The sequence below is a fragment of the Lutra lutra genome, chromosome 1, assembly GCF_902655055.1.
Source record: "Lutra lutra chromosome 1, mLutLut1.2, whole genome shotgun sequence".
NCBI lineage: Eukaryota > Metazoa > Chordata > Mammalia > Carnivora > Mustelidae > Lutra > Lutra lutra.
The window spans coordinates 183,389,316-183,533,494 of NC_062278.1; the positions used below are offsets into that span (position 1 = coordinate 183,389,316).

Consider the following 144,179-nt stretch of genomic DNA (forward strand, 5'->3'; position numbering starts at 1 on the left):
TTTGTCTGAAATGTGGCTTATATTTCCCTCTAGTCTGTGGTTTGTTTTTTTCATCCTCTTCACAATGTCTTCCCAAATCAAAAGTTTTAAAATTTGTGAAGCCCAGTCCATTGATTTTTCTTTTATGAGTTGTGCTTTTCATCTCAAGTTTAAGAACTCTTCTCTAAGGCTTAAGTCCTGAAGATTTTCTCTGGTGTTTTTTCCTAAGAGATTTAGAGTTTTACTTGATCATTTATGAGTTCATTTTTATGCAAGGTGTGAGATACAGGTTATAGGTCAAGGTCTTTTTTTTTTTTTTTTTTTTTTTGTCTATTGGTATGAATTACCCCAGCTCCATTTGTAAAGACTTCTTTCTCCAGTGAATTGCTTTAGTACCTCTGTGAAAAATCCATTAGCCATACCTGTGTTGGTCTATTTCTGGATTCTGTTTTGTTCCATTGATTTATGGGTATGTCCCTCCAATAAAGCACATAGTATTGATTACTGTAGCTATATAATGAGTCATACAACCAAGTGATTCCTCCTACTGTATTCTTTTTCCAAATTGATTTAGCTTTCTTGTTTCTTTGCCTTTCCATATCAATTTTAAAATAAGCTTGCCCTTGCCTTTAAAAAGTCTTGCTGAGATTTTGATAGAGGTTGCATTAACCCTGTGTATCCTTTTGGAGAGAATTGATATTTTTGCTCTGTTGAGTCATCCCATCCATGAACATGGTATGTCTCTCCATTTATGTAAATGTTCTTTGATTTCTTTCTTCAGTGTTTCATAGTTTTCACACACAAGTTCTACACATGGGGATGTCTAGGTGACTCAGTCAGGTAAGCATCTGCCTTTATCTCGGGTCATGATCTCAGAGTCCTGAGATCAAGTCCCACATCGGGCTCTCTGCTCAACAGGGAGTCTGCTTCTCTCTTTTCCTTGCCCAGCTTGTACTCTCAATCTTTCTCTCTCTCAAATAAGTAAATAAAATCTTTTTTTTTTAAAAAAAGTTCTGTATGTTTGGTTAGATCTATACGTATACCTTTTTTTTTTAGTGATTTCAAATTATATTGTATTTTTTATTTTGGTTTACATGTGCTCATTTGCTGGTATATAGAAATATAATTGATTTTGTATGTTTATCTTTTATCCTGCAAAGTTGCTGAACTCATTTATTAGTTGTAGGAGGTTTTTCTAGATTCCTTAAGATTTTCTATGTAGCCCATTATGTCATCTGAAAATAGGGACAATTTTATTTCTTCCTTTTTGATCTGTAAGTGGGGGCTTCTTGTACTTTTCTGAGTCAAAAGCAATGCTTTAAGTAATCACTGAATTAAAGACTATTTTGATTTCAGAGGATCTTAGAGGTTATCTGATTTAATTAGCCTCATTAAGCCTCTGCTTCTTCAAAGTAAAATAGAAATAATCATGGTATGCATCTCATAAGGGTGTGGGCTATTAAGCTCTGATGTAGAGTTGCGTACATTTAATAGAAATACCTTATTTTGAGTAGCTTCAGTAATAGGAGTTTTCTGTCTCATTCTAGGGAACCCAAGTTGTACATCTTTATAAAATTACATGTTTTAACTACATAAATGGTTTCAGTATCTCCCTCTCTCTCTCAGTCTCAGTTTCCTCTTCTGTAAAATGGAGGTAATGATAATGTCTACCTCATAAGGTGAGGTAGATGATAATGATAATGTCTACCTCATAAGGTGGTTGTGGAAGATGAAAAGAATAAGGCCATGGCCCCTCTAGATTCACTCTCCACCCTTTTCCATTCTGCTGTGTCTGAGAGGCTGGCCTGAATGGTCATGGGTGACACTGCTTTCGAGTTTCTGAAAGGTTTCATCCCATGAAAAACATGAGGTTGGAGCAGGAGAGGAGTGAGGTCAGGTTCATTTCTGTAGAGTCATTGTGAGCTGGCTGTATCCTGCCATTAAAGGCCCTGGCCTTTGGCTGTTGGCCCTTTCTATGGGATCTGGTAACTGCTCTGTGTCTTTATGACTTTAGGCTTGGGGGTAGGGGTGACAGCCCCATTGTTACTGACCCCCAGGTGCTGCACTCTCCCTGTGGTTTCACTACAACTTGTCCATAGCTTTGCAAATGGCCCCTCTATTGAGCTCTTAAAAGTCCCATTTTGAGTGTGCACTCTGTTTTTGTTGGCCCTGACTGACTCACTGCAAGGCAAGACCTAGAACAGAGCCTGGCACAAGGCAAGTACTCCTTAAGGTCACCTGCTATTGCTTTGGTCATCTATGAAGCAAAGAGGGAAACACAAGATGGATGTGTGGTTTGACCATTGATTTCATTATTTGAGTTCTTCTTTCTTTAATCAGATGATGTGGTTTTACTCTCATGAATTAGTAGTGGCTTTGATGAATGGTGGGCCCTCCCATCTATCTAAGTGCTGCTAGGAAGAATGGCTTATGGATACAATCTCGAATCCCCAGTCATCACACTGAACTTTTATTTATCCAGGATACTGACTTCCCTTTATCATAACCTCAGGATTCTTAGCTATAATCCAAGAAATTTCCTATTCATGCTAATCCAATTTAAGCAAATCAACTATAATTAAAGCTTCTGCTAGGATTCACGTGTGTTATGAATGATGTCCAAGGAATTGATAAGCCCCAATGTGATGGTATTGGACATGAGGTCTTTGGAAGATCATTAGTTTTAGATGATGTCATGAAAGTGGGACACTCATGAGAGGATTGGTGTCCTTTTAAGAAGAGGAACAGAGACCAGAACTCTCTCCTTTTCTCTACCATGTGAAGCCACAGCAAGAAGTTAGTCATTTGCAAGCAGGAAGAGGACTTTTTCCAGAAATCAAATTGCCCAGCACCTTGAACTTGGAATTTTCAGGCACTGGCACCATAAAAAAATTAATGCCTGTTGTGTAAATCACTCAGTCTAGTATTTTGTTATAGCAACCTGAGCTGACCAAGACAATGTAAATATTTCTTATGTGTAATGACAGTGTGAACTCTTCACTGTGAACTCTTCTGAGTTCACTGTGGGTGAGACACTGGGCTCACTGCTGTACACGAATGGTTTCATTCAATTCCCATTGTAACACTCAGAGCTACTTGTATTAGGGATTGCCTTCAATTTCTTAGTAAGAGACCAGAAATAACAGTTATTTTAAAAGACAATTTTTCTTTCACACACAAAAAGCCTGTAATTTGGCAGCCATGGGCTTAATAGTAGTTACATGATCATCAGAGTCTCAGGCTTCTTCTGTTTTTCTCCACGGGTTTCATCTTCAAGGTTACCTCATGATCCAGTATGGTTGCTGTATCTCCTGCCATTATGTCTCTATTCCTGACATAGAAAAAAATGAAGAAATTCAACAGATTTTTTTTTTTTAAAGTGCCAGCTTGCTGTATAAACATGCTTTGCAGCCAGTGCTTTCCCAGAAATTCCACCCAACGTCTTCCTTTTACATCTCATGGGCCAGAGATTGCTCTCCTGGCCACACCTAGCTACAAGGGAAGCTGGTCAACATAGTCTTTAAGCTGGGTTCACTGTGGCCCTCAGTAATTCCAAGACTCTGTAATTAAGAAAGAAGGGAAGAATAACGCAAGGTAGGCATTCTCTGCTATCCTACTGCTTTTGTCTTCATTTTACCAATGAGGAAACAGGTTTGAGAGTCAGGCATCTTGCCCAAGACCACACCAATGTCAGACAGAGCCAATAGCCAGAGGTCTGCCTGAATCCAGTGCCCATGTTCTTCACCTCTACATGCTGATGGTAAAGTTTGCCTAAGAAGAAAGGCAGGAGCCCAAGGAGGCAGCCCTGTGTGTGCTCAGAAGTCTCCGCAGCCACTGCGTGGATACCTGCTGAATGGGTCCAGAGTTATGAACGATTCTGGCTGATGTCCAAAACTGACTCACAGAAGGTTTTCCAGAGGGAGCCCTTATGTAAATGGAGAACCATCTTAACTTGTTTGCTTGTCTCTCCTTGCTGGTAGACTGCAGGTTTTGAGGGGGGTTATCTCATTCAGTTGTATGTCCAGTAGCCAAAACCGTCCCCTGCACCCCTCAGGGACCCAATAAGCATTTACGGAATAAACGAAGGGAGTGAGTGAGCGAACTAATGAAATTGTATGGGGCTAACAATCTCGAAAGCATGTCAACATGTTTTTTCTGTATGGTATTTACCACCAGCTGATCAACTGTGTCGAAACCACCCTGTAAGAGGTAAAATCTCCCGGAGAAAACGACCCATTGTGAACTGGGAGTCCCAAGAGAATCGATCTGTGAGAATTAACATGTGTGGCCTCCATGAGACCTTTTTTTTTTTTTTTTTTTTTCCTGATTGGCCTATAAAGTGCCCTAAGAAATTATGCTAATGCTGGTATCTCTCCAGCCACACCCTACTGAGGATTGAATCTATTTTTCAAAGACAAAACTGAGTTTTAATTTAGTGTCCCCGTGACATTTTCCCTTTTAAGCACATGAAGGATGCTCTGCAAAGGGAGAGGTCTTGGGAGATCTTTCACGGATGGCTACACTTCATGCCTGGGTGGCAGAACCCTCAGCACGCCAGCTTTCAATTAGAAGTAAATAAATGGAGACAGCTTTGCAGTGTGCCTGATGGTCTGAAAGATCAACCCCGGGCCTTGGGCCTGGATCTCTCCCACTGTGGCTGAAAATTTTCATTTACATTTTTTTTTTTTTGGCATTTTCTGAGCAACTTTAATGTGCTAGATTTAACCTTTAAGACTTTCTCTCCTTCTCTCTGCCACTTATTCCCCCGCCCCAGGCTTTGAGAATGCCATGAGACTGGAGGCACCTTTGGGGAACAGGAACATTCTCTTTTTCCACACAGGTTAATTCTGAACAGAATTCTCTAGATGGAAGTTTAGCCCTGCTGGGGCCAAGTAATGGAGTGGTTTTTGTTTTTTTGTTTTTTTTGTTTTTGTTTTTCCTCTCAGTGATTACAAATCTGTTTGAAGTTAGGGCAGATGGGGACATTCGTCTCCTCGGCCTACCAAATCTGAAGGCACAGGTGGACTGGTGCAGCTAGGGCATGCTCTGGGGAGGGACTCCTTACTATGCCATTTCACCATGTTTTGAGACCTGAGAGAAAGGTCATGGTATCATTTTGACATTTTTCTATAGGGAACTGTATCAGTTAGTTGTTCCTGCCCAACAAACCACTCCAAAACTTAGGAGCTTAAAACAAGACCATTTACTTAGCTCACAGATTTGTAAGTCAGCATTTCGGGCTTACCTCAGCTGCTCGGTCCCCTGGTCTAGGCTGGGCTTGGCTGCTCTCAGGTGGGCATGGTCAACTGGTCAGTTGGCTTGGTTGGGATGACTCTGACAGCTTTGGCTGGGATGACTGAGGCCAAAGCACTCTCTCTTCCAGCAGGCCAGCCTGAACTTGCTTGCGTGGTGGTAGGACTCCAAGAACGAGTACAGGAGAGTGTAAAGTCTCTTGAGGCCGGGACTTAGGTAACATTACTTCGACAGTGTTCCACTGCTGAGAGCAAGTCTAGCTCCAATGCTAGGAGTGGAGAAATGGACTCCACCTTTTGATGGAAAGAGCTACAAAGAGTTTTGGCCACTTTTGCAATCTATAGCAGGAAGTGATTTTCAAAACGTGCTTTTCAAGTTGTCAGCCTTCCATAGAAGAGCCGCAGGAGCCAAGGGAAGGTCAAGACTCAAGTTTGGGCTCCTCCTCCCAACTTCAACCAGAGTAACTCACTTTTATCTGCAGGTTATATTGGACATCCAAGTAACATTTCACTTGAACAAAAGCTGTCATGGTGAAAAGACATTTAAATACCAGGTAGTTAGAAGTAACTGTCAGGATCTCTGCTGTATCCCTGTGCCCTCTATGACTCATAGAATTGTACTTCCTGCTTTCTGATGAAAGAGAAGTTGTGCCAAGAAGGAGGGAGAGTCTGGACTTGGCCATTCACTCATCATTCTTCCCACCTCCAACCCTATACAATCTCAGTTTGAAGAGTAGGTGGAAGACAGTAATGCATAATAGAAGAGTCTAGAGCCTGAAGCCAGACTTTCAGGGTTCAGCTTCCTTAGTTGCACTATAGCCTTAAGAAAATTACTTACCTCTCCAATTTCTTCATCTATTAAATGGGAATGAGAATCACCACATTTACTTCCTAAGATCTTTGTATGCATTGAATCAGATAACATAATTGGTACAGCATAAAATTTACTCAATACATGTTTACTATTGTTATTGTTATTATTATTATGTAGTCTCCCAATTCCCTTAAAGTTCCAGTAGTCTATGCGTTTGTGAGATTCTGGTTGGCAGTGTTTCTTTTTACTTTGAGAACCCAGTTCCCCGTTGCTAAGTGATCTAGTTTGGGATTTTTTTTTTTCCTAGGGAGGCATTAAACAAAACAAAACAAATCTCTGCTTACTGACCTGCTAACTAATGGTAAAATTTAGCTGTTGGGGATTTGTTCCCTTCGCCTAATAAATTACGTGTTCTTATTCATTAATACTTAGTATGACTTGGTTGATTAGATCTTTATCTTCTGTGACTATCAGGCTGAACCTAGGCACGGAGAAAAGGTGCACTTTGATGGAAAGTTTTGAAGAGGAGGGAGATATAATGTATATGTGTGAGAAGTAGGGGATAGGTGGGACTGGCCACGTGAGGAGTGGAGGGAGATCAAGGAGCAAGGAGGTTGGTGCCTGGATGAAGGAAGAGGCCCATTAGGTTGGTGGGAAAAGGGCCAAGAGGCACCGGGCCTGCTTTCCTGCTGTGTCTGGAGTTCAGGGTCTTTGTGTCTGGAGCTCACAGAAGGGTAATGCATCCCCCAACCTCACCTCACCCATCGTGATCCTCAGATGATTCGAGCCCCCCCGCCCCAGACTGTACAGGAATATTCAAAACCACCATGGCCACCATCCAACAGGAAGGCACTCTATGGCCCCAGATGGTGGGATTTTCCCACACTCCCATGGGGCATGTAACTTTGGTTTCTCAGGGAGAAGAGTCTGTCCCACCGTGACACTGAGCAGGCTGCCCGTCAGGCTGGCCCTGCCCGATAAGATCTGTCACAATCACTCAGCTTCCGCTCAATTAGGCCTTGGTGAGACAGACTCCAGCTTGCCAAGCCAGGCCCTGGACTGCAGTCCTGATGGAAGAGGTAGGGCAAGATGGACACCAGACTGACTCTTTGGAGGCCACACCTAGATTGGGGGGTGCACAGAGTGGTGGTGCCCCATCTTGAGACGACGCAGGTGGCCAGGAGAACAGCTTGGACTCAGGAGTTGTGTGACTGTCAAACCCAGCAATTTTCTGGCTTTCTCAGGTAACAGGGAGAGGTGGCGCTGCCTGGAAGCCAACTGCCTGAATGGAAGTATCCCACCCTTCCTCAAGCTGTGTTTCTGTACCACACATAAACTGGGAAACTGTGCTGACCTTACTGGAGGGAGCTTTTTGTTTTTCAGGAGGATTTGCCTTAGAATTCTTTTATCTGGCAAATTCTCCTCTAACTTTTAGGAGCTGCGCTTTTTCCTTTCTGGGGAGTGTCCATCATTTTTGTTCAGCAAGTAACCTGTGTGCATTCTGAAAAAATCTGAGAAGGAGCAGACAAGTAAGAGTTTTGTTTGGTGTGAAAAATTACTTGTAAATAATCACTTTTAAATTCTCTCTCTCTTTCTCCATGGCTTTCTGTTGAAAGCATAGCCTGTCATTTGTTTGTATAATCCCCTTTTGTTGTGCTTCTAGGAGTGTGGTTTTGCAGGCCTCTAGCACCTGCAAAAATGCCTATGGGATTAAGCTTCAGTTGCCTACCATGGTTGCTGACGGATAACTCACCCTTTGTTAACTGCCTGTCCTGCCTGTCTCATGTCTCCACATCCATGCTTAGTTTCCCTTCAGCTCCCAATAAGCCACTTTCACTTAAGTCCTTGTCTCGGGGCTGCTTCTCAGAGAACCCACACCAATGAAGTGATTCACTCCCTTCGGGTTTGTAACATGCCTCCCTTTGCCAGTGTTTGACTTGTATACCACTTTTCAGGAACAAGTCTCTTGTCTGACATGGGGTAACCAGAGGTCAGGCTCTGTGGATTCTCTGAGGCTGGTTTGGCTGTGGCTTCTGGCTTTGGCAACTCAACCTTTGGCCCCCATGTTTCTCATTCTTTTGCTGCCCAATTTTCTTGAGACTTCCACCAAGGCCCACTTGTCACTGATGCGTAATCCTTGTTTTTTCCTCTTGTTATTTTGTCCTGAGTTAATCCTCTCTTAACAATTCTGCGATCTCCTCTCTAGGCTTCTCTTATCAATAAATCTTAGCAGCCTCTGCCCCTCAGCCTTCGTCTGGAAGCAGGAGGCCCTGTCCGAACTCTGACCGTAGCCAAAGAGTTGGGGATTCTCTTTACCCTGCTCTAAGAGCTCTCCCTTTTCTTTTAAGCCTCCCTGGGAAGAATATTTTGTTATTGGGCTGTCCCCTGAGGTGCTACCCCATCTAAGCAGAGAGTTTAGGGCTTCTTTCTTATTTTCCCCCCACAAGGCATTGCTCATAATCTTAACTTTGATCAAGGGATGGATGTTTTCCCTTCCATTTCCCCACACTTGCCATTTTGACGGTCCAAAGTCTCAGAACACTGCCAGGGTGCAAAGTAGAAGGTACTAACTTACACAAGAGCTTGCCATGTCTTTTTTTTTTTTTTTTAAGATTTTATTTCTTTATTTGTCAGAGAGAGTGAGCACAGGCAGACAGAGAGGCAGGCAGAGGCAGAGGGAGAAGCAGGCTCCCCGCCAAGCAAGGAGCCCAATGTGGGACTCGATCCCAGGACACTGGGATCGTGACCTGAGCCAAAGGCAGCCGCTTAACCAACTGAGCCACCCAGGTGTCCCAAGCTTGCCATGTCTTGATGCTATCTTTGTTGAAGTTTACTTATAATCTAGGGAACTTAATCCAAAGACAGAATGTAAAAAGTGGGAATTTCAGGCACTGTGGTAGGAAGTTTTGAGTGACATTCCAAATAACAACATTCGCATTTCATTAGTGCTTTGGTCTGGGATAAAATTTATATTCCCGTCTCTCCCTCTATCCTACCACTCCCTCCCTCCCTCCTTCTTTTGCTACCTTTTGTCAAGAAGGGTACTATGGTTGACTCTACCAGTTACTAGCTCTGTGATTTTGGAACAAATTATTCTTGATGTCTATTTTCCCACCTGTAAAATGGAGATTATTCTGATCCTGCTTTACGGCGTTTTTGTGAGGATTAAATGAGCCCATACTTATAAAGCATTTAGGACATTACCTGGCACAGAGCAGCCCTCCAAAACCTATTTGCTCTTTTTATCAATATACTCATAAAATAAGTAAAGCACTCACTTCCCGGCAGGTCCTGAGGCAACAGGGTGAGTAAGTAAGACCCAAAGAGTCTAGTGAGGAAAAAAGGTTTAGAACACATTTATTCAACTTGCCCTCAGGAAACCACAACTTTATGTTCTTCTTTTTCTTTACTACAAATTCTTTAGAAGAATTTGGCCTGTTTTTGGAAGGAAGGTAAGCCCTCCTTCAGGAAGCTACTCATGACCAAGTGCAGGCAAGGATGTCATCTCAATGCCAGAGCAGTGGAAGGAGGGAAAGCAGGGGCAGCTTTCTGGTAACTAAGGATTTTGGCACTGGTTTTAATGGCTCCCAAGATCTACTGGGAACAAAACAGGATTAGGATGTGGATAAAAGGGAGGTGTTAGAACGGACTGGATGTCCATGAAAAGGGTTTGAGTAGGACTGGGTAGATAAGAGATGGAGCTCTGGTCCTATACTCAGTGCTCTGTGAGACTGCTCTCCTCTCCAGCCAACTGCTCCCCTTCTCTGGAGCAAGTGTAGCTGGTTGCTTACAAGCATGAACTCCGGAGCCTGACTGTGAAGTCACATCTCAGCTTTATCCCTTACTATGTCAGACTGTATCTTCCAAAAATGGCTGCAACCCCCACTCCCCGCCAATGCCTCAGGCTCTTCTCACAATGTGACTGGCACTTTTACTGAGAAGGGTGGTTCTACTCCCTCTCCTTGGACACAGACAGAGGCTTGTGACTGCCCTGACCAAAGTAGTAGGCAGAGGGAATGCTGTGTGACTTCTAAGGATAAATCATAAGAAGGGTCTAGGTTCCACCTGATAATCTCTCTCTCTAGGGACACTTGCCCTTGGAACCCAGCCACCATGTTGTAAGGAGGTTGAGGCCATGTGCAGAGGCTGCGTCCGGGCATTCCATCTGACAACTCTCACCAGGCTCCAGGCAGCCGCTAGCATTAATTGCCAGACACATTGCCAGTGAACAAGCCTTTAAATTATTCCAGGCCACGGCATTCTACGCTTCCATCTGAGGTCCCAGACAGCATGGAGCAGAGATACCTATCCCTACCAGGCCCTGTTTGAACTCCCAACCCACAGAAACTATAAGAAATAATACATATTTATTGTTGCATTAAGCCGCTAGATTTGGGGACAATTTGTCATGCAGCAGTAGACAGTGAACATACCATGTGACCTCCAGCAAGGTAAATGATTTTTCTATGCCTTAGTTTCCTCATTTATAAAATGAGGTTAATAACAATATCCAGTGTGCTGGTCAATCAGCTCTCTTCCCCTCCACACCCCCCTCATCAAAGCCATAATTTTTAGCATTTGCTGATTTCTGTGGGATAAATACTCCCACAGTGGTCAATTGCAAGCGATCAATGGTTTAAACACCAGATGGTGAAATTCATAAATATTTAACAATTGGCTCTCGTGAACCAGTACAAGTCACCTCCAACACATTACCAAAATATCTACCTCCTAGCAGTAAATGATTTATTATCGGTAAATAATTTAGACATAGCACAGAGTAAGAGTGCTACGTGCCTGCTATTAAAACTCCTGCTCTTATTTTTGTCATTATCACATATATCCCAGTTGATGTGCCATTATCTACAGCATTGTTCCACCTACAGACGGCTTCCCCAGTACTGGCTAGCCAGGCCCCTCTGACAGAACCAGGAGAGCTCTGTCCAAGCATGTGCCAGGTTAACCCTGAGTCAAAGAGGAGCCCTTGGCATAAAGTGGGCGATACGGTGGTGAAGAGCTATTGTGCAAAGCTTTCATGACCGTACTTGTTAGGGGGCACCTGACCTGGGCAGATGGAAGAGTCCCGACTAGGGTGGTGGTCAGTGATTCCTCATCACACACAGCACAGTACAGTTTGGTAGATGATCAGATGAGCTACACCTGGGGGGCTATGGGAGCCCATGGAGGGAGCTTCTGTCCATGCCTTAGGGGGCATTAGGAGAGGTCTCGAGAAGGTTGAATGGGGATTTCCCATGAGAAAGAGAAAAAAGAAAGGGCCTTCCAGGTGGAAGGGCTAGCTCAGATGAAAGCCTGGTAGAAAGAAAACATCATTTCTGGGGAGATGTGCAAGTCTGAGTGTGGCAAGAGAGTAGAGTGACAAGTCCAAGGGCATTCTGTGGAACTAGCGGTCTGCAGTCTTCAAAATGACACTACTATGAAAGAAAAAGAAAGGCTCAAACACAGTTTCTGATGAAGACAGACTATACAACAATGACAGCTAAATGCAATCCATGATCCCAAACCAGTCCTGAGTGGGGAGAAGCAGGAGCGCTACAACAGACTATTCAGACAATTGGTGAAATTTGAATGTGGGCTGTACATGAAATAATAGTGTTTCATTGATATTAGATAAAATCCCATTTTCTCTTAATTGGCGCTGAAGTGTTAGGAGTAATGGCACATGGTGTCTACAATGAACCTCAAATGTTTCTGGGAAAAAATCCTGGTTAGACAGAAGAGGTGATAAAACAAAAATGGCAAAATATTAACCATGGAACCTAGGAAAACAGGGTAAAGGAGTGTCTTCTATTCTTACAATTCTTCTGTAGGGTTAAAATGATCTCAAAATAAAAAGATTCTCTAAATGAGTGGAAAAAAAAAGAAAGTATTGGCTAAGAGTCAGGGAGGGGAAAGAGAGGTCTGGAGGTTGGGCTGCTCATTTTATTAGAAAGGGCACTGAGGCATGGACAGGCTAAATGGCTGGTTGAGGTTCAGCGAACAATTAGCATGGACTTTGTGCCCCGAGCCCTTATTTCTGAGACCCAAGTGTTGGCTCTTTCTAGTAAACTGGAGGATCCCAGAGGGGAAGTGTGTGTGTTAATATATGGCCTCTGATGTGGAGAAGACCTCAGGGGTGTAGTTTCTGCTTGCCGTGCAGGAGTTATCTACGTAGCTGCTATTATTTCAGGTTATCATTAATGTGAGTTGTGACCTGAATTCCCCGTATACTGCCCTGAAATTTGCCCCATATGTTTGTAAAGGTTGATTATATCTTTGGGACCTTTTTCTAATGTGAGCAGAAGCTATAAAGTTTCAATTGTCGCAGCTTGTTGGGATCAAGTGTCTTTTCTTGTGTGCCATAAAAAGGCTCTGCCTCTGATATCTGACGTCACACAAACACGCATGAGCAATCTATTGATTTTGGATGATGTGGAAGGCCATCATCTCTTAGATAGGAAATTAGGAGCACATCTCTCCTTCCCTTTTTCAAAAGAAAACAACTCAGTACAGAATAATGGAATCCTGGCTAGCTATGTGCCTAGAACTAAAGAGGAGTCCTCACTCTCCCTTGCTTTTGGTGGAAGTAAAAACTGGTACAGTCACTTTGGAAAACTATTTGACAGCAACTAATAAAGCCTACTGTATGCTGAATAAAGCAATTCAGTGCTTGTGCATTTATCTCAGAGAATATGAGTGCATATGTCCACCTGAACACATGCACAAAAATGGTCACAGCGTCTTTTTTTTTTTTTTCTTTTTTAAAGATTTTATTTATTTGACAGACAGAGATCACAAGTAGGCAGAGAGGAAGGCAAAGACAGAGAGGATGAAGCAGGCTCCCCGCTGAGCAGAGAGCCTGATGTGGGACTCAATCCCAGGACACTGGGATCATGACCTGAGCTGAAGGCAGAGGCTTTAACCTGCTGAGCCACCCAGGCGCCCCGGTCACAGCGTCTTTAATAATAGTAGCAAAAAAACAAAAAAACAACCAAATGTTCATCAACCCTAGGACACACAAACTGGTATCTGGTACTGAGCAATCACAAGGAACGAAATGTTGAGATAACACAACAATCTCATGGCTGACAGACACAAGAGAAAACATTCTGCATCATTCTATTTATTTGAAGTTCAAAGTTAGGTGAAGTGAATTTAGGAGGATAGTCTTCAGAAGAGTGAATATTAAGGAAGGTGTTGATTGGAAAGGGAGCTGTCTAGGGTGCTGGAAATGTTGGCTATCTTCATCTGGCTGGTGGTTACATAACTAAGATTTGAGCACTTTGCTGCATGTAAATTATATATTATTAGAAAAATAATTGAAAAGAAAAAAAAGGGAGTTTCTTTCTACATTATCTTGAGAGGATACAGAAAGAGCCATCCCAATAACAATGCCTGATAGTTGTAACCTGGGGTTTGTTGTATTTTCAGGCCCCATTTGGAGATAGCCGGTCACATCTGCTTTTGCTAACATGCGCTGGGTAATAGGCACCACTCAGCCGAGGCTCAGCTGATGCTGGTGTGCCAAAACAATGGTCTCAGGACTGCTACCTTCTGCAGGACAGAGGCTGAGACCACTCAAACTCCAATGTGAAAGAATCACCTGGTCATGTTCAAAGGCAAATTCTGATCCATGTCTTACATGGGGCCTGAGAATTGGCATTTCCAGTAAGTTCCCAGGTGATGTTGATACTGTCAGACCAATTTTGAGCTTCAAGGCTTCGGAGGCAGACAGACCAGCATAAGAACTTGGTTCTGCCACTTACAAGCCTTTGATCTCTGCTCAATTCCTCTATCTCTCTGAAGATCTCTTAATTTCTTGTGTACACTTGAGGAGGGGGGAAGGGAGGGATAGGTGAGACAACAATCTCCCAGAAGGGAAGTGGATTCAAAGGGGTAAGATGCAAAAAGTGTTTCGCACAGTGCCTGGCCTATAGTAAACACTGCTGACTGGCATCTCTTGTTATATTTGTTATTGTTAGCAAAGAAGAAGAAGGGGGCCACGATTTGGAGAAAGGTGAGTGAGTATGGTTTCTAAGGGCAGGAGCTAGCCAGCATTTCCCTAATAGCCTGTTGAAGGAAGACATTTTTTTTTCTCACTTCTCTTCTCTCCTAATTCATCCCATAATCCTTGCCTTGGTCTCCACTATCAAGATAGATTTTCTCTTCACTCTTCTTCCCACAGCAGTCTACCCCAGATCTAGTAAAGATGGAAGAACTTAAGCCGAACTGAAGCTTGAAACCAGGCAGGTTGTCAAATTGTTGGATTGTGCCAGAAGGTGATTTTTTGAGGAAATATCCTCCCCACTTGCCTCTTCCTATAGGGGCAGGATTGGTCCCCAGGAGGTGAGGTCCACAGCCGGGTATCCATGCGTGCCCACACTCAACTACCATCTTCAGAATCTGCCCATGCTTCTTGGTGCACAGGGGCCCCTCTGGAGGAAGACATATGTTCCTCAGTTTGCGGGGCTGCCAGTTGGTGTCTTTTTCAGGAACCGAACTAACTTGTTGTCAAAGAAGGAAAAAAGGAAATGCTTGGTTCTGTGTTGTCTGGACAGCAACTGGACTGGACTGGGGCTGGATTTCAGGGGAGCCCTCTTCAGCTGGGAGGTGAGAGCACCATTTGATTGGAGCCTGGAGTAGACTGGAGGCAGATGGAGCTCTAGATCACAGCACTGTTCATGGATGAAGCTGTGTTCCATGAGAGCCAGCCACTAAACTGGCACCAAAGGTTCAAAACCAACCAACCAGAGGTACTCATAGTGGAGTGGGGAAACAAAAAAAGAAAGCATGCATAGTGCCACGAGAGAGGTGCTGAGCTAGGGGGCATACGTGGATCCCATGGGAGCACAGAGAAGGGGGGAGACAGGAAAGTGGTAGCCAGTTTTCAAGATGGCTTCCCAGTGACCCTCATGGCTCAGCAAACACACCCTTGTGTAGGCCTTCTGTGTATTGAATTTGGGCTGCCCAGTGTAAGCAATAGAAGTCAGTGGAAGTGACCTGTGTGACTTCTGAGGCTTGGACATAAAAAACCTAGCTTCTGCCTTGTTCTCAGGAACACATGCTCTGGGAGAGACCAGCTATCATGTAAAAAGTCTGAGTATGCTGAGACCATGTGCTATGAGGGATCCCAACCAGCCGTGTGAAGGCCTCACAAGAAGACAGAAAGATACCCACCAAGCAGCCGTCTTAGCCAAGCAATGGGAAGGTGCATGAAGGAGCCATCTTGGGTGCTCAGCACAGCTGAACCTTCAGAGAGCCCCAGCCCTGGTCATCTGGCTGCCCCCGGATAAAGGACCCCAAGCGAGACCACTCGGCTGAGCTCGGGCAACCCACAGCACCTTGCGTAACCATGAACAATAATACTAAATTGTTGCGTTGAACTGCTAAGTTTGAGAGTGGCTTATTATGCAACAGTGGATTTCTGGAAGAGAAGAGTATCTGGTAGAAAGGGCACCTGAGAGCAGGGCGTCGAAAAGCAGATGGCTAGCTGGGGAGGAGGACCATCCCACAGAGAGGTGTGTCTGGAAAACCAGAATGGAAAAACCGAATGGTCTACTGAGGAATTAGGAGCAGCTAAATATCAACAGAGAACAAGAGAGAGCTGGGGGCTGAGCTGTGACAGGTGGGTGGGGCTGGACTCAGAGATCCAGGGCAAGGGCTTCTAAATGCTACCCCACACGCTTTGCAGGAGCTTTTGAGAGGTGGAGATGTGAGCATCCTCTAGAAATTTCTCCACGGCTGCTGCTCTTGTCCTCGGCAGCTGTGGCAAAAACCACTCCAAAAGCTGGGTGAAAGCTTGCACTCATTGGCCCCATTGACTCACAGAAAGAGGGGAAAGGGTTAAGCTCTGTTCACAGCTCTGCAGCCGCTCTTGCCAAGTCTGAGAAATGTGATGCGCCCAGGAAGTCCTAGATTCTATTTTAGCAGCAGCCGGGAACCACTCTCCTTGGATTGGTGATGCATCCACAAAGTACCTACCCACAGAGTTGGGAAATGTGTGAATTAATTTAACACCAAGCCGGGTTTTCCCTGAAGTCCGGGCTGTCTCTCACGTATGTCCACTTCCACCTCCCCCTCCAGCTAGAAAGGGAAGAGCCAAAGGGAGGACAGTCCCCACAGCTGTTTCTTCCCCTCTGCCGTCACATCTGCTGTGAAATGGGACAAGTAATGTCTACCTCACCATTGGTTGGGAGAATGAAACGAAATAGCGTGAGTCAGGTAGGCAGCCTGGAACCTACCTACAGGATACACTCCGGAAAGGCAGACTTTTGTGAATGTCGTCCTTGTCGCGGTCTGCTGGTCTCACCCCAAGCCTGCTCTTGGGGTAGCTGATACAGAATAAATGAGCTGTCATTGGCCAACATGGCTAACGGACCAGATCACTCCTTGCCCTCGTGTGCAGACAGCCTCTCGGTCTCTGGCAGCCACTAATCGTAATGAATGGCTAATAATTCTTTAGATCTCACTATGCTACAAATGAGTTTTTCCTTTTAATCCTCATAAAAATCCTGCACTCTGGAAGCATTTTACGTTCACAGAAGTTGAGGTGGAGTGAGGGTAGCTTGCCCGAAGCTTCACAGCCAGGAAGGGCCCAGGCTGGAGTCCGAACACTCCAGGGGCTGCTGTCTAACCAGAGCCTTGCACTGCCTCCCAAAGGGACCTGTCTGAAAAGGGAGCCCTGAGATGTGTTTCACCTCTCGTTGTTCTCAGAAACTGAAATAAGCTGAGTTTGGTCTTTGCATAGGCATAGCCCTTTCAACTAGCATGTCTGGTGCCTCTGTCTTCTCCTCCAAAGTCCTGGTGTAAAAGGAACGAAGAAAGAATCCTTTTAATCTGGTTCCCTGTAATTACTGGGGGAAAAAATCCTCAGAAAATTCCATTGTTTTTTTGAGGAATGATGTGGTGCTTGTGCTAGACAATTAGCCCAGTGAGGGGACTCTGTTTATTTATGTAATGGGTGCAAGGCCGACCTCTCCATTAGGCCCCGTAGATGCAGTACCTAGGGCCCCGAAACTGTTAGGGGCCCGTGATAATGCTGCAACTTTCATGTCTTTTTTTTGTGCAAAAACAGAAGAGAATAATAAATAATATTAAATATATAATAATGAATCCAGCTCAGATTTTATTCATCTTTATACCAATGCAGTTATAAAGTACAACTTTTAGCATTTTAATTAATTAATTAATTAATTTTTAAAGATTTTATTTATTTGACAGAGAGAGAGAGAACAAGCAGGGGGAACGGCATAGGGAGAGGGAGAAGCAGCCTCCCCTGCACCCCTCCGCCGAGTAGGGAGCCTGATGCAGGGCCTGATCCCAAGACCCTGGGATCACAACCTGAGCCAAAGTCAGATGCTTAACCAACTGAGCCACCTAGGTGCCACTTAGCATTTTTTTAAATGGAGGAATGGTCCCTAAGCCCCAGCCCTGAATGGGTGAGGGTTATGTGTAAATGCACAGAGTCTGATACAGGGTAGAGCTTAGACAAGGTTCATTTCCTCCCATCTGTGCTTTAGGAAGAAGAAGTGCAGAGGGGACATGTGACACCATGCATACATAGGGGCTCAATCCATGCCCACTGATGCCTTCCCCATCCTCTCCACCCTGGAAAGGGGCAGTGCAGTGCATGTACCATAGGCCCCTCTCCTATGTGCCATGGCTGATCGGTCCAGAGGGCACTCTTGACCAAGGACAGCCAATAGGAGCTGCTGAGGGGGAAGGAAATGCTGTCCAAGAGGTACTACCATGAGCAGTGGCCGAGCCAAAAGATTTGAAGCAGAAATATAAGGAAGGAATCAACAGGTAGACAGAGGAGAACCTAGAGAAGACACAGAAAATGGAGATGGAGTCAATGAGTAGTGGAAATGGTGATAAGGAATAAGGATCCATCAACTCACACTGTGGGTAGGGTTCGGTGATCTGGTTCCCAGATGAACTTCAAACACAAAACCCACCTGCCTTCACTGAGCACCTCCCATTTTCCAGGCACCAGGCTAAGTGTCTTATATATATCGTTGCATTTAGCCTCCCAATAACCCTATAGATTCTGTTTTATCTTTATTCTATCTCCCAAATGTGGAAAGGAAGCTTAATCCATTTTCTCAAGCTCAGGCAACTTGTAAGTGAAAAACCAGATCTCAAACCCAGACTGTTGGACTTCAGAGTCCACAGTTGAACCAATAAACCATCTTGCTTGGCCAAATCTCAAAGTCCATTCCAATGTCCATGAGACTCAACCGTTTACCTTTCCTGGGTTCTCTTGGGATCCCAGGCCCCCACTGTGCTGTGTCTTTGCAATCTACTCCCCAGCCCCCATGACTTGACATAGTCCTGTTGTTTTCAAAAGACAACAGCCGAGGGGAAGGTCAAGAGGGAGAGAGCTGGTGGGGTGAACAATAGGGACTAGATACGAAAAGAGAAGCCAGGGAGAAGCAGCGTGTTGGTGAAGAGAAAGAGCCCGTTTGCCAGATCTTGGTGAGAATGAGCTTCAGTGGATTAGAAAATGCCGGACCAGGAAGAGATTGCAGGGCCCTCAAGACCTAAGAGGTTGTTTTCCCCCCAGAGACAGTGTCTTAAATGGGAAGAAAAGTGTACAGAGTGGTGTTTAAGAAACTTCATGTGGTCGCTTAACGAGGATGAATTTGTTACAGAAGGGATGAGGCAAGAGACAATTTTTACAACAGGAATGAAATAGAACCTTTGAACTTGGGTGGTAGCACGGGGAGTGGGGAATAAGGGTCACTGAAAAGAAAGACTGCCCCGGAGTATGTAGATGTAGGCAGAGTGGGAAGCAGAAGGCGGAGTCTTCTGTGATTAGGTCCAGACTAGTGCCCTGGAAGCACCAGATAACAAAGGCTGAGATTCCTAGCTGTCCGCACCATCTCTAGGATAAAAACGCAACGTTTCAAGCCGAGTTGAAGGAGGTTGCGCAGGAGACACGCAGTATTCTTCATCCTCACTAGCAGGGTGATGTGGCAACGGGCCTCTCACAGAAACGGGCCTGGACTAGTGCCGAGACACGCCAGCCCCCGGCGGAGAGCAGCCACCTCAGCCATCGGAAGAGAGGTGATGGCAGATTCAGACTGCAATGGCTGGGCCATCAGTCCACTGTCCTCGTCCCAGCAGATCTGAGGAGAGCCTTTTCATAGGTGCTACATGCTTTCCCTTCGTTTTTTTTTGTTGTTGTTGTTGTCGTTTTTGTTTGTTTCTTTCATTTTGCTGCTTCTGTGCGGGCTTCCTGCTTAGGCAGCTTTCCCCTTCCTGACCGGAAGAGGGCTGCCATAGTTCCTGTTTCACACCTCACCCCACAAGCCAATGGGAAAGAGCATTTGCCATTTCCCAGCAGGCCTAGCAGAACCCTTATTGTGTATCATTGGGTCTAGCTGTGTCACGTGCCCATCTCTGACCCAATCACTATTACTAGGGAAATATGCCTTGCTGCCTGGCTGAGGCCCAGGCCACAAGCTCCATTTTGGAAGGAGGAATGACCCTCTAGGCAGGCTCTTTGGTCGGTCCCCAGGCAGCAATGGAAAAGCGGAGAACCAGCGTTGGAGAGACGACCACGAAACGTTCTCGGTAATAGCGTTTAACGTCTTTGCACTTATTTCATCCTAGAACCCTGTTTTCAGAAAGCATTTTGCAGAGTTACGTCTGCAGAGCGCGAAGTGAGAAATGCTGCATCTAAGAAATATAAGAAGTGTATTATATCTGCATCATTACACCTTCTGGATATTCTTTGGAAATGGGTCATTTGAGTGAGGGATGTTAGCAAAGAGAAAAAGAATCTCCAGATTAAATGAGGTCACACGGTTGGTTGAAACATTCAGTTGTCCTTTCTTGATAGTCTATTCTCTTAGAGATTATATTACAAAACAGATGCCAAATTTGCCAGATGTTACGTGTTTTTAGGAGAAAGGCCAATTTGACCCCATACATTTCCTCCACAGTGTCCTTAATCACTTTTCCATTGCATCCTGAAGCCTCCAAAGTAGGAATCAATTAGAGGTCTTCATTCTACTCTTATCACAGATGACACCTATGGGAAGAAAGGGTCATGCCCTTCCCCTCCCTCTTTCCTCCAGGGAGTAATGCCCAGATGCGTTCCTAACAGAAAGAAATTCAGATCCAGCAGATGTGAGCCAGTAGGGCTAGGTGGCCAGTATTTCAACGTGCTGTGTCCCAGGCGTGTGTGAAATTTTATCTTCATTAGCTCTGAAGAGTTACGTGAGGATAAAACCATGTCCAAAATATCCATCTCAGAGAACTGTACTTAGCAGAATCCATTCTGAAGTTTATAAAAGACAAATAGTACCATTCCCCGTGTTCTGTAGTTTCTCATTAGAAGAAATGATAAGATTATCAATAATAAGAAAAAAGATACAAGCAACAGCTATTATTTAGGGAGTCTTTTTCTATGTGTCAGACATGCCACTGAGTACTTTATATGCGCAATCTTGTTTCATATTCACAGCCATCCCATCGGGTAAGTAATGTTATTGTTTCCCATTTTAAAGATGAAGAAATTGAGACCTAAGAAAGTAAAGAGCCAAGTTCAAGACCACATAACTAGTAAGTAATAGAGTCATAATTTGAACGCAGGTCTGTATAGTTTCAGTATACGTGTTCTTTAAATTAACATGCTACCCTGCCACTTAATGAAGGGACCTTGTCTCCACCTTGCATAGCTGTCTCATAGGGGTGCTGGGAGAATCAAATGCATCAAATTAATATGCATGAAAACATTAGATACCTCCTTACCTGCAGGGATTGGCCCATTGGAAGCTGTGGGTTTTGTTGGGACTAAGCGCTTTTTCTTTGTTATCATCATCTTTTAACTTATATGGAAAGGCATTGCCAAAGATCTCTGATGCTCATGTCTGCCTTGAGCTGCCAGACCAGCACTAGTGACAGGTACCAGGGTTCTGTTAGCTCTGTCCCCCACTTATAAGTCGGGACCCTGACTTCTTACAGAATCTCCTCCTAATGAGCATTCATAGAAATCACCATATGCCTGTGTGCATGAATACGTCCAGTCAGTACTTCATAGCATAAGCCATTCTGTGTCCTCTGCTCTGGGCCCCTTTTCCTGGGCACCTTTGGAAAACAAGGTACCATTATGTTGTCCTCCTGGTGAATGGAGGACGTTCTCACTCCCTCTGTCTGGTTTGCTGATGTTCTCCCAGGAACCGAAGCTCCTGTGTTTTCCACTGTCCTCAAAGGGCTAAAAGGAAGTAGGAGTGTGAAGAGAATGTTTTGGGGGTAATCTTTACTGAAGTGTTGCATGCATATAGCAAGGTACACAAAATCATAAGTGTTCGGCTCCAGAATTTTTAATAAAATGACCCCGCCATGTAACCAGCACTGAGATCAAGAACCAGAACCTTTCTGGAGCCACAGACTTCCTTGTGAGTAAGGTTATCCTCTGCCCAGGTACAACCCCTCTCCTGAATTCTGACAGTAGACATTCATGTTGCCGGTTTACGAACTTGATCTGAATAGAAACCAGAGAGTATAGACTTTTAAAAGGCAAATTTCTTTTACTCATAAATTACGTTTGTGGTATATATTTATAGTAATGAGTATAGTTATAGTTTATCATTCTCATTTTTGTATTGTAAGCCGTCATATGAATAACACAGTTTAGCTATCCATTCTCACGTAGATGGATATTTTGATAGATTCCAATTATGCAATAATTCAGAAGAGAAAATCCAATTGTCTGAGCTGACACAGTGGGCCTCTTCTCTGGCCACACTAGAATAGGGAGAGGGACGTCTGTCCCTTTGACTTTTGTAGTGGGACTTGGTTGTCAGGAATTTCCCTGCATCAAGGAGCCAATAATTTCTTCCAGAGAAATCCTGGTGTGGCTAGAATGAAAAATGGATACAAGGCAGCTAGAAATTGATGGCTCTTCATGCTCTAAGAGAGATATTTGTGCAAAGAATAATGGCCAATAGGAAGCAAAGTCATGCTTTTTGGTAGCCGGGGCTAGCATCCTAAACTATAACACAGACAATTCTAGCAGCTCATGTGTTCTAGAACCACGTGGAACACTTTTTTCGAAACTGGTATAGTAGTTTCTTAGAGCTGCTATTTAAAAAAAAAAAAAAATGACCACACACTAAGTGGCTTAAAACAACAGAAATTTGTTCTATCTGAGTTCTGGAGACTTCATAGGAATAGGAAATCAAGGTTTCAGCGGGTCCACACCTTCTCTGAAGGCTCTAGGGGAAGATACCTCCCTGTGTCATTGTCTCCTCCCAGCTTCTGGAGTTTCCAGCAGTCCTTTGCATTCCTTGGCTTATAACCACACCACCCCCATCCCTTTCTGTCTTGGTCTTGTCGCCTGTGCATACTGCTGAGTGTCCTCTCCTCTCTTACAAGCCCACCAGTTACTGTGTGTCCCGTCCACCCCAATCCAGTGTGAGCTCACGTTAACTAATTAACTGCAGAGACCCCATTTCCAAGTAACTTCACAGTCTGAGGTTTTGGTGGACAAGAATGGGGGGCGGGAAACACTGTTTGGGTTTCAAACCAGAACAACTGGTGGGTTCCTGCCCCTTTTAATTCCCTCACTACTTGCTGGGACCAAGACTGATAGATTTTTTTTTTTTTTTTTTAGAAAGGTCAATTTATTTATTTTAAAGAGAGGGAGCAGGGAGGGGCAGAGGGCAAGGGAGAGAGAGAATCCTCATACACCCTCCTGGCTGAGCATGGAGCCTGACACGTGGCTCAATCCCAGGACCCCGAGATCATGACTTGAGCAGAAATCAGGAGTCAGCCACTTCACTGACTGTGTCACCTAGGCGCCCCTCTCCCCCCAGGTCTGATATTTTTTGCATCCTTGCTACATGAAAGGAAACAAAGATAGGAATTATAATCATGACCTGCTCTTTTAGTGATCTGCTGTAAACCCCCTGGACTGTAAACTTGATCTGATCAGATCTAAGAGCTGACCAGTCAGATCTGTAGGGCTCAGCGGCTAAGGGCCAGAGGCTGTAGCCAGACTGCCCAGGTTCAAACCCTGGTTTGACCTTTCTCCTAGCTGGGTGACACTCTTTGTGCCTTGGTTTCCTCCTCCATAAAATGTCGCTGACGAAAGAAGTACTGTTTCGTAAGGTTGTAGTAGTAAAAGTTAACTGAGGAAATGGGACTGCCTTCTCAGTTGAGTGCCTGATACAGCGTCAGCACCAACTAAATGTTCTTCATTTGTGTCTTCCTAGGGAAGTAGGTTTGAGAAAAGAGTCTTAAAAATACTTTTGCCTCCGAAACACCTTACCCCAACAACCTTTTCCCCCTCCTCCCTCCTGTCCCAGGACTGACCCAAGCCCATGGGACCTTGGGCTGGAATGTGAAACCTACAAGACCTCCTGGTCTCCGTGCCCTTCTGAACAATCAAAGCTTTGTTCTGAGGCCAGACTTAAGGCTCCCAGCTCTGTTGTCCCTTCGGATGGGCCATCTCCCTGAGGCTCTCAGAGCTCACGAGCAACTAGACTTGCAGAGTCCCAAGCCATTAGTTTACCAAGCGCGCTCAGAGGGCTCCAGCTCAAGCGGGGGGCGTGGCTACGCCCACTAACAGCTAAACACACACTGCTGTTCTCGGTTATCCCTACCTTGGGCTGGAGACCCAGCCCGACGGGGGCACCTGAGGCCCCAGCAACTCCCAAAGTTGTAAATCAGGCCATGCCAGTATCACGCAGGGAAAGGATTTGGGGCTGCCTCCTGTCTGAAGGCTCCCGCCCTCTGCCTTCGTTTGGTGAATGGCAAATAAGACTGGCTTCTCCCGAGTAATGGGAGGCTGGCCAGGGGCCAAATTGCTATTGATTTTTCCTGCTAGGGTCTAGGCTGAGACAAGAAACTGCTTTTTGCATCAGCTGCGTGGGCCAGCTCGGGAAGGCGGGGCAGGGGGTTGTGTGGGGAACTCCTTTGCAAGAGCCTGGGCCCCTGGCTGATGTCAGTGGAGGAGAGGGCACAGGGCACGTGTCAGAAGCAAGAAGATGACTCTGTAGCCGTCATGTGTCGGGTGCAGTGGGGGATGGCTGGGAGGACGCCGGCCTGCTGCACTCCAGCCAAGGGGCCGGTGGCTTTTTTGTTTTGTTATAGTTTGCAGAAATACCCTTCCGTATCTGGGCTCGCAGTAGGAAAGGGAGTGACGCTTGCAACGGCTCTTCCTTCTCCGGCCGGGATGACAGCGGCTAAGCAGAGGAGAGCAGAACCAGAAGCTCTGCGTTCAGGCTGTGGGCCCCTCATACTCTGGATCCTGGAGCAAGAGTAGGAAGAGGGGCCCGCATACATTATCTCTGAGCATTCTAAAATTGTAAATCTCACCAGCAAAATGTTACGTAAAATACATGCTACCCTCCAACCTTGACAATTAATACCGTCCCGATCTCTGTAGCACCAGGACTGAATTTAGATTTCTCAGGATCCTTGGCGTTCTGTGGCAGAATATGGAATCTGGGGAGAACCACTCCCTACCACCCTGCCCACTGGTCTTCTCTCACCCCTGGCCCCATCCTGGGTGGTTGAAGAGACTCTCCCACCCATGCTTGCTGGTGGCCACTCACAGCTGCCCCAAAGTCAACTCAGGCTTGGGGAGTCCTTGTTGCTTGGCAAGTTTGGTCTCCCAATAAGGAAGAAGGGAAGGGATGTGCTTTCATCCTGGAAAGAGGGTCGGGGCCACGGGGCAGGACATTTTGGAATCCCAGATACCCAGAGTGGGGACGAGAGGGAGCAGGGCCATGGGATCCAGATGGGCACATCCCCTCATTCCCGGGGACTCTGTGGAGGGAGGCATCAGGCCAGGGGTCCCTTTAACACTGGGGCCACGGCAAGACCCTCTTGCCTAATTTTAAATGCTGTTCTGTCCATGCGAACAGCACTGTGAAATTCCAGTCCTGTGCCAGTGTGCAGACGAGGCTCATATGGCAGGGAGCGGTGCTTTCTGAAGTTGGGGGATACGAGTCCTTGACTTACCCTACCCCACAAGGAAAATGTTCACTGGGACAATAGGGACCAACTCAGAATCAGGGAAACCAGAGGTCTGCACGGCAGCCACAGGGAGGGAAGCACCCCCGAGAATGGGGCCCATGCCTTCCTTCTTGCCTGCTCTGGTCGGATGATCCCGGGCAGTGCTTCCTGCCACCATCCATATGTTTTCTGTTGTTTCCTAATCCTCGGTTGGCAGGCCCCGAGGGCTGCATCCATAGTTTCGTCTGCTCTTTTGTCTGATGGGTTTCTTCCTACTTGCCTGAGCCAGCTGCAGTGAGCCCATGAAACGAAGCTCCTCTCTTTCACAAAAAGATTCATCAAGTTCTTCTCTGAAAAGGCCTTTCCATCCTTCATTTTTCTCCCTCTGGCCTGCCATTTCCCTTTTCTCTGGGTCATATTATATATTTTTTAGCAGCCTTGGTGTTCCTGCATTTTCTGCTACGAAGTTGATGGTCACCTAACAGTCTCATGGACCCGCCTCCCAGAAGCTGAATGTCTGTTGCTATAACTACAATGCTCATAAATTCAGCCTTACTTAAAATTATGCATTTTCCAAACTCCCCCAGTGAAGACTCAGAAGGGTTGGGCTAGCTGGATTTTTAACCATAAAGTTCATGTCTAGACCCCCAGATCTGTACTGTTTAAAGGGACCTGAGTTTCTTTTCATTCCCGCAGAGGCCTTCCAGGCTAAGTTTCATTTCCGCATCTGGAATCGCAGACATTCAGTGCTATCCAGGAAATAGATGTCACTTTGCCACCGGATCCTCCAAGAGAGGAGATGGAGAGGGTGGGAAAAGAGGAAATGTGGGATTTTTGAATGAGCCAGTGGCTTTGTGTCCCCAGTCTGTTTCTCTTTTACATCTGTGTTTCTGATTTGAGCTCCTGTTCAGGAGCTCTGTGTGAGAACCAGGTCATGTCTGAGGGGCTGAGGGGATCTTGCCAGTTGGTAAGAAGCAGTTGCTCCTGAGCAAAAGGAAGCCAGTTCTAAAAGAAATAAGGGGTCAGGAATCCATTTCCTGCCTGTCATTGCTTCTGTCACTGCCCTGATCCAAGACTTCAGCTTCTCCTCTCAGGAATACTTCCATGGCTTCTAGAAGACAATGCTACTTGGCCAAAAACATGCTTCCTCCTTGTCCTTTACAGATAACCCCAATCCATTGGTAATGGCAAGATACCGCACTAAATACTACTGTTACAGCCTCCCTGGGAGATTAGGGAATTCATGAGCTATCTGTTGCTGTGTAACAAATCACCCCAGAGTTGGCCTAAAACAACACACCATTGTTACGTAGGGTTTCAGTGGATCTGGGATCTGGGCACGTTCTCCCTGGGTCCTTTGCCTCATGCTCCTTTACCCTGCTGTAGGCAAGGTGTCAGCCAGAGCTGGGGTCAATGGAAGGTTACACTGGGACAGGCTGTGCTTCCAAGCTCACACGGCTGTTGGCAGAACTCCGTTCCCTTGAGTTCTACAAGGAAAGGCAAGGAAAAAGGCAGTAGCATCTACTAGCAGGACAGAGGGTAGAATCTCTTGTAACCTAATCATGGAAGTGACATCCTATCGCCTTTGCTGTGTTCCGGTGTTTAGAAACAAGTCACTTCTAGCCACCATGGCATGCTGCTGTTTGAGCTTCTGGGCTCAGCTCTGCTTATGTTACAATCCTTGGACTTTCCAGCTGCAGGAGATAATAATCCTCTCCCCCCGCTTTTTGGCTTAAGCCCACCTGAGCTGAATTTTCCATCACTTACCACCAAAAGAGAATATTCTCATACTGTAGGCTTTAATAAATATTGGATGAGTGAATTTAAAGGAAGTGCTGAAGAATTGATAAGCAATTTTAGAACTCTGAAGGCTGGAGATCCTAGAAATAACACCCAGGGGTTGGCAGACTTTTTCTGTAAATAGCCAGCTAGTAAATATTTTAGGCTTTGCGGGCCACACAGTCACTGTCACGACTGATCAAGCCTGCCACTGCAGGACAGAAGCTGCCATAGAAAATACACAGGTGAGCATGGCTTTGTTCCAATAAAACTTTATTTACAAAATCAGGCGGCAGGCGAGAGTCATCCCACAGGCTGGAGGTTCCTAACCCCTGGCTTAGGGCACTGGCGCATGTGACCAGAACTGTTAATGGTGTCAGATTAAAAAAAAAAAAAAATCTGAGTAGACTCGTGACCTTGGGGGATGGCACTGCAAGGTTAGGTTATGTTTCTTTGCAATCTCTGCCTGTCCATCAACCATCTCTTTCTTTCTTGGTATGTTCAGAACCTGGAGTGATCTGGCAGAAGAGAGAGGGGAGCCAGTCCTTTTCAGCCCCGTGTCCAGTCTCCATCGGGAAGTTGGCCACAAGAGCCATCATCCTGAGACTTTCCCTCTCCCTTCCCTTCCTTTCACACACAACTGTTTGCCTTTCTTCCCCTTTCTCTGCAGGCGCATTGTATGCCTTCCCCTCACACCCCCCCCCCCTTCTTCCATCCGAACAGCAAGACAGGGGGCCTTCCCAGGGCCTGACCAAACCTTGCAGGCTTCCCCAAAGTGCCGGGGGAGTGAGAAGGCATCTGAGCTATTCTCCAGGGGAGAGCAGGGCAGAGGACCCACACCCCGAGGAGACACATAACAGGAAAGTTGGGATTCCTGACAGAGTGGGCACTTTCCCCTAGACGTAAGCTGCAGGAGGGCAGCAGCCATGTCCCTAGTCTATCCCCAGGGCCCGGCACAGCATGCACACTCGGGAGATGTGCAGCAAATAGTTGGTGAATGAATCAGTGAACTGAACCCGTGCAGCTGGTATCCTGAGTGATTTCTCAAATGAAGGCTCACTTTATTTTCAGGCTGCTAAAGACTCGGCTTCCTTAGCTTAGCTCCAGGCCAGCTGCAGAGTCTCCCTAAGCTGCAGGCGGGAGGGGCAATCCTGTCCTCTGTAATCTTTTTAAGTGACTTCTTTGGAAAAGGCTTTGCATGCATTAAACACTGGGTTGGCAGAGTCTTAAGCATCTTTCAGAGACAGTGTCAGGCAGCTGCTGCCAATAGGGACCGCAGGAGGCTGGGTAAAGGAGGGATGAGGGATTATCTCCTCTCTATGGAGCCAAGGAGGGGCAGAGCCAAGGGCTGCTCAGAGCGCTGTCCAGAGCGATCAGGCCACTCACGGTTTCCATGAAGCACCGAGTGCCCCTCTTTCTTCTGCATCAGGCACAGCGTGGCCCTGCCATCAGGAACGGAGTCTTGGTACCTCCTTGGCCCCAGTTCACAATCCTCCCCACCTCCCTGATGAGCTGTGTAACCCTGAGCGGGTTGTCTCCCCTCTCTGAGCCGAGGCTCTCTTGTCTTTGCAACGAGATACTGACTATGTCACAAACCTACCCTTTAACACAGGGTTGGATTCTACAGTCAGCTGGAATTCATGTATAGTCCAAAATACCCTTGCAAAATGACTTAAATCGCCATAAAATTTAGTCTATGTGATTTTGTGTATCTACAATGCTGCACAGAATTTTCCAGGCCCATTAAAGGACCAATGGAAAATCTGAGTGCAAGTTTTTGGGAAGTCACATCATTCTGTCTTCCAGATAATTATCAAAGCCCTGGCAGTGAGTGGAGGTCTGTAGGGTGGGTGGGGTGAAGATTTCTCAAGGGCTCTGGCTCGCCTGAAGACTGTTCTCCATTCTGGTTTCCTCATAAGCTTCTATGGTCATCATACATGTTAATTGTTTTGTTTACAGTTGGAAAGATCATAGGTACAGTGGCAGTTGTGTGGGCTGGGGGTGGGGTGGGAGTTAGGAGAGTTGAGAAGCCCCCAGAGAGTTGTCCCATCGACAACATGAGGTACTGTGTAGTTACTGGGTAGGGTAGGGCTTGGCACAAAGCAAGCACTCAATAAAGGGAACATTACAGCCTCACATTATTACCGTTGTTATCTCCTAAGAACCTCAGTTCAGCCTGGCCTGTACTTATTTAGAGAGTGGAGTGGTTCTGGTCAGGGCTGTATCCATACACCCAGAGTTCTTTGAGGTTCTCCTGCACCCCAAGTCCCATGGTCTCACTGCCCTGCAGCCTGCCCCAGAGCCCTCGTGGAACTCACGGGCTGTCCTCAGGCTGCTGGAGCCCGCTTGGGCTGTGCCATCAGAGAGCTGAAAGTGCCTGGAAGCTTCTGGCCCACCTTGCTCCCTAGCCCTGGCCATCCCCACCAGGACTGAGTGGCTCCTTGCAGGACGGAGCTTCTTTGTCCCCAGTCCCAGCTCCCACCCCCCACTTCCCATTCACAGGAATCTTCATTTTCGCTGTCTGCTTCTGGGAGCGTGGTCTAAGACAGCGAGGGTTGGGGATTTTCCCTGCTGGAGAGAAGGCAACTGGAGAGAAAAGGAGCGGAGGAGGGGTGAGGAGGAAAGAGGGAAGTACTGGGATAGCAAGGGAGTAGGGAACGGAAATGTTTGGGGGTGGAGGCGACTTGAGGTAAGAAGACACAATGATCTGGACTTGACACATGGAGAAAGTGAGGGCCGAAAGGGGAGGTGACGTGCCTGAGAGCTAACACCATTCCTAGGGCAGAGCTTGGCATGGCGTTTGGCCCATAAAAGTGCCTCCAAAATGCCTGTGGAATAAAAGAGTGGGCGGGTGAAAGGCCAAGACTGTACCTCAGTCCCCTAAGCCAACAGGCTCAAACGCAGCTTCAGAGAACATTCTGTCCTGAAACAGCTACCCTCCAGTACCTCTGGGGCTCTGCTCCCTGCACTCCTGGTTCTGCGAGCATGCCCCAGCCAGAGACCTGGCACAATGCTCTTGTCATCAGCCCAAACATGCAGGGAGGTCATCCCTCCTTCCTTCCTTTCTTGGCCAGAAGTGCATGTCACAGAGATCAGAGGTCATCATCAGCCCTGAGCGCCTCAGACCCATGTGCACCTGCTCTTCTTCATTGTTCAAAGGGTTGTAGGTGGCCCCAAGAGTCTGCATTTCAAACAAGCTCCCAGGGGATGCTTGTTCCTGAACCCTACTTTGAGGAGCAAGGTTCTAAGAATATGGCTTTCTTTGCCCTTTCCCCTCCTCCCAAAATGACCCTTTCTCCTTCCTGTCCTTTGAGGTTCAGCTCAAATGTCACTCCCAATCCCCTTGTCTTCCTTCTTTCAATGGGAAGAAATCTCTTGCTATGCTAGTTCTTCTGTGCCTCTTGTAACATTAATGCCCTCTCCTTTATGGCATAGTTATTTGTGTCCTAAACCGGGAGCTCCTCAAAAAACTCTGTGATTTTGTTTTGAAGTTCCCGTAGCACTTACTTTACTCCCTGGCACACTGTCTCAGCTGCTCCCTTGTGTATGTCCGGCACCAGGCTTGGTCCCTGGTGGGCATGATCTCAGTAATCCTCAAATAGTCTTGGGCGGTTGGCATTAATATCCAAAGTCTCACAGAGGTTGGGTGAATTGCCTGAGGTCATAGCTAGTAAGTGACCAAACCCAGTGAAGGCATCTGTCAATGGCCAAAGCCCAAGCTCTTATGCATTTTGTATGTGCTGGATGAAGAGTGGGTGGGCGGATGGATGGATGGGCATTTCAGATGCAAGCACTGATTCTGGGTGAAATGTTCCACGTGAAGTTGGGAAATTCACATGCTCTGGCTCAGGACAGGGCTGAGTCTCCCTGATCCCTCCTTCCTTCCAGTGCTGAGATTCCCAGGAAATTCTGATTCATAATCCAGACCTGCCTACAAAGAAAAGGAAACTGACATACCCAGCCCCTATTGCATTTTCCTACACCCTCAGGTTCAGTCCTCAGTATGTCATCTGTCACCAGATAGGGTCTCCCTCCTCCCAAAGTGTGCAAGAGTGCTCCACTCCCTGCCTCCTGGGGGTGGGGTGGGTGGGAGTGGGTGTCGAAGCACAGAGCAGCCTTTGAGAAAAGCACAGCGGCTGGCGGATGCGAAAGCAGGCAGCTGTAGGCCTTTATTTCACTGGAGCAGCTTATCTCAGATCATCTCCTCAATCACAGGCCCTTAAACAGCTTCTGACAATCAATTCATATCCCCACTGCTGTGGCTGGGAGGGGGAAAGAATTACCGTATTTACCTGTGTATCAGCTGCAGCCTTCCTGTGGCCAGTGGCTCCCTGAGAGGACCCACCTGCTGGCCCTGCAAGTTGGTTGGGAAGCCAGGTCCTTCCTCTTAGCCCTCTTAGGTCCTGCCATCGCCTCATGATGGGCATGGAACAGGTACTCTTACGGAAACAGGTTGTAGTTGTGGACCGTGTGCGATAAAGCATGGGGGCCCATGTTTCCCATGCCTGCAGGTGGAAGGTACTCAGTAAAGGGGGGGGGAGGGTGTTGTGCTTGAGACTGATTTCCTGGGAATCACAGTGTATCAGGGCAGCTTCCTTGAGTTCGTTCCCGGGCTTCCTACTCATCCTTCAGGAATCTTCCTTCAGGGAGCTCCTCAGGTTGGGGTCAAGTGACTCCCATGGCTGAGTTTCGGTGTCCTCTCCTATTCCAATCCCATGTGGGATACGTTGTGGGATTGCTGTAAATACTTGTGTAAAATGTATCAGATGGAGGAAAGCTGCCTTCCGATGAGGGCAGAGGGGCATGGAGAAGCACTCGCATCAGGAAAGCATGTTGAGTGGGAGCGGGGATGGAGTGGGAGGGCCTAAGCCTGGAAAAAGGTCGTTGCAACCAGATCCCAAGGGGTGAGCTGACACCTGTATGGAGTTTGGACTTGCCACTGGGGAGAGTAAAAGGAGGCCTGTGAGAAGCTCAGTTCAGGGTTTAGGATGCTCTTTGGCAGCTGTGTGAAGGATGGACTATGGGGTGTGAGGGACAGAGTGGAAAGAGGGAGAACAGATAGGACACTATTGCTAGAATCAGGATGAAATATTTAACTCTTGGCCCCAGAGTAGTGGGATAGCTGATAGGTTATGAGATCAGCCAGCTAATCAGAAGGGGCTGGAGCAATGTCTCAGTGCCATTCCTGTGCTGCTGTGTTCATCATTAACTCTTGATTGGCTAGACAGCGGCAGTCTGGGGATTCCAGGAGGGGGGCCTGGGTGGCCTGGGTTGGGAGTAGTCAGGCCAGTGGATACTTACTAGCAGATTCAGCAATAATGCGATATTTAACAATGATAGTGGTCAGTGGCTATGCGGTGGAGGTCAGCACTGTCTGGTCCCTAGGGCTTGGAGAGGCAGAGGCAGACTTCAGAAAGATTGCTCAGAGGGCTCAGTGACTGCTTTGGTTCCCACATCATCATAAGGAAACTGCTCAGAGCTCTCAGGAGTAGGCAGAAGGCATGGCATCACCCTCATGGCCGTGTTGGTTTTTAACTTTTGCCTCTTCATATCCACACTTCCTTCTTCTGATGCCAGCCCATCATTTACCTCCAGGGAAACATCCTTCTCCCACTTTTAATCCATTTGGTCCCAGAGTTCTCATGTTACGAGGTCTGGCCAGCCATTTGCTGGACAGTAACTGGTTTCATGATGAAATTGTGATCTTGGCTGGCTCCATGAGAGTCAATCCTAGGAATCTGATTGGAACTTCTGGCAGAAAGAAGTCCTCTTTCTACTGAGACTGCCAAACTGGAGGATCTAAACTTAGAGGGAGCTTGCTTGAGCATGAAACCCACACAAAACAAAATAGGGCTAAAAGTCAAGAGTTCCCAATGAAAGAGCTTGAGCCCTTGGACCCAACTATGCCTGAAACCTACATCTACTTTTATACCCGAGCCAACAAATTTGGTTTTGTCCTAAAGCCAGTTTGAGTTGGGTCTTCTATTATTGACCAATTGGATTATTCTCTCCTGAGAATTAGGAATTGAGACAAAGACTGAAGGCCATTTATATTGGCTTAAACTAAAGCCAATGATGCCAGGTTAGAGTGGACCTGTGCTCACCTAAACAGAAATCTCAGAGAGAAGAAAGGAATAAGACCAAGAGGAGAACAGATGGATAGAGAGAAGAAAAGGCAAGAGACCATGGGGCCTCAGAGAAAAATGAGAAAAGCCTTGTCTGTCCTCCTGGGGGCTCTTCACGGTCCCTGCTTCTGAACTGGCAGGGAGGCTGACTGCATTTCCTGCCCTCAGTTCCTTCCCCAGCCCTCTTCCTTCCAATAATTTAGCCTCTGGACTTGAGTTTGTTTGAATGGATTTCTTTTCCTTGCCCTGAATGAATTCATAAACAACAGAGCAGCTGATTTGATGGGCTTGAGAAATTGGACAGGGAAGAGAAATGGACCAAGGATGATGTCAGGGATGATATCATGGGGAGAGGAGAGAAGAGGCATGAGATGGGGGTTGGGGGAATGACCCAGAATTAAAGCTGGTTCAGAATAGCCCATTAAGCTTCTTTGTGAGCCTGCTACAAATAATGCAACCTTCCCTCCTGGAAACCCAAGGGTCCAGGGAACTTGAACAACCAGAATTCCCTGATTCTGCCTGCATGAACGCTCAGAGGGGTGTTGGTGGGCCCCTGCCTGCAGCCGTGCTGCTCTTATCCTGGGTTTTAAGCTTCCCTTCTAATGGCTCCTGCCCTCCACCAGCATCTGGGAGGTTATTTCCTTTGCTCCCTTTGCCTCCTCATCACCACCCCCACCCATCATCCCACACTCACTAGCCTCTCCCAGGAGTCATTGGCCTCAATCTTTTGTTCCCTAACTCCGTGGGTAAAGACCTCCTCACAGCTCTGTGGCAGCTCTCCCCGGTTCTGTTGGCACTCAGTGTTCTCACATGCACGGATGGCTTCCTATAGCTTGCACCTGGCACTCTCTGCCAGGGAGCTTTCTTTGGCCGGAGCATTCTTGAGAGCAGGGACAGGGCAAGCCAGAATGCTGGGGAGCTAACCCCCAGAGGAGCAGCCTCAGACCAATGCCAGGAGTTAGTGGGCATATACCCCAGCTTCTTTGGTCCTTAGGTGGGGCAACTCTGACACCTTCCCACACTGTCTCTCCGGGTCTGCTCCCTACCTAAGTTGGACCAATACCTCCCTAGTTCCATGCACGGTTATTTCTCATCTGGATTCCAGTCTGGCTGCCCTCCAACCCAGTCTATAGCCACGGAGCTTTCCAAAATGTAAAGCTAAGAATTTCCCTTCTGTGCTCCCCATTGACCTTATGCAAGTTCTAACCCCTTAGGTGGATGACGGACCCTGCCAGTTCCTGGGCACTGACCCTTCCAGCTTATTCTCCCCCATCCCCTATGGCTTCTCTCCCCCAAAACTCCAGCTACGTTAAATTCCTAGAAAGTCTACTGGCGATTCTCATCTTCAGTCTGGGCATTTACCCGAGCTGTTCCCGTCTCCTAGAATCTTCTCCCCCTTTCTCTTTTCCTAACATCTTTGCCTGGCCCATACTAACTTGTTTTTGTCTCAGTTCCTCCCGAGAGCTTTCCCCACTCCAGTCATAGTTAGACCCTTGTATACACAACCCCCTGCTCCTGCCCTCTTCACCCTGGGGCATAGCTGTTTGCTGTCTGCCCTTCCCTGGAGAGCCCTGGTGCTCAGCCCTGATCAAGCATCGGAAAGAATGCAGACCAATTAAATTGGAATCACTGGGGGCGGGGCCCAGCATCAGCTTTTCTTAAAAGCTCTCTTGGTGATTCCAGTGTGTTGGCTGGGTAGAAAACCGCATTCTGAGAGCATGATTTCCATGAAGGTAGGGGCTAGGTCTCATTTATTTGTCTCCAGTTCCTGGCACACAATAGGAGGCCCCTGGTAAATGTTGGCAGTGAATACGAATGACACCTAGGGACATCTGTCCTTGTGTGCCAGGCACTGTTCTAGGAAGATGGGAGAATGCGTAAAAGGCCCTCCACAAGTATATGGGAACTGTAGACTCCAAAGAAATGTCTGTCGCTAAGACGTCTCATGGTCCAGCAGGCAGCAGCGAGCCTCTTGCCAAAGCAGAGCTAAAGGAGTCATCTAGCTCGGGGGCATGCCCATGGTGGTCACTGCTGAGCTGCGAAGTCACCAGCAGGTCCCCTCTGGTAGCAGACACAGGACTGAAAACGAGCTGGGAGGTAGAGGCCGGGGAGTGGGCTTCTGATTTACAAGTGAGTTTTGGGGGTAGGGGTCTTTCCGATGCTTCGTTTCTGGGGCTGCAATGGATCTGGGTCCAGCCCCAGCTCCGCGGCACTGGAGTGGGATCACAGTGGGGGGAAGGGGGCGGGGGGGGCAGCACTCCTGTCAGTAAAAATGCACCAGAGAGAACACCAGAGAGCCTCCAAAGTCCTCTCCCAGCTTCTCTGGCAAGAATGAAAATATATGGTTTAATAAAAACGGCTGATTCAATTTCAAACAAGTGGCTCATACCCACCTCTAAGTAGCTGCTGTTAAAAATCCAGGCTCTGGCCTTGTTTTAAATGAAGCCTGAGAAAGGAAAAAAAAAAGAAAAGGCTGATGGGGGTGGTGGGGGTAGGTCATGGATCTTCGGTGAAGCCTGTTTTAGCTTGAGTTTTTAAAATGGAGTCAAAGCCAGGGGTGCATGTTGTTTATTATTTTTCCTGCTGCACAAAGCAGGCTCTAAATGGCATTAGCTGTAATGAGGCGGCCCCCTGTGCTGCCAGGTGGGGGGCCTGGCGGGAAGTGGTTATAGGCCAGGGTCCCTACAGGGCTGGTTGCTGTCCTTGGGGGCGGGGCTCTGAAGTGCGGGGGGGGGGGGGGGCAGGGGGGAGCACTGCTTCCCTTTGTTCCAGCTCCCAGGCCAGACGGAGCCTGGGAGCCTGGACTGTGCGGGGTGGCATTGGGGGTGCTCCCCTAGCCCCAGCTGCCAGTTCCCTGGTTATCTGAATTGAAGAGGTCAGAGGTTAAGTGAGAGATCAGAGTCCTCGGGTCAGGGAAAGAAAAACAAATCCCCAGAGCCTTTGACTGTGCTCTTGAAGCGTGTAAGCCGTGCCCTCCAGTACAGATGGGGGAATATTTTATACATGACCCTGTCCTTTTCTGTTACCATGTAAATTGATTGATTTTTTTTTTTCTTTAATTGAGTTAGGGGAATTTCATGGAGGGAAAACAAGGATTGGTGGGGCATTTGGATTTTGTTGGAGGCCAGGAAGGGCAACCTTGGCTTTGGCCCCCACTTCGTGAAAGGGAGCCATCCACAGTGGCATCCCTCAGTTTTCCTTTTTGCAGACGACAGAGTGGAAGAGGTGATAGGACAAAAAAGGATCTGAGAAGCACATGAGCTGACTCAGAAACGGGGTAAAACCGGCCTTTATGAAGGAAAGAGGCACATTTAAGAGCTTGTTACTCTACGGTTCTAATAAGCTTCTCATCGCTAAGGCTCATCAGCCAGGAAGTGGTTGGGGAATCGCCAGTGGGTTCTTAGCCTTGTGCAAAGGACTGGAAGGGGTACTGAAGGATAAGATGAGATAATGCCTCTCAAGGGGCCTGCTATGTTGCTTTAGAGCCAGAAGGACTCCAGAAAATCATGGCACGACATCTCCTAGCCGCGTGCCCTTGGACCAGTTTCCCCAGGCCTCACTCTTCTTGTCTGTAATATGGGAGCAATGAACCCACCTCATGCCCTCACTGCTTGTGTTTCTTCATCTGAGGGCTTCCTCTGGCTGCCATGCCTATATCATCTGCCCTGCAGAGGCCAGAAGTGCCCAGGAATTAATGCCGACCCCACCTTCACACCCAGCTCTCAACCAGCCCACGTCTGATGGGAACTGGGGAGCAAGTACACTGACTTCCTGCCCCCGTGGGTATGACTACTCCGAGGTGTGTGCATTCCACACCATTGCCCAGAATGTCCCCAGCAGGATTAAGCTCCGGTTTCCCAGGAGGTTAACTTGCGTGATACCACTCCTTTTACGGACTGCCTTCCCCACCAACCTGCCCTGATTTCTTTCAGTTCCCGAATAAACTAATTATACCTGATCCCTGCTCAGGATCGGCTGAGACCGGGAGGCGGGGGGCAATAATGAGAAGAAACAAGGTTATCATGGGGGGTGTTGTAATTAGTGAGCGGCACGCTCATGCATATGGTGAACTTGAGACAGACTGAGCCCTCAGATAAATAACTATTGTTAACAAGCCTCTTCCAATTGATCTGGGAGAGATGGTGGTTTGCAGGAAGAATGCTGGGAGGAGGACATGGAGGACCCAAAAGGCAGGAATGCTTAGGTAGAGCCCCACGAAGAAAGTGGGGTATGAAGACGGAGGGCCGTTGATATCAGCACTCCTATCCATGGCCTTCCAAGGGTCGCCAGCTCCTGGAGGGAGCTCAATACTGTTCTTATGGATGTTTTTTAAGCTTTCAGCATGCCTGGAGTCTCCTTCTTAGCACTGGGAAAAGTTTTGTCAAATATTTGAATAATGTCTGTGTTTTTCCTTAGAGTCTGAGGCTCCAAAGGGACAGATAGGCCAGGTCTGGTCAGCACTGTGTCCCCAGCACCTAGCACACAGCCTCACATATATTAAGTCTGTAGCAAACGAGCAGATGAATAAGTGGAAGAAGGAAGAATGAATAGATAGGCTTAGTCAGGCGGCTCAGCTGAGCAAGTCTAGAAACAGGCTGGGGCAGGCTAGCTTAAGGCACAAGCAAAGGGAGCCATTTGGCAGGAGTGAAGGAAGCATTGTGAAAAAGGAGACTCAGGGCAAATAGTGCAGGGCTGGATGCTGGCTTAGGACACTGGGCTTTTATTCTGACCATAAGTGGGAGCTGTCAGAGGTGTTTGAGCCAGGAGGTGACATGGCAGAAACAATTCTTGTAGGAAGACTTCTGGCATTTTTCTTGGCGATAAAATGAGGTTTAAATATCTCTGAAAACATTGGGTTTCAGAGAACTTAAATGGGATCGTACACGGGCAGTAGTGAGCACAGCACCTACTATCTAGGATAGCAAGCACCCAATAAATGTTAGCTAGTGTTCTTGGTTGGTTCTCCTTGGTAGTGATTTACAAAAAGGTGCTTGGCTGGGCACCTGGGTGGCTCAGTCGGTTAAGTGACTGCCTTTGGATCAGGTCATGATCCTGGGGTCCTGGGATCAGGGATCAAGTCCCATGTCGGGCTCCCTGCTCAGTGGGAAACCTGCTTCTCCCTCTCCCTCTGCTGCTCCCCCTATTCAGGCTTGCTTGCTCTTTCTCTCTCAAGTGAATAAATAAAATCTTAAACAAACAAACAAAACAACAAGAAGGAACTTGGCAACAGAGAAGAGCAGGAGGCCATAGGCCGGGAGTAAGGGGTCAACCATGACCAGGAAGCAGCAGTCAGAGAGAAGGCAGGTACAGGGAAAGCTGTCCTGTATCACCCACAACCCTCTGCTCCCCAGCCCCCAACATCCTGGTAGGGAAGACTTGGTTCTCCCGCTGCTGGGATTGCTGTCAGAATGGCTTCTGGGTAAAGAACACTGCGCACACGAGCCCTCGCCTACTTCCAGGGGCCACCCCCATCCAGTGGTTGATCTACAGAGACCCTAAGGATCTGGCTCTTCTGCTCCAATTTGAGGCTCTGAAGGTCTGTGCCAGCAGCTCCCCAGCTCCCTGTGGGGCTGGCTGAGGTCTTTGCGGAGACGGAACTGCACCTTCACTTCTTTCTTGGCCTAATCCTGCTTCCTTCCCCTCCGTTCCAGGAGTGCTGCTGCGGAAAGAGAGCACTCCCCCATCCTCTCCACCTCAGAGTCTGGCTTCCCAGGGCATGGGCTTGTGCTCCTGGAGCTCCGTGGGAGGACTGAGGCCTGCAGGCCTTGGAGAGACAGAAAGCCAGGAAGGGCTGGGTGGCAGGACCGAATGTGGCTCCAAGCCCAGGAGAAGCAGACCGGAGAAAGGCTATCTGACTGAGCCACTAACAAGCCTGCAAGGACCCCAGAGCCAGCGATTCCAGTTAAGGGGAGAGGCAGGGCAGAATGACTGCAGGGTACAGAGGGTCTGGAAGGTGGGCCAGGAAAGGGGGGGGGCATGAGAAGAGAGTCTGCCGAGTCACCTCTTTATTTGGCTTATTTTGTGTTACATCCCATCATGGCTTCCCATCAGATAACCCACTGGCTACATGCTCAAGAGACCTCAAAGACGTCTTTAACCGTGAGACTTAAAGACAGCAATATGTTTGGCAAGATTGCGAATGCAAGCCTTGGGGGTGTCATTTTCCCAGCATTGAAAGGCACCGCCATCCCGATTCGAGGCACTCTGTAAAATGACAGTGGCAGCCTTGCATACATTCCTCTCATACATTCCACTCCTCTCTCTCATGGGCTCTTTGCTCTCTGTCTTCAGAACCCGAGCCCTGTGCCTATTTCCCATTCAGCCTCCCCTGACATGCATTTATTCATTCCACAGATATTTATTGACACCAGCAAAACTGCATCGTCACAGCCGCTCGTTAGAATTCTCATGCCCCTCGGCTTCCACGATGGCTCACAGGCTGGGCTCCCGGGCGCATGGCCTAGACGCGGGGCCCACCGCTGTCTGGTCAGACGGGCCCTCCCCACTTCCCTGTGGACCTCTGCTGGTTCTGCCCTTGTCATTGCATCCCCTGTATTTACCCAGCTCTGCTCTTCAGATGCTTACATCCAAGGCAGTCCTCCTAGGGACTTCTACCTGGGTTCAAAACAAAGTCAAAACCCCCACTCCCTGCAATTTGGCAGTTTCTTAAGAAGTTAAACACACTGCCTGACCCAGCCATCCCTAGATGTTCACCCATGGGAAAGAGCAGTGTATGTCCATACAGAGACCAGCACTTGAATGTTCATAGCAGCTTTGCTGCTTTTTAAAAAAAATTTGAGAGGGAGAGAGAGAGAGAACACCCATGCTTGTGAGTGGGGGGAGGAGCAGAGGGAGAGAATCTCAAGCAGACACCCTGCTAAGTGCAGAGCCCGATGGGGGGCTCGATCTCACGACCCCGAGATCACGACCTGAGCCGGAATCGAGTCAGATGCTAAACAGACTTAGCCCCCCAGGTGCCCCTAGCAGCTTTGCATCTAATAGGCCCAAACAGGAAATAATCCATGTGTCTATCAACCAGTGCATGTATAAATAAAATGTGATCCATCCCCACAATGGAACACTACTCGGCAATCAAAAGGAATGAATCGCTGACAGTGGCAACAGCATAGAATTCTAGAGAAAACAAACTAATCTATAGTGACAGAGAACAGATGTGGTTGCCTGAAGGGGTGTAAAGGAGAGAATAAAAGGGCATAAGCAGGGGGACCTGGGTGGCTCCGTGGGTTAAAGCCTCTGCCTTCAGCTCAGGTTATGGTCTCAGGGTCCTGAGATCGAGCCCCGCATCGGGCTCTCTGCTCAGGGGGGATCCTGCTTCCCCTCTCCCTCTTTCTGCCTGCCTCTTAGTTAGAGTTGCACAGGATACCAAGATAACAGAACTCATCTGATGTGTGGTTTACTGTATGTCCGTTACACCTCAATAAAGTTGTTTGAAACAGTGTTTGTAAGACAAAGTCCAAGAGGAGAAGGGCCTCCTGGCCTCCTTGGAGAGGAAATCTTTCTTCTGGAGAAAGCACTTTGTTCCTGGGTTGACGGAAGTTGACGCTTCAGCCTCTTCTTCCTGCAGACTTGACTGGGTGGTATGTCCTTGGAGTTGCCCTTACCCTTTTGGCACCAAGTGGATTTGCTTTCCCCTTGATACTGAGGTTCTGCAATAAGCAGCCTAAGAGGAAATACTTGGTTTGATGAGCTGAATAACAGTAGAAACCCGGGTGATTTTTAAGAGAAGAGAGTATCTCTTCCTTCGGTCAAAGTCCTGCAGTTGGCTGCATGCTCAACTAAGTTGAACTTACTTATACCTGTAACTCTTTCCTTAATGGTTACAAGGATTCATTTCCTCCTTTCAAGATCAATGGGTATTTATGCTGCTTTAAACGCACACGTGGCACTCATTCTGACGAGCCGTGATTTATGTAGCGTTCTTTTTTTTTTTTAAAGATTTTATTTATTTATTTGATAGATCACAAGTAGGCAGAGAGGCAGGCAGAGAGAGAGGAAGGAAAGCAGGCTCCCTGCTGAGCAGAGAGCCCGATGCGGGGCTCGATCCCAGGACCCCGAGATCATGACCTGAGCCGAAAGCAGAGGCTTTAACCCACTGAGCCACCCAGGCACCCCTATGTAGCGTTCTTGATTCACCTTCTTGTCGGACGTCTCAGGTTATTTTGGATATTTTCCTGTTACACATCGGAGCAGACAATTTGGTCGGAAGCAATTTGGCCAAAAGTAAATTCATTAAGCTGCCAGCACAGTTAGGATGTTGAATTCATTGATAATGAAAAGTTTTAGTCATTCTGTTTATGCAAAGAAGAGATTTTTGTGTGCCAAGGGGAAATTTTGCCTGGAATGATTTTGCAGCTTTTCATGCATCTCTCAGCAATTTCTTTCTGTACTTTTTCTTTTAACGTGAAGTTTTTGTTTGTTTCATACTTTTCTACTTTTAAATGTCTCCGTATTTCCAATCAGGGATGCTCTGTTTGGGATCGGATTAAGAAGGAAACAACATAAGCGATCGTCACCTGCATGCTGGAGACAATTTAAGTGTTTGTCATTGCACGCCTTGTAGAGAGCCCTCAAGGTTTATGATGTGTGCACCAGTGATCGGAAAATTAGCCTTGGTTCACTTTGCTAAATAAAAACTTTCAGGAAAACATGGTTAAACAAACAGAAAGAATCAGTTGCTAAAAATAAAGCGCCTTTCAAAAAAATGCAAATAAAGCTCCTACTCTCTTCCCTATCTGGGTTGAGAAAGGAAAAAATGCAACTTCTGACATCCGGGAACATTCACAGCTAGGCTACATTGTTCTCCTTTTGGACAGACACAATCTCACAGAACACCGACATCAGACAGGGTCACTCTATGACCATAATAAAGTCGACCAGAAAACATGGTCACTGTGCAACCCCCAAAAAGCCGAACATCTCTCTCAGCCGACAGGAGTGACTGCTGATGCTTTATCCATTATAGCTTTACTTTGCCTTTCATATAGGTAGGATTTATTGTCATGCCCAATTGTAGAATTCCCCCCTCTCTGGGTGAGCCTGCTTCCTTCACAACTTCCCCCGAATTACCCAGCTGAAGCCCAGACCCTACACTAGGTTCTTTCTAACATGCATGTTGTATGTTTTTCCTCACTGCAAGGGTAAACCCAGTTTCTTCAACAACAGGTGTATTTCTGGTGGGCTTTGGCTATAAGGCATTAGCAAGATTCATTAATTCAGTGTTTCTTTTATGTACTTGTCCTTCAATAGCAGAGCCTTCTCTTTACAGGCAAAACAAAAAAAATCAGACAAGGGAAAAAGAGACCAACAATTATCCAACCCTCCTCGAGACAACCGTTGTTAACATATTTGTGTATACCTTTCCTGATGTCTTTTCTGTATACATATGTTATTATTTTTATCTTTAAAAGTATGCCTAAATTATTCTATTTTGTAACTTGATTTTTTTTTCCACTTATGCCATGACAGTGATGATTATGCTTGATATGATGACTTGGTTAGGCTATAAAGCACTGGTGTTTGGTCGAACACTGGTCTAGATGCTTCTGTGGAGGTGTGAAGGTATTTTGTAGCTGTGATTCGTATCTATAAGGAGTTGACTGTAAGGAGTTGGGTGGGCCTCATCCAATCAGTTGAAAGCTGTAAGAGCAAAAACTGGGTATTCCTGGAGAGTAAGGATTGCTGCCTTGAGACTAACAAAGAAGTCTTGCTTCAGTTCTGCCAGTCTGTCCTACAAATTTCAGACTTGGCAGCCCCCTCAAAACATGTGAACCGATCCCTAAAAGCCCTCTTTCTCTCCCTGACTCCTTTCCCCTTCTTCTGTTTCTCTGGAGAATGCTGACCATCTTTTGATGTAAACAGAGGCATGGATCTACCATATCGCTACCATATTATATATAATGATAAACATTCCTTTTATGCTTGTGTAGCCATTTAACTCATAACTGAGCGACACAGAACTTGTTTTCTCCTTCATCTTATTAGCAGCCTGGAAGCATGATTAATTGGCTGAAAGGGAATCTGAAATTTTAAAAGTAGAAAAAAAATAAAACCCTAATATTTCTGAAAAATATTAAAATATTATGTGTCTAAAGATACAATAAGGTCATAAAGCTACCTTACTGTGAATCAAAGTTATCCATACCTGTGATTGGTGATATTCTTTCCAGTCAAATTGTCAGAGATGGAACCACAATTGCAACCGATGTGTTTTCAACCAAATCAAATGAAACTACTGTAAACAAGGCTATGATGGGACATTTTTGTAATTAAATTTTTGCACACGTTGGAAAATATTTCCTTAAATTCTCAGAAGTGTAACTGCTGAGCCAAGCAATATGTGTTTTTAAAGTTTGAGGTCTATAATTCTTCCCCTGGAATCTACTCCAAGTCATGTATTTATAAGACAAAGTTTTTGAGTACATCCTATAAGCCAGACTACATTAGGCTCAAGATACTGAGACAAATAAACTACATCCTTCGTTTCAAAAGGCTCATGGCCGAAGCTCACTTGCCTTTGTGCCCAGCACAGTGACCCCATAGGAGGCGCTCAACAAGTATTTGTTAACTGAACAAATGGACGAATGAATGAATGAATGAGTGAGTGAGTCTCAGGTAGCTGTTGCTATGTAACAAAGTACCTTACTGGCTTAAAACAACAAACAGCTGTTATCTTATATGATTCTTTGAGTCAGTTGGGTGGTTCATCTTGTCTGCGCTCCCTGACAAACGCTGGGGCTAGCATGGCCTCACTTACATACCTGGCAGAACTCAGACGAGTTGGTCTTGAAGGACTTTGGGCTGGGCTGGGTCATCTCTGCTCCCTAAGGCCTCATATCCTCCTATGGGCTAGCCTGGGTTTGTTCACATGGGGCTAGCCTCGGGGTTCCAAAGAGCAGCAGAAGAGAGCAAGTGCCAAGTCACAGGTACTTTTCAGATCTTCAGCTAGGTCACACTTGCTCCTGTCCCATTGGTCAAATCAGGTCTCATGGCCACACCCAGACTTGGACAGACCCTGTGTGGATATAGGACTGGGAACAGCAGCCAGTCGGGAATAAAATTTCTTCCAATTCTAAGCTCGCGGTCTGGGTCCTTTTACCTAAATGCCTGAGTTGGAAACTCGGTTTGGAGTTTTTGAAATTACACTTCAGGCCCTGAACTTTTCTACTAACATGTGTTTAACCCAATGTGTCTGATTCTGGAAGCCATGGCTAAGTAGAGCGTTTCTGGGGAGACTGAATGTGAGCCTCGAATGCATGATGACTACCCTGCGTTCTGACCTTTTTCTTAACAAGCGTGGAGAATGGTAACTCCGTGGCGCTGGGGCCACCGGTGACTCATTCCCTCTCTCCTCACGAACACAGATAAAGTTCATCCGTTACCTGGGTCCCCAATCATGTAGCCCCTTGGCTCCACAGACATCATTTTTCTACTTGCTCAGCACTTGGAAGGTGATTTAATGTGAAATTCCTTAGCATCCATTAAATGCTGGCCTCCGGATGGCACCGTGAGGGGCCACTTGGGGAGCAAAGCAGCGCCTCTCATTACAGAAACTTTGTGCAGATTTTCAAAGTACAGTTACCGAAATGATGCCTTCGCTACCACTTTTGTCCTGGAAATCTCTGTCTGCTTTTAAATGCACATGGCGTGTTCAAACCAGGAGAAAATAGTTGATGGAAATCTCCTGCATTCTTTACTTGCAAGGGCACAGAGGTTAATTTGTGAAATAGTTCTCTAATAGAAGCCAGATTTGGGGAAAGTGAGGAAACAAATGTGAAAATCATGACTGGGAGTGGGGGGAGGGACACAGTTGGATGGTGTGGGTCCCCTGACATGGGGCTGTCTGGGTCAGTTAGGCAAATAGGATGATCTTAATAGCTGCAATTTATTTTCCCTTTTGGGGCTCAGGGTTCAGTCAACTATTCTATGAGCTGTTTATTGTCTGAGCTATTGAATTCTGAGAAAGTTTCTTTGATGGTATCATATGGGGAAGTGTTCCCCGCAAACTCATATTCAGGCAGGTTTAGCTTCTAGTCCTTACCATTTCTATTGTTCCCCCATCCCACAAGCAACACATACACACTCACACCCAACATTATCTGGCCCCTTCCCCACTTCCCATGTTGTCATCCCAGGAAGGGTGTGGAACAGCACTTCTCAAAATATTCATGTGAAGGACCATTTTTTTAAAGATTTCTAATCCGTTGCAGACCAATACTTTCATAAAATAGGAAAAACTGTATATAGGAATATACATATTAAAGGCGTACAAAATACATGCCTGACTGTTTTACTATCTGACTGGGCAGGCACGAGAATGGTCAATTTGTTGTAAAGGTTTCTGAACACTTACTCTCCATTTCTATACTGAATTTGTTGCGAACTTGTGACCAGGGGGCCGATCGCACTCCGCGCAGCATTGGTGTGGAGCCCCATTTCAGCGGCGGACTGAATGCATAGCGTTTGTTTCTTTACTCACCCGGTTACTCTGCACGCTTTATCTAGCCTGCGTTCCCCACCAGGAGCTCTGTGAAACAGTGCCGGTTAAAAATAAGACAGAGAGCCTGTCGAGTAGAGGGTGGACAGGGGAACTGGCTTGCCCTACTTGTGGGACAAGGTTGTGATCAGGTAGCTGGTGTTGGTGGGGGGAGCATCTCACCCAAGCCTAAGGGCTCCGGGAAGGCTGGTGGGAGGAAGCGCCATCTAAGCCAAGTCTCCAAAGAAGAGGAAAATGGGTTCAATGGAAAGAGGGGTCTAGGGTGGTAAGAGAGATTGGAAGGGAGAAGTCCTTTTCCCGGGAGAGGGGAGGGCGTTTGCGGATGTCGCAGTGTCTTCGGGGCACAGCAGGGAGTTGGATTTGCCTGAGTGCAGAGGTGGAGAAAGGGAGAGATGAGGCTGGGAGCTAGAGCTTGGGGACTGGGGTGGGGGTGGGGGTTCGTGCTTCCAGGCTGTGCCAGGGAGTAAGGGCTTCATCCCAGGAGCACAGGAAATTCTGGAGGCTTTGGGCAGGGAAGCCCCCAGAAGCATATATGCATTTCGGGAGGTTCCCAAGTCTGCTGTGCTTAGAGGTTGCAGGGAGGTGAGGGGACAGCTGGGGGCTGCTGCTGACAGCCAGTTCAGGTGACAGATCCTGGCCCAGCTTTGTCCAGTGGCCCCGAGAAGAGGTGCCCGGCCTGCACAGATAGATGCAGAGCCCGCAGAACTCAAGGCAAATCATTTGCAAAAGGAAGGGAAAAGAAGCTCCCAGACCATTGAGCCCAAAACAGTGTTGGGTGTGGGCTTCACTGAGCTGGCCAGGTAAAGGGTGGGGCTGAGCTGACCTCCCACCGATGCTCCTCCGGCCACCACCACCCCCCACTCACTCCTTACCCCCCAACTCCCCCCCACCCCCCCCACCCCCCCGGCACTGGCAGAGCCCACCGCTTGACCCAGAGGGATGGCTTTCCCGGAGACTCTTTTTAAAATTGCTAGATCTCCCCCACCCCCAATCCAAATTACAGGAATGCAATGAAGACATGACCAAAAGAAAGGGATTCACTCCTCATCACGTTGGGAAAAAGCCAACCTGGATTAAGTAGGTTTGCAACCCTCAATGCTGTACCTTCTGCCGCTCTCTTTGTTGTTGTTGTTGTTGTTGTTGTTGTTTTCTAATAACAGCCCAAAGCCCAGGGTTTGATGTCTGTAATATGTACCACAAGGGTGTCTGCCTTTGTTTCCTGATGGACAGATGCTGTGACCGAAGACCAGCGTTTGATGCTGAGATCACACAACATTCTGCCAACATCAGTTAAATGATGAATCTCATACAAATAATCCATTTGGTGTTAAGGAGGGCGTTGAGCCAGATTGTGGTGATGTCTCCATTTTTTTTTTTTTTTTTTTTTTTGCATGCTAAGAAGGCAGCGTTTCAGAGTGCCAGAAGTGGCTGGACAGAAATGGAGGGAGGGGTTCCTGCAGGTGGACCCAGGTACCCTCCTCCCTCTGGGGCCTTGAGGGCTCTGCAGGTGCCACGCCCCCCCCCCCAGAAGCCAGGGTCTCAGGAATGGAGCCAGAGTGTGTCCTTCTGCTGCGTTTCTTTCCAGGGCCTGCGGTTTAGTGAAGGTCATTCCTCAGGGTCAGTACAGACTGAGTTAATACCCTGGGCGCAGGGAGGGTTAGGGGACAGGGCTTCTCTAACCAAATGTGAATCGTGGGCCCGTTCATTACGTGTGCCTGCAGCTAGATTTCAATGCATCATCATCCATCTGGAGCAGGAAGGACTTTTTTCCTTAATAATAATAATTTAAAAATTCCTAAAAACAACAACAACAAAAAAAAGAGTTGCTTGAGGGCTCATAATTTTTACTTCATCCCCATGTTAAGAATTAGGACCACCATATGGTAGGTGCCTAGTAAAAATTTGAGAACTAGATGAATGGCTGAATTGTCATTTCCCCACTCTTGTCATTTTCTGTAGACTCAGTTTTTATTTGTCTCCCCCATTTTTTATTCCCCTGTGGGAGCCAGGATTATACCTGTCTTATTGAAGATTCTTTCCCCAGTGCCTAGCACAGGGCCTGGCCCTGAGGTTGAATGACTGAGTGTTGGATGGTGGAAGAGGAGAAGCCAGGGTTTCCCCTGCGGGGCCATGCCCAGCCCAAATGCTGACTCCTGGGGGGAGGCTTTCGTGGGCTGCCACAGCCTTCCCTGCCCACACCCACGGGGCCGCCCACAGCCTGGGACTGCCCTACTGTAGAGAGACCCCAGTGCTCTTCTGGGACGTTCCGCATAGCTCCAGTGTTCCCCGGTAATGTTTGACTTAGTGATGTTCTTTTTATTGGCCTCCTCCCCTCATCTTGCTTCCCCCATGATCACCCCCAACTGAACGATTTGCACTTGAAACTTTATCTCAGGATCTACTTTTGGGAAAACCCAAAGTAAGACAGAGGGACCACGTCGTGCCTCCCTGGGGTGATAACCTCACCAGGAGAGATAGCCACATCTCCTCCCAATGTTTCATTTTGAAAAACAGCAAACCACGTGGCGGATGTGAGAGTGTTTCCCGCCCTAACCTTGCTGGCTTGTATACTCATCGGACAAATGTTCTGCTAACATACCTTTGCCCCCCTCTTCCATTGGGGCTGGTTTGACACAAGCCCCATCCCCACCCCACCCCCTGCTCCGGCACTGTTCCTCGGGCAAGCTGCATCCTGTTCCCTTCCCCGACTTCTGACTCTTCGGCTGTCTGTTGCATTGAATATTCCAGGAGCGGCCTCAGTGGTGTTGGGGAAGAGGAAGGGTTGTGTCTCCCTGGTTCCATTCTGCACTGATAGAATTTCCCAGGGCAGGAGACCGCAGAGTCTGTATCGGCAGAGTAACACACCCCTCAGTTTTGTTAAAGAAAGGCATGTCTCTCCTTGGAGCTGTTTTCCCTCCAAGGACTCCGAAGGACAGAGCTGCTGCCACTACTTCAGACTGAAGCCAGGACCCTGGGAGGGGGAGAGCAGAAAGGGGGAGCCTGGCGGGGGGCCTGGTAGGGCTGGGAGCGGAGATCCCGGGGAGGAAGAGGACTCCAGAGCAAGAAAGGCTTCCAAGTGTCTGTTTTTATGCACCAGGGGATGGTGTGCTGGGGAAAAGAATGTTTTGTTCTTCTGGATGCTACCTCTGATTGTAAGATTGTCTGCCTTTTTGTGATAGTCTCGATGTAAACCTGTCCCCACCTCCCCCTGCCCCCAACTTGCTGGTTATAACAGAGAGGTTGAAGCTGAGACCCGCGGGAGCAACCAAAATCGATGTCATCCCTTGATCGGAATCTGTAGAGGGTGGGGGCCTAGCACCCTCACGCAGGCCTGTGGTCAAAAAGCAGCTGTGAGCTCCTGTCGCCAGTCCCTGTCCTCAGCAGGGAGCCATACACGCAGAGATTGCCAGCGGGGAGAAACTCGAAACTTCTAGTCAACAGGAAACGTTTCTCTTTGGGTCTGTCAGAAGCAGTCGGGAGCAGTGTGTGGAGCCCTAATTTTTCTTGTCTTGGGATGTAATAAAAATAGCCTCTCTCTGGGTGTCAATGAATGAGTCCTCCCGCATCACCACCACTATTTACAGCAATAATGAGAACTGGATGCCGCTCTGAGCTGAAATTTTGCAAAGTCGTGTTGCCATTTTCGATTGCGGGGAGATTTCCAACGTGTTGTCCTTCTCCCTGGGACGGGAAGGAATTTGTGTCTGGAAGAGAGAAGAGGAAGGCTCCAGGGACTCAGAATGAAGAGAGACCTGGGGACAGACAGATGTTATCACTGGATCTACACCAAGACCTTCCCAGGCCTCTAGACTCTTCTTTTTGGAGCCTCTACCCCCCAGTGTTGTTTCCTGGCCACTGGCACACCTCCACAATACCTGAGAGCCCCTCTGCCTCTGAAAGTCAGTTGACTTCAGGAAAGGTGAGCCATGAAGCCCAGGGGAATGAGAGCTCAGACAAGTTCCTAGCTGATGTGTGAATGACAGCCAAGGTTATGATGGGAGAGACCATACAACGTCAGCCACTGCGGAAAGATAAATGCATCCAATGAAAGGAGAGGCATGCTCACCATCTGAGAAACCCAATAGCTGTCAGAAGACCCAGAGACTACAGAAGACAGGGGTGCAAGCAGAGAGGGAAACTGCTGGGAAGCAGGAGAAGGCAGGGATGCCACGAGAAGATCACATGCACAGTCACTAGCTCCATGATTTCTGCATATGTAATGGCTATGTTAGCCAGAGTCCTGTGTTTCTCAGGCACCTGACAGTGTTCTAAGGGGGACTCCGAGAAGCAAGGTAGAATCCTTGCCCTCGAGGTACTTACTCTCTGGGAGGGGGTAGGGAAGCAAACCTCAAATGAAAGCTGTGCCCCACCAGTCAGTCTTCTGGTTATCCCAAACTTAAAGACACCCACTATGTGCTGTCCTGAGGAGGGTAGGGATGGAGGGTGTGGGAACAGATAATCAATATTTTAAAACATTTTAGAATAATAAATATTTTAAATAGTAAATGTTTAAAACAATAAATATTTAACATTTAAAAAGATGACTGTAGGGGTGCCTGGATGGCTCAGTTGGCTAAGCATCTGCCTTCTGCTCAGGTCATAGTTCCAGGGTCCTGGGATGGACCCCTGCCTCCAGCTCCCTGCTCAGTGGGGGGTTTGCTTCTCCCTCTCCCTCTGCCTGCTGCTCCCCCTGCTTGTGCTTTCTCTGTCTCTGTGTCAAATAAATAGAAATCTTAAAAAAAAATTAAGATGATTATATCCCAGTCTCACTTGGATAGAAAGGAGATAGCCAGTTAGCATACTGGGGCAGGCGGGTCCTGGCGCAGTGCGGAAATGGAAGCAGAGCTCGTTGGGAGCGGACTTGTGCAGTGGCCTGTGTCCTGGGAATTTGCTTCTGTTCCCAGAGGACGCACTCTGTGCCTGGATCCTGGGGTTGGGCAGGTGCCCAGCTGCGAGAGACTGAGGATAAGACCGTGTACTTCATTCGATTAATCACAGTTTTGTTCTGCCACGTGTGTACCGCCAATGTCTCTTCTGTTTCTCACCTGTCTTTGCAAGTAACCACGTGGATGCAGATTCCAGATGATGATTTGTGCTCATTGAAACCAAGGAGTCTGGGGGCCCCCGGGGGGGCTCAGTCAGCTAAGTGTCTGACTTGTGGGTTTCCACTCAGGTCATGAACTCCTGCTCAGTAGGGAGTCTGCATGAAGATTCTCTTTCTTCCTCTCCCTCTGCCCCTCCCCTCCCCGTTCTCATGCACTCTCTTTAAAATAAATAAGCAAGCAAACAAACAAATAAATAAAAATATTTAAAATTAAAAACAAAAGCAGAAAAACAAGGAGTCCGAAGGCCCCAGGCCCTTTCTCTACCTGGCTCCAGAACTTGGTGGGGGGCATGGAGGTATAGCCTCATTAACCAAAAGATGGTGAGAAGACCGAGAGCAGGAGCGCTGATGGAAGTGTGTTAGAAACGCAGAGCATCGACCCCAGCCCCCAGACCTGCAGAATCACAATCGGCCTTGTAACAAGATCCCTACGTGATTTAGGTACACCTTGAACTCCGAGACAGGCTGGTTAGAGCACAGGCTTGCCAATCAAAAGGTCATGCCCTATATGACTGTGGACAGTCCATGCAAGCTCTCTGAGCCTTCAGTTTCCACATCTGGAAAGTGGGAATCAAATAATAGAATCTGTCAGATAGTGTTGTCTTCTGTGAAATAAATGACCCATATCCAGGGTCCCCAGGATAAGTGTTTAAAATATTATCGTTATTAACCAGAGGATGACATCGTCTGGCCATGCAACTGACCTTGAGCCAGTATCTTTTTCTAGGGTCCAGCTAAGAGCACTGTTCGCTGAGTCCTTGTACTAAGTTCTTGCTTAGACAAAGCCCTTTCTCCTTAGCTTAATAATTGGTAGAATTATAAAGGGCTGGAGCTGGAGAGAAAGGAAGTGAGTGTGTCCTCTTTCCTTCCCACCTGAGGAAGCTGGGGCCCAAGACTTGAATAACAGGACAAAGGGCTGGCCCAGCCCGGGAGCCTGTTTCTGAATTCCCTGTTCAAATCTCTCACCATAACAAAAACAAGAGCTTCTGGGCTTTGGCACCTGCTTGGTGCCAGACACCAGACTGAGGGGTTTATCAAAAGAAGCATCTCATTTAATCTACATAACAATCTTCCACTTCAAAGACCAGAAACCAAAGCTCTCAGAGTTAAGTAATGTGCCCAAGGCCTCAGAACCTCAAACAGCAAGCAGGGGCAGAATGGCATTCAGGGTGGGATCTGGTTTGCTGACTCCACTGTTCCCAGTGGACCCGCCCCTTCTGCTCCACCCTCCTCTGGAAAGCTCCCTGCAGGAAAGACAGGCATGTGTGGGGGTGCTTCTGAGTATCGAATGTTCTGTTTCTTGGTCTGGGTGGTAGATAAAGGGCTATTCAATTTACTATTCCTCTGTAAACTGTGCAAGTAAGTTTTCACACACACACACACACACACACATTGTATACATCAAAATATTGCACCCTCCTCACATAAAAACAAATAGAAAAGAATAGGGACATCTGGGTGGCTCAGTCGGTTGTCCCTCTGACTCTTGATTTTGGCTCAGGCTTTTATCTCAGGGTTGTGGGATTGAACCTGTGTTGGGCTCTACGCTTGGCAGGGAGTCTGTTTGGGTTTCTCTCCTCCCTCTGCGCCTCCACCTGCCTGCTCATGCTGTTTCTCTCTCATATAAATAAATCGATAAAATCTTTAAAAAAGAAAAAAAAGAAGAGGAATCTCTCAGGTGTTTGAATACAACCCTGGGGTATCTCCAGGTAGGAAGAAGGGGCCTTAGGCTTGACATAAAAGCAGGGGAAAAGTATCCTGGGTTTACTAGGAGCCTGGAGTTAGCACCTTGACTAGGGACCAGATCTATCACGCCCTGAAGGGGTACAACAATAGGTGGGGCCTAACCTTTAGAAATGTTTCTAAAACCAGGCCATGAAAAGAAGGATGTTTTTCCGCTTCGCAGCTTCCTGGTTAGGACAGATGGGTTAGCATATTCTCTTTCATTGGTTTCCCAAGACTAATGGCAGGGTCATTTATGCTCCTGCAAATTAGGAAACCACCTAAAAGTCCACCAATAGGGACAAATTTAATAATGTATGGTGTCTCCATGTGAAGGACGGCCACTACAAGCCATTTAAAAACCAGGACATAGCGCACGTAACAAGGATTTTACCTACAGCTCTGGCCCCGCCAGGGATGGGGGGTGCAGGGTGGGGGCACAGGCGTCCCTTCTGGTAATTCATTCTCAACAGCACGTCCCCATTCTACCAATGAAATGGAGGTTCGGGGGTAGAATATTTTGGTCAATATCCCACAGCTGTGATGTGCAAAGACGTTTGTGACATCTTAAATTTAAAAGCCAACTTCTGTCTCAGGCTGTGTGGGATCATTGCAGTTTTGTACATGATGGGGGATGGGTAGTATAGATTATGTCACGTGTGAGCCAGCTCACGGCCCTGCCCACTGTTGCCGATATTGCTGTGGATTTCTTAACAGTTGATATGGAAGGAGTTCATGGCATAGTCAGAAAAAGGAAAAAGAAAAAGCAGAATTTGCAATATGATTGCAGTGTGCGTGTGTATGTAATCAGTGATTTTACACTGAGGGTGACATGGGCCTCGGGGGGGGACATCTGGCAATGTCTGGAGATATGTTTGGTTATCTACAGTGTAGAGACCAGGGAGACTGCTAAGCACCCTATAATGCACAGCATTGAGCCCACAACAAAGAATTATCCGACACAAAATGTCAGTAGCATTGCTGACACACATACACATATACATACATGCAGAGAAAAAGAAAGTCTACAAGGAATATTTCAGAATACCAATTGTTATCTTTGGATGTAAGGTTAATTTTTTTCCATAGCTCTATTTTCTCATATTTTTTTTCTAAACAAGGAACATGATTAAGTGTGTGTGTCGGGGGCGGGTGGGGAGGGAATAACCTAGTTAAAATAGCCTTAGGAACAGTTCAGCAGAGGGGAGGAAGGTTTGGAAGTTTCCCGGCTTCACGCTAACGCCATGTCAAGCCCCGCCTCCAAGCGTTGGTGGATCCGAAGTTTGGGTAAAAACCCAGCCCGCAAGTCCACCTGTGGGGGAATGTGTCTGAGGGCCGGTGCCCCTGCGGTGGAGGCCGCGCCCACCCTCGGGGAGGTCAGCGCTGCGCCGTGGAGGTGAACTTGCTGGATTGCAGGAGGCACTGTGCGAGCAGGAGCGCGCAACGCCCCGGCTTTGTTGCCGGTACTAATGATGGGGCGGCAGTCCCCTCACCTGCTTCTCATGCTGTGTGATGGCTCCGTCTGCTCTTTGCCCTGTTCCGCACTGAGCCGCGCTTCTGTAGCCACCTGGGTCACGGCTCCTTATTGGAACTAAAGAGAGAGACAATAGTGTCCCAGCTTAAAACAGAAAGGCCCGACAGCTGCTGAGCAGCCCTTGTGTAGGCTCCCTCCCAGGGCTGAGGAGCAGACATAAACCATCCAATATAAAGGGGGCAAGAGGGGCCCAGACAATGGCTGGAAGCCCGAGGGGCTCCTGGCAAGTTTCCTGAAAGCACGGGTGAAGAAGCAGACAGTGCTGAACAAAGGGCCACCCCCGGGGCCACCTCCTCAACCCCGCTCCTCATCAAGGGGGAAGCAGCATGTGCCTCTGTGCCGAGCCCCTTACTGAAGAGTTCCAACCTTTGAATCAGACCACAGGTTCCCAGGGCTAAGTGCTGGTCAAGTGCCCCTCCCGCCCCGCCCCCCTCCCATCCCCCATCCCATCCCCCATCCCATCCCATCATCCCTGTTCAATTATGGACTAGATAATAGCTGGGCTCAGCGCTTTCTCTGAGCATGCTGGAGAAATCTCTTTCTTGCCAAGATTTTCCAAATCAGTGTTATGCGTCTGAACTAAGCAGATTCCCGGACCTGTGGCTGTAGATCAAGTATGGCAAATAGGCTTCTAGTCTCGGAATGATGGGAGGTGGCTGTCTGCAGTGCTGGGTCAAGAAGCTCCCCGGGACTCCATCCAAGAGAGTGAGGAACGAGCTGCGATTGCTGAACTCTGCCTGTCACGGGTATATGTCTCGAGAGCTGTGCCCGAGTGCACCTCCCTGCCTGCTTTTAGCCCTTGACCAGACTATTCACGTGGTTATTCCCAATTGTACTGGAATTTCTGATCCTGCCATTCCAGTGGGCAGTTATGACCAATTCCAGTGGCAGGGATATGACACCTCACCAGCATCTGAATAACTTTAGGGACTTGTCAAATGCAGATTCCTGGACCTCAGTAACCTCTGTTAGAGTATCCTGGGGGACTTACCTAAAAATGCCAGTTTCTGGGTCTCACTCTGGACCTCCTAATATGGAGTATCTTGGAGGCGAATACAGAAATCTTTATTCTTAGCAAGCACCCCCAGATGATCTGTAAGCACATCAGAATCTGAGAACCATTTATCTAGAGATATTGTTTCTACCTGGAACAACTAGAAACATTCTTAAAAATCGCTATTGAGTTATGGTGGTTTTAAAATATGTATGACATTCTTTTTTCTTTTTTTAAGATTTATTTATTAGAGAGAGAGAGCACACAAGTGTTGTGGGGAGGGACATAGGGAGAGGGAGAGAGATAACCTCTAGTGGACTCCCCACTGAGCGTGGAGCCTGACACAGAGCTCAATCCCATGACCCTGAGATCATGAATCAAGAGTCAGATGCTTAACCAACTTAGCCACCCAGGCGCCCCTATGTCCAATATTCTTTAATATTCCTCCCTTGCAAAGTTGGAGCCTAATCCCCACCCTCTAAGTGTGAGCCATACTTAGAGACTGACTTATCATAAATAGAACGTGGAGGAATGTGCAAGGACGTGACATCTAAGATGAGGGGATAGTGGCATATGGCCTCCTCCTTACTCTCTTGCCTCACTGCTTTGAAGGGAGCCAGCTGCCAGGTCATAAGAACAGTCTGACAGAGAGGCTCCCATGGAGACAAACTGAGGCTTGCCACCCACAGCCATGTGAGTGAGCCATCAGGAGGCCCCGGTCTAGCCTTCAGATGACAGCAGCCCCAGCTGACGCTTTGAATGCACTTAGCTGGAGGCACTTAGCTAAGCTGCTCTTAGGGTCCTGACCCACAGAGACTGAGCTAACAAGGGTGTCTTGTTTGAATCCTCCGAGTTTGGGGGTTATCTGTGATGCAACAACACAGGACGATCATGTGAGTAAAAAGATACTCTCCACTGATCTTTCCCAGGGCTCTGCCATTCACCTAATGAGGTGAACATCAGGATCACCAGCCAATGCTCTGGTCAGAGCCAGCCAGACTTTGTGGGCAGGCTGTCCCCAAGCCATCTGAGACTCAGGAAGGTCCTTGCGGGAGGCCCCGAACTGTGTTTGCCCAGAGGAATTCTGTTTGATGTCCCACCTGTGTGTACATAGCCTTTGCCCTCCCTCCCTGCAGGGGGTTTAAGCCCCTAATGATGCTCACAAAACCTGAAATATTCAGCCCCAGTCCTCTCCCCCAGCTCACATCTTCTAGCATTTTGCTTCTTTACACACCGGATGTTTCCCTGTCCCCCCAGTCCCTCAAAATCCATGCCCGCATGCATCTGTTCATACTCCCTCTGCCAAGGATGTCCTTCCATGCCCTTGTATCCCTGCTCTACAACTCTTCTCAGCTTCCCCGCATCGCCTCCTGTGGGGGCTTGGCCTCTTTTCCCCCAGCACTTTGGATATCCCCGGAATGATACAAACCTTATTTTACAGTGTTCTAAGTTTTGCTTTTGGGGCTCTAGGTAATAGTTCTTTTGAAGGACAGTCATTTGAGCACCCAAATGTCGGCATGGAGAATTTCTCTTTGTTTCTACCTCAAGTCTACCTCCATGGTTCTCCATGTCAGTGTGTTAAGAATTCCTATATGTGGGGATATATGCAATCTGAATTTAAATACAACTATGAACTTTTTATGCAATTGAAAAAAAATCACCTTCCCTATAATCAATCCCAGCTCCCTGTGTCCTTAACACCTTGACTTATACGATTTACACTGTATGTACTTGGGCAAGACTGCAGTCCTTAGAGGGATTCCACTGTAGTAACTCATCTAGAATCACAGACTGCCAGCAATGGAAAAAAAAAAACCTTTAAGATGATCTAGGCCTGTAGTTCTTAAATTTGGTGTTCTATACTCCTTTAAGTGTATAATGAAAGCAACAGAAATCCCCAAGAGAAAACTCTGCCCCCCCCCCCAGATTCCTACATGGATCTAGTTTAAACCCATTTTATAGATAAGAAAAATGAGGCTTAGAAAAGGTAAGCAAACTGGCTGAGATCTCACCAGCCAGTGGGGTAGCTGGGACTAGAACCCAGATTTCTTTATTCTTCCATCCCTGGTTCGTTCCCTAGATGAGGGTGCTTCCCATAAGCAGCCCAAGTCTGATCCAGCCTACTCTCTGCCTGTGATGAACAGAGAGGCAGAACCCTCACTTCGTGTCTCTAGCCTGTGACACTTCATCTTAGTTGGGACAGTTGAGCAGGATCCTCTAACCTGGGGCCGTTTCATCACTCAGAAGTTTGGAGAATGTCAGGCCTTTCCCCTCCTCCTTTGAGGGATGGGTTAGACCCAGAGGTTCTGACAACCAATATGTAGTTTCTAGGCAGAGGCTTTGAGCTGAGTCAATATTGGCCAGTTAGGCCAGCTGGGATTCATGATGAAGAAACCCAAGACAAAAATAGACTTCAGCAGTAGAACAGAGAGGAAAGAAATATGTGCTGATATAAAGTAGGAAAATTGTCTCCAAAATGAGCTGAGCAGGCTCAAACCAGATGTTAAGGACAAGGGAAGCTGGGGTTGATTAAAGGGAAGGTGAGAGGTATGAGGACAGAGACGACCAAGAGCCAAATGTCCCCCCCAGGTAGCTAACTGGTATCATTGCTGCTTTTTTACGTAGGTATCTTAGAAGTGACTGATTGATGTCTGTCAGGATAGTTTTGCTTAAAACACCAAAACTATGTTAAAACCATAAAGGGTGGGGGGCCTGGGTGGCTCAGTTGGTTAAGCCTTCCACTCTTGATTTCTGCCCAGGCCATGATCTCAAGGTCATGAGATCCAGCCCCACCCCTCCCCGCCCCATTCTCCACCCCTTGGCTCTGCACTGGGTGTGGAGCCTGCTTAAGAGTCTCCCTCTCTCTCTGCCCCTCTCCCCAAACCCCTCTCTTTCTTTAAAAAAAAAAAAAAAGCAAAACCATATAAGGAGTTTATCAGGTTTTGTAACTTCAAAGTCCAGAGGTGGGTTAGACTTTAGGAATAGTTCGATCAAAGATCTGGCTCAGTTTCTCAGTAACTTTGTCAGCTCTGCCCTTGTTTGGCTGCTGGCTTTGTCCTCAGACTGGCTTTCTCATTGTAGCAAAGTGCATGCAGCAATCCCAGGTCTCATACCCATATACCACGCTCTGGAGATAAATGCAAAACAGGTAGCCTTTCTTTCTCCAATCACTGAATAAAAGTCCCGGGTATCACTCTAATCAGTACTTGAATCAATCATTGTGGCAGGAGAGCTGAGATTACACGGAAGGGTTGGGCCAGTCCCAGCCCATCCAGGGGCTGGGACTGGCTCAATTCTCTTCAAGCAGAGCTGCCACACCGAAGAGCTGGGGGGATAGGAGGAGGGGAGGCGGCTACAATGCTCGCTCCATGGATTTCAGGGGCTATGGCAGGATTACTAGCTTTGTGATAATCTTGTATTTCTCAGAAGTCCTAGTTTGATCTGGTCCACACCGTGTATTTCCAGAGTTTTCTCCCAAGTCCTTCTCTAGGCATGATTGAGCCCCTCTGAGTCCTGCCTGGTCCTCTTGTGAGTTGTGAATCTGACACTGAAATATGCCACTTCAGTGTTTTAGAATCATAGAAAAATCTGAACAAGAAGGGGTGGTTTGAAAGCATCTCATCTTCATTTTTAGAGAGGTGTTTCCCATCCAGATTCCATATTCAGTGCTCTTTCTCTGACCCACTAGGAGGTTCCACAGGGTAAATTTTGGAAGAACAGATTTGATGGACTTCTGTGACTTAAGAGCAGGGCAAATCACTTAAACTCTCTGAGTCTTGTTTCCCTCATCTGTCAAGTGGAAATGGTGACCGTAGAGCTTACTTTATAAGTGATAGTGAGGATTAAGTCTGTATGCATCTCCTAGTGCTGCTGTAACAAACAGCCACGCATTGAGTGACTTAAAACAAATACACACCTTTATCATCTCAGAGATCTGAAGGAATGAAGTCTGAGACCAATGTATCTGCACACTGTTCTTCTGGCAGCTCCTGGGGAGAATCCATCTTCTTGCCTTTTCTAGCTTCTAGAGGCCCCTCCTCCATCCCAAGAGGGTTTCATTCCTCCCTCTGGCTCCATAGTCCAATCTCCTTTCTCTGACCTTGACCCTCTTGCCTCCCTCAGTCAAGGCCCTTGAGATGACATTGGACTCAGCCAGATAATACAGGATAATATCTCCATTTCAGGATCCATAACTCAATCATATCTTGCAAAGTTTCTTCTGTAACCTATGGTCACGTATCTACTGGTTCTGGCAATGAGGATATAAACTTTTTTTTCTTTTTTGTTTTTGGCAGTGGGAGGGATATTTTCTTTTTATCACAAAATAATTCAACACAAAACCATGTTGCATAGTGACAAGTACGCAGTAAGCATTCACTACATGACATTATCATGATGTAGGTGCCACCTCCTGTGTGCCCAGCACTGTGCTAGATGTGGAGCCACCACAGTGGTCCAGACAGATGTGGCACCTATCACTGTGGGCCTTGGCCAGTCTCATCGGTATAACCTCTGAGTTCTCAGATTCTTATGTATAATGATATACTTAAATCTATTTCAAATATGCTCAGGGACTGTCATCAGTCAGCTTTTGCTGTGTAACTACTCCAAAGCTTACCAACTCCAAACTACTTAGTGAGCTCTCAATTTCATAAGTCATGAATTCTAGTTCTTTTCTTCTGGTCTGGGCTGGACGTGGTTGGGTATCAGCGGGCTCAGCCGTGGTCATTGGGGGCTGCTGGTTCATAGTGGTCTTGGGTGGGAGGCATGGGGCCTCTCTCCATATGGTTTTCATCACCCAGCAGGTTATCTGGGCTTGTCCATGTGTTGGCAGAAGGAAGCAGCAAGAGTAGAGGTTGCAAAGCCTCTTAAGTCCCAGACTCAGAACTGATGCACTGTCACATCTGTCCCTTCCATTGCTCCAAGCAGATCACAAGCCCCAATTTAAGGGGTGAGGAGATAGACTTCAGTGCTCGATGGGAGCAGTACTAAACCATTTTGCCGTCTACCATCCTGCCATGGCAGGGAAGAGGAAGGGAAAACAGAGGTTGCATCCCTGTGGAACAGTTACTGGAGGAGAACGTTCCCCAGGAAAGGAGGCATCAAGGCCACAACCTGTTCAGGAGTGGCCTTGGGGTGGCTCATTATTCTTGTGCTCTCTGTGAAGCACAGCGAATTAGCATATTTCTTTCTCTCTGTGCTCAAATGCCAGGCCCCAAGATCTCTATTATAAATGACACAATTAAGTCGTTGGCAAGAAAAAGTCAAGTTCACCAACCTTTCTTCCCTTTTTCAGGAAGCCAGTGAGGACAAGCAGAGCAAGCACACCAAAGTCTGCACAAGCAACAAAAGACATATAAATCTGGAGACATTAAGAGAGGTCATTGGAACACTAGGTCTCCTTAAAACAAAGGCTTCTGTTTGTCATTGGCAAATGTGAGTGGAAAAAGCAGGATATAAAACAGTTGATTCAGCCTTACCATATCCCAACTTTTTAAAGAGAAAAATATTTCCTTATATATAGGCCTACAGAAACAACTGAAAAGACAAATACACCACAGTATTAACAGCAGTTGGTCATCTTTGCTGGGATTAAAGGTGATTTTAATTGTTTTTTCTACTTCTCTGAACTTCTCAGATTTTCTCTAGTAAACTGGGTTACTTTAGTACCGGGGGAAAAAATGTAATTAAAAATATCCACAATAAGTTAGTTCTAATTTTTTCAACATTTATTATTTTTTTATCTTTTTTGTTTTTTAAGATTTTATTTATTTATTTATTTGTCAGAGAGAGAGAGCACAAGCAGGCAGAGTGGCAGGGAGAGGCAGAGAGAGAATCAGGCTCCCCACTGAGCAAGGAGCCTGATGCAGGACTCGATCCCAGGATTCTGGGTCATGACCTGAGCCAAAGGCATCGGCTTAACCCACTGAGCCACACAGGTGTTCCAAATTTTTTCAACATTTAAAAACAAAGCTCTAAGTTATCTGATTGTGTTGTTAATGGTACTTGCTGGAATTGGGGCTTCATATTGTTTCCTTTTAAAATGATCCTGGGGCATTAATTTGTACACTAAGGCCATGGACTATTAATCTTAAGTTTATAAAATAAAATGTATTTGTACGTTCCTTCCATTTGTTATCAGTCTCTCACTTCTCTGAATGTGAGGAACTCAAAGATCTTTAGCAAGTGAGATAGCCGGAGGACATTACACTGTCTTCACCCAGTGACTCTATACAGGTGTGACCGAATATCCGATCTCAAGGGCGCCTGGGTGGCTCAGTCAATTTAGTGTCTGCTCTTGATTTCAGCTCAGGTCATGATCTCAGGGTTGTGAGATCAAGCCCATGGGTTCCACACTGGGCTTAAGCCTGACTAATGTTCTCTCTCTTCCTCTATCCCTCCATGCTCTCCCCAAAATAATAATAATAATAATATCATCCGACTCTCAGCTCTTATCAGTGTCAATATATACACAGAACAGGCCTGCAAAGAATATTTCTGCATCTTTTGTACAGAGCTTGTCTGTATTTGGCTCATGGTACTTTCCATGGAGATCCCTTTGGTAGATTCCCCTTATAAAGCTTATGGGGAAGTTTGGTTTCCATGATGTATGGCTGTGCTTCCTGTTAGGAAACAATAAAATGAGGTTATTTATCTTGGTTTCTCTTTGCCTTTGCTGCTGGGAAGCTTACAATCAAATTTTGTGCTCAATTAAGGGGACTTCCTTTAGCCAAGTTTTTCTATCTTATTAAATAGTACCGCCATCGATCTAGCTGGCTGTAGCCAGAAATCCAGATAACATTCTAGAATTTTCTGTCTCATTGTGGCAGTTACCCATCTGGGAGCTTTTTCCTTTGAAATCTCTCTCTCTGATCCATCCATCCGCCATTTTGTGCCTGTGTTGCTCAAATAGCCTAACTGGACTTCCCAAATCTTACCATACCCTGCTCCTCTACCCACCGCCTCAGCCCAAACCAGAAGTCTGTCTTCTGCACTGACAGGACAGTTTCTAACACTCCAGCCTAATCCCATAACCTCGTCATTAAAAATCTTTACGTGCAAAGTCTCGGCTCCTTAGCTTCTCTTGCGTAAGTCTCCATCTGTCTCTCAGCTGCCATCTTTCCTCAGTCCAGCCACACTCAATCAGCAAGGCACACCCTGTCTGGTCTCTGGGATTCTGCACATCCTGTTCCCCTGCCTCAAATGTTCTTCTCGCTTCCCCACCCCTCTTTGGCTTGGTCACTGCCATGAATCTTGCCTCGGAGTTTCTTTCCTGAGGCCATCCCTGGTTCCTTCCCCTGACCCTGGACTGGTCAGGTGCCTCTCCTGTGAGTTTCCACGCTTCCCCACCGTTCTCCTGACTCAGCTTCAGTCATGGTGAATTGAAGGGTGACTGACGGTCTCTGTCTCTCTGTCTCTTTCTCTGACATGTCAGTCTGAGAGGGACTGCCTGTCTGTTGCAGGGACAGGTCTGTCTGTTGCAGCATTCCCTGCCTGACCTGCAACTGATGCTTGCTGAATATTTTTAAAGGAATGAATAAACTAGTTTTCTGGCATAAACATCTTCCTTCCCACCCCCTCTGCTCACCCTCTTTATTTATGTATTGCTTGGCCCTATTGCTCTATATAGTGCCTTTTAGTTAGCTAAGCCAGCCTATAGTAAATTGTTTTTCAAAAATGGTCACAATGTCCCTTGCCTTGCAGAACATCCTGTGGAGGACCCATTTGCCCACCCCTTGAACCTGTGCAGCCGCCTGATTAATAACATGCAGCTGATGGAATGGGGCTGGCTTTGCTTTAGTTCAGGCGGCCTTGAATGCTTCTATTCCTCTCTTGGAACTGACCCGCTGCCGTGTGCACTAGCCCGAGCTGGCCTGATGCTGGATGGCAGACCCAGCTCCAGAGCCCCTCCACTGAGCCATCAGGCCCCCAGACACACGAGACCATCACAGACTCAGCCTCAGGCAGCCCCACACAGACTGCCTGAGTGAGCCCAGGGGAGATTGAGTGAGCCCAGGGGAGATCGACTGACCTTGGCCCAGATCAGTGGGCATGCCTAGTTTGGACAAACAGGCTGAGGAGCATAGTAACAAAGGCTTGTTGTCATAAACCCCCATGTGTGGAGGTGGTTTGTTACAGTATGTCTTGGTATTGTTCTTGGTCACTGACCTCAAGGGACACACTCTCCTTCCACCACAGGTTACTACATCAACGTCTCCAGAGGCTTAGGGTAGTCTTGTCTTCTTTCTGTCTAGCACCATAGGGTACATAATCCAGATCTGTTTTTAAGGGCAGAATTATAAAGCATACCCCAACTATTAGGTCGCCAAAACCTTCTTACACAATTCTTCTTCCAACATCTCCCACCTCTACCCCTAAAAACAAAGCAGATTTTAATTTAATTCCTCCTCCCTGGACTCTACCCAAGGTATCCGTATGTTGCTTGTACTGCAATCCTTTGAACTAGTCCAGGGACTGGCTCTGAAGCCTGTGTGACCTGGTGCTAGTAACTGAGTCCTCCATGACCTCCAGTGAGTCACTTCTCTTCTCTGGGTTTCAGTTTTCCTGTCTGTGAAATGGGTGCTATAATTCCACCTACATCCAGGGCCTTTGAATATTTATCCATTCCATGAATATTTCCTGAGGGCCTCCTATATGCCAGACATTGTTCTGGGCACTGGGGACATACCAGTGAGCAAATGCAGGGGAAATAGGCTTTGTCCTATGAAGCCTACCTTCTACTGGAGGGAGACAGACAATAAAGAATGAATAGAAGAAAATGATGTAGTGTGATTGAAAATAAGTACAATTACAACACATAAATATGGGTAACGAGGATCAGGAGGGCGAGAGGGGGCTGGCTGTGTGGGTCCTGGTTGCCATTTCACACATCATATTGTTAGAGTAAGTCTTACTGAAATGATATTTGAAGCAAGGCTTGAAAGAGGGGGCAGTTGGCTTTGCAGGTATGTAAGGGAAGGGAGTGCAGGGCAGGATGGCCAGGGCCAAGGCCCTGAGTTGGGAAAATGCCTGGTATGTTTAAGAAGACGAGAAGCATGTGTGTCTTGAGAGGAGAACGAGGCAAGAGCAGCAGAAGCAGGCAGAGAGAAAAGGGGCCAGGGAGCTTCTGGGGAGAACAAGAGAACACTTTTGAGGCTTAAGTAGTAAGTGCTCTATCCATGGCAATGGTACCCCCTGAGGTCAGCTCCCAGGAAAGATAGCAAGGAACACACCCTCCCCACCCCCACCAAGAGGACATCACCTTGGGGCAAAAGGAAGCCTCAGGCGCTTTTTGAGTCCAAGACTCCACGCTATAAACCTGGTAATACCCCCCCCCCCCCAGAGCTCTCTGGCCGGGGTGACTGCATAGAAATGTGATATTCCCTCTCAAGAATCAGGGAGGCTGGTGTGGGCACCCAGATACCAAGGGCTTTTTCCAGCAGCAGCCAAAGACATAACACATCAAGCAGAACTAATTTTCTAAATCAAACCCACAAGAGAAAACCATTCCAACTGGGCTGTGCGTAGACCTGTCAGTTTCTCCATCCTCCCTGCCCTGGGCCCACAAGAGTGGTGTTAGGCATGGGTTTGATCGCTCTGGAGTGATAAGGGGGGGTTCTTGAAAACGGGGCACAGAGAGGGCAAAGGAGGGAATGAGGTAATGGGCATGCTGCTAATCAGACAGGAAAAGCTTGGAAACAATAATGTGAGCATTAAGAACTGATGTGTCCTTATTCATATCTTAAGCTGCTGGAAACGGTCAGGTCCACTGATCATTGACGCTCTTGCTCTCACACATTCTGGAGGGTGAGTTACCGTGTTACCCTTCATTACCCCTAAGCCCTCCCTTCCAGCCTATATCACAGTGCAGACTCCTGCCCTTACCATTAACCAGGCCGGGAACCACAGGGACCTGCTGAGGTAGCACCAGGCCTGGGAGCCATGGCCCCAGGAAAGGCTCCAGCTGCCGAGCGCTACTGGCCCAGTCATTTAAGGCAGTCTCGGGCCCAGCACTCAGTCTGCCTCGCTGCTTAAAGTGAGCATGCGTGAGAATGCCCAGCGGGAGGCTGTGGCGACGTAGGCGGTGGGTCTCCGGTGGGACCTGAGCTTCCGCGTGGGGACTCCCAGGTGCTGCTGATGCAGGCTCATCCCACTGGGGTTGCAACTCTAGCAGCACATTAGAAACTCCTACCCTTCCACCCCTGCCACCTCCCAGGTGAGCTGGAACCCAATACGATTTCAGGCTCCATCCTGACAAATATTCTGATGTAATTGGCTTAGGGCAAATTCTGAGCTTTGCGAGTTTAATTTCTCCCAGTGATTCTGTCAGGCAACCAGGATTGAAAACCACTGGTAGGGCCCATGCTCCTCACCTTCCAGGGCTTTAGGTAGAGAACTATGTATTTTATCTTCCAAACTGGAACACAGTTTTTAAAAAGATTTATTTATTTGAGCAGAGAGAGACTTCTCAAAGAACACGCACGTGAGGGGGAAGGGGCAGAGGGAGAGAGAGAGAGAGCCTCCAGCAGACTGCCGACTGAGTGTGGAGCCGGTTGCCAAGCTCAGCCCCATGACCCTGATCATGACCTGAGCCAAAATCAAAAGTTGAACGCTTAACCCATTGAGCCACCCAGGTGCTCCTGGAGCACATTCTAGAGTGCAAGGGGTCACAGATGGTAATCACACAGGCTCAGCAGGTATAAGCCAGGGTAATCCTGAGAAAATCCCCATGTGTAGTCAATTCCACTGTAGCCCAGTGGGGCCTAAGCCATGCCCAAGGTCACGCTAGTGATAATGATAGAACCCAGACTTAGAACTCAAGCTCCTGACTCTTGAGTTGTCGTTTCACTTTCTCAGAACCTTAATTACTCAGTCTGTGAAATGGGAATAAGAACGCCTATCCTGTCAACTCTAGAGTGACTGTAAAAGAAGGCCATAATCCATGAAAATGTGCTTTAAAAGCTTGAACAGCTCTATGAAATGGGAATGCATTTCTATTATTGTGAATCTGTGGCCACGAGAGCCAGGCTGGGATCTACCCGTCCTGAGTTAGAGCAACCACAGCTCTTTGAGTAATAAATAATGAATGGGGCGTATTAGGTAAAATAACCTTGACAAAGTAGAAAAGTGGGGAGATGGGAATCAGAGAGGCATTTGATAGAGAGGAGTGTCATTCCCTGAATCCAGATTGAGCAGAGGCAGGCTGGGTGGGGGAAGATAAGAATCTCAGAGTGGCCCACAAGCTCAATGGGAATCAATAATGTTGTCTCCAAAAATAATGAAGATATATAATAGTATTATATATACAAATATATATTATAACCCTATAATAATAATAATTATTATTATTTTTATGACACATAAATAGAAGCATGTTTAGTTTAAACCATGAGCTCATCCTAGTGGGCATCTCAGACCTGAGGCTGGTGTCAGCATGAAGAAGGTAGATATGACATTAGAGCTGAAATTGTTGAGGTTGGGGTGGTAGAAAGTGGCGGGGGGGCTGCAGAGGAAATCCCGTCTAATCTATACATTTTGCAGATGAAAACACTGAGGCCCAACAACCAGCAGTTTATTGTTGAAGCTCAGACTGGGCTCAAGGTCTTGAAACAACCACTCCAAAGTCTATCCCTATGTGTTTATGTCAAAAGCAATACCAGTTAGGACTTAATCAGTAATACTGACCACATGCCATTTTAATATCCCCCAAACTAATGGCAATCCTCTATTATCAGTGAATTCCCAGTTTCTGTTCAATTGCCCCCAGTCGTCTCAAAAGCATAGCTTTATGATTGGCTCCTTCAAATCAAGAACTGAATTCTTCTCTTCATCCCTGCACTGCATTTGCTTGAGTCTGTTTTAATCTTTAACAGTTTCCCTCTCTTTTTTAATGCTATTCATTAGGTGAAAAAAGAAACCGTAGGGGTGGAGGGGTGCCTAGCTGGCTCGGTCAGTGGAGCAAGCAACTCTTGATCTCAGGGTCATAAGTTCAATCCCCACATGGAGTGTAGAGCCTACTTTAAAAATTTTTTAAAATAAAAAATACATAAATAAAGAAAAAAAGAACTCCTGGGTTGTTTGTCCCATAGAATGTGCCATGTTAGAGATGTAACATTGTATCCTGGTGGTGACCTTGAACACACCTCTCTATTCCCTGTAGCTCCTGTGAACTCCAGAGCTGCTTTTGGGCTCCGTGTCTGTGGCAACACTTCCTTATGGGTGGCGCCTGGTGCTTTCTGTCACATCATCTGTCCTATCAGATGCTTGTAATGTAATATGGGGCTGTCTCTGTCAGAAATACTGGAGTATTTAAAAGAGAAATAGGTAGCCCTAGGTGGCTTAGTCGGTCAAGTGTCTGCCTTCGGCTCAGGTCATGATCCCAGGGTCCTGGGTTTGAGCCCTGTGTGGGGCTCCCTGCCCCAAGTGGAAAGCCTGCTTTTCCCTCTCCCTCTGCCCTTCCCCCCTGACTAGTGCTCACACTATCACAAATAAATAAATAAAATCTTTAAAAAAAAAAAAAAGAAAAGAGGGCGCCTGGGTGGCTCAGTGGATTAAGCCGCTGCCTTCGGCTCAGGTCATGATCTCGGGGTCCTGGGATCGAGTCCCGCATCGGGTTCTCTGCTCAGCAGGGTGCCTGCTTCCCTCTCTCTCTCTCTCTGCCTGCCTCTCCATCTACTTGTGATCTCTCTCTGTCAAATAAATAAAATCTTTAAAAAAAAAAATAAAAAAAAAATTAAAAAAAAAAGAAAAGAAACAATTACATGCCGGTATACATTTATCCAAACCCATAGAATGTACATCAAGACTTAATCCTTGCTTGAACTCTGGACTCTGGGTGATAACGATGTGTCAGTGAAGGCTCAGCAATTGTGACAATTGTGAGTGTGTGTGGGGGGAGGGGTGTTGGTAGTCGGGGAGGCTGTGGGTATGGGGGGCAGGAGTTATACGGGAAATCTCCATACCTTCCCCTGAATTTCAGGGTGAAACTAAAACTGCTCTAAAAAAACAAAGTCTATTAAAACACACACACACACACACACACACACACACACACACACAAACACACACAAAGTGAAGCAGTGCCTTTAGAACACTCTGGTGGGGACAGCAAGGAGGTGGCTAGCAAGGGAGGACAATGGGCCAGGAATGGTAAGAGCTGGTTGTTGCCGCGGGGCAAGGGGATGTGGGGCTTGTTGGACAATCCTCTCTCCTGTTGTGTATTTGAGAATTTCTGTGACAAAAATTACACACAATGAGATGCTGCTGGAAATGCCCCTAAGAAGATGTAGCAGACACCATGGGTCAGCTTCTAAGCCAGTATTCATTCCTTGTCCCCCTGTTCTCTCTCTTCCACAGACAATCTCAGTTCTGCCCAAGTGAGCATGCTCTCTACCTGGCTAACTCCTGCCCCAGCAGAGAAGGCGGTCTTCGGCGCTGGCTGCTCTCTGACATGGCCCACATGATGCATTCAACAGAGGACGTGCTCAAAAGATATACCGTATGTTCATTACAGTCTTTTGTCTTCACAAAAAAAAACCAATGAGAATATTATTGTCCCCCCTTCACAAGTGAACATGAGACTTTGAGAAGTCCTGTGCCTTGGGTCACTGGCCTATGATCTTAGGTCCATGCAACAGCAACAAATCCCACATTATTTATTTATGCGAGAGAGTGAATGAGATGGAGTGGGAGGGCTTGGGGGGGTGGGGCAGAGGGAGAGAGAGAACCTCAAGCAGACTGTGTGCTGAACACTGAGCCTGACTCTGAGATCATGACCTGAGCCCAAATCAGGAGTTAGCAGTAAAGCCCACGCACGCTTTTAGCCACGCCATGTCCCACTTCAAGGTCTGGCATTATGTGTTGCAGCCATATTTTCTCTCTAGGTTGGGTGAACGTCACAGGAATGTGTTAACTGGGAGACAGATTTGCTGGGAACAGTGGGTCAGACTATTTGACATTGGAAAGACACTGTGCTCTATGGTTCTATTTCCCACAATTTTCTGTCTGTAAGAATCTCCTGGAGTGTTTGTTAAAATGCAGAATCTAGAGAGGGGCCTGGTAATCTATATTCTTATCAAAACACTGTCCTCCCCCGTATGATTCTCACAGTCAAGCAAGTTCGAAAAACTACGCCTCATGGCATTGAATACAAGCCCAGATAGAGCGGATTTATTAAATCTAAGCAGAGAAAGGAATCTTAAAGCATTTTTGGATGCCCCATGACCTGCTGCCAGTGGGCAACGAGTCCTGATGACACGTGCACAGTGGACCCAATGACTGGCAGGTGCTCTGGCTGGCACCTGGTGACTAACTGCCCAGTGACTAATACCCGATAACCAGCCTGGCTCCTGGGCTCATGGCTGATTGGACACCTGATCAGGCTGACCCAGTCAAAACTTTCCTCCCAAGGATTTTAAATGAAAAATTCTAGACCAGTTGTTGCTGCGCACCTGATCTATCAATTCATCACAAGCTAAGTGATGGAGAAGCACTGGAGAGAAGCCTTATTTTATTTTATTTTATATTTATTTATTTATTTGAGAGAGAGTGAGAGAGAGAGCATGAGAAGGGGGAGGGTCAGAGGGAGAAGCAGACTCCCTGCTGAGCAGGGAGCCCGATTCTAGACTCGATCCCAGGACTCCAGGATCATGACCTGAGCTGCAGGCAGTTGCTTAACCAACTGAGCCACCCAGGTGCCCAAGAAGCCTTATTTTAAAAAGACAATGGAGAGGGGCTCCTGGGTGGTGCAGTGTGTTAGAAGACTGACACTTAGGTTTCAGCTTCGGCTGTGATCTCGGGGTTGTGAGATCCAACAACACGTCAAGCCCGGTACTCAGAAGGGTGTCCGCTTAAGACTCACTCTCTCTGCCCCTTTCCCACCCCTCCCTCAAAGAAATAAGTAAATCTTTTAAAAATAATTTTAAAAATAAAAAGGCAATGGAGAGAGAGAAGGCGAAGGGGAGGCGAAGGAAGGAGGTGAGAGGGCAGAGGTGTGGGGACAGATAAGGTGGAGTGGATATATAAAAATGGGGGCGGGAGGAAAGAGAGAAAGAGTTCAGTGGCTTATATAGTGGCCTCAAAAGATACCTAGTCACCCAGGACCTCAGAATAGGACTTTATTTGGAAAAAGGGTCTTTGTAGATGTAATTAAGTTAAATATCTAAAGATGAGGTAGCCATGGGTTTAGGGGGACCAGTGTCCTCAGAGATGAAAGGAAAGGGACTTTGACACAGAGACAGGGGCAGGGACTGTATGTGAAGATGGAGGCAGAGGTAGGAGTGACGTGTCCACAGGCCAAGGCGTAGGGAATGACCTCTAGGAGTTAGGAGAAAGACAAGGGACTAGTTCTCCTTCAGAATTTCCAGAAGGAACCGACTCTGCACACACCTTGATTTTAGACTTCCAGTTCCAGAACTGTGAGAGAATCAATTTCTGTTGTCTCAAGCCACCAAGTTTGTAGTGAGTGGTTATGGCATCCTAGAGAATCTAGCTCATTCTAGGAGACATGAACTCTTGGCCTGGAGATGGAGAAAGGACGGGGAAAGAGAAGGAAGGAAGGGCAAGGGAAAGGGAAGCAGAGTGAAAGAGGGAACGAAGGAGAGAGCCAGAGCTGTGGGATGGGAGGAGCCAGGGAGCGGATATGCCTGCCCTCTCCAGCCCCTCCCCCTTAGGTCCATGCCCCTTGACCTTGGTTCATCTGAGGACTCCCCCCTTAGGTTCCCGAGGACCCTCTACATCCTGACATGACACTGCCACCATGAGAATTCCTCCCATGCCTGCTGGAATACTCCAGAACAAAAGCAGTGGGACACACACTTGAGGGTTTTACAAAAGACCAAGGTCCCTTCTTGCTTTCTGTCTCATGGAGTGTTATTTTTTTATTTTTTATTTTGAGAGAGAGAGAGAGAGAGAGAGAGAGCGCGCGCGCATGTGCAAGCAGGGGCCAGGGAGGGTCTGAGCAGAGGGGGAGGGGGAGAGAGAATCTTAAATAAGCCTCCAAGTCCAGTGCAGAGCTCGGGGCTCCAACTCACCACCCTGAGGTCCGCACTTGAGCTGAAATCAAGAGTCAGACCCTTCACCCACTGAGCCACCCAGGCCCCCCCCGGAGTGTTATTTTTTTCTTACGGATAGCAGTTAACCCTTCCAAAACCCTTCCCACTTGCCAGGCACTGAGTTAAACGACCTACAGGAATCATCTCAGTGGGTTTTCCCAACCACTCCGTGAGTAGATAGTGCTCTGATCCCACATTAGAGGGAGCAACTGAGGTGGAACAGGGAAGTAATGACTCTGTCCAAGGCCATCAGCAATAGAGGGACATTCCTGGGATTCAAACCCACAGGCTGAGGGTTAGCCATGGGACTCTGTGGCTTCTCTCTGTGTGCATACTTTGAATGAGGATAACCAGGAATTCCCAATGTGTTTTCACACTCTTTTGCTAGAGGAGGGAAACCATAATAGATTGTTATTTCAGTTGGGAGAATGAGCACCTGAGTAGTTCTTACCTGGGCTTCTAGCCCTGGGAGCCCCCACTGTGTTCCTGGCGTCTGCATGGGGAGGGATGGGAGGGCCAAGGGAAATGAGTGGGAAGAGGGAGCCTGAAGTTTTTACTTGACTCTGATGTGAAAGTCTGGAACGCCAAGCCCAAACATAAGCTCTTTTCTTCACTTGCCCTCTGCTCTTCCCCAGACTTGGGGGCCCATACTGCAGCTCCCCCCAGTCACCCCAGTCTTCCTGCCAGCCCAGAACTCTCCCAGCCCGACCTCTCCAGGGGCATTACAGTGTCACCTGTGGTTTCCCGGCTGGGGGGTTGGAGTGGGGTGGGGGGAGCAGGGACAGGGCCAGAGCCGGGCAGGCAAACCCACCCTCCTGGGTATGGGACCCTGGAAGAGCTGGCCTTCCCTTTCACTGTCCTCATCTGACAAATCAAGACAACAATGATACCAGCTCAAAAACTGCCCTGGAAACATGCGCCGTTTGTTGTGTGGCAATCCGATTTCAATAGAGATTTTCAGAAGCACAATTGTCCATTGTTTAGGGAGGCGTGCTCAGGTGGACAGGACATGTTAGGAGAAAGGAAGACATTGGTCTGGACTAGTTTGCCGGTGTGGAAATGGGGGCAGTCTCCTGCCTCCTCCTGATACCTAAAGCTTTCAGTGCACTTTCCCTAAAATGGAAAACAGTAAAAGCTGTCTCCTCTTGGAGCTTTCTAGGATCTGAGTGTTCCCCAGTTGAGCATTTAGTCTTAGATCTTTCTGCCACCGTCCAGCTTTGTTTTCTACTAAATAACACACATAAGCCTGGTTTCAAAAAAAATCATGCATGTAAATGGGCACATGCCTGCGTTTACGTGTTCCCCCTGCCTGAGTAGTTATTTGCATTTGGACCAGGCTGTTTTCATGACACTGAATCCATTGAATGATGAGAATTTCAGGCATCTTAGCCAATTATAATAAGTGGTAATATTAGGATCCCTATTTTCCAGTAACCTCCCTGGGTAGATCGCCCATCTCTCTGCTCCCTCGTGCTTTTGTATGGCACTGCCAACTGACATTATAATGTCTATTCGGGTCTGTCTCCCTTGCTAGATGATGAGGTCCTTGAGGGAAGAAGCTTTGAGCTCTTCTTTCTGTCCCCTGCACGCAAAAATGTTTGATGAATGAATGCATGTTTGTGTCTTATTATTGCAACCTACTTTAGAAGCATTTGAAAAAGATCTGCATTTTTTTCCTTATATCCTGGCAACCCTTCCTGACTTCTTAGACCTCCGCAGGCCACCAAGCACATAAGCGAGTGAGGCACTGAAATGTGGCTATTCTGAATTGACATGTAAAACACTAGACATCAAGCATGGAATTTCCTTGACTTTCTTTAAAAAAAAAAAAGTGAAATATCTCATTGTATCAAAAATGTCTCACTAATATCTCACTTATAATTTTATTCTGACTTAGGTTAAAGGATACGTTGGTTATTTTTAATAAACAAGTACTAAAATTCAATTATTTAATGTTTAATCATTAAGGTGATTAAAGTTTATTTCCTCTTATTTTGTTTAAGGCAGCTACCAGAAAACTTCAAATTATACCATATGGCTTGCATTATATTTCTACTGGACAGCTTTGCCTTAGCTCCCTAATCACATGTGCAAGTTTTCACTTCCCTAGGGAGTAATTCATATGAGTCTGGATGCAGAGACTTATTTCCAGGAGTAAAGGAGCACCCAACAGTAGCTTTTCCTCTCTCGGCCTTTGATTCCCTCCAACATGGCCCTTTTTTTTTTCCCTCTTCCAATTTCTCCAGTGGGGAGAATGCCATCAGCCTGTAAATGCCAGCGGCTCAGTCCTGCTTGAGCCAGAGCATCATTTCTACCAGCGCTGGGTCTGTAGCAGAGGTTCTTTCCAGTCCTGGTTGGTTGAGCAGGTCTTGTTCCTAAGCCTAAAAATCCCTATTCTGGGACAACTTAATAAGTGGGGTCGACAGGCATGAAAAAGTTAGCAGAGGAGGAGAGGGTAGCCCTGCCAGGAGAGCGGGCACCCCTGGAGGCGGGGCTCTCAGGGACTTCCAGGAAGCGCGAGGAGGCTTCCAGGGCCATGATCGTGCTGATTTCTTTTTTTTTTAATTAATTATTTTATTAACATATATTGTATTACTAGCCCCAGGGGTGCAGTTCTGCGAATCGCCAGGCTTACACATTTCACAGCGAATGTGCTGCTTCCTGATCCACATAACGGTTATGTAGGTGCTGTCATATTATGAAAAGTCTTTTTTTTTTTTTTTGAAGATTTTATTTATTTATTTGACAGAGATAGCAAGAGCACAAGTAAGCAGAGTGGCAGGGAGAAGGAGAAGTGGGCTCTCCATTGAGCAGGAGCTGGATGAGGGGCTTGATCCCAGGACCGTGGGATCATGACCTGAGTCAAAGGCAGACGCTTAACTGACTGAGCCACACAGGGGCCCCTGAAAAATCTTTTTCTTTTCTTTTTTTTCAAAGATTTTTATTTTTGAGTAATATCTCTATGTAACCTGGGGCTTGACTCCACCAACCCTGAGATCAAGAGTCACGTACTCCACTGACTGAGTCAGCTAGGTGCCCCTATGAAAGTCAATATACATTTTCAAACTGTATACATCTATGATTTGTTCCCTTTCCTGTCGATGTATTTCACTAAAAATTTTACATAGTAATGTCAATAGAATGTGAGTGAGAATCTCAAAAAATACAATAAGGGAAGAATTAAAGGCCTTGGAATATAATTGTCTAGGACAGAATATGAAAAATCTTCCAATGTTTTAAATAAATCAAACGTGCTAAAATTAAATACAACATTTGTGACAGATGCGTAAGATGGCCCCGTGATCCACCTGTGGCTGTGCCCTTGTGGGTCCCCACCCCCCTGAAGTTGGGCAGAACCCGTGACTCGCTTCTGAACAACAGAACGTATGATTATATGACACAGTCACTGTACACGGATGCAGCTGTAGTCTCTGCATTCCTTCCTGGGAGGAAGCAAGCATCCATGCTGGGGGACCTCTGGTGGCAAGGACACACCACGTGGTGTTCTCCAGCAGCTGAGGGTGGCCTCTGATCAACAGTCAGCGAGATTCTGAAATCTTGGTTCTAAACCATGAGAAACTGACTGCTGCTGGCAACATGAAGGAGGTTGAAAGCAGGTCCTTCCCCGGTTGAGCCTCGAATGAGAATGTAGCTCCCACTGACTCCTGGACTGCACCAGGTGCGACTCTAAACACAGGGCAGCTGAGCCATGCCAGGATTCCTGACACACAGGAACTGGTAGAAAACAAATGTGTGTTGTTTTAAGCTGCTGAGTTTGTGGTAATACTGTTACACAATAGTAGAAAACTTACAGCAGTAAGGGAAGGAAAAATAGAGCTCCGTGCCTGACCTACACTAGGCTTTTGGTTGAAGCTTGTTGAATGAAAGAATTCCAAGATACGGGTTTTCAAAGATCCAATCTCCCTCTCCATATCTTTCTTTCTGTCACACACACACACACACACACACACGAGCCTCAGGCATCCCTTATGGATGGTTTACTGTGTATGGGAAAGATCTATTTGAAAATAACTTTTTAAAAAATGAATGGATATATATTTGTTGAAGAAATGTTAGAAAGTATAGATTAGCAAAAAGTACATAAAACCGCCAGTTTCTTCATCAAGCATGTATTAATTCTGTAATACCCATAAGTAACCATCACCGACATACATAAAGATGGTGTTTTGTGCATTTATAAAAATAATATATGTTCACTGTAACAAAGTTTAGAAAGCATAGAAAAATAAAATGAAGAAATGGAAAGTCACCAGTAATCCCACTCAAAGAGATAATCCCCGTTAATGTGATGACCTTCCATTTATATACATGCGTGTATTAGTCAGCTCAGTCTGCCAGAACAAAATGTCATATCCTGGGGGGCTTAAACAACAGGCATTTATTTCTTACAGTTCTGAAGGCTGGAAGTCCAAGATCACGGTGGTTGGGTTCTGGTGAGAGCTCTCTTCCTGGCTTGTAGATGGCTACCTTCTCCCTGTGTCTTCACATGGCAGAAAGAGAGAGAACATGAGCTTTCTGATGTTTCCTCTTCTTCTTCCTTTTTTTTTTTTTTAGAGAGAAAGAGAGGGCAGGGGGAGGGGCAGAGGGAGAGGGAAAGAGACAATCCCAAGCAGGCTCCAGGCCCAGCATGGAATCCAACACGGGGCTTCATCCCATGATCCCAAGATCATGACCTGAGCTGAAATCAAGAGTTGGGCACCTAACCGACTGAGCCAGGCTCCCCTGGTGTTTCTTCTTATAAGGAACTAATCCTATTGTATTAAGGCCCCACTCTTATGACCTCACTGAACCTTAATTACCTTCCTGCAGACTCAGTCTCCAAATACAATCCACACTGGGGTTGGGGCTTCGCAATCACACTTGTGATTTTGGGGAGAGACACAATTCAGCCTATAGCAGTGTCTTTTTTATTTAAATTTAATTTTTAAAACAGTTTTGAAAAATTAAAAGTTGGGCTTTGTTCAGCTTTCACTTGGCAGCATATCCTATTTCCTCACATCATTTGATATTCTTCTACAATATTTTTATTGGTTGTATAGCATTCCTCTGTGATAGCTGCAGAAAGGCGGTCTGAATATACCAGTAGTTGTTTGATGATCCCTGTAGGGCTGGATATTTAAATGGTCTCCAACTCTGCTTCATTATAAGTGATAGAGGAATTAATATGCTTGTAATTTAATATCTTTGTGTATATGCATGATTAATTCCATTATCTTGAAGAATTTATCAAAAAGGAGTCCCCATATCTTTACCTTTGTTCTTAGCTATGTTACAGCCGCAAAGAGAAAGGCAGACATTATTTGGAATTTAGATCTTAGATTTCTCCTGTAGCTTTACAGTCCTCCAGGTGTGGCTCAAGGAAAAAAGGTTATCAGGAAGTCAAGGAGTTACCCAGGAGACAGTGGGTAAAGAGGAGCTTCTAGGGGCCCTCAGCACACATGTGCTTTGTGCCCTGAGACCATGTGTGGGGGCCCAGTCTTCAGTCCCTTTGGAGAGATGTCAGGGAGGTGGAGTGTCATCTTACAAATTAGAGATGGAACTGGCAAGGGTATGTTAGAGCCTTATACTTGTGTTCTAGATTATAGAAAGAAGCAAGGCCAGAAGAGAATCCATGCCAGCAAACCCATGGCCAGGCTCGCAGGAACTATTGGTGTTGGGTGGTATTAGGAAGATGGTTTTTGGCCAAGATATCAACCTATCCAAATCCTGCTTTGGACCACCTTTTCTTGGGAAAGATAAAGATGGAGAGAACAAAACTTAAGGAGTATACTATAGAAGGCATTTGTTGGTTTTGCTTTCCCAACATTCACTCTCCTTTCTTCTGATAACAGGTCCCCATTGTTCATTTGGGGACCAGCCCTTACCAACTCTCTGTCCAGAGGTGGACACAAAACCCAGGCCTGACCAGTCCATCAGCAGATGCAGTCATAGACTTGTGAGCAGGCCTAGTCCATGGAGGTCTGACAGGCCTCCTGCCTGATCTAAGAGAAAAGAAGTGCTCCATTTGTTTCTACTGGTAGAATGTAAGCCTTGAGTTGATAGCTGTGCTTACCACTCAAGAACGAAGGGAAGTAGAGGTGACAAATGGCAAAATACTGAGTCTTGTTGAGAGTGCTGGTGTTCCTGAATGCGGCTGTCCTGGAAGCTTCGGAAGGGAATGTCCCCTCCTCCCTTCCTTTCTCCCCTCCCCTTATGTGCCTCACCTCACGGCTGCCCTTTGTTTTTTACGCCAATTTGTTTTTTTTTTTTTTTTTTTAAGATTTTATTTATTTGACAGAGAGAGAGAGAGAGATCACAAGTAGGCAGAGAGGCAGGCAGAGAGAGAGAGGGGAGGAAGCAGGCTCCCTGCCGAGCAGAGAGCTCGATGCGGGCTCGATCCCAGGACCTGGGATCATGACCTGAGCTGAAGGCAGAGGCCTTAACCCACTGAACCACCCAGGTACCCCTTTTACGCCAATTTGAATTGGATTTCTTTTTCATTGGCAACCGAAAGGCTTGTGAATAAAATATCTTCATATTTAACTGGGACTCCCCATCCATCTCAGTGCAGAGCTCTGGGGAGCTATGCTATAGAACATTTTTACCTGAGTTCATGGGGCACCTGTGACATAGCACCAAAACGGCTCATATATGAATTTCCGGTCTTACCCCCACAATGACAGGAGAGAGAGCGAGGGAGAGAACATTTGTCCAAAGGTAGAGTGAGGGTAGTTCCCCAGAGGAGAACAAATTTGTGAAGAGGCAGAAATGGCTGGGGTTGTCCTTGCTCTTCTTGCTTAGCCACATGAAAGGAGGAGACAAAGAGAGAACACACCTATGGGTGTGCGACTTTTGGAGCTCAGTCAGTGCTGTTATACCTTTGGGGACTATGGCCCATCTGAGTCTTTGAATTAAACCCAAACCTCCATCTTTGCTCTGTGAGGTGGGGAGAGAGGAGGTCATTAGCTCTACTTAGCCAACAAACTTCATGGGCCGGAGACCAGTATGGCTGAGAACATGGGCAGTACTAGTGACCTAGCCACATTGTCATCCCCTCATAAGGGCTGCCTACTCTGAAGGCTCTGTCCTCCTGGTAACCCAACTTCTCAGCCATCCTCCTGTTTTTGTCTCACCTCCTAACCACTGGTGCTTCCTTACCCTGACCCTGTGTATCCCCCAGAGAGTAGGTTCTAACTTGGACAGTTAGCCACTGCCCACCTTGTCATCCCCTCATATTGGTCAGAATTCTTGCACCGGACCTCCTCATTGGCTGCTGGGCTCCCTTAGGTCTACAGATGGCAGTTTGGGGCCAGTAGGTCCAATTAGACTGTGTCAGGGTGGATGTGGTGGGAGGTGGCATATAATGCAATGTATGGCTTCAAATGGGACAGTGTCTGGTTTTGTCCCTCAGAACAGAAAATCCCAAGAAGGTTCTAGAACGTTCCCCTTGGCCATCTTTCCTAACCCAGGTGGAAAGAATATAGAGAATGCTATTACGTGTATCTGTATGAGAGCCTGTATGAGCATTCACATGTTCAGAACACTCAACACCAGAGCTTTTCCATTACAAATTTTCATTTCCTTTCCCACACCTATCCCTCTGTTCTTCAAGTCATCTCTGATCATATGAGCTAGGCTGTGTCACTTAGGCTAGAGGTGTTTTCTTTCAGGCTTTGTCTCCCTTCAGCCATCAAATGCAGGACTCTGTCCTGGAAGGTCAGCCACCGGTGAGCACACTTCCTAGATGGTGCACCTGGTGAAATGTAGTCTGGACACCAGACCCTTCCCCCTGTCGTGGCAGGCCCCTGGAAGAGCCCCAGAGTGGCCATTTCACCCAGAATGATGGAAAAGAGCTTGCCTTCTTGAGTCACTTTCCCTTACTTTGCAGAGCTGGTTCTCAAAGTATGATCCCCAGAGTAGCAGCATCAAGAAAAGCAATTTGTCTGAAAGGCACATTCTCCGTTCCCAGCCCAGACCTACTAGGTCAGAAGCTGTGGGTGTGAGACCCAGTAATCTGTTTTAACAAGCCTTCTAGGGGATTCTAATGATCCGTAGAGTCTGAGAACGCATGGTTGACAGCATGGTGTCACAGGGTTTGAGTTTGTTTGTTTTTTTTTTTTTTACAGGGTTTGAGTTTTTGTGGTGAAAAGTGTTCCTAGCAGCTGACATTAGCCAAAGCTACTGTGCATGCTGCTCTGAGGGAAGCCGCTTCTGTGTACCATCTAGAATAGGGGCTCGAACCCTGAGGGAACATTAGAATCAATGAGAATCTTTTGAAAAATATCGTAGCTCTCCCTTACCCGAGATTTTGCTTTCTGTGGCTTCAGGTACCCTAGAGTCAACTGTAGTCTGCAAGCCAGCAATCGTCAGAAGGTCAGAGTTACTCAGAAGTGAGTAACTCGAAGCTATGTCACAAAGCCTCCATCATTCACGTCACTGCATCTCCTCACCCAGGCATCTCATCATCTCACATCATCACGAGAGGAAGGGTGAGTTCGGTACCATAAGGTACTCTGAGAGAGAGACCACATGCACATAAATATTATTATAGCTTACTGTTATAATTGTTCTATTTTTCTAATAGTTGTTAATGTGTAAATTAGGCACAGTGAGACAGTAAACTCTGCCATAGGTTTGTATGTACAGGGAAACCATAGTAGATATGGGGCTCGGTACCGTCTGTGGTTTTGGACATCCCCTGGGGTGTTGGAACATAACCCCAAGGATAACGGGGGCTACTGTTCTGATGCTCGGGCCGACCGCAGATGAACAGAAGCAGATTGCTGGTGAAGATCCAGCCAGTGTGTCCTCTTTAAGCTCCCAGGTGCTTCTTATTCACATAGAGGGTTGAGAAGCACATCTGTGGCCCCTCTCTGACACCTTGCAGCTGTGCAACTTTGGGAACATTCCAATGGCCACCTCCGTGACCTTGATTTCTGAGTTTTTAGAAAAGGAGTGATGATTCCTAGCCTCTTGCCCTCCAAGATTGTCATGTGTAATAAATAAAATAACAGATGTGAAATCTTGTAACTGCTCTTAAGATTATAAACAATATGAGCTGGAAGGCCCAGTTTAAGAATAGTGAAAGACCCAGAATTTCTTTCAGGAGTGTGGGGCAGGTGCAGTGTCAGAGGGGAACTCCCCTCCCCTAACCTCCTGAGGCTCTGACTTTCCATTTAGATTTACTTCTCCATCTTTGCCTATCACACATGCTCTGTCCTAGCCCAATTCTCCTCTAGCCAAACTTGCACCAATTCAGGCTCAAGGCCGTGGGTCTTACAGACTCTCCTGAAGGTCAGGACCATGTCAAAAGCCTATAGCAAACCATAGCAAACACCTTTCAAGTGCTAGTAAGTCTTTATATCATCCTCACTTCTAGGGGCCGGCTGCTATTCTTCTTCTCTGTTTGTGCCCCAGTAGCCTCCCCTCTCCTCCCTGCCTCCCCAGATTCACCTTTCAGTCTGCCTGTCCCCCCACCCCAGTGTTCTTTAGCTCTTCAAAAGTCTCCTTTCTACCCCATCCCTGTCTGGTCTGGCAGGATAGCTTTCCACAGCCTGAATGTCTCATCAAGGAGTTTTGCTAAATTCCTTGAGAACGAATTCTGTCCCAGTTTTTCTCCTTCCCCTCCTCCTTCTCCCTTCTCCTTCCTCTGCCTCCCTTCTGTCCTCCCCCTCCCCTGCTGCCTCCCCTCCTCTTCTTCCTCCTCCTCTTTACTCCCCCCAGTTCTCCTTCTTCCTCCTCTTTCTTTTCCCCTCCTCCTCCTCCCCCCTTCTGCTTCTTGTTCTTCTTCTTTCCCTCCTCCTCCTGCTCTGGCTCCTCCTCCTCCTCCTCCTCCTTGCCACCATCTAAGTGGGATCTCTTAAGAGCACCAGCTTTGGTGGCCGCTGTTTGGAGTTCATAGCCAAGATTTGACCTTGCAGGGGTTATGTCACTGCTCGCTACCCCAAGCATGGTCCACAAGCCAATACTATCAGCATCAACTGGGTCCTGTTACAAGGTGCACACTCTCAGTCCAGCACACAAGGGTGTGTATTTTAACAAGATACCCCCCCGCCCAGGTGAATCATTTGCACATTAAAGTCTTAGAAGTCCCGTTCTAATTTCTTGGGGCCTCAGTTTCCTCATTTGTAAAATGGAAATAATGCTGGGTGGGGGGTTGGGAAAATTGCATGAGATGATGCATATGAACATAAAGTATGGTGTCTGGGAGAGCCTTGGATAACAAGTAGCGAATACTATTAGCTCTTCAGCTGTAGCAATGCTATGCCTGCATTAGGGATTGTTTTCTTAGCCCATATACAACCTGTCAGGATGCCAGCAACCTTGGTGTACAGGAATTGCTCTGTGCTGGGGCCAGGCGTGGGAGGTGAGGGCAAAGCAAGGTCTGAGGTTTCAGGACTTTGGAGTGAGGAAAGTGAGAGATCAGCCTAGACACTCGCCAGAAGACAAAGGTGGGGAGTTTCAGCTCTGCTGATTTGCATCTGCGCGTTCAGGTGTGCTGGGTGAGATGCATAGCCGTGGGGTCCATGCATGGTGTCTTCTTGGCGGGACGTGTTTACGCGTGGCACATAACTGAAAATATCATTTGCATGTTAAAAATGGGTAGGGAGTACACAGTGTGGTTTTATTTCTAGCAAGTTCTAGAACAAACTAAACTAGGGTGAGAGAAATCAAAATATTGGTAGCTTATTGAAGGGTAGGGAAAAGGGTTTGAGGCACATTTCTAGAGAACTTTCGAGGGGGTTAGATCCTTATTGGGGTAGTAGTGAGCTTTGTCACAGTTCATTGAAGTGTGCACTGCAATGAATCAGCCAAACTTTACTTCATTTTAATTTCTTTAAAACAAAAACTGGGACTAGAAGGGAGAGACCACAGATACCCCCTCCCATTTTTTCCATCTAGAATTAACCTGACCTCTGATAACAAAGGCCGTCTGTCCTAAGCCCAACCTCAGCTAATTACCTACAAGCCGGGGCCAGTATGGACAAGGCCCAGGGCCAGTGTGGACCGCAGTGAAGGTGAAAGTCCTTGGTAAAACTTCCCCCAAGGACTTGGGCCAGATTTCCAGCAGCACAGGACTCTGGCTCCTACATCTCAGTGAAAAGGAGCATTAGAGGTCTCTGAATGTCCCGTGCCATGCAGCCTATGACTTCTCTTTGTCCCCAGATTATTTGTTTGTTTGTGTGGGTTTTTAAAAAGATTTTATTTATGTATTTATGTATTTATTTGAGAGAGAGCACAAGAGTGAGCACAACAGGGGGAGTGGCAAAGGGAGGAGCAGAGGGAGAGGGACCAGCAGACTCCGTGCTGAGATGCTGATGTGGGGCTCAATCCCAGGATCTTGAGGTCATGACCTGAGCCAAAGGCAGAAGCTTACTGATGGAGCCAACCAGGCGCCCCTGTTCGTTTTTTGTTTTTTTTTTTTTAAATAAACTCTGTATTCAAACTCAGGACCCCAAGATCAAGAACCACATACTCTACCAGCTGAGCCAGACAGGCACCCTTGCTTGTCCCTAAACTCTTACAGCATAGCCCACACTGGGTTGATTCTGGGAAATTTGCTCTTCTCAGTGTCCCTGTGGATTTTGAACATTTGGCAAGGTACCACTTTGCACCTCTGAGAATAATCCTTCACATTTTTCATCTCTGGGCTCCTGGCCTTGGCCCTTCACTCCGTAAACTTGGCTTCAAGTGATTACTGCCAGGCTGAGCTGTGTTCCAATGGACACCTTCTTCAGTAGCCATGCCTTGGCCTAGAAAGGGGCCCTGAATTCCCTGCCATCCCTCACCTCACTCTGTGTCCTGGGCCAGCTCCCAGCACCCTTGGGGGATTCAGAATGCACACACACACACACACACACACACATGCAAGCATGCACACACACGTGAGCACAGAAATAGGAAATGACTTCTACTTAATGGCTGATGACAGAGTCACTACCAGAACACAGGTGTCCCGACTTCTAGGACAATTCTAGTTCCTTTGATTGAGGCTGAAATCCAGCCTCCACCAGGGAACTTACTCTGCTTGCAACTCCACTGCACGATCCTGGCAAGCCACTTAATGTCTCGGCAGCTCAGCTTCTTGACAGTAATTGGGGATGATAATAGTTACCTACTTCACAGGGATATTCAACAGCTCAATTAGTAAAAGCTTCTAAAGTGCTTGAGTCCCATTATTACTTGTAATGGAGTATGTCTGCCAGGGTTGGCCGGGCTGTTGGCTCTTGGTGGGAAATGCTCTTTCCAAGGAAGAGCCATAAAGATATGAGCTCTAGGGACCTGGACAAATAAGAGTAGAGCCCAGTGCTCCTTGATGTTTCCAAACCCTCCTTGTCATTTGACTATTAAGAAGAGCTGTTGGTGTGGAGTGCTCAGCAGAGGAATTTCTGAGGAATTTCTGATCACTTGCAAAGTGATCCTTGAGTTTATAGCCATGGACAGACCCATCATCAAATTGAGTGCATTGCACTGCATCGATTCACAAGCGTCAAACTGGGACAAGAAGGTGATGGGGAGAACCTGCTTTAGGTTCTTGGAAGTAACGTAGTGTTTAGAGGTGTCCAAGTAAAATTTGTTCCCAGTGGTTGTAGATGGCCATCTGTATTCGTTAAGATACAGGGGAAGCTGCCAAACAAAGGGTTCCCAAGGCTTACACAAGCTCTAAGTAATCGCTCTCTCATGTTACAGTGCAGGGGTAGCAATCAGGGCTGGCAGGATGGCTTCATTCTCAACACATGGCTTCTGCTTATGACTCCATTTCTCACCTCCCAACCAGTAGGAAGGGGGAAGGGACCAACAGCACTCAACCATTTTTTTTTCTAAAGATTAAGATTTCAAATTGGTATCAGCATTGCACTTTCTAGCCCACTGGCTAGAACTTAGTCTAATGGACATACCAAATAGAGGAAGGCTGGGAAATGTAGTCTTTACCTGGGCAGTCTTTACACTGAAAGGACAGGATGGATGGGGGTGAGAGGGACAATGAGTAGTCTGCCGCACCATCCTTAAGAGAGTCGGGGAGACTGCAAATAGATAATTGAAGAGTGCCAGACAATCCAAAACCCCAGTTTGGGAATAATCACAGTAGTAGGTCTGGAATGTGCTTATAATTTACTGAATAAGAATCAAGAAGAAAGGTCAGGCTTCCTGAAAGAAAATGCGAAGATAGAAACAAAGGGTGCCAGGGTGGTTCAGTGGGTTAAGCATCTGACTCTTGCTCTCAGCTCACATCTTGATCTCAGCTCAAGTCCTGATCTCAGGGTCATGAGTTCAAGCCCCATGGTGGGCTTCCCACTGGGTATAGAACCTACTTAAAAAAAAAAAGAAAAGAAAAAATGAAACCAGTCCTATGCCACCGAGGTCTTTTAACCTCTCTGAAAGATGCCTAGAAAACAGTGCTCACCTGTGCCCGGAGTTTGACTTGTGCAAGAAGCCTCCTTCCAGCTGGGGGTTGAAACTTGTAGCTCTTGATCCTGAATCATTGTTGGAAAGGGAAAAGGGAGGGCGTTAGGAATGCTCCCAGAGGGTAGCATCAGTTATACATTGAAAAAGGGGTTTCTTTAGATTTTGTTAGAGGAGGAAGAGAAGTCGGGAAGAGGAGGGAGCAAGAGAAGGTGCAGAAGGGTGGGCAGGGAGGTGGAGGAGGTGGAAACACATCCCCCTGCACTTCAAAACCCCTCTAGGCTGCCCTGCAAATTTCTGGAATAATGTAATTTGCATGTGACTTGAATGACAATGTGGCTGGTGAATTAGAACACCTGGAGAGAGAGACCACCCCAGCAGATAGTGAGGCTTTGTAAGGAGGTTACCATCTGGGGGGAGCTTGCTAAGATTTCTAATGTAACAGCCCTCTGATGTGTTCAGAGACTGCTTTTCCCTCCGAACATTTGTGCCTAAGCCCCTCCACTTGCCAAATAAGAACAGAAAAATGTCCTCCTGGAGAATTTATTTTAAAAAGATTATAGGATGGAGCTGGGGAAAACAGAGACCAAATCAGAGAGATAGACTTTTTATTAGGAAAAATTTCACACATATATGATAAATCCAGCTACAGCAGTCACCAACTGCTGGCCAGTCTTGTTTGCTTCCCCCACCCCTACTTCCTGTCTTCCTCCTGGATTATTTTGAGTAAATCCCAGCATTGAGTCATTTTTATCTGTGTATTTCAGTATGTGTCCCTAAAAGATAAGAACTCTTCTACAAAAGATATAACCATGATACATAATTACAGTTTAAAAATCAATAATAATTCCTTAATATAACCAAATATCATTGTTTAACTCTCTCCGCGTCTCCCCGCCCCCCACTTCCAGGTGTGGGTGCGCGCTCTCAACTGATTTATTTACATCAGGATCCAAACAAGGTCTAATTGTTGCATTTGGTTGCTACGTCAGATGTCTCTTAACTTTATTTTAATCTGCAGGTTCCCACATCATCTATTTTATCCCCCTTTACACAGGGAAGTTTCCCAGCGTCTGGATTCTCTGGTGTCACTGAATGCATTCCTCATCCTCTACATTTCCTGGTGATTGGCTACTAGATGCTGAGGCTTGGTCTTGGGGTCTCATGCAGGTTAGATTTGATGTGGTCAAGGTGTGTGTTCCTACAGCAGGAGGCTGGTGCCTGGTTTTTCCTTCTGTGCTCTTAGCAGACACTGATGATCATTGGCCCCATCCATTCTTTCAGTAGGGATTTGGAAAAATGGGATATTCTAATTCTTTCATTGTTCTTAATTATTTACCAGCTGGTATGGGTTCTACAGATAGCTCTTTGTGGTTACCCTGAGGAACAATTCATACAGGAAAGACAGGGTAAAGACTTGACTCTTCCCCTTTACCTACCAGTTTTCAAAATAATAAATTCTTTCCCTGTCATCTTCTGAAAAGACAGAGAGGAGTTTTTCTGTTTGTTTGTTTTCATTTTGTTCTTTATGAGCTTGTGATTTACATATGCAGTGTGATTCAGTCCTTTGTGGTTAATTCTTATTAATCCTCAAATGGTCCCCTTGTTGGCTCTTGGGATCTTCTCTGAGTTGACTCCCGAATCCTTTTGGCAGGACCCCACTAGTCTTTGGTAGCTTCCTTGTTTTCTGATATGAGTAGATGGCCAAGTTTATCTTAAGTATTTCTTTCTCTAGACCTGAAATCAGTCATTTCTCTAAAGAGCTTAGTTTCTCTTAGTGGTAAGTGGTATTTAGAGAGTAGAATCTGGGTAATTCAGATGAGATTGGGCGCCTTCAGGGTGGTATGGGCGTAGACAAGTCTGGGTAATTCAAACAGTTTTTAGGACAATGTTTTTATTTAATTTGAAAATAAAGTATAAGCATTGTAAACACAACTTTAATTCAGGGACTAAATGAAAAATTTGAACAAGGATGCTCTAGAATATCACTGTTCAATAGAACTCTCTGTAGTGATGGACATATCTGACATCTGAGCTATCCAATATGGTGGCCACTAGGGGCATGTGACTATTGAGAGCTTGGAATGTGGCTAGTGCAACTGAGGAACTGATTTTTAAGTTTAACTTTAAACTAATTTAATTTTAAATTTAACTAGTCACATGTGACTAGTTAATACCTTTATCAGACAGTGCTAGAAATCTAGAATCCCCGTGATTAAATTCCACAGTTGGGTTTTTTTAAGCACCATCCCTGTGTAAGATAGAAAACAGAGTAATATGCTGTCATTCCTGCTAGAATCTTCCAGTATATTCTAATAAAGAAAATAGATAAATCTCCTAATAATTTCAGTATAACCAAAGTGGTAATTGCTAGCCAAGTTACAATGCAATGAGAATTCTGAAAAGGGAAATGTATGTTAATAATCTGATTGGGATGATCAGAAATGGATTCATGGAGAAGATTACATCAAAACATCTTTTTTTTTTTTAATGAACCATGACCTTTGTCATTTTATTTTTACTTTACATTTTTAATTTTTTTGGGAGTTTTTTAAAAAAATGGACTTTATTTATTTGGGGGACAAGTAACTGAGAGGAAAATTATAGACTTCTCATATACCCACTGCCCTAACACATGCACAACCTCTCCTGTTATCAACATCCCTCACTAGAGTGGTACATTTATCACAATCGGTGAACCTACACTAACACATTGTAATCACCCAAAGGCCATTATTTACTTAGGGTTCATTCTTGATGTTCATTTTGTGGTTTTAGACATATACAAGGACATGTATCCATCACTCTAGTATTACACAGGTATTTTCACTGCCCTGAAAGTTCTCTGTGCCGTGCATATCGATCTCCCCACCCCTACTGCTGACACGGACTTTAACTGTCTCCATAGTTCATTTTTTTCCAGAATGGCATATAGTTAAAATCATATAGTATATAGCCTTTTGAGGTTGGCTTCTTTCACTTAGTAATGTGGTTCTTCCATGTTTTTCATTGCTTGTTGGCTCATTTCTTTTTAGTACTGAATAGTGTTCCAGTATCAGGATGTACCAGAGGTTATTTATCTATTAACCTCCTCATGGACATCTTGTTTGGTTCCAAGTCTTGTCTTTTATGAACTGCATTGTAAAAGCTCCTCTAAACACCCGTAAGAAAGTTTGTGTATGAACATAGTTTTCATTTCATATGAGCGAATAAGAAGTATGACAGTTAGGTTGTACAATAAAATTTATATTTAGTTTTGAAAAAATTACCGAACTACCAAAGATGCTTTTAAAACTACAGTACTGGTAGTAGTAGTAGTAATGATACTACTACTACCTTTCATTTGTTGAGTATGTGCTTTAGGCCAATAACTTGATATATAAGAACTTACTTAATTTATCCTAATAACCCTATAATCTAGATTTTTTTAAACAAATTTACTTATTTATTTCAGAGAGGCAGGGTGTGCATGAGCAGGGGGACGGGCAAAGGAAGAGGGTGGGAAGCAGACTCCCGGCTGAGGGCAGAGTCAGGAGCAGGGCTTAATTAGTTGCCTTACTGGGAGATCATGACCAGAGCTAAAACCAAGAGTCAGATGCTCAACCTACCGAGACACCCAGGTACCCCTAATGTAGATGTTTTTAGCCCCCACACCCTTTACAGAGGAGCAAATGGAAGCTTTAAGGGACTTACGACTTGCTCAGGGTTTCCCCCAACCTCCCAAGTCTGTCTCACCCCAAAGTCCTTATCCTTCATGGCTGTGTCTAACTCTCAGAACAACAACGTTGCACAAAAACTTTTAAAATGTGCTGAATTTTCTTTGCTTCTTGGAGCCCTCCTGAATTAAAGATAACTTTCTTTCTGCTCCTCTGAAAGCCTGCTTGCAAAGAAGCAGGATGACCTTCTTCTGAGAGTGACGGGAAGACTAAGGTGGACACGGAGGGAAAACCCACTGTAACTAGCAGAGCTGACGGCTCGCAGGGGCCCAGGTGAGGCTGTGCACCCACTGAACATCATTGTCTAGCCCCTCAGCACTTCTCTCCCAGCCTCCCTGTTTCTCTCTCCCCATGGCTGGCTTGATGCTGGGGTCTCTGGTTCCTTTCTAAAGCTCGTACCCAGTTTCTACTTCCCTGCCCAACCTTGTGAGTTGTCCTTGGTGATGCTGTCTGTATGTCTCCCAGTGATCCTTCTGGACACTGTCCTTTCCCATCTCCCTTCCTGCCAGCTTTGCCCCAACGCTGGGCCTCACAAAGGCTTCCTGGGGCCTGGTTTCAGTGGAAAGCCTCAGGCTTGTTTCTTCATCTATAAAATGAGGATATTAACGGTACTTGCTCATAGATTTCATTTTCAATTGCCTTTTTTTTTTTTAAACTCAATCTCTCAGCCCATCATGGGGCTTGAACTCATGACTCCGAGATCAAGAGTTGCATGCTCTACCAACTGAGTCAGCGAGAGGCCCTATCACACAGATTTCTCGATAGGCGGACATGAGCGAACACTTGTAAAACTCTTAGCACAGCACTTGGTATGTAGTAGCCATTCAATAAATATTTGCCGTTAATAATAATGGTTACCCAGACAATGATAGATGGCCCTTGGTTTGGGAGAAAGCTGGAACAAGTAACTTTGTTAATTGCATTCATGTAATTTGGTTACTTGAGTGCTAAGAGCTCTGAAATAACTGATGGGGGTGGTGCCTGGGTGGCACAGTGGGTTAAAGCCTTGCCTTCAGCTCAGGTCATGATCCCAGTGTCCTGGGATCAAGCCCTACATCAGTCTCTCTGCTTGACAGGGAGCCTTCTTCTCCTCCTCTCTGCCTGCCTCTTTGTCTACTTGTGATCTCTGTCTGTCAAATAAATAAATAAAATCTTAAAGAAAGAAAGAAAGAAAGAAGGAAAGAAAGAAAAGAAAAGAAAAGAAATAACCGATGGGCCACCGGGTTCAAGATCATGGTCTTCTTTTTACCTGTTAGGTGGCCTTAGGCAGTTACTTAATTTTCTGGAGCTTCAGTGTCCTCATGTGTAGGCTGGTAATCATAATGTGCTGCTGCCTCCTGGCATTTACGCTGCCATTCCCTCTGCTTGGGTGATCCTGCCAGAGCTCTGCCTGTCTCACTCCCTCACCTCATTCAGGTTGCTTCTCAAATACCACCTCCTCAGAGGGCCTCCCTTGACACTGTCACTGAGCCTGACTCTAAGTCCTTTATAGAGCTTATTATGACCTCCCTTATCATACAGGTACCGTGGGCTGTCTTCCTCACCTCCTCCCAGAAATCCAAGCTCAGAGACGTAGGAGTACATCCAGCTTGCTCCCCACCGGCGTTCCTGCTCCAAAAATGGCACCTAGGACATGTTCACTTGCAATGAACCTCGTTGAGAGAGAAAATTGTGTCAGGTCTTTTCAAAGGATAGAGACCTAGAGCCATAAGTATGTGCAGCTAGCTTCCGGCCATCTGGAGAACGGTGTGAGAGGTGTGCAAATTAAATTCAGCAAGGTGACACACCTAACATTTTTAGTTTTGCTGAAAGAGCTAGCCTGTTAGAACCATACCTTTCTGTTGGTTTGGGATGGGCTTTAAGGAACCCTGCCAGGGCCAGAGGGAGACAAGGCCAACTGTGATAGGAGTGCTCTCATCATCTCCTTGGAGCGCTAGCCAACTCTGTGATGTTCTCCTCTCTCTTCAGCTTCTTCCTACACCTGAGGACTTGGAGAGGGCTCTCTACTCCTTTCCTTCTTGTAAAGGATTTATAAAAATTGTCCAGAGCTGGCCTGAACTGTAAAACCTACCACCTCTCCCAGGGAGTTTGCCTTTATTTTATTTTTAAGAATTTTTTAGAGAAAGAGAGGATGCACGAGCAGAGGGAGAGGCAGAGGGAGAGAGAGACAAAATCTCCAGCAGACTCCCCGCTGAGTGCAGGGCCCAACGTGGGGTTTAATCTCACAACCCTGAGATCATGACCTGAGCCAAAACCAAGAGTCAGATGCTCAACTGACTGAGCCACCCAGGTGCCTCAGCGAGTTTGCTTTTAAAGCTAATCCCTGGTACAGAATCTCATGACCTGTAGTATTATCTATTATTAATTATCATCTATGGGTGTTTTAATTATTAGTCAATTATGCCAATAACTCTCCGAAATTAAACATATGTCCCCAACTTCAGCAACGGGGACACTGAGGCTCTCCAGGCCTTGTAGCTTGCCGAGGACTGTATACTTGGCAATGACTTCAAAGCTGGGCTCCTTCCTTCGACCCTCCTTGCTTCTACAGGCTGGGCAGTGGAAGCTAGGCTTAGAGGGGAGAGGGCTGAGAGCAAACACACAGTCCACTTTGGCTGCTCTTGCTCACAGTAAGGGGATATGTTTCCAAAGGGCTGCTGGCAAATAATTCCGAGGGTTTGGCTAGCCTGAAGTAACCGATCTATTTAGAGGTTTGAAGACCAAGCAGCAGAGGCTAAATAAGGTAAAGTGTCTGTCAAGAGTGGAGGCCCAGGGAAGAGAACAGAATATTAAAAAACTCATGGTTCATGTCATGTTTGTCTTTACCCGAGGCTCTTTTTAAAGTATGCTGCAAATAGAATTCATTGCTGTCCTCACCTTAGAATACAGAAGTTGTGATACAAGGCCAGATGAAACAGACACACTATAAATGTCAGCACAAATATAGATTTAAATATAAATCCACATTTAAATATAAACATAAATATACAGCATATACATATTTTTGGTTTCTGTTCTTCAACTAAACAACTTTGGAAAAAGTAGGTTGATTATATGTAATTTGGGGAAAAATGGAGAATGCTCAGTCAAAATTTCATGTTCAGATTATAGGTATAGGGATTCAGGGATTTCTCCTATGGAATGTTGAATTTTTAGTAATCATAGTAGCTGTCACTTATGTAGCACCTGTATGTGTCAGGACCTGGGCTAGCCCCTTCCAGATGATTAAGTGTCTACACTTAATCATCACAGTCCTATTCTCCATGTTTTCATATATTGATGAACAGGTAGAGGTTCAGAGAGATTAAGCAACTCACCCAAGGTCACACAGCTGGTAAGCAGCAGAGCCAGGATTTGAGCTAAGACTACAGAGTGTTAGATGCACAAGGGTGGGAAAGCTGTGTTTGCCTGTGTATTATCTGATGTTCAGAATGGAGCTAGTCATTGCAAGAGCTCAGTGAACACTGAAATGAAAAATGAACAAATGAATCAACGAATGGCTCTAACTCCTGTATTCTCAGCAACGCTGCTAAACTTCCTTCTTGCTTTGTTGTGCACCTGCCAGGATCTCACTCCCTGCATCTGAGTGACAGAAGGCATCAGGATTGAGTCCTTTCTGCCTCTGAGGTAGAAAGAGTCAGTCAAAGGTGTATTTTCACCTCCTTTTTTTTAAAAAAAGGGTTTATTTATTCATTTGATAGAGATCACAGGTAGGCAGAGAGGCAGGCAGAGAGAGAGAGGAGGAAGCAGGCTCCCCACTGAGCAGAGAGCCTGATGCAGGGCTTGATCCCAGGACCTGAGCCAAAGGCAGAGGCTTTAACCCACTGAGCCACTCAGGCACCCTATGTTCTCGCCTCCTTTTATCGATCTTTGGTGGGACACAGCAGAGGGCCGTGAAGGAAGAGCTCGGCTGCGTGTTTGTGTATCCATGTAGACTGATCAGGGTGGCAAGTGTGGCTAGAAGGGCAAGTCCACCCTGGGTGTGTCTGCCAGCGTGTTTTCACACGTGTTGCCATCGCTGCTCTCATGGAGAGAACGGAGGGCTCTGGTCCCACAGTGTCTGCTAACCTCAAGGGAGGGAAAGAGGAAATGACAGGCAGCTTCCATGGCCAGAAAGAAAAGCAGAAATTCAGCAAGAAACAGAAGTTCTCTGGCAGTGCCTTGTTTTAGTTCCTCAAACCTGAACTGAAAGTCAATGGGGTGTCCTAAAAATCTCACTGCACTGGAGATCAGGAGATCGGGGTCCACATCCTGCTTTGTCATTGACTTGGATAAGTCATGCTTTGGGATTTTATTTTCCTTATGTCTAAATAAACAAGTTAGACTAAAACCCTGCCTTCAGGCATTTAGAATCATGGGTGTGTGTGTGGAGGGGGTGTGAGGTCTATCTGGTGGCCGTAATGATTAATGAGTAGCACTGATGTGTGTGTTGGGGGTGGAGGGGAGATGCTAAATGTATTCAGTGCTTAAGACCACACAATGAGAAACTGTCCCACTTAGAATCTGGAATGATAATTAAGAACCGCTTCATTGCTAAAATACTGTGATGCTATTCTAGCTACACTGATTTGAATCATCCAAGTCACATGATGAAAAGAAATGAGATTCTGTATAAGGAAATCAGAAGTAACGGATGTTATATCTTTCTAAATGCCTGCCAGTGTACCTTTGGTGAAGGTCAACACAGCTTCTTAACCTGGGGCGCATCTCTGCCCATTGTCTGGGGAAAGCAGGAGGGAGCTGGCCCCAGACAGGAAATGCCCTAGGCAGTTGCTCTCAGACAGGAAGGTAAGACAAAAGCCCTTTTTGGCACTGCAGGAACACCTATCCTCTAGAAGGCTGGGATTGGAGTGGGTGTCTGGTCAGGAGCATAGAAAAGGCTGAGAGAGGCAGCCAGCCAATGAGCCTGAGAACACCACCTTCTCTCAGGGCCTGGCGGTTTCCCACTTAGAGGGGAAGATGGGGCTGAAACGCTCAGACAGCAGGAGTCTGGGGTTGACAAGCACGAGCCTAAGTCATAGACTTCAGCTGCGGGTCTACTCCAAGAAGTGGAACCAAATCCTCCTCAGCAGATACTTGCAAGGGACTCACTTACAGAGAACTGCCACGCACCCCCCCACCGCCAAAGGACCAGTGAATTTCCACAGAGGAGCGCTCCCCTCCCCACCACCCAGAGCTAGTTAAGCTTTCCCCCATATCCAGATGCCATGTTGGTTGATGTTTTATTGAGATATAGCATACACCCAGAGAATTACCCAGGTCCTAAGTGTACAGCTGGATGAACGTTTCCCCACGTAGACACCTATGGACCCACCACACATACTAAGACAGACCATGTCAGCACCCTAGACAACTCTCTGGGCTTCCTCCTGGCCAGTGAGCCCTGCCAAAGATAATCCCCTTTTCACTTGACTACCAAGGCAGCATCTTTGAACTTCCCATCTGTAGTATCATACAATGGGTGGTGGTCATTGCCTGACTTCCTTCCTTTGGTATTCATCACTGGGGATTCACCAGGGCTGTTGTGCTAGGGGTTCCAGAGCACTAGCCCATTGTATTATGCCACAGGGAATTTGTTGATTCTACTGTGGAGGGACATTTGGGTTGGTGATAGATGCCATCTTGAGAAAGAGTAAGAATTATGGAAACCTCTCAAGATGAGAAAACAGGCCATTTAGGGAACCTGAGCCTGAAAGAGACCATCTTAAGCTAGAAGCAGCAGAATGAACTTCAGTTGTCAAGTTTACATTTTGCCTTGCTATTAAACACCAACAACTTGGAAGAGAGATATTTGAGAGGTGGTACATTAAAAACAGGACGAGTTCAGGGGAAACTATTCAGAAGATGTGGAAAATCTGAGTGAACACCTCCACTGGGGGCACAGAGCTGGGGTCACAGAGGACTCCGACAGAATTGAAGTCAGCCGTGCAACAGTTGTCAAAGAAAACACCAGCCTAATTCAGAAAGGTGCACAATTAGTCACTCTGCAGTGGTCAAGGGCTGTTCTAGCTATTCTGACTAATTTCCACTTGTTTCTTTTAAGAAAAGTGGGAGGCCCTTGGAGGGGTCTCAAATCAAATAATCTCAATGATTTAAGAAATGAAAAATGAGCCCAGGGGAAAAAAGCTAACAGAGTTAGGGTTGTTGTTGCTTTGACAAAAGACTGCTATCTGTAGAATGGGTATTTCCGTCCAGGAAGGAAAGTGTTGGCATCCTTTTGCACTAAAGGAGGAATAGCTCTCCCCGGATGCCTTTATACACATGATTGGATGGTAGGAAGAGGACACAGGTGAGAACTGTGTGTCATCCCCACTGTGGTATGCGTGGGGTGTCCGCAAACTCTTCAGCCCTCACTTCCCTCTGACACACAGTAGGACTGTCCTTTCCTGCCTTCTTGAATTTAAGCACAGTCATGGGACTTCCTTTGGCTAATGATGTGTGAGTGGAAGTGACATGTTTGATGCAGAAACTTTACGAGTCAGTGTGACTTTTTTTTTCCAGAGACTTGTTCCCCTCTGCCATGGTTGAAGGTAGTGTATTCCAGAGCAAGACCCCTAGCCCACCCTTGACGACATGTTTGTGGACCAGAAATAACCTGCTCTGCCTTCAACCTGTGAAGCTTATTTGTTTTTCACAGCAGACATTAGTCTACCCTGAATGATGAAGTTGCTTACCAGAGTCTCTAAAAATGGTCAGTTGATGTGCTCTTATGACTGTGGCCTCTCACACCTAGCTGTAAGCCACCGATCAAAGGCCAGCCCATCATTTCTTTCTTGGGAATTAGAGTGCCAAGAAAGAGTGGGGACTACTGGCATTCCACAGGGGAAGCTATAGCTAAGAGGATATGAAGGGTAGTCTGGACTTTGGGCCATGTTGGGCCAAGGACGAGGCAAATGCAAGAGAGCTGTCCAGTAACGAGGACTAGCAAATGGAGGGACTGAGTTGAGAAAAGGAAACTGAGAAAGGAGGTACAGCCCCCAAATAGTCCCAGTTTTGACTTTCCAGTTCATCCCCATAGGGCTAGTTGTGCTTTGTTTCCTGTTTTTAGTTTCTATAAGATCCCTGTAGACTAACGCTGACTCCCAAATACACACCCCCCTTACTTCTTGAACTAGTGTAAGGAGCTTCTGCGCTTTCCAACAAGAACCCTACCAGAGAAAGTAGAAACAGCAGCAGGAAGTTGATAGTAGCTGCTGACCCTGGCTAACACGTACTGTGTGCCAGGCACTGTAGCAAACCTTTCATGTGTAGTCCATCTCACTCTCACAGCAATGTTATGGGGCACCTGCTTTCAGCATCCTCTTTTCTACAGATAAGGTAACTGAGGCATGGAAAGTTTGAGTACCTGTTCCCATACCACCTTGCTACTAAGTAGTGTCTGGTTTTAGACTCCAGACTTTAAACCACTACGCGATAATGAACTTCTAAATGCTGTTGGTGATGTTTTGTTAGGTAAAATGTTTCTGAAATTGTGCTTCAGCATGTTTAAAGTTAAAATGATTGTTATTTATTTTATTTTATTACTTTATTTATTTATGTTTTTAAAGATATATTCATCTGAGAGAGAAAGAGAGAGAGTGCTGGGTGGGGAGGGATAGAGGGAGAGGAAGAGAGACAATCCCAAGCAGACTCCCAGCCTAGTGTAGAGCTCAAGGCAGGGCTCGATTCCACAACCTTGAGATCATGACCTGAGCTGAAACCAAGAGTCAGGCACTCAACCGACTACATCCCTCAGGCACCCCTATTGTTATTTATTTTAGGTGTGACAAGGATATTTTTAAATGAAGTATTGTCTTTAGAAATGCATACTAAAATATTTACGGATAAAATACTATGTCTGGGACTTGCTTCAAGTAATGAAAAGGAACAGGGAGTGGGTGGCTGGCAGTATAGACATGAGTTGGTCATTGTTAAAGCTGGAGGGTAGATACATGGGGATTATTCTCTCCACTTTTTTAATGTGTCTGAAATTTTCCATAATAAAATATAAAAAAACCAACCAACAAACAAGCATATGAGAAGGCCTGGAAAAGACTGCAATTGGCACAAAATTTAAATGCCATGTTTTATCCTGTCTATGCTATTTTCCTTCTAGAGCAGGGGTTCTCAAACTATGACCAGTGGTCCAAATGTTTTTGTATAGCTTATAAGCTGCGAATGGTTTTTATTAGTTGAAAAAGTGCCCATTGCATGAAATTCAAAATTTAGTATTGATAAATAAAGTTTTATTGGAACATAGCCCCACCCATTTGTTCATATCTTCTCTGTGACAGCTTTCACACTACAAAGACAGAGTTGAATTGCTGTGTCAGAGACCACATGGGCCACAAAACCTAAAATATTTACTCTATGGCCCTTTATAGAAAAAGTTTTGCTGGCTGTCTTCTACAAGGGGATTTATTCACGCATAATTTTATTTTTAAAAACCCAGAAAAAGAAAAACAATATTTTCTTTTTTTATTAGGAAAGTAATACAAGACCATTGTAGACAATGTGAAACATGCCAGAGTATGAAAAAGAAAATGAAAATTACCCACTCGGTACCCATTTCTAAAATCTTCCCTCTTCCCTCACATTGACCAACTACTGACAAAATGAAAGTTGCTCTAGTTTGAGGACAAAGTAAGGATTGTCTCTCTGGTGCTCAGCTGGACAAGCAAACATATGCTGTGACAAGGAGACACCTGAAGGGACCTAAAAGAGACCACCTGGGGTCTTGTATGATAACCTTCCCATCACATCTCTGAACTCCTGTATAAATAAATCCTAGTGGGAGGGCCTTGTCGTGAACATTGAACATAACAGTGAGAACTAATACTCAGGGTGTGAATCCAGTTAACAAGTCTGGGGAAATATAACAACCTTTTCAAATTGTATTTATTTTTCAAAGATTTCATTTTTTAAAAAATAATCTCTACACCCAACGTGGGGCTCAAACCCACAACCCCAAGACCAAGAGTCACATGCTCCACCGACTGAGCCAGCCAGCCACCCCCAAAGTAACAACCTTTAATACTGACTTAGCCCATGTTCCAGCAGCACACTAGCCGAAAGGTTGAAGCCACCAAAATGTCCATCAGCGATGCTTGGATAACAAAACATAGTGTAACTGTGCAATGGAATACAAATTCAGCCTTAAAAAGAAAGGCAGTTCTGGCAGGTGCTTCGATGTGGATGAACCTTGAGGATGTGATGCTAAGTGAAAAGTAAGCCAGTCACAGAAGGGCAGCTACAGTGTGATCTCCCTTCTAGGAGGTACCTACAGCAATCAGATTCGTAGAGACGGCAAGCAGAACAGTGCTTTCCAGGGCCTGGAGGGAGGAGGCAATAGGAGTCATGATTCATAGGGACAGAGTTTCAGTGTGGGAAGATGACAAAACTTCAGAGCTGCTGGTGGTGTTGGACAACACTGTGAATGTTCTTAGTGCCACTGAACTATCCAGCTACAGATGGTTTAAGTGGTAACTTCTATGCTAGGTGTGTTTGACTACAATTCTCAAAAAATGACTTAAATTTCAAGTCATTGAAAAGTGGTAATTATAGGCAAAGTAGCTAAATTTTAGCAACAAAGAGTTCAATTAACTGAGAAAGTCTTAAGGCTACATGATTAGTATAACAGCAGAAGGTAGTTACTAATAAGGAGATGATGTGCATTTTCTGGGTGGGCCTCTAGAGTTTGCTTTCTGTGTTGGAAGGTTCTGGAATAGGTCTTCCTGGGAAATCAGAAACTTGATTCTTCTAGTTCAGTGATTTTATAATAATGCCAAGAGAATGGTCTGAAGGAAAAGTCAGAGCTGTCATTAGTGGTATCACCAGTGACCTAACTTTTCATTATTTGTATGCTGCACTTACAAGCCTGATTTCAGTAAAATTTGCTTGATTTCTAATAACCCACCAGGACTGTGGCCATCACCCACATCATTTAAGGACTGCGTGTTGGCCTGAGCTGCTGGGCAGTCCTCAGCTTCACTGAGCCCCCAAGCGTGTGCATTCTCCCCTGTGGGTGACGGTATGGTCAGACGAGCTAAGCAGGCATGCTGTAAAGCCACAATGTCTGGTTTTCCATGGGAGGGCCCGGGAGAATAGGATAGGCGGCTATCAGCCATGGCATCGCAAATGCCAAGTTACACCCCAATCATCAATTGAGTGGAAGAGATCATCCCAGACGGTGATGAAGAGCAGCTGCTCACCGTACCCGACATGAAGCTGTGTGACCAGATGCCAATGATGCTTTGACCAAAAGCAACTCCTGGTTAGTCCTGCCTCCATCCTAGGACAGTTGGACATGTTACGTAAGGCCAGCATCCATTCTAAGTCATCCATTGGATCATACTGATTCGTGAACGCACAGCTTGGCCAGTTGTTCGATATTTTTAAAAATCACACTGCCAAATCATTGCTTGCCAGTGACCTCATGGATCCAAGGGACACTGTGCTAGGGTTAAATTTTCTGATAACTTTCACTTTAAAAAAAGTGGAGTGGCCATTTAACCAGCCTCTCATTCCCTCACACTTGGGGCTTTTGAAATGTGTTTTCATTGGATTTTTTCTGAAATATCAAAAGGATAGGCTCACAAGGAGTAGATAACCAGAGCCACAAGAAGAGTAAAAACAACAATTTACTGAATCTACTATTTATTGGCCACTTTACATATGTTACTTCTAATGGCCACATGAAGAGGTAGGTCTGTTTCTTATTTTACTTACAATAGGATCCAAGGCTGAGAGAAGCAAAGTGACTTATGAAAAGTCATCGTCTAATAAGCGGCAAACCCCACATTCAAATACAGCACTACAGTATCTTGTCTCACATGCGGGAAATCCACGTAGAACGCTTCGCTGACGCAGTGGACCTCTGTGGTTTTTGCCACTCAATACGTGCATCCCAATCACCTTTCTTTTGCTAACAGGACATCGATATTCCTCTGGGGTGTTGTCTTCTCCCTAATTCTCATTCCAGGTGTTTGGGAGCTACAGTGACTAACTCGTTCATTGAACAAATATTTTTTTTAATTTTTTTTGAAGATTTTATTTATTTATTTGACAGAGAGTTCACAAGTAGGCAGAGAGGCAGGCAGAGAGAGAGAGGAGGAAGCAGGCTCCCTGTGGGGCTCAATCCCAGGACCCTGGGATCATGACCTGAGCGGAAGGCAGAGGCTTTAACCCACTGAGCCACCCAGGTGCCCCTGAACAAATATTTTTTAAAGATTGATTTATTTATTTTAGAGCAAGAGAGAGCACATCCATGTGCGAGTGGTGGGGGGAGGCAGAGGGAGAGAGACAGAAGGAATCTCCAGCAGGCTCCCCACTGAACACAGACCCTGAAGCTGGACTTGATCCCAGGACCCCGAGATCATGACCTGAACCAAAATCAAGAGTCCAACCTCAACTAGCTGGGCCATCCAGGTGCCCCTGATTCAACAAATATTTATTGAGAGGAGTTGAGACATTGAGCAGGGAATCAAGATGGTGAGGATACTGCTCCAGGAAAGCTTTTCTATTTTCTATTTCTGGGGGTGGGGGCAGGCAGATAATAAACAAGTAGCAAATACTCAGCATAATTTCAATTGATAATAAGTATTTAAAAAAAAAAACCCATAAAACAGGGTAATGGGAATATAAGAGTAACAAGGAGCTGAGGTGGACTTTTCAAGAGGGTGACCAGGGTCAATGAGAGGCGGTAGCCCTTGTGTTGGGTCACATTTCCACCTGACTTGAGCTTGGAAGGGCACGTTGTCCCCAGACCACGGGCAGCCATCTTGCCCATCCCTGGGGCCAGAGAATAAAGCCAGTGTGGGGGAAGGACAGAGAAGGGAGGGGAGAGAGAGATAGGGTCCTGGGGATCTCTTCAGGCCTCTGAATCATGCTGTAAGTGAGGTGAGACCTGCTCCCTAAACTTGTGTGCAAGGGGGCCTATAGATTTTTTTTTTCTTGAGGGAGTTTGGTCATTTTGTTTTCTGTTTCTTTCTTTCTTTCTTTCTTTCTTTCTTTCTTTCTTTCTTTCTTTCTTTTTTTAAAAGATTTTATTTATTTATTTGACACAGAGAAACACAACGAGAGAGGGAACACAAACAGGGGAGCAGCAGAGGGAGAGGGAGAAGCAGGCTTCCTGCTGAGAGGGAACCCGATGCAGGACTCGATCCCAGGAACCTGGGATCATGACCTGAGCCGAAGGCAGACGCCCAATGACTGAGCCACCCAGGCGCCCCTGTTTTCTGTTTCTTGCACCGGAAAGAATCTTGTGTTTTTACAGCTGCATGTTCAGACTCATCACTGTCTGGCATATAAACCTCCTTCACTACTGGCAGATGTGGGTAAATTTTGGATAGATCAGCAGATGACCAAATACATAAGTGATCGTGAGAGAGCTTATAGGCTGATTCATAGAGAAGAGATGCAAAGCACTGATTGTCCATGCATGGAGAAAAGGATCAGAAAGGTCCACCTTCAACTCCTCACATGGTTAACACTCTGGGATAAGAGGTAGGGGATTTCACTTTTTAATTATTAACTGCTAGAATGTTTGCATTTAAAAGCAAGCGTACATCACTTAATGTTTAAGAAACTGCAGCTCTGGAAGGCTGTGGGCAGAGAAGCCTGTGGAAGGGTAGTGAACAGGGCCCTCAGAAACATGCCTACAACATGTAAAAGGAGGGGTCGGAGGGCTGTCACTCTGTAGCTGCCAACAGCTGCTATTCTTGGGGCTACTCAGCAAAGAAGGGGCTGCCTTGCTTTCTTTCCTCTAGAGCTTCCCAACATTTTTCTTGTCTTGTAAGGGCAGCTGAAAGATGATAATGTCTGTTTGGCTCATAGAATAAAGAAATAAGGGCACATGAATCCAGAAGTTTTTTCCTGGGCACTGTGTTGACTCTGAACCCTGCTTAATTCTCCCAAGAGCTTACGAGGTCCATTTTTTTAAAAAAATAAGTCTTCTTCTTCTTTTTTTTTTTTTTTTTAGATTTTATTTATTTATTTGGCAGACAGAGATCACAACTAGGCAGAGAGATAGGCAGAGAGAGAGGGGGAAGCAGGCCCCCTGCTGATGCGGGGTTTGATCCCAGGACCCTGAGGCCATGACCTGAGCTGAAGGCAGAGACTTACCCCACTGAGCCATAAAGACGCTGCATCTGTTTCTTTGGGTGGAACCTATTCACTGAGCAACAGCAGGCCATGGTTACAGGACAGAGGCTCTTTCTACTGAAAACCCATGATCCCTCAGGGCACCTGGCTGGTTCACTTGGTAGGGCATGTGACTCTTGATCTTGGGGTTATGAGTTTGAGCCCCATGTTGGGCACAAAATTTACTTAAAAAACAAAACAAACAAACAAAAAAGATAGGACTCTTAAAGTGCTTCTCCTTCATGCCTAAGGAATTGTATCTATCTCAAAGTTCAGAACCTTCACCAACATTATTACAGATGTTTCAGTTTTAAAATACTTGCAGAAATTATGGAGTGCCTGGCCAGCTCTGTTGGTGGAATGTGGGACTCTGGATCTCGGGGATGTGTGTTCGAGTCCAACACTGGGTATAGAGATTACTTTAAAAATGAAAGCTTTAGGGATACTGGGGTGGCTTACCTGATTAAGTGTCCACCTCTTGATTTCAGCTAGGGTCATGGTCTCAGGGTTGCAGGATCAAGCCCTGCCTTGGGCTGCATGCTGGACTTGAACCAGCTTAAGATCTTCTCTCTCCTTCTCCCTCAGCCCTTCCCCTCACCCCACATGTGCATGCTCTCTCTCAAAATAATTAATTAACTAATTAATTAAAATCTTTAAAAAATAAAATAAAATATCCATAGAACTTATAATTATCTTCTTATTGTGCCTGAATCTTGCTTGCTTTTACTTTAGTAGGTTTCTTTTTAGAGAATAGCTTTGGCAATCATTTTGGGATGTCCTTTCTCTTAGATACTTCCATTAGATCATGGATTATTCCTAAATCATAATCCTAGGTGAATGCTGTTTCTTAGAAGAGTCCAAAGTCCCACATAGATTTGAGCTTTACTGTTTAAAGCAAGGAACAAAATTTTATGGCAGTCTTTTCAGACAGCTCTTGAAAATTCTGTGATAGAATCAGTCATCATTGCTCCTTTCAACTTAGGAAAAAAATAATTACTTCTCTATAGCAGATTCCATTTGGACCCAAATAAATTGTGAGCTAAAGCCTTCTAAAGCTGTAGCTACTGAAACATTTACCCTTGCAATTGGACTTTTTTATTTAATCGCTTTGCCCAGAGAAAATGAAAAGGCCAACTCCAAACAGGAAAGGTTGGATAATCACAAATTCCAACTTTAAGGAATCTGAATTAATGAGATTTCATGGGATTTTTCTTACCAAGAAAAAACTACCACCTTCCTCCCAAGGGGTCTGTGATGCTTATAACTTTACTTACAGGCTTACAATACCATTCCCTAGAGAAGGAATTATGGTCAGACTTTAATTTGGATCAACAGATAAAATTAGAAAATCTCTTGAGGGAAATGTCATTCATTATTTACAAATGTATATAATTAAAGGAAGAAGTTATGTACAGAAAAAGACTATAGTGTCTGTAGAGCAAAGGCTTAAATATAAGTAGAATTCCTTGGAATCTCACCAGGTGCATGTCTGCAACAGATTAATTTAAAGTCTACAACTTGGAAGCACCTGGCTGGCTCAGTTGGTAGAGCATGCAACTCTTGAGCTCAGGGTTGTGAGTTCAAGCCCCACATTGAGTGTAGAGGCTATGTAAAAAAAAAATTCAATTCAATTAAAAAAGAATAAAAATTTTTAAAAATGAAGTTTACAATTAAAAAAAAAATAGCTTGAGGTAGACACACCACACTGTAATCTTGTGTATTTCTCTGCAGATCAAGGAGAGAGGTGGTTATTGAGGAATAGTTTACCTTGATAGAAGAGATTGCTTGTGTTTGGTTATTTACATAATAAACACAGCAGATATTGATAGGCTTTTTGGCCACCCAGCAACTAGAACGGCTTCCCTATATTTGTAGAATTTCTCACCCTACGGGTCTGAATATGCCTAAGCCAGAAATTCATTTTCTGAACCTCCTTTGTAACTAAGTGTGGTAATCAGAGTTTTTCAGAGAAACAGAACCAATGGGATAATATATATTATATATATGCAAGTGTATCTATAAATATAGATATATCTGTCGGTATATCTATTGGTATATCTATCTGTTGAGAGGGGGTGAGGAAGGAAGAGAATGAGGGAGTTTAAGGAATTGGCTCACATGATTATAGATAACCAGGGAAGAGCCAGTGTTGCAATTCAAGTCCAAAAGCCATTTGCTGGCAGAGTTGTTTCTTTTTGGGGGGATGTCAGTCTTTTGCTCTATTCAGACTCTCAACTGATTAGACGAGGCCCACCTCCATGTTATGGAGGACAATCTGATTTAATCAGACACCTCTGATTTAAATGTTTATCTCATCCAAAAACACCCTCACAGAAAAATCCAAAGTAGTGGTTGACCAAATATATGGGCACTGTGACCCAACAAAGTTGACACATAAAATTACCCATCACAATAAAATATAGACGTTTGACCCAACCCTTACACAGGCTTTGGTTTGGAAGTAAGTACATGTAAAACCCATTCTTCACGTGGGGTAGCAGTGAAGACATCCCACTTACAGAGGCAAGATGGTAGCAGTCCCAGTGGCAGTCCCTTTTTCCTACAGTCTCTGGGGTCTTTGCTAGCAATGGTAGCAGAAGGGTCTCCACAGGAAAGGTCATGGCTTTGTTAAATCAAGTCTCATTCTTTAGTCTTCCCAGGAATTCAGTGAACTACCTAATTCCTTAAATACGTTCCTCTTCTGTTTAAACTAGCTGGGGTGGATTCTGTTTGCAGCTAAGACCTCTGAAATTCAATAAGTGTGTTGTATTAGTTATTACTGCCTAACAAATTACCCCAGAACTTAATGGCTTAAAACAGTAATAGACATTTAGTATATCCCAGATTATCTGTAGGTCAAGAGTTTGGGAGTAGCTTGGCTGGGTGGTTCTGGCCCAGGGTCTCTCAGGAGGTTGCAGTCATTTTCTTGGCCAGCACAGTCATCATCTGAAGGCTTGACTGGGGCTGGAGGACCTAGTCCTGGAGGACCTTTCTAGATGGCTTATTCACATGCCTGGTCAGTTGGTGCTGGCTGTTGGCAAGAGGACTCCGTTCCTCTTGTCTGGACCTCTCTGTACAGCTTCTTGAGAGTTCTCATGGCACAGAGGCTGTCTTTCCCCAGAGAGAGTCATCCAAGAGAGAAAGGTGGATGCCACAATGCTCTTTATGACCTTGGCTATGTGAAATCACATGCTATCAGTCCACCCCATTCTATTTGTTATGAGAAAGTCACTAGGTCCAGCTCTATTCAAAAGGAGAAAAATCCATTTCTACTTTTTGAAAATGGGGGAGTGTGGGAATACTAAAGAATCTGTAGATGTATTTTTAAATGTTCTATGGTAGCCAGGTTCAAGTTGTCCCCTCAATGATCCTCACCTCCTGATATTCACACTCTTGTGTATTTTTGTCCTATACTCTATCACAGTTGTTCTCTTTGACCAATGGCCTATGGAGAAGTGGTGGTGTGTCACTTTTGATATTAGGCTATAAAAATCTCCCACCTCTCTTGCTCTCCCTCTTTCTCCCTGCCTCTCTTGCTCCGGAGGAAGCAAGCAACCATGCTGTGAGTGGCCTTATGGAGTAGTCCATGAACTAGAGCATCCAGCTACCAGCCATCAAGGAACTGAGGCCAGCCAACAGCAAGCTGGAAACATCCTCCAGCCCTCACTGAGCCCATGAGACTACAGATTCAGGTGATAGTTCGCACCCTCATGAGACCTCTTGAGACCTTGAGCCAGAACCATTCCGCTAAGCTGCTCCTGGATTCCTGACCTGAAGAACCATTGGGAGATAATGTTTGTTGCTTCAAGTTTCTGAGGCTTGGGGGTGATTTTTTTTTTTTTTTTTAAATGCTGCAGTAGATAATGAGCACTTCTCCGGACATGTAGCACTATCTAAGCACTATCCAAACTAAGGTTTGCGTGTGTATGTGTGGTGAGTGTGACTGTGTGTGTGCCTTAAAAAGAGAGTTAGAGAATAAAATATAGCTTTGCATAAGTCAACAAAGGCAGGCATGACTATCTTTCAGTCCTCACAGAATATTCTGATGTTCCCTAACCACTTGGAAAATCTCAAATAATCTGAAGTTTAAATTGTTCTTTTTTAAGGCTGGAGGCTGCTGCTTACCAAGCTGTTGCCACCAATGTTATGCCAAGCAAAGCCTGGGCAGCCCCTCCCTCAAAATGGTGGGTTGGGGCCATATTGGGCTCCAGTGTGTATTAACAGGCCCTATGCTTCAAAAGTAGCAGTGATTCCTCTTTTAACTTCTACTTAGCCTCATTGCTTTAGAAAGTCTGTAGTTATATGCTACAACAAGTACCTTGTGGGTGATTCCATCATATTTTTAGACTTAATAATGAAAACAGACATACAATCTATATTTTTTTCAGTTATTCAAGATAATACAGCCTCCATTTTTTTCAATGAACATTAAATGTTAATGTGAACATTAAATGTGACAACACTGGCTCAGGCCCTTGACACAGACTTTAAATGTTCTCACACTGCAGGAAGAGAGCACTTGCCATTGGGGCCGGGGTGATTCCATGACGGGAATGATAAAGCCCTCCTCTTCCGTTTGGCGAAAAAGCCAGCAGCCTATCTCCAAGGAGCCCCACAGGGTAACATGTGAATTCCCCCAGGTCCAGGTTCTGGTCATAGAGCTTTGTAGGCAGCACCCTGGGAGCAATCTGTGTCCATAATAGGGAACATCTATTACCCACACTCATGAGACTCTTGCATAAACCAGAAGGTCAGTTTATTAATTTACAATGAAAATTCTAACTATCACAGGGACCAGGACACTCCTGGTTGCATGTCAAGCCTTCTTCCCTCCTCCCAGCCTCTCCTCTTCCCTTACTTTTATCCCTACTCTGATGAACATGTCGTGAGCATGTCCCATGAGCCAGGCAGAGGGCTGAGGGCTGGAGGAACAGTGGCAGGTGGAACCGACAGAGTTCCTGCCCTCGGCCTGAGAGGTAGAAGGAAACCCTCATCGAGACACTCACACAGATGAATGTCAGGTCCCTTTGTGTTTCGTGGAGCCCTTTGAGACTATAATGACCATGAAGGTTCCCATCGTCAGGACAAGGGGCACTCTCAAACACACACAACATGGCACACACAATTTCAGGGGATTCTTAGTCACCCTGAAATCCATCTGGAAGTGTGGGGCACAGAAATATCCCCCCTCTGTTGGCAGAACTACATGGGAAATAGCCAAGTCATACCCGGAAGTTTGTTTCAAGATGATGGAGTCAAAACAAGGTGTTACTGAGGTGAATTGAATGTTCAAGGGCATTACGCTAAGATTGTCCACAACATGTCGTAAATGGCTTTGCCACTTGAGATACTCCCTCCATTGGAGGTCTCCCCCGACCTGGAGCAGTACATGAATGGAGTCCTGTCAGCATTGACCTCTTCTCCAAGTGAACAAAGCTGACCAAACCCCACTTGGCTGACTAGTCTCTCTTTACATAGGCCTATACCTTGATCCACCAAGAGCCAACATACCTAGCCTTGGAGTGATACAGTGGTCTTCACAGAGAACTCCACATATCTTGTCTCTGATCCATCATGAATAGATTTAAAGCTTATCTCAGTGGAGAGCTGTATCTTTCTTACTTGCAAGTTCTTAGAAGCTGTAGTATTCTGGGCCCCTGCAACTTCCAGCTGGCTTTTCCAAGAGCATCTGGAACGTAAGAAAAGGCAGACACCTGGCTCATCAAAATCCTCTCCAGCCTACTTTTCTTCTTCCCACAAGATAAAGCAGGAGTTGACAAACTTTTTCCTGTAAAAAGAACCACACAGTAAATATTTTAGGTTTCTTTCGTAACTACTCTGTTGTTGAGTGCAAAAAGCAGTTGTAGATAATACATCTATGAACGGATACAGCTGTGTTCCAACAAAACCTTCATTACAAAGAGCACTGGGCTGGCCAGATCTGGCCTGTGGTCTGTAGTTTGCTGACCCTGGTCTAGGAGATGAACATCCTCTGGACAGCTTCTCTCCAGCTCCCTCTGGTCTCCTTCGCTGGTCTTCCTGAAGGATTTATTTCCACCATATTTCAGAGGATTTGACAGAGAAAATAGTCTTTCTGTGGAAAGAGCAAATGGAAGATTGCTTTCAGCTGGGAAAGGCTCCGTGGCCTCGGTGCTCAGTCCTTCCTGATGTGTACAGCGTGCAGAAATGGTGGGGAAGAAACATCAAATGAACATGGGGAAACGTGAAGAACGTTTAATCCAGAGAACAGAAGGTTCCAGCAAGGCACCAGGAATGGTTAAGAGCACTTCCTCTTCAGTCAGATAATGACATTAATAGTAACAACAACACAACACAGATAACATGATTGAACACTGAGCCTGTGCCAGACATTCCTCCAGGTGTTTCTCTAAATATCCTATGCGGTGCTGGGTTTGCCTTCCAGTCGTGCCATACTTGTGTGACACCGCCTCACCTCTCCTGCCTTAGCTGTGTGACACCGCCTCACCCCTCCTGCCTTAGCTGTGTGACACCGCCTCATCCCTCCAAGCCTTAGTTTCTCCATCCATTAAAGGAGGGTGTGAAGTAACCTATGGAAAGCACTCAGCTAGTACCTGACACCCCCTAAGTGCTCAGGGAGAATTAAACCTTTGTTATTCAGATCTGCAGTGGTGGGTGTGGGGGGATGGGCAGGCTTGTTCTCTGTACCCCAGAGCTTAGCAACAGCCAGGTGAAGGAATCACTGGAACCTCAGGAAAGAGAGACTCCACCCCCAGGAGAAGCTTGCTGACCCAGCGCTTTCAGAATACAGAGTACTGTGGGAAGGCTGTAGATTGTTGTTTTTTTCCTTTTTTAAAGATGTTATTTGTCAGAGAGAGAGCACAAGAGTACAAGCAGGGGGAGCAGCAGGCAGAGGGAGAAGCAGGGAGCACGGAGGTGATGGGGGCCTCAATCTTAGGACCCCCAGATCATGACCTGAGCCACAGGCAGACCGTTAACGTTAACGGACTGAGCCACCCAGGTGTCCCTGTTGTTATTGTTGTTTTTTAGATGTCCTTTATTCATCTGAGAGGCAGAAAGCCCCCACAAGCAGGGGGAGGGGCAGAGAGAGAAGCAGGCTCCCTGCCAAGCAAGGAGCCTGACGTGGGGCTCTACTCCAGGACCCTGGGATCAGGACCTGAGCTTAAGGCAGATACTTAACCAAATGAGCCACCCAGGGACCCCTCCACCCTGTCCCCACACCCCCACCCTGTCCCTACACCCCTACCTGCCCTGGTTATAGATTCTTAAAGTGTTCTGTAGTGAAACAGACTTGAGAAATTTTCAAGTAAGCAAAATTAAACAAGTGTCTCAACATTGTATTTCTTAACGCCCTGCATATACTACTGTGGTATAAATCACTAAGAAGGTACTATCATGAACAGCTTTTCCCAGATGTATTTATCCACCAGTTGTTTCTTGCCTCCAGGGAGTCCTTAAGGATTGGTTTGTCACAGAAAATGCTTTAAGAAGATAGAGCTGGAAATGTGAAAATTGATTGGCTAAAGGAGGTAGTGAGCTCCTTATTGTGGGATGTGTGCAAACAAAGGCCAGATGCTCAAGGACAGGTGTGTGGAAGGGATCATCTCGTGGTAGATGACAAGGGGACTGAGGGAAGTGAAAGGTGCCTGTCATTCCCTGCAGAGGGTCTTTAGGCTCTGGGGGCTGTGCTGGATTTCTGTTTCAGCCCCGGAATTTTGGATTGACTTTGATTGATACCAAGAAAGGAGCCTTTTGGGGTGAAGGGAGGTGCTGGTGTGTTCCAGTTGTCCCAAGTAATGAGGCTGACCACCCCCTGGCTTTGGGGTCCTCTCAGTCTGCTAGGGATCAAGGTGTGGGTCACCAAGGGCAGTGAAATCACATTGTCTGACATAAGGTAGGAGCTCAGGAAATGTTCCTCTTTGTGATCCATTCTGAGTGTCCTGAGATGTCACTAGCCAAGGGCAGATGACCTGAACTGAATCCTCTGTTCTGGCTTTGCCACCTTCCAGCGGGGTGGTCCATGCAGCTCCATCTCTCTGGGCCTCCAGTTCCTCGTCTATAAAATGGGAATAATAGTTCTTCTTCATCCTGTGATGAGGATCCCTAGGCTGTCTCGGCTTTCGCTGGGCACGACACCACGCACCGAGGCTCAGGCTGCCCTCAGGGCAGGGCACACAGCACCATCTCAGAAACTTTAAGCGCCTGCCCCCAGGAGCAGTCTCCAGTCAGAGGCAACAGGCACGGGGTGACAAATGGCCCATCAGCCCGGTCCTGAGGGCAGGCAGTTCTGGGAGGGGGTTTGGAGGGGTCACCTTACTAATTCACCTTGTATCAACATTTCCCCATTCCTGGCTATCTCTCACCGCTCCCTCCCACAGCTCCTGAGATCATCTCTTAAAGAAATTTCCAGCACCTAGATCCTTTTCTCAGGCTTTGGTTTTGGGGGAACCCAAACGAAGACAGGATGGAGTAAGACACTGTAGGATATCTGGCTATGGTAACTGTTTGGTAATTATTCACTGTTACTGAAAAGTTGAGCCTGGCCCACCTTCTGATCTCCATCCCGCTACCACCCATGTGTAAGTGCGCACACAGGCTCACACATACCCATGCACACACATTCTTACACCAGTGACTCTAAGGCTACTTGAGGTCTTATGCTCTCAATCCTGGTTAAGACATGCTAAAATTTCCCGTCCACTCAGAGCAGTAGGAGCAATCTGGTTACTAAAACCCTTCCAATCCCCTTGTTTTCAACTCAGTGTGGACCAACTACAGGATGTTATGGGCTAAAATCAGGATTATTCTCTTTCCACTTGACCAGTCCTGTTCTCCCGTTCCCCCACCACTCTTTGCTCCTTGCTGGAATTTTCCCGGTCATCTCTAGAAAGGACCAGTTCGGAAGCTGACCTTGTTGACAAAGGCCAGGAACAATGAACACAAGCAGGGGGCTGTTTTTGAGAACTGGAGATGGGTGCGGTCATCAAAGAAGGCATTTGTCCCGAGGAGTGGCAGGGATGTACCCTCTGCTTCTGACCTCCCCTGTGGCAGTAACTAGTTCTAGAACTCCTTTCTGCACAATGAGCAGAGCTTGTCTGCTCATGATACTGGAGTCCCACCTGACAGCATCCCCCCCCACCCCGGCCATTTAATCATCTCTCAGGTTCGAGGAATGTCTTTGTTAAAAACTCACTGTTCGTTTGTTATCACGCTTCTCAACTTCCTGGACAACAGGGTACTTTGTGGGAACCCCAGACCATTATGACTCTGTTGGAAACACCCTCCCCAGTTCCTTCTCTGTGCTGCCCCTCTCTCCTCATGAGCATGGTGTGAAGTGTCCTTGGCAGTCCCCGCTCAGGGACTGCTCAGCCCCATATCCGGGTGTGCCCCCTCCCAGGCCCTGCTGAGAGCATTGCTGGTTAGTTGGAGGAGTTTTCCAGTAACAGGGGGTGACCTACAAATGAATAAAAGTTATCTCTTGATCTAGTTTAGTAGGTAATGATGACAGAGAATGTTCATTTACAGTAAAGCAAAGAGAACAGTTTGGTATTACAAACATGAACAGAGGCACAGAGGAGGAGACTGGGCCTCAGGGGTAGAAAGGTCTGAGATCGAATCTAGCTGTCACACTTACTTGCTGTGTGTTTTGGGCAACTTGCTGAACTTCTCTGGGTCTCAATTTCTTAATCATTATAAATAGGGCAGATTATACTATGCAGACATCTTTTTTTTTCCTTTTTCAAAAATGGGACATCTTCTGGTAATAGTGGTGGTGGAAGTTAGAGTATTCCTTGAGTGGGGCCCAGGCCTGGCCAATAAAACAGGCAGGATTCCTTCTTAGGATTTTGAACATTTTATTGATTGATAGATTGATTTGAGAGAAAGAGAGCACAGGGAGGGAGAGGGGCAGAGGGAAAGGGAGAAGCAGGCTCCCTGATGAGCACGGAGCCCAATGCGGGACTCCATCCCAGTACTCTGAGATCAGGACCTGAGCCAAAGGCAGCTTCTTAACCAACTGAGCCACCCTGGCACCCTCTTCTTAGGATTTTGTATGTAAATGCTGGAAGAAAGACCCTTTCTTTTTTCTGTGCTGAAGGGAAATGATCAAAGTCTGGAGCTGTGGGTAGAAGCTCACTGTCCTACTATGGCCTCTCCCCTTGGGCCCCTTCCCCTCCCTCCTTTCTTCTAATGTGGGGAGAAAATAAAGCCAATGCTCAAAAGCAGATCTGTAAGGAGGGAATCCCAACAGCATGTGTTTACGTTTCTTTTGAATTCTCTTTTGTAACTGTTACTACTTTTTTATTTTGATTTTGGTTTTGTGACTAAAAACAGGAGTGTCTTTCATGTGTGTTGCGTCAACTTTTCTCGATGAATAAAATGAGGTCAAGGGAGGCCATGTCCCCCCTCAAAACTTCCGGCGTCATGGGGTTCAGACTCAAGAATGGAGCTCCTGGAGTCATGGCCCTCGTGGTGCCTCAGTTCTCTGTTAGGCCAGTCGGGTACCTCCCAGACTGTTTAGAAGGGTAATTCCCAAGGTCCCTAGGAGTTGTCTCCCTAACCTTGCTGTAAATCCTTCTTATCTTATCCTCTACCCCTCATCAAGCCAATGGTGACGGGAATACCACTAGGGTACTGATTCCTCTGTGTTCTCCTCTTGATGCTTCTTAGGGAACTGGTAAAGCAGACAACTGATTTAAAATCCTGGATGAATTGCTTTTAAGACCTTCTTTCATCAGAAGGAAAAGGGCTTCAGGTATCTTAGGAGAATGGATTAAAGAAAGGGATAATGTATGGCAAAGATTCCAAAAGAAGGAAAATGGTACAGCAGGGAGAGTTCAGTGCTCCTAGAGAGATTGCATCAGTTTTAGAATGATCATCCTCTCTCTGGGGTCATGTTCCCCTTCTCAGTGTTCCTACATTGAATCAACAACGCAGCCATTCCCTCCACTTTTCCAAAGCTACAGAATCTACCTTCTGTTGTAAAGGCTAAAAATGTAACCCACTTTCTCAGTTTGCTTGTAGCTAAAATATGTGACCAATTCCTGACCAGTTAGACACCATGGGGACTCTGGTGGAGTCCTTCTGGGAGGGTCCTTCCTCCCTGATAAAAGAGAGAGGCACAGGGGAGTCCTTCTGGGAGGGTCCTTCCTCCCTGATAAAAGAGAGAGGCACAGGGGAGTCTCTTTTATTTCTGGTTTCGAATGTGGTAATATAGAGACATGATGATTGGAGCTGTTGCAGCTATCTTGCCATCATAAGGAGACATGTCTAAGACAAAGGCCAACAAACTAAGAATTATGGTATGGAGATGCAAAAGGGCAGGGTCCTAGATGACACCATTTATCTACTGAAATAATCGTGGTACAGCCCAACTGCTGGGTTTCTTGTTATAGAAGATGGTAAATAGTCTTTATTGTTTAAACCGCATTTAACTGGATGCTTTCTTCCTTGCAGCCCCCTATCATTCTAATATTATGTCTCAGACTTGTTTCCAAGCAATTTCCTTCATGGAATATAATTTTGTCTCTAAAACAAAGGTTATTATTTTTTTTATTAGTTTGTATTTTTTTTATTACTGTTTTTTTTTTTTTTTTAAGATTGTAATTATTTATTTGAGAGAAGGAGAATGAGCAACAGGGAGGGGCAGAGGGGGAAAGAGAGAGAGAGAGAAGCAGACTCCCTACTGAACAGGAAGCCTAATGCAGGGCTCCATCCCAGGACCAGGGCTCGATACCAGGACCCCGGGGATCATGACCTGAGCCAAAGGCAGACGCTTAACCGACTGAGCCACCCAGGTGCCCCATTTCTGGAGGTTCTATTTGATTTTTTTTTCGAATCTACTGGGTGACTTGACAGTTTCCTGTCCATGTAGATATCTTTGAACTTATCTTTTATATCTGTAAACATATTACGCATGCCTAGTTTATAACCTATTCCTGATAATTCTAACATGTAAACTCTTTGCAAGACTATTTCTGCTGGCTGCTGTTTCTGCTTGTTCTTATAGATAGTGCCTTATTTCTTTTTATCCCCGGTTATCTTTGACTGCTTCCTGCTCATGTACCTGAAGAATCATTGTAGGAGTGATCTGAGGTCTTCGGTAAAGGTACCTTCCTCCAGAGAGGATGTGTGTCTGCATTTGTCAGGTGCTTGGGGGCCACCTTAAACCAGGTTCAAGGTTTGAGGTTGCCTGGATCACCAGACACAGAATCCTGGCTACAAATCCACGAGGCCTGGGTTACTTCTGGTTCACCACTTCCCTGGGTGTGTAGGGCCGTGGGGTTCCCTCTTATTATAGAGCAGGTCTCTAGTTTGACTGCCCTTTTGTTTTCTGCCTCTCTTATCCCACAAGACCAACGAAACAAAAGTTCAAATTGCTGGAATCCACTAACGCTCTTGGTTCTGAAGTGACTTCCGTACTCTGCTTATCTGTTGGGTTCTTATCTGTTTGGCTTCAATTTTGTTCTGGTAGTGTCTTACTGTATAATAAACTCTTACATGTTTGGAAGATCCTCAATTTATTCAATAAGTTTTCTTGTTTCCCAAAGGATGGCTGGTCCAAATAGCCTAACACAATATGAGCACAAATGGAAATTTTTCTTTGTCACGTGGCCAAGTTCTCTGCCAATGATTAAACTGTGTCTTCAGGGTCCTCTCCACTTGGTTTTTCCTGTCCATGGGTCTGGCATCTACTTGCCTTTGTCTTTGATGGCTTTGTCCTGCTCTTGATTTTCTTGCCCTTGTGATTTCTAACCTTCAACCTGACTTTTGCTTGCCCTGATCCCTGAGATTTGTTTATTCCAACTTCTACTGGGTTTTCTGTACTGACTTGGGTAGTAATAGGGTTCCAGCTACTCTCCCAGCTCCTGACTCTTCAGCTGAGCCTGGATCCAGGACCCTATGATATTTGCCAACGTTGGCCCCTCATGTGCCTCCCTTCCTCATAAGCCTCTTGGCTACCCATCTGACCTTGACTCTTCTGATTAATTTTCTTTTCCTTTCTAGAGTCATCTACTGCCTTGGCATCATCTGCCCAGTTCATGGCACCATCTTGGGCTCCCATTGATTATTTTAAGTAGATGTACTTGAGGCTGAGTCTCTTTAATTATCTTGATCAGATACAGGACTGCACTGTGGGGGATCCTCATGATTGTTTTATTCTGATGAGGAAGTCTCAGATTTTAATTTTTCTTTAAAATGTATCAGGCCAAAATTTATGATAAAACAAGAAACTGAAAATGGTCCAAAAAACCCCATCAGACCTGTTTTAAGACTTTTATTTGGGTGTTGAGAGTCTATTTGGCCACCTACAAGAAAAAGACAGTTAACTATAATGACAGAGGGCATAGTCTTATAAATCCAGTGGGCCCAGGCTTAATCCCATTTTCACCCCTTGTTAGCTCTGTGGATTTGTACAATTCATCCTACTCTTCTTAATGTCTATTTCCTCACCCATAAAATGGTGCTAATATTTCCTTCTCCATGAGGTTGTTATGGGCAAAAGGAGATAAAAGGCATGTTTAGCACAGTACCTGTAGTCCATAATCGCTCCATTAAAGAGGCATTACCATTATCATTGTTATTATTAGCAGCGGTAAGGTCTGCCTCCCCTCCAAATATTTCACAAACTGGGTTGTCATGCGACTGCTCATCCTTTATCCCATCCTGTAATCTCCATCACCTGAAGCTTGACTTCATTAAGCAACAGTGTGGTGGTAATTATTCCCAAATGGCCTTGGCTAAACCACATGGGTTCCTCTGGATCTTACATGGTCAGATTTGTTTAATGAGGTGACTGCTAGAAATAAGTCCTGCTGGATGAGGTTTGGGGTTGTGATATGAGACAAGTTACACTCACAGTTGAAAAACATCTTGGTTTTTCATCTCCAAGAGTTGTTTTCCAGAAGACAGGAGACCCAGCAGTAGAAAAGATAATTAGGCTCCTGGTAGGACATCAATGTGCATGGCCTTAAGGATCTTTGGTATAGACACTGAAAGATTTTAAGGCGAAATGGGTCACATCCAGCCTCCCCATTTGCCAGGTGAGAAACCAAGACTCAGAGATATGGAATGACCTTCCCAGGGCCATGCAATCCCTTGATAGCAAAGCCAGAACAAGAATTAAGATCCTGGGTCTCCAATAAACCAGCTGTGTGGCAGGCCAGATGTCATGATGTAAAAGATGTCTGCAAATACATTTACAAATTCTTTGACATTTTATCTTTCGAAAGATAGGGTGTCATTCCCTTCTGCTTCAATATGGGCTATACTTAGTGACTCACTTCTCATGCACAGAATGTGAGGAAGTAACACTATGTGATTCCTGAGGTTGGTTCATAAAAAGAACATAATTTTTCCTGATTATCTCTCTCAGTCCAGCTGCCATGGTTCAAGGACCCTTAAGAGGAAGTCTGCTGGGGAATAACTGAGGCCTATCACCAAGAACCAGTACCAACTTGCCAGCCATATGACTGAACCACCTTGAAAGTTGATTTTCTAGTCCCAACAGAGCCTTCAGATGTCTGTGGCCCCAGCAGACATCTTATCTGCAACCACAGGACATATCCTAGGCCAGAACCACGTAGTCGGGTTCCTCTCCAATTCCTGACTCACAGAAACTGTGGGAGATGCTACATGTTTATTGTTATCCTAAGCTATTGGATTTTGGGGTGATCGTTAAACAGTACTAGATAATAATATACTAAGGTAACTAATACTAATATTTAACTTAATACAAATGTTGACTAAAAACTTTTTGAGTTAGAAGTGATAAAAATGCAGTTCACCTATAAAGGAAAAAAAAAAGAGTGCGCAAGAGGAAGAGAATTATTATTGGTCTCCAAAGACTAGCTTTAGGCATGCCATGTTGTCAAATGACATCATCAGGATTATTTTTCTCTTTCATGGCTTCTCTCTGCTGGCTCCATTCTCTCCTTTTTTTTTTTTTTTTTTAAGATTTTACTTATTTATTTGACAGACAGAGATCACAAGTAGACAGAGGCAGGCAGAGAGAGAGGAGGAAGCAGGCTCCCTGCCAAGCAGAGAGCCCGATGTAGGGCTTGATCCCAGGATCCTGGGATCATGACCCGAGCCGAAGGCAGAGGCTTTAACCCACTGAGCCACCCAGGCGCCCCTCTATTCCTTCCTTCTACAAAGATGCATTCTCTAAACAGTATCGGTTAGCCCCGCTAAAAGCAACCCAGGGTTTCTTCATCCCAACTGAATGGCCCTAAAAGAAACAGAGGGCTTCTCTCCTCCAATAGTCATGGACATACCCAGGAAAGACTCTAATGGCCAAGTTCGGTTCCCATGCCTGTGCCTGAACCACTCACTGTGGCCAGAGAATGGGGTAGTATGACAGGTACCGGTACCTTGGCCACAACTAACTTGTTTCTCACAGTGTGATCCATGGGCCATCAGGAAAGCATCAGCTTGGGCTTTGTTTGCAATGCCAGATTTTGACCCCTCTCTAGCATCCCTGGATCAGAATCTGTATTTTCTCTTTACAAAATCTCCAGGGAATCTGTATACACATTAAAATTTGAGAAGCACTATTCTAGTATAGTTTATTTCCCAGCAAAAATAATCTTTCCTTCTTCTCATCTCCTCTGTCAATTTACACACCCCTACCTGTTTCGTTTTTATTTTTTAAAAAGATTTTGTTTATTTATTTGATATATAGTGAGAGAGGGAACACAAGTGGGGGGAATGGGAGAGGAAGAAGCAGGCTTCCCACAGAGCAGGGACCCTGAAGCCGGGTTGGGTCCCAGGACCCTAAGTCGAAGGTAGGTACTTCATGACTGAGCCACCCAGGTGCCCCAACCCCTACCTTTTTTTATCTTTTAACCCTCTTATATATATTTTTGTGCACATCTTCTCTTTTCCACCATACTTGGGTCCTTAAGGACAGAGTCTAATGTCTGATGGACAGTGTCCACTTCTGTAAGATGGAGATAATGCGGGGTGCCTGGGTGGCTCAGTTGGTTAAGCAGCCAGCTCTTGATTTTGGCCCAGGCCATGATCTCAGGGTTGTGAGATCCAGCCCCATGTTGGGCTCTGTGCTGGGCCTGGGGCCTGCTTGGGATTCTCTGTCTCCCTCTCCTTCTGCCCCTCCTCCCCCACTCAAATGCACAAGTTCTCTCTTTCTAAAAACATTTTAAGAACAAATAAAAGTAAAAATAAAATGGAGGTAATGCGTTCACCTTAGAAGGGAGTTCATGGGGGCTGGATGGAATCACACCCATGGGTGGACAGCACAGTCCGTGTTGTCACCGATGCACAATCCTGAGAACTAGGACTCCTCCCTTTGCTTGGCTTACCAAGCACAGTGCTAAGCCCTCTATTAAGTCTTCCCATTGAAGCCTCACAAAAGCTCACAGCTCTATCAGGGAAACAGGCGGTTTGAAATTTTCAGTATTTAGACAAGTTCTAAAATTCTTCATTTAGAAATTGGGACATGAAGCAAGGTTATAACACGAATTAAGTGATGGAGGCAGGATTTGAGCCCAGAGTGGTTGACTCCATGATTTAGTTCTTAATCGCTCTGCTCTATTGGGTTGCATAAGGAAGTCTTTCATCTATTATTTGTTAGATTAAAGAATAAAAGCCCTGGGCTCCCTAAAGCAAGGATCATGAGATCCAGACCAACTCGGGCCAGGCCAGTGATAGTAACTGAGAAACAAAGGTCAAGCTAAGGAAACAGTCTCTTCAGTCTTTCCGATAAGTGGGTCAAGCAGGTATGATGATAAATGGCAGGTGACCTTCACCTCCCCTCGCAGAGACAAAAGAACAGAGGAGGCCCTGGGAGCTGGAGAGCACGTGGGTGGTCTGAGAGGGCGGAGTCCCCCCCTCTCCTGCCAGCCTGCGTGGATATGGCTCCTGGATGGCTCACGCCAGGCAGCTGCCCTGATAAGACAGCTCCGAGCCATACACAGCAGTAAATATGAGGAATCTGGCCTCTGAGAAGGTGGACCCAGGGTCGTCAGATCTCGTTTGTTCAAACAAAGCCAGAGATCTGGACTTTTATGTGAAATCCTGGACTTCAATATTGGTGAATAATTTATTTTCTAAGAAGTGCATGGGCCATACATGAGGATGGGGGTCCTGGTGGGGGGCAGGGCATCATGGGGATGGTAGAGGAACCAGACTATAGCCTCTGTCCTAGACTCTACAGGGAAATCTATAGTGATTTTTGTTTACTAAACCAGTATAAAAACAAATGAGGGGGGAAGGAAAAAGGAAAGAAGGAAGGGAGGAGAATGCTGGCTTCTTGGGCAGGGTGTCAAGCAGAGAGGCAGAGGACAGCTTTCAGCTGGGGAGGGAAGGGGAGAAAGAGGAGGGGCTCTCAGTGGCTAATCGTCCCAAGGGCCACGGCTTCCAATGGGGAGTCCCTGCCACCAACCAGTGCCACCAAGGGCCAACCCAGCTAATCAACTTTTTTTTCTTTTTTTTATCACCTTGGAGGCCCTCTCTGTCTTTGTTCAACTGTAATCTTTCTTAATTAGATAATTGAAATAATCATCCAATTAAGTTGGTTCGCATGGCCCCCCTTACTGGAGGACTTGCTGAATCCAGCTGGCTTCTCATTTCCGCTGACTCTGTTTCTCGCCTCACGCAGGGTCTGAAACAGGTCTCAAGCTGTTTTCTTTCCTCTCTTTCAGTTTGCTGTTTCAGTTCATAGGAGCTACAACTGAAGTTCATTTCTGGCTGATGTCAAAACAGGCTCCCTAAGCAACTGAAGCCAGAAGTCAGAGCTGGCCCCATCCCAGTGGTGGACAAGAGTTTCAGGCTCATGGGAATTTGGATCCCTGTTCTGTCATTTACTGGCGGGGTGACCTTGAACGTGGGCACTGATCTTAGAGAGGTGCGGTTTCCTCATCTGTGAAATAGGAATAAAAATAGACCTTACCCACAGGTAGGATTGCTGTGTTATTGAACTGAGATCATGTAAGTGAGGCCATCAGCCCTGTGAGCACTCAGTGCATGTGTGGGTTTTTTTTAAAACATGGAAAAGGATGTATTCTTTATTTAAAAAATCTAATATTTTATTTATTTATATGAGAGAGAGAGAGAGAGCGAGAGCGAGCGCACAAGCAGGGGAGAGGGAAAAGCAAACTCCCCGCTGATCAGGCAGCCAGACACAAGGGCTCGATCCCAGGACTCAGATCATGACCCCAGCTAAGGGCAATTTCTTAACCGACTAAGCAACCCAGAAGCCCCTAAAAGGATGTATTCTTAGTATCTCGAAGTGTTGCATCCCATCTTTGTAATAGAAAGAGAAAAGGAGCATCTGGGTGGCTTAGTCAGTTAAGTCTCCAGCTCTTGATTTCTGCTCAGGTGCTGATCTCAGGGTCATGAGATCAAGCCCATGGTCGGTTGGCTTCTACACTGGGCAGGGAGTCTGCTTCTCTCCCTCTCCCTCTCCCTCTGCCCTCTGCCCTCCTCTCCCCCTGCCCTCTGCCCTCCTCTCCCCCCATTCTCTCTCTCTCTCTCTCTCTCTCAAATAAACAACTCTTTAAAAAAATAAATAAATTATAGAAAAGAAAAAGAAATAGAGGAAAGAAAAAAAGAGGGGTGTCAGAGAGAGAGAAAAGATGTAAATGATGCCAGCGATTCTGTGGCTATTTGGTATGCTTAGACGGTGGGTGTTTCTATGCTTATCTAATATCTTCATCCTGGCTTCCTTCCAGTTACCTCTAAAACCCATCCATGAGGTTTAGAGATAACAGGCTTTCCCTTCAGACCCATCCTCCCTAAAGGAAATTGCAAGGCAGTATTCCCTTCCCATGCCCACCACATTGGAAGGTCCATGTGGGCGGGGCTGTGTCTGCCCTGGGCATCATGGTATCCTGAGGGAGTGACCAAGAAATAATTGTTAAATAAGTACCTGTTGAGCATGGAGGGATTGTTCTCTAAAAGGACATCCAAGCCAGTTTCATGTAGTAACACTTTAAAATATTTTAAAACAAAAATATAAGGGAGTGCCGGGGTGGCTCCATCGGTTAAGTGACTGCCTTCGGCTCAGGTCATGATCCTTGGGATTGAGTCCTGCATTAGGCTCCCTGCTCTGCTGCTCTGTGGGGAGTTTGCTTCTCCCTCTCCCTCTGCCTGCCCCTCCCCTTGTTTGTGCCCTCGTGCGCGCTCTCTCTCTGCCCATTAAATAGATAAATAAAATCTTAAAAAAAAAAAGCACACAAAAAACCAAGGATATAAGACATGTAACACATTAGTTAAGAATGGAGAAAAATCTAGAAAAGAGCTAGTATTACTAGGATCACAGAGTAAAGCAAAAAAACATTTGTGACTCGAAAACCCAAACTTCCAGGCTTTACCTTAACCACTTAAAACGCTGACTAGTCCAAAGCCAGGCAGCCAGCAAGCCCACATCCCCCTTGGCTCAGCCTTAGCTGTATTTCTTTCTTTAGGGCAGACTCCTGGAAACTCATTCTCCCTCATTTCAGAGGAGTCAAGGAGTCAGGGATTGGAAGAGAATGACTGCAGCTCTGTGCAGAGCGTATTTTTTTAATGCTTTTTAATCTTTTAAAAATTACACAAGTGGTACATCATTTTTTTTTTCAAACAGGAAAAATGCCCATAAGTAAAAAAGAAAAAATGGATTTTCAAAGATTGTTTTTTAATGGTGTATTTTTTTTTTTCCCCAGGAGTGGACTTTTACAAAATAGTAATCTTCGGCTCCCATACAGGGTCACAATGTGCTTTTCTCGTGCTTTTGCAAAACTAAAATGTTTCTTAGTGCTTTGCTCTGGAGTTCAGCTGTGGATAAAGGGATTGCAAATTCCCATTTCTTCGAACATATGGGTAGATCAATACTTTCCAAGGTTGGATTGCTGGACTTTGGCCGGAGAGGACTGTTTGATGTTGAGTATAGTGGGAAGTCAGTACATGTTCCAGACAACTGGCCAGTCACTAACTCTCTGAGCATACGCCCCCTATTTCTGCTTCTGTGACATAGTGCATACTCAGTGGGGTAGCCGTAGTCTGAGAGAGCCCTCAGTGATCTTCCACTCTTGGCATTCACATGTTTGTATGGGGCTGGGTTATATCATCAGTGAGATATTGTAGAGAAGATGGAGTGTGGCTTCGAAAGTGAAGTTATAAAAGTCATTGTGGTTTCTGCTTTGCTCTTTCTTGGAACACTTGCTCTGGGGGGAGGCAACATGGCGGCCATGCTGTGAAGATGCGACATGGTGAGGAACTCCTGCCCGCAGGCGAGTGAGCCAGTGAGCCGTCATGGAAACAGACCTTCTACCCCCACTCACGCCTTCACACCACAACATTCCCGGCCTGGCTCTTGGTTACTCCCTGCGCCACAACCACCCAGCTAGGTCACCTTCAAATTCCTGACCCACAGAGCTGCGCAAGCTAAGCTTTATTGTTTTTTGGTTTGAAGCTGTTAGGTTTTGTAGTAATATGTGATGCAACAATAGGTCATTTATACATTGACCCATCTATGCAGAAGGCTTACTCCTTTCCTCTCCAAATTCATTCTCTCAAGGGTCTGGGCAGATTCCTCCTGCCTGGATTCTCTAGCCCTGTCACCATGTCTGTCCTTCTTCTGTGGCATTAGGTTAGAAAGCAGGACAGACCTGATATCTGTTGTGTCTTTATTAGTAGGTGACCACAGAATTTACAGTCTGTGCTGAGACACTTCTGAGAATACTAAGTAATAATGGGGATGGGAATTAGCAAAATCCAACGTAGTTCAAGGGCAAACGAGAACATTCAGTCACCCCCCCGTGGTAAGAGGTGCCAACTCCTCTTCCGGAAATGTAATGAGAGGGAGAATATTGCTTAGTAGGGTCGCAGTTTTACTTGCCCGATGCTTGGATGCGCAAAGGAAGTGTAACTTCTTTATTTTTCTGTAATAAGTCTTTTCCCTTGCATATCTCTACCCAGCTAGAAAGTGAAGGGGGAGGCAATAGGATTTTATGCCAGCCTGGTCATTTAGACCATCTGTGAGATGGCTCGGTCATGGCCTGCCTGGGCAGGGGGAGAAGTGCAGCCAGAGTTCTGAGCCTCATCTCCCCACCCCCATCACTGCCGATCCTCCCCTCCCCCACCCCTGGGAGATGGGGCCAGAGCAGGTGGGGGATGAGTAGGAAGTGGAAGGGGAACCAAGATCCTCACAGGTTTCCTTTAAGGAATGATCCATCTGAGTGACTACCTGGCCTGGGGCACTGTGGAAAGGCTACTGGTTTTCCTAGCTTTTTTTGTGGCAAAGTTCTGAAACCAGAGCCATCTCGAATGGGTGTGGGATTATGCCCTCTGCGCAAGCACACCCACCAAAGGGCTGAAATCTAGCCTTCGGTTTGCTAGCTAAGCCATGAGCCCGTGGGGCTGTGTGTGTCGGAAGAAGGAGGCTCTTTCTAGTTAGCACAAAGGCATTCTGTGGGCCAGGACAGACCCTGGCCGGCACCCAGAGTCCAGGTTATTTGCTCCTGGTTTTGCATTCTTTGCCTGTGGTAGCTTGTTGCTCCTGATTACAGGCCAAAGCTGGCTCCACCTCCCCGGGCCCATGGGAAATTCTGGGTCCCCTGCACGCCCTGAACAGGCTCCAGAGGGCCCAGGTATCTTCCTCAGAGTCCTGTTGGCACTGTGGCTATCACCTGCACACCATCACTCCCGGGCTGAGGGCCCCAGAGCCAGAGGCAGGTCCTCCAGGGGCTGGCAGACTTCCTTGCACTCTGCCCTGGGATTTGATCCACTTACGCTGTGTTCTCACACTTCCCTCTCATTTTCTGGATGTTTCTAAGTCTCCTCTCCCTAGAGCCCTCCGTCCTTATCAGTGGCTCTTTCAGCTTTTCCTTTTGTTCCCACCATCTTCCCAGTGTGGCATGAATAGGTCTGTGGCACATCTGGGAATGACAAGACTCAGTGATCTGCCGTGGTACTTCTCTACCTTTCTCCTCTTGTAGCACACCTAGAAAATAATATGTGTATGGTCCACTGGGTGACCTCGAGGGGATCTGGAACCCTGGAGGGGTTAAAGGGGAGCAGAACTAAAGGGGGCCCCAGCTACCAGGATCCCACGTGGCTGCTCCAAGAGCAGTAGAGACCAACTCCCCTGGGGTGCGTGGAGGCGCTCTGGTGGGGCACTGCCCCCTGGAGCCCCCAGCCTGACTTTGCTCCAGGGGAACTGTGTCGGGGAACTGTGTCCTTGAGAAATACCTTTCCCCTTCCTCCGTGAAGCCTTGCTTTCAAGGCCATTGTCTCTGCAGAGGTCAAGAACCTCAGCTTGGAGACTAATGCTGATCAATGGGTTCTTTATTCTTTGATCTTTCTTTTTCCCTAGGGCACTGAACTTCCTGGCTCAGCCCTAGAGCTGGGAAGCAGCAAGAAAATAGTTTCAAGTGGGAAACTAAAATATGCAGGCAAAGCCTTGGTGAAATAGGATCCCCAATACAGCTGTAATGATAGGAACCGTGTCTCTGTGGGGGGCTTGATGGGTTTGGGGTTGGTGGGTAAGGCCTCAAAGCAGCAGCACACTTGAGTTTGAATAAACCAGCACACTTGACTAAATTGTGGCTAAACTGCCTTCTAAAAGAGCAGATTCATGTTACTTCCAGGGCTTTTGTTTTGTTGAGTGACGTATGCAAATATAGAATCAGCCCAGTGGCTCCCAGTGGTGACGGGAGGAAACACCCCATATTCCTCTCCAGCCTTCCTGTGTCCCTTGCCTGTCCATACTCATCACCACAGGTTAATTTTGCCTACCTTTGAATTTCTTGTAAATAAGATACTATGGCATGTATTCCTTGTGTTCTGATTTTCTTTTCCTAACATCACGCTTGATACTTGTCCACGTAGCTCTGGGTGGCAGCTGGGTGTTCTTTCTCGTTGGTCTGTAATATTCTGTTGTGGCAACATACCCTCAGTTTATCTGGCCTTCTAACTTCATTTGAACCGTTTCCATTTTAGTTATCACATACAAAAGCTGCCATGAACATTTTTGTTCATGCCTTTTTGTGGGCCTCATTCATTTCTCTTGTTATGTGGGTTTTTAAAAAATTCTTGCTAGTGGGCCGCCTGAGTGGCTCAGTGGGTTAAAGCCTCTGCCTTCGGCTCAGGTCATGGTCTCAGGGTCCTGGGATCAAGTCCCTCATCAGGCTCTCTGCTCAGCGGGGAGCCTGCTTCCCCCTTTCTCTCTGCCTGTCTCTCTGCCTACTTGTGATCTCTCTCTCTCTGTCAAATAAATAAATAAAATCTTTAAAAAATTTTCTTGCTAGTTATTGTTTATGTCTGGTAAAGGTCATATATGTTCATTTAGAGACTGGGACATCCCAAAGGACAAGGTTTATAAAAAGTTATCATCAGTGTACATTCAATTTTGTATTTGGCTTTTCTTTTCTTTTTTCCTTTCTCTTTTTGGGTAGGCTCTATGCCCAGTGTGGGGCTTGAACTCATGACCCCAAGATCAAGAGTGGCATGCTCTACTGACTGAGCCAGCCAAGCAGCCGTCTACTTGGTTTTTTCACTCCAAACACCACGAGTGTTTTCTCATCGCAGTCCGTATGGGGGCATCTGACCCTCTTTCCAGTTCCTTTTAGCTTCATTCCTTGATAGGCCATCAGCTAATATTTGGGATGGTTCTGAGAAGGCTTTACCCAGGAAAGACCTGGAGACAGCTGGCTGCCTACCCTATCCCCCACAGACCCCCGGTAGATGCAGACTGTCTAATGTGAGAGCGCTCTGGGTCAGGAGGGCAGGGGCCTCCCTCCATCACCTCTGGACTGAGCAATCACAAATGGACCTAACAAGGTAAAAGTACAGGCTGCAAATTGAGAAAAGAATGAGAAGTGCAGCTGTGAAATTGGAAAACAGAGTAATAGTAAATAGGGAGGCAAGCAATGAGTTTGGGAAGCAGTGTCACTGACCTCACTGAAAGTGTCTTAGACAGCTCACCCTGACCGTGAACAATTTCGGTGTTTCAGTTCTGTAGGATCCCTGGATTCACATAACCCTGACAAAGAAAATCACAGGACAGATGCAGACCTAAGGCTTTCCCATTTCCTCCCTCTCTTAGTTCATCTCAAATATTGGCAAACTTTTCTCAATCCCTGGTTTGCATTCATTTTGCCAATTATGTTTGATCATAAAGCTAAGGATCTGGAAGAACCTTTCTGTACTTGTTTCCTCATCTGTAAAATGGGGTGAGTGATGATCCCCTATCGCTTACAGCAGGATTTTTCAACCTCAGCACTGTCGACATTTTGGGCCAGTTAATTCCTTGTCATGGGGCTGTCCTAGCATCATGGGATGTGTGACCCACTAGGTGCCAGTAGCAACGCCCTCCCCTCAAGTTATGATGAGCAAAAATGTATTCAGACATTGCCACATATTCCCAGGGGTATCTAACTCCCATTTGAGAAGAACTGGCTTAGAGTCACTACAATATCCTGTGGGTTAATGTTGGTAAAGTGCTTAGAAGAGCACCTAGCACTACGTAAGCACTCAGTGTTGATGAGGAGGTCCTAGTGTGGGCTTGTGGCTGGGGCTACTTCACAAACTGATTAGCTTATTTCATCGGTATTGCTTTTTGTATATTCTGTTCTTCCTTCTTAAAGTGCCATGGTTTAAAGGGTTTTTTTTTTTTTTCCTTCTTATGAGCATTTCCTTTCTCTATAGGTACAAGTATCAGAAATAAAACTTAGAAGTACTGGCATTTGTAAGTGGCTTTTGAAACTGGAGAATGTCAAAGAAATGTAAATCATACTCTCCACTAGCAGAAGAGTGTCTTTTTCTGAAGCTTTTGCAACCATTAACTCATTGGACACCATGGCAGTGTGTTCTAGCTGAGCCTAAACGTGGTTCCAAGCTTTGCTGTTTGTGCACAGCCTGGGCTGGTGAGAGACCAGGGTTGGTGAGCATGGGGTGGGGATCGGGGGTTGCTTGGTTTGTTTATTTCTTCCTGGTGGAAGGGACAAGATTATTCTGTGGACTGGGAGGCCTGCAGAAGACAGAAGATGGGGAAGTGGGTGGGATGGTGTGGGTCCCCTCACGCAGCCTTCAGGATCTGAATGACTGATGAGAGGGGGCTTAGGACAGCGTTGCAGAAGAATACTGCTGGCCAGATACAGGGGAAGGGCAGCCTTCTGTCAAGCTCTCTGCCACAGACACTGTCAGCTTGGGCTTCCTGAACTGGCATACCCTCCAGAAAGGAGTCCAAGTGGTTTCAGGTCTCTTGCTTGCCACACCCCACTCTCACCTGCAGACACAGAAAACCCCCAGGTGTGCGACTGGGACCTCTTCTGAGATCTTTTGACAGGCTCCTCAGGGCCTGTCCCCACCCTTGGCTCAGTCCCGTCTGGGTTCCGCCTAGAGTTCTACCTGCCCTGGGGGACCAAAAGCACAGTTCTTTCAGTCCCTGGGGTCCCTGAGATGAGGCCAGTCAGCTGCATCTCCTCGGGTTACCACTCCGGCTGACAGCCACGCCCACAGTTTGTCTTCTGGCTCCAGCCACACCCTCAGCCACGCCCTTGACTGTGATCACACCCACAGCCTGTCCCCAGGCTCCAGCCACACTCAAAGCCACGCCCACGGCTGCGGCCGCTCAGCCTGGACATTCCGCCTCGCAGCTGCTTTCAGCCAAGTGGCTGCCACCAAGTTCCTGCAAAATGACTCATAGGAGACTGCTAACTTTGGGGGAAATCTCGTGCCTGCTTTATTTGTATGTTGTATGATGAGAGGCCACACAGTACCTGAACTCTAAAGCTTTCAAAACTCTACATTCAAAACTTGACATTTTAAAGTCACCTGCCTACCCCTCTGTGCATACTTTGGGAGCCACTCCCAGTGCTCTGTCTTTGAGTAGGAGACAGGCCAGCCATGAGTACCCTGGCACAGTTTTAGATCTCAGCGTGGCATTTGAGAGGGCACTCCCAAATACCACTGGACCTCCACATGTGTCGGTGCAGCCCAGTAAAACATTATTTCCCATTCTGTCCCTTTGTCCCTGGGATCCTCACCAGATCAGGCTGGGCCAAAGCCAGCTCAGCCCCGAGAACGGTGCCATGGCCCTTGGAAGCCCTCAACATACATTTGGACTGCCTGGCCAGCTCCTCCCTCTAGAACATGAGCACTCCAAGGTCACAGACTATGTCTGCTTGGTCGTTGTTTACAGGACAAAAATTATTGGCATACGAGTCTTCTCGTTTCTTTCTCACCGTACCAGAGGCAACCTTGTAGCTGACAGCCCTTCTCCTCCCTCTTGCTGAAGAAGAGGGGTTCTTTCAGATGGGTGAGAAACTGGGTTGATCTATAGAGAAATGGAGAGAGGGGGGCAGAGCAAGGTATATAAATGAGGGCTTCCAAGCTTAACCTGCATCAGAGGAACCACGTGGGGATCTTGCTAATGCTCCAAGTCTGATTTGGTAGATCTGGGGTGGAGCCCGAGCCTTTCTAACACGCTGCCAGGCGATAGAGATGTTGCACAACGAGGGCACACGGGACCGGATATCCGGGAGGGCTGCACGTAACCAGAGAGAGAAATTCTGTAGAGTAGTTTTAACCTGTGAGAGAAATGGATAGAAAAGAAAAGGTTTGGTTTGGTTTTTATGAGTGTTGTTGCAGCCTCTGTACTTGGCCCTCGTCATTCTCAAGAAATGCAAGGATAGGGTTTGTCAGTGGCCCAGACTCTAGCCTGTCTTCTCCAGCTAATGGCTCTCCATTTTTGTCTGATGGAGTGGTTAGCCAGGTGCCCACTTCTCCCTGGCACGTGACCGCCAGCGAGGCCAATGAGGGCTCCCGCTCTAAAATCTGAATCATGGATTCAGGCCCAAAACTGAGAACAGTTGGAGTGTTCTCTTTCCAGCCAAGGCAGCTGGGTGAGATTTTTGAGCATTTTCTGCTGCCAAGAACCTTCTGGAGATGCTGGGTGCCTGATGGCTCCATGCCCGAGTCTTTAGCCTTCCCTTTGCTCTAGAGTACTCTCCAATATCCTTCCAAGAAACTCTCTTTTTTTGCCTAGACCAGCCAGAGTCAGTTTCTGTTGCTTGCCATCAAAGCACTCTAACAGTTATGCTATTTAACCAATATAACATTTTGAGCTCTTATTTTGAAATAATGTTTCATTTCCTGACTGTGGGGTAGGGGTGGGAAGTAATTGTAATACCACTTCACCACTTAGGCCAAACCTATGGCTGCTGGTTTTATACAGATTGCGTGCGGAGTCCATGTCTAGCTCTGCGCCTGAGAGAAACACAGTAGGTGCTCAATGGATGACCATAGAAAAAATGAGCAGTCACATCACAGCCTGTGTGCTGAGCCCTGGCATCTGTCAGCTGCCCCCGTGCCCAGGGACATGTTAGATGGCCATCAAATACCAAAATAGCAACGGCTTATAGGAGAGCCTCTGTAAGCTTGTAGCAGCACTAGCTAATAAACTTCTGACCTTTTCCTTGGATTTCCTTTCTCCCTGTATCTTTTAAGAGCAAAGTGTTATGGAAGGTCAGCAGGGAGCATGGTCTTTGTTCCATGAATGTATTGTGGTTCCATTGAAGTATTCCCAGTTAAATGAGAAGCGTGCTAGCATTTTCATTATGGTCTTTCCAGCTGTGGCAGTTTTTGCTAAAAAAGAGATAAACTCTCTATATACTCTTAAGGGTTAATAGCCCAGGCTGTAGAGGCAAAAAAAAAAAAAAAAAAAAAATCTACTGTCCCAGCTGCGCTATGAACTAGCTATTCTTGGTCACGTGACTTGAGTTCTCTGAGCCTTCATGTCCTCATCTGTAAAATGGGCATGGCATTAGCATCTTCCTCAATGGGGTGTTAGGAAGATTCAGTAAGGCAATGCAGATAAAATACTTCTGTGCGTTAAGGCAATGCCTGTAGAGTGCCTGGATCATTGTGAGTATTTGATCAGCATAAGCTATTAATAAATTCATTTTTCATTAAAGCCAGAATATAGGATCCTTCCCTCTCCTACTTTTAATAGAAGCCTTAAAAAAGGCATTTGATCCAATTATGGTAAAAAAAAAATATATCGTTCACATGAGGAGAAGGCAGGAAGAAAACATACTATAATTTTTAATGTTTTTCTATGGGTGTGACATTATGTATAATTTTTTTCTTCTTTTAGCTTTCTACGCCATCCATCTTCTTTTGCAGTGAACATGTACATTACTTTTATAACCAGAAGAGAAGCCCTGACAAATGTTATCTTTAAAAAAGAAGGAAAATATTGAGGCAAACTGCCATGTGATTTTGTAGAAACTGGGTGGGAAAAAAAAATTCCCTGTTAGATGGAGAAATAGATGTTTTCTGGTCAAGAGCTTATTGGGAGGGAAATGACATCAGTTTGGATTCTCATCAGTTCGAGTGGCAAATCGTAATGCAAAATGAAAGTACAGTCAGGGGAGCTGAACCCACACTGGGATTTTGCTGCCTGAATCATTAAGCTAGAAATGACCTCAGGAGGGCATGTGACCCCGCCCCCTTCCCTGTCCTCAGGAAGGCTGACCCTGGGACTTTTCAGGACTCATGAGCAATGGTCCTATTTATAAGCCCTCTAGGAACTAACTCTACATACATTTCCTTCCCCCTAAGCTTCAGGCAGTCTCAATTTAGCTTCTGCAGGTGCCCTCAACTAACGATCTCCAACCTAGTTATCCTTCTGCCTGGAAGAGGCCTGGGAATTGTCCCAGATCTTTTCTGTTCACCCTGGGTCCTTGCACAAAACCCCATCCCCCTGGAAGTTGGTTTTGTCACCTGTAAAACAGGGATGGGAAAGATTCGAAGAGCTCATGCAGAGCTTGGAGTTAGACGGGGGCCATCTTGTCCTGTGACACAGCCCACCTGTGTAGCTATGTTGTTACCACCTGGTGGTAACAGAGGTAGCTTGTCTACAGGAAAGGTAACAGGTTTTTGGAGGTGGTGGTGACAATCCTGGGAGAAGGAGGCGAGGGGTGACTGGTAATGGGAGGAAAGAAGATGGCGGGGTGGGGGTGGGGCGGAATCCAAAGAAAAATGGAGGCAGTTCAGGAAAGCAGTGGTCAGCAAGGGTGCACACAGGACAACGGAAGCCCATGTCACAGCAACCACCAAGGAGCCCAAGGACCAAGCTGTTAGAGACTCCATTTTAGTCTGCTGTGCAGGACTGCAATACCCGTCTCATTATTCACAAACTTCTAGGGGCCCACCCTTGTGTTCATAATGCTTTGAGGCACGGAGGAAGTGAGCTGCTCCAACAGCAATGGAGGGGGAGACCGGGTCCGGCGGCCTCAAGAGCAGAGGATGAGGGTTAAGGACTAGAGAACAGTACAGACCAAAGCTGCAGTCCCCACTGACCAGACGAGGTAGAACTTTCTGAAAATCTGTGGAGTTTTTGAAGGAGACTTGTCAAAGCACTACAGAGGAGGCTGAAGTCATTTTCCTTGTGTATTAGAGGAATGAGTGATTACTGGATTTCGAAGAATTTGGGCCCTTCAAGGGGGAGGCGTCTGGACCTTGGGTATTAGCAGTGTTAATATGAGTCTTAGCGAAGAGTATTGCTATTATTACTGATATTTGTATTGGTATTGGTATACTCCCCCCCCCCCCTTCAAGTCTTGAATTAGCTGTTGCAAGCATTCTCCTGGGGCCAAATCAATGAACCACCGCTAAGACCCTGCCTCCCTGCGTGTGGATGAGAGTGGCGTGTGGTATCCAATTAAAGGCTCTCCTGAGACCAAAGAGATACACTTATTGCCCACACTCCCTCCATCCACATCCCAGGTCACTTCATCATGAAGAGAAGTTAAATGGGCTTGGAATGAATTGCTCTTCCCAAAGCCACGTGTGTAGGTCTTTAACCTTCCTAGATGGCTGCCAGCTGAAGGCTTGATCGTTGCCTCCTGCCAAAGAGATCTCCAGACACTTTAACAGCTTAAGTAACAGTACACTTCTATTCTCTCACACGGTTTCTGCGGGTCAGGAAAGAGGGAGTGGCTTAGCTGGGTGACTGTGGCCTGGGGTTGCTTAAGAAGTTACCGTCAAGATGTCCCCCCGGGCCGCACCCCTCAGAAGGGATGAAGGCATGGTTTCCCAGATGGCCCACTCACGTGGCTGGCAAGGTGGTGCTGGCCGTCAGCAGGAGGCTTTCGTTCCTCAACCCCGAGGACCTCCCTTGATAGTCCTCGTGGCATGGCAACTAGTTTCCCCTTTCTCCCAGAATGAGTGAGCCAAGAGACAGTAAGGCAGGATCACAATACCTTTTATAACCCAGCCTCAGAATCACATGCTGTCATTTCTGCAATGTCCTGCTGGTCATAGAGGTCAGCTGTACTCATAGGAGGCAGTCATGAGTACTGGGAGGTGAGAATCACAGGGGACCATCCAAGGCTGGCTTCCACCCTCCCAAATCCCCCCCTCCCCCGCCCCGACTCTGGTATCAGTTGAGATCAGCCATGTTGCAACTCCCGAAATCATTGTTTTTTCTTCTTTCTACATGAGTGTGAAATTGGCCAATTTTCAGCTACATGAATAATTATAATGATAATCCCACTTGACATTACTGCATCATTTTTATCTCCTGGGAGCTATTACTGCTCCATGCTGCAAATGAGGAAATGAAGGCTCAGAGAAGTTCAATGACTTGCTTGGTGTCCCAAAGTTAGAAAGTTTTGGAAGGCTGGAAACTGAACTTGTGTGTTGTAGTTCCTAGTCCAATGTCCTTATCATCCCACACCATGCCAACAAACCTCAAAGACACCACGTGCCTCCTTATTTTCCAGGGCAAATGTGGATTAGAAAGCAATGGTAGCATAGGAGACCTCACCTTTCTTTATTTGAAAAAAATTATTTCACAGGTGATCCATGCTTATTATGAAAACAATTACAAAATAAAAATAATTTTTAAAAAAAGAAGAAGAAAAGAGAGGTGCCTGCGTGGCTCAGTTGGTTAAGCATCTGCCTTTGGCTCAGGTTATGATTCCGAGGTCCTGGGACCAAGGCCCTTGTTGGGCTCCCTTCTCTCAGCATGAGTCCGCTTCTCCTTCTGGCCCTCTGCCCCCTCCTCCCCACTTGTGTGCGTGTGCATGCTCTCTTTCTCTCTCCCTCAAATAGATATAATCTTAAAAAAAAAGAAGACGAAGAAAACACATTCCTCCATAATTCTACCCACCCAAATCTACAACTGTTAATACCTTCATGTATTCCGCTAAGAACAGAGGAAATTGTTTTAGAGTACATTGCATTAACAGCATCTGCTGGGTAAATTGTGAAGGAAATCCCATCCTCAGCTCCACCCGAGGGGAGGAAGGATGTGAAATGGGAAATTCACGAGTCCAGCAGCCTCCGCGTGTGTGCGCATGTGTGTGCACACGAGTACATGCCTGGTACTTCTCTGCCCAGACCAAGAGAGGGCTTGGCATGGCAGCACTTAGCCAAGTTGGCAGGGAATTTACTACAACTTCGTAGAGAGTGTTTCTTCAAATGAGAGGCAGAGCGGCCGTGACTCCGGGTGACAGAAGTGGCCTGCCCTCTGGTTTGGTTCAAGTTCCTATAGGCTGGGAAAGGTTGATTATGTTTAATTCAATTCACTTAGACTTCTGCTGAGGGATGGGGTCCTTGTGTGGTCCCAGGGCACTGGAGGATTCCTCTGCATCATTTTTCTTGCCCATGAAATGTCTTACTTGTGACTCTCTTCCCAATCCTTCCCCCAAGCAGAAGAGCAGCCCTGGAGAGGGGGTCTTGTCTGCTGCGCTCACATGCCTCTACCTTCTAGCACGTGTCTCCCTCTCTGGCACCATGTACTACTCACAACATGCTTGAATTGACTGCAGAATTTGGGGATATGCACAAGATTGTTGCTAAGGGCATCTGCACTTGGTATATAAAAGGAACTAGACCCCACTCAAGGGGATAGTCAAAGTCCCAGCACCTTCTCTATGTCATCTGTCTGTAACTCGGGACCCCTAAAGGAGGTCGCCAGCACCTGGTAACAGAAAGGCCAGGTCCACATCTTTTCTTCCATGAACTGCAAGAAGCATTCCAATGTACTGTGCACTCATTTTGTCCCAAACAAGGAAGACTGAAGGAAATTGACTCTACATCATTCTCACTCAATCTGAGCTTCTCAAGAATTCTCCCTTCAAGAACAGTGTCAGGAGGTAGTGAGGAGTGGGGTTGAGAACACCAGGCTTGGAGTCTCATGAACTGGGAATCAAATGCTGGGTCATCTACATTTCAGCTGTGTGAGCTGCGGGAGTTTGGGGGACCTCTCTGAACTTCAGTGTTTTCATCTGTGAAATGGGAACATTGAACGTGCAGTGTTGCACGGCTTAAATGAGACAAAAGTGAAAGTTGCAAGTGCAGTACTTGGGCGCATCATCTGTGTATTAAGAATATACATGCTTCCCTCTGAGAAAATCTCCTTTCACCTTGAAAGTCTAAAAGCTCTGCAGCCCCCAAGGTATTTGCATGAGGAGTGCACTGCTAACTTCTGCCCATGATGACCACTCACTGAATAGTGTTTCTATTCACTGATACAGAACCATCTCCCTTTGATATTAGGAAATGCCAGAGCACGACCACAGGCGATGGGGCAGAGAGGCTATCCAGGATTCCCAGGAGCACAATGCCGGCACTGGGCATGACCCCTCAAGGCTGGCAGGATACTATCCTTCATCCTAATGGAGTGTGTAGGCAGGCTCTCCCTAGAAGAGTCTTTTTCCTCTGCATGGGCTGGGTCAGAGAGGTCCTTTCTTGGCTGAGTCCAGGTTTGGGGGCTGAAGTAGAAATCCTAGGAAGACCAGGATTCCGGACGATAATCCAAGGACCAGGACACTAGGGAGTGGATTCAGCCTGCCCACTGTGGTTCCTCTGCCAATCTCCTGCTGGATTCCTTTCCTCCCTTTTGGCTCTCTCTTGTCAGAAGGACTTGTGGTGCTTCAGGCTCTCCCACTATGACAACTTCTTTCCCATCAAAACTTGTCCACACCTGCAGGCACCTGGGTGGCTCAGTGGGTTAAGCCTCTGCCTTCAGCTCAGGTCATGATCTCAGGGTCCTGGGATCAAGCCCCACATCAGGCTCTCTGCTCAGCAGGGAGCCTTCTTCCCCCTCTCTGCCTGCGTCTCTGCCTACTTGTGATCTGTCAAATAAATAAAATCTTTTTTTTTTAAGATTTTATTTATTTATTTAACAGACAGAGATCACAAGTAGGCAGAGAGGCAGGCAGAGAGAGAGAGGAGGAAGCAAGTTGCCTACAGAGCAGAGAGCCCGATGTGGGGCTCGATCCCAGGACCCTGGGATCATGACCTGAGCCGAAGGCAGAGGCTTTAACCCACTGAGCCACCCAGGCGCCCCAATAAAATCTTTTAAAAAAAATTGTCCACACCTGGAACAACTCTCAGAACCCATTCTTGTGACAGTCAGACTCATATGAAAGAGATACAGGGGTCACCATTTGCAATACGTGACACCTTAAATTAGCTAGGTGCTTCTTGAAGATACCACCTGTATTTTCTGGGCTATGGAACTAGAAATCGTGTCCATTCTGCCTCCAGGATCTTCTGTCTTTCCATGGCCTCTGGGAAAGTGGACATGAGGGTTAAGTATTTATTATCTCTGATCTAGAGCCATCTCCTGGCTCCATTTTATGAATGGGAAATCTAAGATTTTAGAGACTTCCCTAAAGTCTCATGGTCACTTTATCACAGAACCTTGGGGAGTGGGAGGTGGGGGACAAATCTCTTGACTTCTTTCCACCTGCCTGTCCCTAATTCTAGAATCTCTCCACTCCAAATGTGATGTGTAGACCAACAACATTGGTGTCACCTGGGAGCTTGTTACAAATGCAGAATCTCAAATCCAACTGGAGACTTACTGAAAAGGAATCTGCATTTTAACAAGACCTCCAGTTGATTTATATGCCATTTAGAATCTGAAAATCACTGGTTTAGAACTCACATTTTCCCCCTGTTTCCTTTCTTATCATTACTTCAACCTCAAGGGTATGTGAATCTCTGAGGCTGAATTTAGCCCAGTCTCAACATATCATGTTCAAGGAGTCCTCGCATCATTAATATGGCACAATTTTTCGGTGGAAAAGATTTCTGCCCGGTTTTCTGACTTTTTTTCCCCTCTTTACCTTATTTAAAATTCTAAAAAGAAAAGCCTCATTAATGGAGTTCTTTTTAGAATGGGCAGGAGAATCCGCCACCTTGAACTTGTAGCAGGAAAGGTATGATAGACACTTAATAAATAATCATAACTGGGTGGTGACATGTGTGTGAAAGCACTTAGCAAATTGTAAACTGGTGCATAAATGTTCCTGATTATAATTCCCAGCCTGTAGGATCACAGAACGAGCTCCTTCATGAGCCCATTCAGGGTGAAAATGTTTCTCCGGAATATAATGTGAAACTTAAAGTTTTTTTAATTATTCTCATTTCCTAGACATTGAAGGGGCTAACATAGTGGTTGTGCACCCTGCTTACATCAGGGTAACTTGGGGGAGCTTCATTTAGGAACTTTATTTTTAAAAATACGTAAGCCTGGGCTTGGCCCTGGACTCTATTTCTTGAGGTCTTCAGGGTCGGAGCTGGGCCATGGTTTATTTTTAAACACTCCCAGGTGATTCTAATACACAGTGAGATTGGAGAGCCACTGAACTGGAAAGTTGTTATTTCCAGGTTTACGGTAAATGAATGTGAGTGAGCATTTTCTCCATATTTATGATCTGGCTCAAGTCCAAATTTTCTAATTTCTAAATCTTGATGATGATCAAATCACCTGGAGATACCCCCCAAATTGAAATATTAATGGCTGTGATTCCAAACAGTATTAACTTGGTAACAGCAATTTCATTCATCCTTCATTCTCTTGCTGCTTCACATGAGTCAGCTGACCTTCATGGCGCCGAGGACGGACCTAATTCCCGAAAGCTTATGTGTAGTTTGTACCCCGGTGTGAACACTGAATTCTCAAATTCTATATGGTGTTTACTCCAGTGATGAGACATTTTGACAACACAGGTTTAAAAGGATATTGATGAGGATCTAAGAGACCTAAGTTCTAGAAAATGTTCTTTCCTGGAGTTGTCAGATACTGGGTCAGTTTCCTGCTGTGAAAAACGAGGGTGTTGGAGCAGTGGTTATTGAATCTGGCTGACTGTCAGATTCACCTGGAGGGCTTTGCAAAACCACAGATTTCAGGGACCCAGAGCTACCCATTGAAACTTTTGGAGTGTGTGTGTATGTATGTGGGAAGAAGAGTGGGAGGCAGTGTTGGAAAGCAGGACTTTTTTTTTTTTTTTTTGTGGAAAGCAGGATTTAAAAAAAAAAAGATTTCTTTGAGAGAGCAAGAGAGAGAGAGAGTGGGGTGGAGGGGCAGAGGGACAGAATCTTCAAGCAGACTCTGTGCTGGTGAGGAGCCTGACGTAGGGCATGGAGCCTGAAAGGGGCTCCATCTTAGGACCCTGAGATTATGCATGGACTGAGCCACAACCACAGGTAAGACGCTTAACTCACTGAGCCACCCAGGTGCTGCCGGAAAGCAGAATTTTTTTTTTTAAAGATTTTATTTATTTGACAGAGATCACAAGTAGGCAGAGAGGCAGGCAGAGAGAGAGGAGGAAGCAGGCTCCCTGCTGAGCAGAGAGCCCGATGCGGGGCTTGATCCCAGGACCCTGAGATCATGACCTGAGCCGAAGGCAGAGGCTTTAACCCACTGAGCCCCCCAGGTGCCCCGAAAGCAGAGTTTTTAAAAGAATCCTAAAATTGACTGGAAAATTATCTGTGTTTGTGAGCCTTTGGACACGATAAACTCCTCTAAGTCCTTCTCCACTCTTAAGAATCTATGACATCAGATCTAGGTGGTTAAATTCCTATATCAGAAGAAGCTGGTGTGGGGGTAGGGTCTGGCTGAGGGCTGGGTCTGCAGAAGGACAAAACAGAAAACAGAACAGGCACAAGAAGAAGTGTCTCCTTTGACCACCTCCTGCCTGTGTCTCAAGATTTGCTGTTCATATGGCTCCTGTTCAGGTCTTTTTTTTTTTTTTTTAGATTTTATTTATTTATTTGACAGAGATCACAAGAAGGCAGAGAGGCAGGCAGAGAGAGAGGAGAGAGGAAGAAGCAGGCTCCCTGCTGAGCAGAGAGCCCGATGTGGGGCTCGATCCCAGGACCCTGGGATCATGACCTGAGCCGAAGGCAGAGGCTTTAACCCACTGAGCCACCCAGGCACCCCTGTTCAGGTCTTTTTGTCAGTCATATTGCTAAATGGCTAATGGCCATCTTACCACATTACCTTTGAAAATGGCTGGAAAGGTGCTTCTTGGGAATAATGTTCTTAGAGGGAATAACTTTCCTCACTTTTCCTGCTACCCACTTCTTCTTGTTACTGCTCCAAGTCTGAGTTTCACTGTGTGAAAGAATCTTTCTGGGATGCTTGTTTAAAATGCAGGTTCCAGAGTGCCTGGCTGGCTCAGTGGCTAGAGCGTGTGACTCCTGACCTTGGGGTCGTGAGTTTAAACCCCACACTGGACCTAGAGCTTACATTAAAAAAACAAAACAAAACAAAACAAAACAGGTTCCTGGGCATTTCCCCTGATTCTAATTCAGGAGATTTAGTTTGGGCCCAGAAACTTGCATTTTTTCCACGCATCCTAAGGCATCTAAACTGCTTTTAATCTCCCTGTAAAACTTAAGTGTGCAGCTTTTCTCAGGCTTCCTTTATGATAAGAATCTCCTGAGTCTATCAACAAATGGGTGGATAAAATGTGATGCAGCTGTAAAATGCAATAATCCTCAGCCATCAAAAGAAGGATGGAGAACATGCTACAACATGGATGAGCCTTGAAAACATTTTACTAAGTGAAAGAAGTCAGATACAAAAGGTCACCTCATGTACAATTCCATTAATGTGAAATGTCCAGAGTAGGCATACCCATAGAGACAGGAAGTTGATCAGTGTTTTCTGGGGGTTTGGTGGGAGAGAGGAAAGCAGAGTGAACGCTAATGGACAGGGGTTTCTTTAAGGGTGATGAAATGTTCTCAGAGACTGGTGATAATTGTATACCTTTGTAGACGTTAAAAATCATTGAATTGTATACTTTAAAAGGGTGAATTTTATGGCATGTGAATTATATCTTTGAGAAACAGGGGCACCTGGCAGGCTCAGTCAATAGAGCACACGACTCTCAATCTCAGGGTGGTGAGTTCAAGCCCCACGTTGAGTGTAGAGATTACTTGAAAAAAAAAAAAAAGATTTTTTTTTTTTTAAAGAGTTTATTTGAAAGACAGAGATCACAAGTAGGCAGAGAGGCAGGCAGAGAGAGAGGAAGGGAAGCAGGCTCCCACTGAGCAGAGAGCCCAATCCGGGGCTCTAGTACCCTGAGATCATGACCTGAGCCGAAGGCGGAGGCTTTAACCCACTGAGCCACCCAAGCACTCCATAAAAACAAAAAAACAGTCTTTAAAAAAATACAAAAACCAACGAACCAAACAAAAACCAAACTGGGCAGTTTAAAAAAGCAGATTCCCAAGCTGTATCCAAGATCCACTGAGTTAGCACCTCTGGGGAACAACCAAAGAATCTGATTTTAATAAATGCCCCCAAGTGATACTTATCATAAGGGAAGTTTAGGAGAAGCTCCTTGGAACACTGATGGCCAGAGTCGTCCTTCTGCTTGGATGCTTGATGCTCTGTGGTTGGCAGCCTCTAAGATGGACTCCAGGATGCTGCCTCCTAGTATTCTGCTCCCCTCAGGTGTGGACTGGGCTTGTTGACTCACTTCTAATGAATAGAATACAACAAAAGTGATGACTATTACTTTCAATATTAGGTTTTTGAAAGACTGTGGCTTCCATCCAAAGAATATATACATACGGCCAATAGCATATGAAAAGACACTCAATGTCAGTAGAGAAATGCAAATCAAAACCACAGTGAGGGGTGCCTGGGTGGCTCAGTGGGTTAAAGCCTCTGCGTTCAGCTCAGGTCATGATCCCAGGATCCTGGGATCGAGCCCCGCATCGGGCTCTCTGCTTGGCGGGGAGCCTGCTTCCCCTCTCCTCTCTCTGCCTGCCTCTCTGCCTACTTGTGGTCTCTGTCTGTCAAATGAATAAAATCTTAAAAAAAACAACAACAACAAAAACCACAGTGAGATATCACCCCACACCCAGCAGGATGGCCACTATAAAAATCAAAACAAAACAAAATAAAACAATGAAAGGTATCACCTTGGTGATGATGTGGAGAAATCAGAACACATCTGCACTGTTGTTGGGAATGTAAAGTGGTGCAGCTGCTATGGAAAACAGTATGGAGGGTCCTCACATATTAAAAATAGAAATACCATCTGATCCAACAATCCTGCTTTTTTTTTTTTAAGATTTTATTTATTTATTTGACAAAGAGAGAGATCACAAGTAGGCAGAGAGGCAGACGGCAGGGGGTGGGGTGGGGGAAGCAGGCTCCTGCTAAGCAGAGAGCCCAATGTGGGGTTTGATCCCAGGACCCTGAGATCGTGACCTGAGCTGAAGACAGAGGCTTAGCCCACAGAGCCACTCAGGCACCCCAACAATCCTACCTTTGAGTATATACCCAAAAGAATTGGAAGCAGAATCTTAAAGAGATACATGCATAGCTGTGTTCACTGCAGCACTATTCACAAAAGCTAAGGGGTGGAAGCAACTCAAATGCCCACTGACAGATGAATTAATAAAGAAAGTGTGGTATAATGCATATGACAAGGTATTTTGGGGGCCTTGAAAAGGAAGGAAATCCTTTTACATGCAATAACATGGATGAACTGGAAAACATTATACTTAGTGAAATATCCCGGTCACCAAAAGACAAATACTGTATGGTTCCACTTATGTGAGGCACATAGAGTAGTTAAATTCATAGAGACAGAGAGTAGAATGCTGGTTCCCAGGGGTGGAGGGGAATGGGAAGTTATTCAATGAGTGCAGAGTGCCAGTTTTCCAAGACAGAAAAGTTCCAGGGATCTGATGCACAATGTGACTATATTTAGCACTACACAACTGCTCACTTTAAAATGGTTCAGATGGTTAAAAAACAATTGTGGGGGTACCTGGGTGGCTCAGTCGGTTAAGCATCTGACTTTTGATTTCCATTCAGATCATGATGTTGGGGTCGTGAGATTGAACCCCACATTGGGCTCTGCACTGGGTACAGAGCCTGCTTAAGGTTCTCTGTCTCCCTCTCCCTCTGGCCCTCTTCTCCCCAGCCCCCATGGCAGGCATGTGCTCTTTCTCTCTTTCAATAAATAAATAAATTAATTAATTAATTAATAAAATAAAATTTGTGGCTTCCATTGGAGGCTCTTGTTTTCTCTCTCTTTTTAAAAAATTTATTTATTTGATAGAGAGAGATCACGAGTAGACAGAGAGGCAGGCAGAGAGAGAGGGAAGCAGGCTTCCTGCTGAGTAGAGAGCCCGATGCGGGACTCGATCCCAGGACCCTGAGATCATAACCTGAGCCAAAGGCAGTGGCTTAACCCACTGAGCCACCCAGGCGCCCCTTGTTTTCTCTTGATATACCCTCTCCCAGTTGCCTCCAGCCCACACTGTCTTTCAGATGCCCAGCTGTCATGTTGGGAGGACACTCAGGCAGAGAGTTATGGGTCAGGAGAGACCCATGAGGTGAGGAGCAGAGGCCTGCCAGTAACACCTCAGGGAACTCTTCTGAGGCCTGCCAACATACGAATAAACTTGGAAGTGCATGCTTAACCGCCCCCACCTCCCCCCGCCCCAGCTGAAACTTCAGATGAACTGTAGCCCTTGTAAACAGCTTCACGAGCGACTTTGGAATAGGGGCACTCAGCTGAGCTGCATCTGAATTCTGACACACTGAAGTTGTGACATAATGACAATTCATTGTTTTAAGCTGCTAACTTTTGGAGCAATTTGCTATGCAGCAAGAACTAACTATGCACCATCAAATGCATTTTGCTCAGTTAGATTGCAATGCAGACTCACCAGGGAACTGACTACAATCCTGTTTTTCAGGATATAAAATTGTATGTATACTTTGGTAAGCCAAATAATGGGTCCCCTAAAATGTCCCTGGAATGTGTGAATATGGTATGTACCATGGCAAAGGGGACTAGAAATGCAATTAATATTACAAACTTTAGGGGCACATGGGTGGCTCAGTTGGTTAAGTCTGACTTCGGCTCAGGTCATGATCTCAGGATCGTGGGACCGAGTCCCACATTGGGCTCCCCACTCAGCAAGAACTCTGCTTCTTCCTTTAGTTCTTCCTCTGCCCCTACCCTTCCCTCTGCTCATGTTCTCCCTCTCTCTCTTAAAAAAAAAATTACAAACTTTAAAATACATTGTTCTGGATGATCCAGATGGGTCCAGTCTAACCACATGACCCCTTGAAAGCAGAGAACTTTCTCTGGCCAGAGGTAGGAGAGATTTTGCAGAAGTAGAAGTTGGAGCGAGTGCAAGTGTTGGAAGGAACTCCAGCACTGATGGAGGGTGGTGGGCAATGTCTAAAGCATGAGAATGAATGTGGGCAGCCTCTAGGAGCAAAGACCAGCACCCAGGTGACAGCCAGTAAGGAAACAGGGACCTCAACCCTACATCTGTAAGGAACTGAGTTCAACCAAAACACGAATGAGCTTGGAAGAGATTCATCATCCCAAAGTCTCCAAAAAAGAATGCAGGCCTGCTGACACCTTGATTTTGACCTTGTGAAACCTAGAGCAGAGAAACCCATTCAGCCAGCTGGGATTTCGGATCTACAGAGGTAGGATAATAAATCTGTCTTACTTTCAGTTACAAAGTTTGGGGTAATTTGTTATGGCAGCAATAGAAAAACGTATATATTTATGTGTAGATGATGTTTACTGGTTTTCAGTCTCTTCGTCCTAGATATCATAGCTATGCAGATGGTGCATGGTATTATCATTTTCCACTTCTCCTGCTGAAGCAGTCATTCACTATCTTAGTGCCTCTCTGTATTGTAGCCTTGAGTGTTCCATGCATTGTTTTTCAAGGCTCTCTGGGAAAGACACTCCTTTCTCAGGAGCCTGGCGTCTGGCTGGGGCAAGACTGCGTGTGTGCTGGTTGTTTCTGAGGCTACTGATCAATACTTACCATTAGGACGACAACTCCATGCATCACTAAACTTTGACCTCAGTGCCCCAGAGCAGTCCCAAGATGCCAATTGATGTACAGGCTCTACACATATTCCTCAAATGCAATACCCCTTTCATAGACTTCCCTGCATTAAATTTTAGAGGCTTCAGTGATGGCAAAGTAATGTTGCTAATGTACTGGCAAGTCCAGGATATTCAGAAAGGTTGCTTAGATAAAAGTAATTGTGTTTATGCTTTTTTAAAAGATCTTTTGGGTGGACATTGTGTTTGGGTCGTTGACCGGCTGTCCCAGCCTTCTACACAATGCATGGTGTGGACACAGAGTGTCCCTTAAGCCCACTAGGTACATACCTAAGAAACCCAAGACCTCAGAAGAAGTGGTTGGCTCCCTTTAAAAATCACAAGGGCTGAAAGGGCCTAAAATAATGCTAATGGCACTTCTTTTTTTATCCACAACTTTTGGAATTTTATTTCCCCAGAAGTATGTATTTTTCAGGGAACTCTTCATAATGGCCCACCATCACTTACCATCCTGGTGTACTGAGTAAAAGAGGATACTCCTGTTTTCCTGGACCTGTTCAAATGAGATCAATTGCCAAACAGTTGTTTGGATTAAAACCAAACGGTTGATTTAATCAGGCTTTCAAGAGGCAGTTATTTTGATTAAAAGAATCCTATCTAAGTGGCCTTTGGCAGCTTCTTATCTCCAGCCAGTGGGTCCCACACATTTAGCTCTGCTGTGGAACCAGGGGGCATCCACTGCTTGGGTAAAAAGGGGTTTATCAGAAGAGAAGACTCTTGATGTCCTATTTGGGGGAGGGGGGGAAGTATAGCTGAGACTCATAGGGACTGAAAAGCCATTAGGAACCTAGAAGACTACTCCCTCGGTCTCTTTCTGCCATGTCTTTCTAGAGCTACCTGGCATCCCATTATTCCTTTCCTCTGAAATTCTCTGGTCACTGGTGTGCTCAAGGCAGAGAATTCTAGCAGCCTTGAGGTTATAACGCTTTTGATATTAGACAGACCATCATGATTAATTTCCTCCTGAGTCTGAATTCTAAGCCACTCAGTTTTAAATTCCCAGGAAAGAATTTGACTGGCTTGGTCCAGTCCGGTGTCTAGCTCTGGTCCAGTCAGCTGTCCCCAGGATGAATCAGGTGTCATAAGACATGCAGGAAGGGCTGGCCCTTCCAGTTGATGGATGGAACAGAGAGGAGATAAATGACGGATGCCTGCACAGTTTTTTCTGAACTGATAATAACAGATGCCCCTTTGCCATGTCTTTTCTTACCAATCTGCAAGCTCTTTAAGGGTAGCAGATTTTTTTTTTTTTTCATCTTTATCTTCACCACCACACTTAGGTCAGTTGCTCATCGATAGATGCTTGACAAGTAAAGAAAAGATAGAGTTGGTCATGCCCACTTCTAGTCATACATACATACTTCTTATCACACTGGCCACTACCCCAGTGGGTGCTGGGACAAGAAGAGAGGAGGTGTCACGTTGACTGACCACTCCTGAGTTCTTTCTTCCAGCGCTGCTTGGGTTAATAGTAATTATTATGCATTCTCCATTTTCCAAGGGGCAAGCATAATATAAAGCGCTGTATATGTCACTATCGCACTTATCCACTGTGATAAACCTGTGAGAAAATTGGAGTTCAGAGAAATTAAGTAACTTGCCCAGGGTCACACAGCTCAAAAGTACTGTGACCAATTCTAAGCCGAAATCTAGAACCCACCCTCCAAAGCCTTGCATTTTCCTTCTACCTCTGTTATGAGGAGTTGGGAATGAGGCCGAGAGATGAAGCTAGGAGGAGAGGTGTGGGCCAGGTCAATGCCAATTTTGTGAACTAAACAAAATTGTTCCATGCTAACAGTCTTTGAAAGCTTTTTGAACATGGCCTTGGGCCTTTCATGGTTCTGAGGTTTTCCAACAACTCCTCTTAATTGAGTCTTTCTAAGCGGAGCTACAGGATTTAAGTAATTCAACAAGAAAAGAGTTCTCAGATTCCTTCTTTCCCTTTAAGC

The 144,179-nt window shown here is 46.1% G+C and overlaps 1 long non-coding RNA gene across 1 annotated transcript; it reads left to right on the plus strand.

The window, feature by feature from the left end:
- The first annotated feature begins 19,531 nt into the window (after nucleotides 1-19,531).
- On the plus strand, nucleotides 19,532-104,949 carry LOC125109692 (uncharacterized). Its single transcript, XR_007130336.1, has 5 exons — nucleotides 19,532-19,620; nucleotides 20,559-20,613; nucleotides 68,143-68,284; nucleotides 79,166-79,327; nucleotides 104,626-104,949. It is a non-coding gene; the product is annotated as an uncharacterized LOC125109692 (long non-coding RNA).
- The last annotated feature ends 39,230 nt before the right edge of the window (nucleotides 104,950-144,179 follow it).